The sequence below is a fragment of the Cupressus sempervirens genome, chromosome 7 (genome assembly GCF_028749045.1).
Source record: "Cupressus sempervirens isolate cs-2001-9-10 chromosome 7, ASM2874904v1, whole genome shotgun sequence".
NCBI lineage: Eukaryota > Viridiplantae > Streptophyta > Pinopsida > Cupressales > Cupressaceae > Cupressus > Cupressus sempervirens.
The window spans coordinates 694801233-694945411 of NC_143124.1; the positions used below are offsets into that span (position 1 = coordinate 694801233).

At 36.1% G+C, this 144179-nt stretch overlaps 1 protein-coding gene across 1 annotated transcript; it reads right to left on the reverse strand.

The window, feature by feature from the left end:
- Positions 1-7394: 7394 nt before the first annotated feature.
- LOC149549116 (histone acetyltransferase of the MYST family 1-like) lies at positions 7395-115063 on the reverse strand. Its single transcript, XM_089792557.1, has 9 exons — positions 114476-115063; positions 112755-112843; positions 112516-112578; positions 60829-61044; positions 43289-43357; positions 42890-43051; positions 32105-32198; positions 8147-8289; positions 7395-8039 (listed from the first exon to the last, which is right to left on the reverse strand). Exons 1-9 carry the CDS (start codon positions 114750-114752, stop codon positions 7833-7835), a joined length of 1320 nt encoding a protein of 439 aa, XP_089648683.1. The 5' UTR covers positions 114753-115063; the 3' UTR covers positions 7395-7832.
- Between the last annotated feature and the right edge of the window lie 29116 nt (positions 115064-144179).

Here is a 144179-nt window from a genome sequence, read left to right on the forward strand (position 1 = left end):
CAAATTTGTCACTACAACTTAACCTTCAGACCTAACTCTGTTTGCCCACAAACCAATGATAGTTGCGCCAATAGTTTGATAGATTACAATTTGATCAACATCCAACTACAAGCTTCCTCTGCATTTGATAGGGGAAGCTCCCTCGTATAATAGGGTATTTGTGATTTTCTATGGTCTTTTAATCTAAAAGTACAAAAGGTGATCTTTTAACCTAAAAGTACAAAAGGATAAAACCCAGAACTAAATAAGAAAAATCAAAGGGACCCTAATGATATATCAATTGGGATCTCATAAAGGATAACAAATGACAAAGAGGTTATTTAGCTCAAAGTGAAACGATGACAAATAATGGGTAGTAGAACCTGACATATGAAATGATACAATGTGAATATTTTTCATTGCATCAATTTACAAAAATGCATAAAGTAGATCACTTATTTAACATATGATAAATTAGAAATGATTACTCATAAAGCCATTTGAACATGCAAACAAATGCAATCTTTCTCGTCTTTGAGAAGATGCCAACTCAAAAATCTTTATACAATGTGAAACCATAAATAATTAAAATTTCATATGAACATTTCTGCAAAGTTTTTCCTTTTCACTAAAAATTTCTCCCTTTTAAAGAAATCATGTAAGTAGTTTGTAACTACCCTAACACCTATCCATCGAACACATTTACATTTCAATAGTTCCTCTCCATGTGAATCTCACCACTAATTTATCTTTAATTTCACCTACATGTGATAATAATTATTATTTCTACTAAAGAATTCACTATTTCAACATTCACAACTTACCCAATTTACCTCTATTACTTGCAGTGCCACTTAACAACAATAATAATTAATTCTACCTTATAATAATTATTGCTACATTATAATAATGTGAGGAATTATTGTTACCTTATAATAATTGGTATTTAATTATTTTGCATAAATTTAGCTCCTTGAAGAATTAAATATAATGTAAAATAATTTATAAAGATTTTTTTTTTTTAAAGCTTCATGGTTAATCTCTCACATTGTTGCATGACAGTACAATACTTAAAGTTTCAAAACTCTAGGTAACATTGGCTCTGGCTGGGGATTGCATTTTGTGTCAAGATGCAGAGAACTTTAGAATCTCTAGATGTAATTCAGTGTCTTGTTCATTTGCTATAAAGTCACTATTTAATGCACCTTCTAGAATTCATTTCATCACCCTCTCAAATCATATGTGTTATTTGATCAATTTGTGACCTTGTTGTGAACTATGCAATGTTTAAAATTGGTTCCCTATCAACATCCATCTGCACTAACAATGTGTCATGAGTTTTCCACAAATTCTTCCCAAATCTAGAGAAGCACTTCTCAGCTGCATCATGTTGCCACCTACGAGCATCACATTCAATGTTGTTGTATGAATTTCCATAAAGATTAAGGAAGAGTTTTCTCATCTATTTGAAGAGCATTAGTGCAGTAATGAACATCACAAATAACATCCAGTTCAACAGTAGATTTCTTTTGTTTCTCACATGCAACTTTTCAGTTTTCAAATTTATCTTCTGTAAGAAAACTTCCAAGTCTTGACCATCTTCTATCTTGGCTTGATGAAGAATCACGTTCACGATATGGAGACAATCTACAGACTCTGATATAATTAAAACATGTTCTCCTTGATCCTTTATGCATCAAGTCTAGTATTAAAGTAGGTATCACCATATTTGTTCCCCTTCTCTTGTTGGTAGCTTAGAGCATGATGCATTTATTGTATCCATAGGTTCATGCGATTGGATTAAAGAGTGTGAGTATGATGATGGATTTGCGAACTCCTTTTTCTATGTCTTGGTGTTTGGACACCTTTGGACATTAAAGCATTTGAAGCCATTGGTTCAGATTCTGATTTTATTACACCTTTTACAGTTCATGCGAATTCTCAGCACAATCGCTAGCGAGTAGTTGTTTCCATAAGAGCAATGGTACCCATCTTCAATATTTCTCAAATAAAGAGCAGATATTTCAAAACAAAATCTAAAAGCTCTCCTCTTTATAGCTTGCATCAACTATCCAGCATCTGGATAGAATTCAGTTACGAAAAGTAAGTTTACTTCGTACCGTGGTAAGAAAGATGGGAATTTGATTTGGTATTGCTTTGTAAAGTTTGCTCCACTTACACAGTTAATATATTAGGTTTTGTTCCACTTAGTTAATTCAAACGGTAATCTTAAATATCACACATTAAGGAAAATATTAAGTTTGAAAAAAAATAGTCAAACTTTGATAATTTAACACTTTAGTCTTGAAATGAAACTTACTAAAATGCTCTCCATTTTATTTAATTGCTCTAGTTAATAACTATTGAGTCAGAGCCTCCAGTGATCAGTATATATCAAAACAACACCACCTCCATTCTTGATGATCCTTTCGTATGTTCATTTTTTTAGCCATGCCTTCATTATCATAGGGGTTCCATTTACTGAAAAGAAAAAATTATATAGATTTCCGGGCACAACATTTTACTGCACCATGTATTCATTTTTCCAAGTCATGTGACTGTCATCGAAACTTTGAATTTCTTGCCATATCCCTGTCTCTTCTAATTTTATTGAAAGTAGACCCCTCGCGCCCTTCAAAAACCACGTAGGGAAATTGCTTGAGATGAAAACTTTGGAAACGAGGCTCGCGACCAATAATACAGATCATTGGTATCTCGGTGACGTTAAAGTTTTTTAGAGCTATCCTAGTGTTTTTAGGAAAGGCCAATCACCTAACCTGAGCCTCTAGACCTTGAATATTATTAACTGCTTCACGTAATTGCTGGTGGGGTGTATCCACTTCTTTTTATATCTGAACGTCCATTCGGTGATAGAGCTGCACTACGCGGTCATCCAGATGGGCATAAGATTGATCACAACAGAAACGATGCCCAGACTACCACGAGCACTAGATTTGTTTTTTATGGTTGTTGAACAATTGATCCTTTGTGCAAAAACGAACTGTGGGCACCGAAAGTGATGGATAACAGAGATACAGTAAGACCCTCCCAAAAAAAATGTGTCAAGAGTGACAAATCGTATCATCCGCAAGATATTTCCATCATGTTCCAAAAAAAACAAAACAATTCCATCGTGGTTGTTCTACTCCCAAGAACTACCGCCTAGTGTGAACATTCTCTGTAAACCTTAGCTTGAATTGCAAACCAAGGCCTTTAATTTGAAATTCATCCATTTCTTTAGCACTGAGAATATTTGACAATAGGGGAAAGACAAACGTCAATTTTATTCATAGAAAGAACAAATATATTTTTATTTTATTTTCTGGGGAGGGGGGCTCCATGATAGAGGGGAAAAGGGGAAAGATGCAAAGATTTTGTAACCTTATTGAAGAGCAATGGCACACTAGACAGAAAAGGAAAGACAAGCCAGAATTGGAAAAGAGCATGGATTATTTACAATGGAAGGAGAGAAGGAAAAGCCTAAAATCTAAATGTGACCATTTACAGGATAGAAAAAGTAGGAACCTTTTCGAACCAACTTTTGGTGAAACAGAGGCAGATCACAGACAATCAGTAACAACAGCAGTGAAATATTAACCATATCAATGAGAAAAATGTAAGGTATAGGTGGAAAACTAAATGTCGATTGAAAAGTTTTTAAAGGGTGGAAAACTAAATGGCAGTTTATAATGAAATGAAAGATCAACATCTTGTATATTATTCACCACAAGTGTACAAGGAATTTCAACAAACTTTGTCATACCTTGAAGATTTTGGCTTTGTGAGTGCTGCTGTGGTGCTTCCAATATGGATTGTTGCATTAACTCTTCCAAAGACAGAGAAGAGAGAAATGAAATAGGCTGAAAAATATAAGGATCATTTTCCTTTTCCTCCAAGCTATCATTTGATTCCTCTTCAAGATCCCTTCCTAGTCCATATTGCATTCCACCAGTTTCATTTGTTTTAGTTTGTTCCTTTTTCTAGTTCTTGCACAGGAGGTCTCTTCTTGAAGAGGATGGCACCATAGATGGATTTCAAAAATCTTACTTCACCAAATCTCCTACAAATTCTCTGATTGGATTTGTTCTAAATGGCGGTGTAAAGATGAAGATATTTCCATTATCCTCATTTCTCGCAAGAACCCATCCTTCCAAAATTTTGGGATCTCTCTCAAATACCTTTTGAATTTCATCTTCAATAGAGCTGCCAACCTCCATCCTGGGGGAAGTACATCTAAATGTTTGGAAATCGAATGCACAAGGCACTTTGATTCCCTAGTAGTCGCCAAAAATTTGTTGGTAAACAGATTTGCCACTACAGCTTAACCTTCAAACCTGACTATGTTTTCCCACAAACCAGTGACAACTGCACCGACAGTTGGATAGACTGCAATTTGATAAATATCCAACTACAACCTCCTTTTGCATTTGAGAGGGGGTATAATGGGATATTTGTGGTTTTTTATGTACTTTCATCCTAAAAGTTCAAAAGAATAAAACCCAAAACTGAACAAGATAAATCACAAGGACCCCAATGATAGACATACATATATCAATCAGGATCTCATAGAGGATAACAAATGACAAAGGGGTTATTTAGCTAAAAGTGAAATGATGACAAATAATGGGTAAAGTAGACCCTAACATACAAAAGGATACACTATCCACATTCATATCAAGATACCAGGATGTGAATGTTTTTCATTGCATCAATTACATCAATTTACACAAATAGATAAAGGAGATCACTAATTTAACATACGATTAATCAGAACTCATTACTTAGAAAGACATTTGAACATACAAATAAATGCGATCTTTCTTTTCTTTGAGAAGATACCAACCCAAAAGTTCCTTCTCGCCATTACACTAAAAATTACCCTTTTAAAGAAATCATGTAACTAGTTTATGATTACCCTAACACTTTTCCACCGAACTCATTTACATTTCAATAGTTTATCTCCACATAAATCTCGCTACTAATTTCTCTTTAATTTCACCTACACATAATAATAATTAATTCTTTTGAAGAATTAACTATTTCAACATTCACAACTTACCCAATTTACCTCTCTTACTTTCATTCAGCACCACATTACAACAACATTAATTAATCCTTTGTAGAATTAATTATATGAGGAATTATTGTTACCTTATAATAATTTGGTATTTAATTATTTTGCATAATATTTTATTCCTTAATGAATTAAATATAATGCAGAATAATTTATAAAGTTTTTTTTTTTTTAAGTTCCATGGTTAATCTCTCACATTGTTGAGTGACACTACAAAACCTAGGTAAGAGATCTTGTATTCACCACTCATACAACTCAACATTTTCCCCTTAAATGTTGGATGGGAAATGTATTTTAACATTGAGCCTCACTAGGACTTCGGTAGTTTGTTCGTTGTTTTCTATATAATTACTTAAACCTCACACCAAACATTGTACTTACAATATATAAAACAATTCTAAAATCTAAAAGCAGCAGCTATGTTTTGTGTAAATTAAGTAGAAGTATTCATTATCTGAAAACTATAGTTGTTTGAATCAATTCTAATAATACTTCAACCAACCACATAACCTGAAGATTTATCACTTTTGCACAATTATAAAAAGAAATTGTTCCTTCTGAGCAAGTAATGTAAATATATTCCACATTTAAAATCAAATTGCTAACAACAAAAATGTACATGTACAAGCAAAACGAAATTGAGCAAATAATGTAAATATGTTCCCCGTTAAAAATTAAAATTGCGAAATTGAGCTAGTAATGTATTTCTGTCCCCCATTAAAAACTAAAATTGCTTGCAACAAAAGAGTACATATGATTTCAAGCAAAGAAAACTATGTACATCAAAAGACCAAACTAAATAAACAATTAATTAGTGATGCCTTTGGCCATGATACCATCAAGCTGCTGAAGATATTTCGTTTCTACAGCTGAAAATATTGAAGTGCCTTCTTTGGAGTAGACAATCACGTAACAACTGCTTTTTTATTTTTTATTTTTTATTTTTTATGATAGAAGTCCCGATCTCGTCAAATGGACAATTCAGAAATACACCCAAGAAACAGCATCCAGCCAAAATGCACACAAAACCCTTAAAACTTAAAATAAGTCCCTCATACAATAAAAAAGCATCATAACTGAACCTACTAAAACCGTGTATACCCACAACCACGCATAGCATATCTAAAGCTAAAAGTAAGCCAGTATAACAATAATTTATGTTTTCTGTTTATTGTAAAAAGTTATTTTGAATACAAAAGATGAACCATATGAACAGCACTAAAAGGGAAAAAAAATCGGGGTAAATATTTAAGGAAAAAAATTGGAAGATACCATAAAAGAGAGAAATATATGTAGCGAATTGCTACCATTTTAAACAGCATAATATCAGTTCTTAAAATATAACTGCTTTATGACAATAGGAAATGATTCTCAATTATCGTCTGCCCTAATAACCATGTTGCTCAAATTTAGACAACAAAACTACTTTATGTAGTTGCATGAGACCATGGCAATAGTGAACGCCAAGGTACTCAATAGCTGTGTAACAAACCAATGGTACTTTGGTTGAACACATGAAAACATTTGCAAGAGATTAGCTTGTTATCTTGTATCTGTCAATTGGGTAGAACTGCCATGGAGGAATAATTCGCAACCAAACTACTCATCATCTTCACACAAGTGTTCTTTCTTTATTTTTTCATTGTCAGTTTTTTGCCAATAGCCTACTTTGTGAATTAGATCTGCTAATTACCTTCTTTCCTTGCCAAAACAAAGGCATCGAACTTTTACACACGACTTGTTTCCAGATTTAGCCTAGTATTCTTATTTATTGAATAAGAATAGGATTACAACACCTTATCACTCTGTATTTCTACATATTTCAATACTTTATTAGTTTTCGTAGCAAAGAGTTGATACTAATCTAAATACATTATAAGGATTATTTTTGGTCCCCCAAAGTTCGAAGTGCCACGATCAACACGACTAAAAGCTTAGAAATATACACTGGTTCTTTTGGTGGAAAACCAATAACACTGGAATCAAGTCTAATAGTAACTGATCAACTCAAAAATAGACTACGAATGAAAATAACCTTTGGAAGAAAAAGGGATTAGGTGTTTTACCTGCAAGGTATTGATGCTCAAGGCTATCTTGTGTAGACAAAATAACAGCAAAAGCAGCTGGTATCTCATGTGCTCCAGCTTTAAATGTGTTACTTGCAAGTTAATCTAATGATGAGCCAGAATACATTCAAATAGAATTGTGATTGAGGCGGATGCATTTAATACCTGATTTTTTAAAAAGCCCTTTGAAAATTCTATTTACTAATAGATATTATTTTGAAATATAATTTGTAAACATGAGGAATTTCTAAGAGAACAAAATGACAATTAAAGGCTGCCATTAAATTGCATCATTTCATTGCTGAAAGAAAATGTTCCTTTCTAATCCTTGTTCAGTAGTATAGAATTCAAACATCGCTCTTAAAAGATTTTATAATCCCAGGTAGGTGAAAAAATATTCAGGTACAGAGCAATTTTCCCTAAACCTATCTGTATGCTACAACGTCATTTTAATGAACCCAAAATGACAACAAATTATTGTATACTACCAAGATCAGACTTTTAGCCTCTTGTTAAATCAAAAGGGTGCATTCCTGATATGAGGAGCATTGGCAGATGACAAACCAAAACAATATTACAAAATGATGTTATAACCCGAAATAATATTCACATACTCCCCCACAAGAGGATGCACAGAAAACTGAGTCTTGTACAAAATGCCTTTTTACAAAGAATTTTGATGAAGAAATGACTACAAATGAGATTAAAAAAGGTTATCCACATTGTTCTTTGTAGGGAGTCCAGATGAGCTTAGAAACATCTACTTCCAAACCAGCTACACCAGCAGCTTTCAAGTGACGATCTAAAACCTTGGGATCAGCACAAATAACATGTTGTCCTTTTCGATACTGAATAAGTTCTAGAATCTGCAGTGTACTGATAACATCTTCTACCTTGATAGCCGTCATATCACTCAGTTCCTAGAATAATCATTTTACATATCACAGATGAATCAGTGCAGGGGTCTTGAAATAAATTTGTAGTACATAATTACAGTAGAAGAACACAAGTATATCACAATTCATACCTTGATTGATATATTACCCCGATGTTTCTTCAGAATATCAAGAAGAACTCTTGTCCAATATCCTCTGTAACTCAAAAATCCAAGATCAGACAAAGGTCGTTCAGGGGTCCCAACCTTCCCTTCCTTCTTGGACAATTCATAGGCTGGTCAATTTCAAAAAGATTAGGCTGAATTTGGCATCCCATATTAAACAAAATAAGTACACATTTTCAAAAATAAATCAAAGATAGTATCATTGCAAATTATAGGAATAGTATTACTTGTAGAATCATAATGCAATTGTCAGGAGAACTGTAAATACTAACATCCTAGCAGACATGTTTTTTATTATTATTAGGAATACAAATAAAACAGAGTGCACAATCATATAAACAACTAGTTACCAACTAAAATCACTGGAATCATAAGTTACCCAAAAACAAAGAGTAATCTTATTTACATATGCCAAAATTTGACATCAACGAACCAAAAATAATATTTACTCAAAAATGGCAGCAGACACCCTAAACATCCCTTACATACTCTGTTGTGTTGTAAACACACACACCCCACAACAAATGGGGAGCCCTCTTTTTTTTGCTTTGTAGCTTAATGTTTCGCATTGTAGTGAAATAGCCAGGTTTTTTCAGGTTTCTAAGTCTCCTAGCTTTTAGAGATGGATGGGTCAGGTCAAGGGTTCCTAGGTTGGGATTTAGAATGATGAAATTTCCTAAGGATTGGATCCCATTGTAAAAATTCAGGTCACCCCTAAATCAAGGATCCCCTTCAATCTTTACATAAGTTGACATGACAATCAGTTTGGAAATCCGTACTTGAAGCTTGAAGCCCAGAGTTCTGTTGTGAGATTTTCACACCATCGCCCCAAAAATTTTGGGGACCCCCTTTTTCGGGCAAGCCTTGGCAATTTTTGTGAATTTTTTGGAATTTTTTCGGTTGCCTTAGCAATAATTTTTGAAGTTGTCCAAAATATTTGATTTTAGAAAATTTTACGCCTTGGACGCCTTCGGGTCAAGAGGGAGGAGGTTAAATTTATTTTTCACCCGGTTTTAAGCGTGATTTTCCAGAACAACACTTGGCAGGATAAAATTGTAAGTTTTGTACTTGGACATTTTTTTTGAAAATTTGGATATAATTGTCAAAAAATGAAATGTTGTTAGATTTAAGTTTTTTGGAAAATCTTGAATTTTTTCAGTGAAAAAAATTAATTTTGTGATGGTGAAATCAAATGGGAAAATCAATTTTAGACTCTAGAGAAATGATCTATTATTGTCAAAAAAATTATAATTGCATAGGAAAATCAATCTGGATTAAATTGCAAAACTTAACATTAAAAGGGTTTAATTTGCCTTGAAGATTTTAAAATATTTAAAGAAATTAGTAATTTAAATTGAAAGAATTGTTTTTGGCTTGCCAAACCCAATTTTTAATGATATATTAATTACTAAATCGTCATTAAATGGAAACATTTAACATCTACAAGGCTTTAATTATATTATTTTTGCAATTTGGTCTAACCGACAATTTAAAATGCAAATTTCATTCTAGCAAAAAATTAATTTTGGTCTAAACATTTAATTTGGGCCATGAATTGTGCATTAATTAATATTTTTCTAAGTTGCTGATACGGGTACGGGTACGGGAACGTTGGTATGATACGCTGGTACGGCAATTTTTGGGGGGCAGTTTGGGTACGTCTGGGTATGTCCATTAAAAAAAACATTGAAAATTATAACTATATAAATATTTGCAGGCTTAAAAGTAAAAATAAGATTAAAATTCAGAATACGACAGATCATACATGTCGAACAAACTCAAAACTGACAAACTCAAAACTGCAATTAATATTAAAAATTCAAAATGTTTCAAAACATGAAATTTTAATTTATGACAGTATTCAATTCAAGGTTCATTGGTTCAACATTAAAATAACACACTTAGTCATTACTAACTACGTATTAATGATAAAGGCATCATAAAAGATAATCAACAGCAACATCAACATCAAAATACCACAGATCATACATGCTGAACAAACTTAGAACTGCCATTAATATTAAAAATCCAAAATATGTCAAAACATAACTGTTATGACAGATTATTCAATTCATTGTTTATCGGTTCAACATTAAAAAAATACACTAGGTAATTACTTATTGTGCATCAATGATATAGGCATCGTATAAGATCATCAACATCAACATCAGCAGTGACATTAGATGATGTAAGTAGATTAGTATCACGTGCAGCCCCACTGCTACTTGCATTAGGAGGACAGTGGCTACCCTGTTGCACATCCAGTAAAGAATGCGTGGCAGCTGAAAAATCCAAATCAGTTCGCTCCGGATCTACATCCCAAAACTTTATGCCTCCTTCCTTGTACTCATTTTGACTATGAGTAAGAAGGCGCAAGTTGGAATGCACATAAACTAGTTCTTCTACCTTACTTGCGGCCAATCGATTGCATTTCACTGAGTGAATGAAGGAGTGAGACAAAGTGTGGAGCATAGAAAATGTCATTCAACTTTTAAAGTTAATAAGTTTTGTTATTTTTACAAAATTTAGAGAGTGCAATAGAAATAAAAAAACTTACTTGTGATAAAAGTTTGATTGCAAGATTTTGGAGGTGTGGCGACATATGACCATTAAGGTACCACCAAGCATGAGCATCCTTTGTAGACTTGTCACGAAGAGCAGAAGCACTTTGACCATTGGAAGCTACAAAATCAGCAAACTCACTAGTAACTATATTCTCCATTTCATGTTCAGGGAAGAGTTTTGTAAGTGCTTTCCTACACCCTTCACTTACTTCTGCATCTCCATATGGTGGTACCCTTGATGGCATAGCAAGAATGTCATCACTATAAAATTTGGGAGTCAATGCAAATGCAAGAAGATGAAGTGGGGTGGTCATTTTATTCCACCGCTCAACACAAATTGTTTGCACCTCTTTGAAGAAAGTTTCTTCAGGATCTTGCTCCTTTTCATTGATGACATGTTTCATTTTCTCAAGCATTGAATCAATTCCATCATATACCTCTCCCAAGCATGGATGATCCATGTCAGTATAACGGATCATACTCATGATGGGCTCAGTGAAACTAAGAAGATATTCCACTCGTTCCCACCAATTGTCATCTAAGATCATTCGTTTTACATTTGTAGCCCTTTCAGTACTAGATTGCCTCCACAGTGACCAACTTTGACTAATAAACATACTAGCGACTGACTCTCGCACCTTCAGAAGTCTCCTCAACACAATTGTGTTGGATGCAAATCGAGTCTCAGCAACCTATTCAAAAATTAAAAATTAAGAACTAAAAATTGAAATACAAGCTAAAGATGTGCTAAGTTTAAAAAATAAATTCATAATTATTGAAGTGAAATACAAAAATCAAAAAATAAGAACCATACTTAAAGTATTTCAATTACCTTTAGCAACTCCAATTGCGAAAATGATCTAAAAATAGCCTGTGACATGTGATGGTTTGTGATGAACATTTGGATCTCTTCAGCTTCTGCATAGGTTTCTTTGATCCAATTTATTTTCCTACCCAACTTTTGTAGCATAAGATTGAGAGAGTGCACTGCACAAGGTGTCCAAAATATGTGTTCGAATCGCATCTCAATCAACATGCCTGCAGCTTTACAATTCTTTGCATTGTCTGTTATTACTTGGACAACATTTTGAGGGCCCACATCTTGAATACATTGTATAAGGATGTTAGCAATAAATTGTGCATCCTTGACCTGCCCTTCACAATCTACAGCTTTAAGAAACCTTGCCCCTTTAGGGCACACTACAATCACGTTGATTAATGGACGATTTTTGGCATCCTTCTACCCATCAGAAATTATTGACACCCCTGTTTGTTTCCATGAATTCCTAATAGGAGTCAATGCAATGTCTATACTTTTTACCTCCTTTGCTAGTAAGGTGCTACGCACCTTCTCATATCCTGGCCCCGTGTACCCTTTTGGAGTCTCATTTACTTTTTTCAACATATCTTGCCAATATGGTGATCGCACAACATTAAATGACAAACCATTTGCATATAAACATCTTGCAACACTTTGATCTGCAATTTCCCTAGCATCATTCTTAAACGCACTCTCTAATGGCCCCTTGCTTCTCTTCACATTAATAGGTTCTTCAGTTCTACCCAAAAATGGGTGGCTCTCTACTACAACATCAGGAAAGTCATTATGAGATGCAGGCTTACTTGATCTCTTCCCTTTCTTTCAAGGATGGTTTGTGCCATGAGAAACTCTTGCATCTGCTTCCTCTTGCTCTCTACTATAGCTTGCTATTTGTTGAGGCGGTAATCCATTACCATCCTCTCTTGGACATGCTTTGATACCCTGTTGGGGAATTGCACAAAGATGGGCTTTCACACGACTATATGAACTTTTGTACCCCACATGACAAAAATTGCATATCCAAACAAATGTTCCACCCCCTTTTACTTGTTCTATCATTTGAACATATTTCCACAAAGGTGAATTTGGATCAGTTTTGAAGGTGGGAGATTAAGCGCTAACATCAATATTAGTTGTCATTATCCTGTTAACAAAAAATTAAAATTTAAAAACTAACACTAGATGGAGAGGTCAAATACTTGATCAACTATAAAAAAATCAATTAATATAATTATAAATGTGTATTTAGAAGTTATATTTTAATAACAAGTCTATATTATATTAATATTATTTATTTAACACTTCTATTATTGATTATTGATTTTTTATTTATTTAATTAATTAATACATTAATATCCAACATACTAGTTTAAATTTTAAATTTTATTTTAAACTAAATATTATAATTAATTTATATTCCAACCATAAAACTATTAAATATTTAATAAATTTTTGTACATTTTGAAAATAAAAACAAAAATAACATAAATCAATCTTTATAGACCATTTGTAAAGAAATATTGAATAAACATACGAAAGTGAAATTTAATAATAAACTTATATCCTATTAATATTGAATAAAATGTTATTCTAATCTACTATTTTAATATAAAGAAGCTTAATTGTGAAATAGTTAATACTATTTGACCTCGATATAGATGACCTAATATATGCCTTTATTTATAATTAAATTAGTCTCCATAAAGACAATTTAAAATGCATCCTATAATCATACTCATAAAAATAATTTATAAACATTAAGTTTTAACTATACATTAACTATAGTCTTAACTTTAAATAAATGCAAATATATTACAAAAAAAAGTTAAAACAATCTCCTCCCGCGTTCGTCCTCTGCCGTCGTCCTCTGCCCGTAAAAACGCAGGCTTTTGGTCCTCCGTCCGCCTATGTTCGTCCTCCGTCCTCCGCAGGCGTTTGTTCCTCCCTCTCTCTGTGCTAAAAAACGAAAACGCCTCTGCTGATATATGTTTAAACGCCTACAGTTGCCTATATCTTCAACAAAAACAATCGTCTCTGCGAAAACGAATGAAATTCTGGAGTGAATATTTTGCCGTCTCATGCCCTATTTATTCTTGAAATGACGCGTTTAGAAAAAAGGGTTTCCAATTTCGTGCTTAGAAAAACATTCCCAAAACTATTCAACTGAAAAAACATTTCCAAAAACGTCAGATTCGTTTTAGAAATTTCCCACGACAACTGGATTCGACGAGATTCGGTGGGAGATTAATAAAAACGTTTCAAGAAAACAAAATACGCATCATTCACGAATTTCAATAGTATTTTAGGCGTTTCAGTTTCCAGCACGTTTCGTACCCGAAAACGATGAGCTATAGGTGACATACCTACAACTTAGTTATTTTTTGCTCTCCCAGGGTGCAAGTCAGCCAGCTCAAAAGGGCGTGCAAATGGGGTGTAAGAGGGGGTCTCCTTCCCCTTGTCTCCTCATTCTTCCATCCTCCTCTTCATGGTGTTTGGCGATTTTGACTAAGGGCAGATTTCTTCTTCCTTGGACGATTTTTGCAAGGGCAGATTGGTATTTTCCTTGGATGATTTTTTGCAAGAACGGATCTGCACTCTTCTTGCTTGGCGAATTTTGAGGGAGCCGAATTTTGTGGGAGCCAAAATTTGTGGAAGACAAAATTCTGATTTTCTAGAGGGGCTGCGATTTTCTCCTAGAGATTGGACGATTTTGTTGGTGAAGAAAACAAGTGATAAAGCCTGATTTTTTTGGCACATGCATCGGCAATTTCAAGTGGACAAAATTCTGATTTCTTCAGCTAGGGCATCAATATTTGCAAGGGGCTTGAAATTCCTAAGTCTAATCCAAAATTCAAAAGAAGACCCAGCCATTGGTAAAGGTAAATTCAATTCATTTTGAGTTGAAAGAGGTCCTTAAGTGGATTTCGCTCTTTTGTTCTTGTCTAATTTTGTTTCCCTTGGTTCTTGCATTCATCATCCACCACTTCATCATCCCATCCTAGGTTGAAGATTGGAGATTGATAAAAGTATAATCTATGACAGGACATTTGAAGAGACGGAAATAAGCTAAACCACCCTAGGTATGAAGTTGGGAGATATAAGTGTAGTCCATCCTAAGGCAACGGCGAGGCAGAAATAAGTGGTAGTCCCACCCCTAGGTTGAAGATTGGAGATTGATAAATATAGTGATAGGACTTGGCGAAGCAGAAATAAGTGTAGAATCCATCGATAAAAAGAAGGTTGGAGATCGATAAGGGTAGTCCATATCACTTAGAATGAAAGGGCAGAAAAAAGTGTTTAGGATGGTAGATGTTAGTGCAAGCAAGAACCCTAAGGGAACAAACACTAAGAAAGACAAAGAGGATATGATGCCCAAAACAAGTTTCTTCTCGAAAATGAGGCGAATAACCGATACCAATGTCGGTACAATAAATATGATACAGGTAAAGGACAGACTAAAGGAAGGACAATCTCCCTTGGCAAAGAAGATATACAGAAGTAGAATTGTACATACAGCAGCTTTTCCTCCCAACTTGCCTTGTCCAAAATTGGTTATGGAGTGCGCATCCAGATTTGATCTGATTAATAAATCCATCATTTTTGATGAAGGGAAGAGGGTGTTGGTCAACATTAGCGAACAGGCGATCAAAGAAGCATTTAACATTCCCTAGTACAAGGGCATGACAGTGGTGATGATGGATCAGGCAGTCAAATCATTTTAGAATAACCAGGAAGTTTATTTCACACATCTAAAATAGGATTGGCTACACGAGGGAAAGAAAGGAGTAACCAGATCATCGAGGCTCACATTGGCAGATTTCAAATCAGAATGTGGCAATCTTATTGTGCTCATCCAGATCATGGGCCTAGCTCAAGGTATGCAATTCGAAAGCTGGATGTACTTCTTTATTGATGAAATTGAAAAAGGAAAAAGAAAATTTGATTGGGCTAGAATTATAAGTGAAAATCTAGAATTACAACTTAGGGCAGTGCAAAACTAGAAGCAATTCCACATGGAGTCCTAGTCCTTCTATTTGATTGCAAGCCGGCAAAGGTTGAAGTGCGAGCTTTGGTGAAGAATGAAATCGGGTAAAGGGCAAATTTGATTGAAGATTAAGATTCAAGAAGCCTCGCAATTTCAAGAAAGAGCGGATTAGTAGAAGAGATTTGAAAATATTTGAGGCTAGGCAAGGCTTGGCTATTCGTGCAAGCTAGCTTGGTTGAATTCGAATGGGAAGGTTGGAAGACCAAGAAGGTTAAGGCAAGGATAATGGCGGAGATTAAACTCGATTTCAAGGTAGTGGCCAAGAGCAAGGCTCTCAAGTTGCAAAGAAGTTCACATCCAGGGAAGCCATCGAGGCCAAGGCAAGATTACCCCAAGTGCATGAAGACCTCATCCTTTCAGGGTCAGGACATCAAGTACAAGAAAGTTCGAGTGGTGATGAGAGAGTTTCTAAGGACAAGCTCAAGCATCCAAGGCTTCACCTTATCTCAAGGATTGAATAAATTTATAAGATAAGGTTGATAAGGTGGCACTTTCATGTGCATGTAATCAAATCATGCCAAGTGTCCTATGTTCTCATTGGTTGACAAATTATTGTAATTTTCTCATTGGCCCACAAAGTTGGTGCCCTCATGTAATTGGCTGAATAATGGTAACCCTAATTAGGGTTTGTAAGATATAATCTTGGCCCTTGATTTTGCCTCTTAATCTCGGCCATCCATTGTAATTTGGAGCCTCTATATAAAGCCATTTTGCTCTCATTTGTGAGGGAGTTATGTTGGAGAATTATTGCCAAAATACTATCAAAATTGTTCTCTATTCATTGTTGTGGCTTGCATGGTGGATATACATGATCATTTTGGTGTATTGTATGGTTCTTCTCATCTCTCAAATTAAAAGTAGGATTTCATTTCATGTTGCTAGAGTAGAAGTAGATGGCTAATTGTATGGCGATATTAGTAGATGTTTGATAGGGATCTATAACTAGGCCACTAGCATCCTAACGGCTTGTTGGGAAGCCTTGTGTGGTAAACTAGTTCTTTTTCCTTTGAATCATTGCATCTATGAGGTTGGAGCCGCTGGTAAACTTTCATTAGATTCGATCCCCATCCATTTGCTTATCTTTCCATTCATAGGAGTAGGAATAGAATAGCGAGTAGTTGATTAGTCAAGATTTTGAAGAAGGTTAAGAAAGCATAAGCCATTTGAACACTCACCCTCCATCGCCATCAACATCATCTGGCACTCGTACCAAATCACCGTTACCATCATCCCAAAATCCAAGTTGCCCTTAAAGGAATAACGTAAGCCCGCCTACGTGATTACCAGCAAATCACATCGATATACTGAGTTAGTATCCACAAGTGTGAGGAACATTGGAGTTATTCTCATGTCTCATGAGTATTAACTTTTCAAGAGAGGAATTGTGTGTTTGATACTTCGTATCAGATATTCAATTGCTAATATGTTATGTAGTGGTACAAAAACTGACATCAACAAGTTCATATAATGAACCTCTATGCAGTGACTTTCTAACAAAGATGACATTCAAGAAAAATACATCATACGTCGATGGTCTAGAACTTGGTAGGGTTCTGTAATTAATTGTGCCCCTCACGCGTTCGTCCAGACGGAGAGCCATTAATGGCCTCTACTTCCCTTGGTACAGCAACAGGTAAACGAGGATCTAATACCAACGCTATAGAATGTGGGGAGAAACCAGTGATTCGTAGCGTTATTGTATCTACAAAAGGCAACATTTTGGTAGGGAAAACCGTTGCTGCAAAAACTATAAACGCCCAAGGACTAGGAGAGAATAGAGGAGAACAAGAAAGCCCCCCCAAAACCTACTCGTCAAGCAAGAGGTCCAAAATCAACAACCCCTGTTGGAGGGAGCCCAATTCGTCTCAAGCCTTTCCCAGGAAGTTTCCACAAGTGAAGGAAATCGAGGTAAGGTTCTTACCCAAACCAAGCTAGTTATTAAACCGAACCCTCAAATAATTACTGCAATAGAACAGGAGAAAGTCAAAATTAGTAGTTCAATCTTTTTCGACACTTTAGATATTGCAAATATTTCATTGAGGAACTAACTCAATGATTGGTTGCAAAAAATTTGGGGACAAAAAGATGGGTTTTCGCTTTTCATATAGCAGAATGCTGCAAAAGAGTCTTTTTTTAATGTTCTTCTATGATCCCAAGTCCCAGAAAGCCATTGTGGATAAACAGTTATGGAGGGTCGGTCCCTGTGAATATCGAACCAATCCTTGGTCACGTGAACCCTCACAGTGAAATCCTGGAGCTATCAAGCCCTAGGTGGCTGATCATTGGTAACCTACCACAGTTTCTCTTAAATTTGCTCCCCCATGCCCTTGGACCATTGGGTAGGGTTTTGAAAGTGGATTAATCCAACGTCTTAATTCCTAATACGAATTCCTAATACGAACATCAGAGTCCTCATTTCATTAAAACCTAGTATTGACGTCCCCAAATGGATTTCATTTCGACCTTGGAGATTCCCCTATCAATTGCCCTATCACCTTCTTGGGTGTGGTCAATGGGTGCTACCTATGTAGAAAGGAAGGCCACAAGAAATAGGATTGCCCAAGAGAGTTTGGTATACCTGGTCCAACTTTCAAAATGGGGATAGGAGGATTTACTCCAAGTTGGACAGATTTTATATAAACAAACACTTATTTAGCTGCCCACCTCCTCCGGATGATAATTGTTTGAGTATATCCCTTTACTCTCTCAGATGATTGCCTTATCTTTTCCTATTCAGTTGATCCAAGACCATTGTGATACGCCTAGTAAAAAACAAGAATTTGCTCTAAATTCCTCTCTTCTAAAGGATGAAGATGTACTAGCAACAATCAATATCATTGCTTGGTATAATAAACACATTGCTCACCATGCAACTGAGGTTTATAGATGGATTAAAACTACGAAACCATCACAAAACATGTTTATAGTTGTTGGTAAGAAAAGAGCTAAAGATGCTCGGAGAGCTAAATGTATGCTAGTGGAAGCTCTACATGATTCTGAAGTACAGGTTCAGAACAACCCCCCAAATTCTAATTTGATTAGTAAAGTGATGTTCTTTAGGGGCTCCCTTAGGAAAATTTAGAACAGGAAAATTAGAGAGGTTAGAATTAGAGCTAGAACTAACTGGATTAACTTGGGAGAAAGAGGTTCAAAAAATTTCCTCCTCTTAAAAAAAAAAGCTAGAGATGAAATTTTTTGCATCCAAGAGCAAGATAAAACTATTACTTCTCAGGAGGAAATTGTGATGATCTTTTCCAAGTTCTATAGCAAGTTGTTCGCTACTAATGATATTGGGGACCTATGGAGATAGCTAGGTAGAAAGTTACAGGTATCATATCCCTAAGAAGGTGTCGGAGGCAAAAATTAATAACTCCAATCAGAACATGGCCAATGATAAAGCGCCAGGACTAGATGGGTTGTCAGTGGAATTTTTCAAATCCAACAATGAATGGGTAAGTGGATACTTACTCAAAGTATACAATGATGCTATCAGGTACTCTTGGTCCAACTATTAACTCTGGTGACAGACTTCTCCTTAAGAATTGGAGGCCCATTACTCTCCCGAATGTTGTTTACAAAATTGGAAAATCCTTGCCAAAGCCCTGGCCCTGAGGATTCAAAATGTCCTATCTAAGGTTATTAATCATACTCAAACTAACTTTTTTAAGGGCAGATACATCCTTGAAAACCTTATCACCTGTTGGTAAACCAAGGAATATACCAGAACCTCTGGACAATGAGGAACATTACCAATTGATTATGAGAAGGCATATGAGATGATAGAATGGAAGTTCATCCTTATAATGCTAGAAGCTTTTTGTTTTCCACCCTACTTTTGCAAGATTGTCTCTATACTACTACATGGTTTACCATGGTAGCTGTGGAAGTCAATGGGGTTGGATCAGATTTCTTTGAGCTCTCCAGGTCTATCAGGAAAGGATGCCCCCTAGACCCCTCCCTATTTGTCATAGCTGTAGACTCTCCACTACCTCCTTAGAGATGACACTTTACTCCTAGATGACAAAGTAGAGGCATCCATTGTTCAGTGTGTTGTTGACACCTCCATTCTTCTATACCTGGAAGAGCACAATATTGACTGTCTCATGAATAAGTTGGATCTGTTTTGTTTAGCTTCCAGCGGCAAAGTATACCTTTCCAAATCTATCATGCTGAGTGAGAACCTCCATCCCCCAAGTTGGTAGTGCACATATGGTCTTCAGTGGGGTGGCCCGGTTCATATTATCAAGTATCTAGGCATTCCATTTGCTATTGACCCCAGCATTAATGATATGTGGAGTTGGGTTAAGGAGAGAGTAGTGATAAAATTAAACAAATGGGACAATATCTACCTTCATTAGCAAGCAGATTTCAAATAGGCTAGAAGATCCTCTCTTCATTCTCTATCTATTTCTCCTTGGCATGACTTTTCAACCAACGCCAACTTGGTTTCATCCAAAAGATCATCAAAGACTTCCTCTAGTCTTATGGTAAAGGGAACAAGAAGATCCATGCTATATCCCGAGAAAGGTGTACCAGAGACAAAATTATAGGTGGTCTTGGCTTAAAAGATCCCAGAACACAAGGTATAGCACTAGGCTGCTAAGTGGATTGCTAAGGCAGCAATAGGGATGAACCATGGAAGGTATTGATTAGACATGACTCGGGCCCATCTTAGTAAATCCAAAGAATGGAGAGATCTTAACTATAAAAACCTTCTAGAAATGGAAGCCAGCGTATTGGTGCAAGGATCTAATGTATTCAAATCCATTTGGAAAAGTTGAATATATGAAGGCATCTTTTTTGCAATGTTGGCCCAATAGAAGAGAAGGGAGTAGTATGTGGTAAGAAGTCAATGTCATGGAACCTTAGACATGGAAGCAAACCCCTTGAATTGCTTCAAGGATGCTCAGCTAGGAAGTGGACTAAACAAGGCACTAATACCTTCCGAGATATCCTCCACCATGGTACTTTGATTCCTTGGGAGAAATTAAGAACCAAGAAGGATATCCTGTGTCCCATTGGAGAGCATATTCCTCATTTCAGCCTCCCTTCATAATCTTGGCTCCCCTGGTGGTAGTTGTATTACGAAGTAATTGGTAAATATTTGACTGAGAATGTTGGCCACAAGAGCAAAATTAAGCAACTCTCTCAGTTTGCTCTTTTTTTCGAGCAGTTCTCCCATCAATGAGCTAATCATCACGAAGATCAGCAAGTGTCTTAGCCCACCACTTAGGCCGAAGAGGAGAATGACCAACATTAGTATCTGGAGATACTCTGTGATCAGGTTCCTCATTAGAAGATTTTGGATCAAACTCCAATGAAGCATCTACAAATCCAGATGATCCTGCAAGATAGATTGGAGTTGTCTATACAGGGATCACTGGAATAATTGGAGTTGCAAGAGCTACTGGAGCCCTCCCATCAAGTGGACCGAATGGAAGCCTTACTCCCTCATGAGCCCTCATAAGTTGATCTGTTGAATCAGGAACAGGAGAAAGAGGCATGAATGGCCCTTGCTACTCATCAAAGACTACATCATCACTGTATAGAAGACAAGGCGTCTCAGTGTCAATCAAGTGGTATGCTTTGTGAAGACTATTGTATCCAGCGAGCATAAGTTTGTGACTCTTGGCATCCAACTTGGTGTATGATGCATAAGGGATCCAAACAAAAGCAAAAGAGCCAAAAACCTTCAAGTGTCTAATTCTAGGCTTGAAACCTAACCAAGCCTCTTCCAAAGTCTTACCTTTGACTGCCACTGTGGTGATCAGTTCAAAAGATAAATTGTAGTGTGAATTGCTTCTACCAAAAACTTCTTCGGAACATGTCTATGTTCGGGCATGAAGTGAGCCATCTTGGTGATTGTTTTGTTCTGACGTTCAACTACACTGTTTTGTTGTGGTGTCTGGTGTCTGGTGTGTGAAGTGTGGTTAGCTAGCTTTTGATGCCATTAGTATTCAAGAAGCTAGAGAATTCATTAAAACAAAATTCCCCCCCACCCATTGTCTGACCTAAGAGTAATAATAGATTTCTCAGTCTTTTTCAACTAAAGGTCTTAACTTTTGAAATATAGTAGATGCATCTAATTTCTTTTTAAGAAAATATATCCACATTTTTCTACTGAATGTGTCAACAAACAATAGAAAATACCTGGACCCAAGAACAGGAGTGGCCATAATGCCACAGATATTGGCATGAACAAGCTGAAGTACCTGAGAAGCTCGCCATGAATCACCACTAGTGAAAGGTGTACAATGTTGCTTCCCAGCCTAGCATGCATCACAAACTCCAAGCTACTGAGTTTGAATCTCTAGCACTCCGAGGAAGAGCTCTTCCCGAGCAAGCAAAGATCAATAATGCATATTTAAGTGCCCATATCATTGATGCCAAGGTGTGTTGACAAGAGACCATCAAATAGCCAAAGCTATGTCCCGAGAATCACCAGAATCAGTAAGTTGGAAAAGACAATCCTCAAGACCCACTACAGCAATAGATTGAATCGCCCTATCAGTGATGGTACACTGATATGAACTGAAGGTGACATCCAACTGTGGAGAGTGTCACGGCAACTGACTGACTATGAGTAGATTTGGTTCCATCCCTAGAATGTAGTACACATCAAGGAAAATAAGATTCCTCGCAATAGACTAAAGCTGAATGTTGCCTCTTCCACAATGGTGTACTACTCTCCACCACCAAAAACAACAGAATATGAATAAGGTTGGTAATCAGTGAACTAGTCTTTGTAGTGGTTAAAATGATGAGAGGCGCCTTAATCAATGTACCAGGCAAACGACTTCACATGATTTGCAGCTCTTTTAGCCATGAAGGCGTAAAAGGCAAATTCATTCTACTCGATGTGCTCTGCACTGTTCGCTATGGGTTGCGAACCCGATTGCTTAGATTGTGTCACTAAGTGTTTCCAACATTCAACCTTCATGTGACCAAACTTGTGGCAATAGTTGCATTGAATTTTTCTTCTACAAGCCTTCTGAAGCTGGAGCCTAAGAAGACTGTTGAGACTTGCCTTTATCCTTGTGAAAGGATTTAGCAGCAAAGGATTGTTTTGTGGAGGTGGAGCTAGAATTGCTACGGAATTGTTGTTTCCACCGATCTTGTTGAAGCCGAAGTGTGCAGAGATTCGTGAACTTCAAATCAACCCCAGTAGAAGTGATGTTGAAGTCTCAATAAAATACTCATAGGACTCGGGAAAATTTTTGAGGGTTATGACCACAATGTTCTCTTCCTCCATCTTGTGTCCAATGGTAAGCAACTGATCACAGATTTTTTGGATCCTAATATGGTATTCCCAGAGCGATTTGCACTCATCCATGACAATAGAAAATAGAGTGTTGTTGAGAAAGAAGGCTTTGTTTTTGTCTAATGTCTCATGAAGTTTCTTGAGATGCTCGCATATCTCAGCAAGTGTCTTGCCGGATGGAATCTGAGGGAGTTGATCATCAACTACGAAAAATTTGAGAAGCATCACTGCCTCCCAGTTATTGAGATCCCATGTATCCTAATCATTACCAGATGCAGTCGGACATTTTGTAACACCCAAAACAATATGATCAGTATTTCAATATTCAAAGATTGCTAATATCCACTGCTTCCATGTGCTATAATTCTTACCATTGAATTTTGAATTGCCCTCGAGCAAAATATTAGTCAGAGATGCCATGGCACATTTTTCAATGGAAAAGTGTGAAAATCCGTGAAGTCATGTACTTTGAGGCAAAAAAACGGAAGACCCAAAAAAATTGAAGGGGTGCCCAAAAGAGAGCTCATAAAATCCAGAAAGAATGTTATTGGTTTTTGGATCTGCTCGCTTGAAAATTGGGGCACAAAAATCAAGGCACCCAAAAAAATCTGACAACCTAGCTGAGCTCTTGAAAAACCCACAAAGAATGTATAATTAAAAAACAAATCGAGCCCAAAAAATTAGGGTTTCAAACAAAAACATTGAAGGCTGAAAAAAGCTTGAAATCAATGGCACAAGTGCAGAAAAATGTGTTTTCTGGGCCAGATTTGATGCGTGAGTAAATAGTAGATGGCTAAAAAACCCTAGACGCCTCCAGCAATGGTGTTTGAGGCTGCAAAAACCTCAAACATCAACAAAAACGACGCACGGGTTTTTGACACGAGTAGATGGAAATGAAAAGATATCAAATGCAACCAAAAAAAAAGATCATATTGGACACAATTTTTTGTCAAACCAAGCCCTCCCTGTCGTGATTTGCAAACAGTTGCCGCAATTTTAAAGTTTGGATCATGTTTGGAAATCGCAGAGAGGGCAGAAGACGCATCCAGAAAAAAGTACACGAAAAAAAATAGGAAATCACAATTTTTCCAGTCACAATTTGTAGTGAAATTTCCAAAAAACACGTACAAGAAATCACAATTTACCAATTCGTGATTAGCAAACTTTTTATCAAAACCCTATCCGAAACTAGTTATAATGAAGCAGATAAAATATGAAAAATATAATTTTGAAAATAAGGGCAGAATAATTTCAACAAGAAATTATGATTTTTGAAAAAATTCAACCATGTTCTGAAACCATATTACGGAAGTACTTGGTAAATATTTGCTTAATATTAACAGAGACCAAGGTCAATATATACAAAAAGAACGAAATGATGTTTCCTTAGGAAACAATCGTATGGAATAGAAACTTTCTATTCTAGCTAAACAAAAAACAAACAGTTATCTACAACCTAACTAAATATTAGAAACATTCTAATATTTACAATAGATTACAAATAGATAACCATTAACTAATTATAGAAGCTATCTATTATTGTAATATGCACTTTCCTTGTATGACTCGGCACTATCTTCGTGCCTTGTTAGCTATTTTTTTGACTTGGTACCGTATGTGAGTCGAGGTTTGCTAGAGTTTTGTTTTTACTCAAGTCATTTATGGAGATTGTTGATTCATCATGCAAAGACGTCAATTATTGCTTGTATCGCCGCATAAGATAATAACGTCTACCATTTCTCGTTCTTGCAGGGTCTCTTCATTTTGATTGAATGATCTTCATTCAACTATTATGAGATCATTATACTCTTTTGTGGAATATGTTTGTTTTTGTTGGTTGTGTGATTGTCGCAATCATGCATAGAAACAAAGATTTTATATCATCTTTCTAGTTCTGTATATTTACGGATAATTGATATCATATTACGAAGTTTTGTGTGATCTCACTGATTAATTCGTTTCAATCATTTTGTCTCGAGTATTAGAGGAATCTCATATTCTTTGTGTAAGTGTGCCTAATTGATGCATGATTGTGTGTGATCCAATTTGTTTAAATCAGAGAGTCTGAGATTTTGTAGTAAGGGCAGACTTTTGATTGGAAGTGTTTAATGCTTCAATTATAAGCAAGAACTATTATATTGTTTCGATTAATAAAGGAATCATCTTTTGGGGCTGTATTGTTTCCCTTGAGTACGAGGATTTTTCCCTCGATAACTGTGTTATCTGTGATTTTAAATTTTTGTATTTCATTGTTGCAACTTTGTATTTCTATTTCTTAAATTTAAAATGGCATTAGAGTGGGTCTAAGGAAATGATCCAGAACCAGAAGTATAAAGTTGTACTATTTGCTCTGCTTTCAATTGTTTGTTTTCAGCTATTGACAATGGTGAATTGTCTAAAGATTTAAGACAGACTGGATGATTCTTCTAACTTCTCTTCACGGATAAGATCAGCCAAAGAGATGTTTCAACAACACAAGCAGAGCTCTGGCCCCTGTGACGTCAACTTCTGCATGATAAAATGGCTAGAGGAGAATCAGTAGTTTCATACTTCATGAGGTTTACTGAATTAAAAGACCAGCTTAGCGCGATTGGAAAATTATTTGCAGACAAAGATTTGGTCACGCTTGTCATCAATGGATTTCCCCACTCTTGGGAATCATTCATTCAAGGTGTCAATGGGAGAGATGATCTTTGAAAATATCATACACTGGGAGCTGATTGCATTCAGGAAGATTGCAGACTTGAAGCTAGAGCCAATGGATGTAAAAATCATCTTCGAGAGATGATCTTTGAAAATATCATAGACTGGGAGCTGATTGCATTCAGGAAGATTGCAGACTTGAAGCTAGAGCCAATGGATGTAAAAATCATCATGAAGATGATCAACACTATGGCAATGTTTCCACTAACAGTAATACATGGCTGATTGATACTAGAGCATCTCATCATATTACTGGTTACCGTGAGCACCTCTTCAACTTGAAAGAAAAGGATCCTTATCTTCAAGTCATTATAAGTGATGATGCAAGTTATTCTGTGAAGGGTGCTAGCTCTACTTCTTTACAGTTGGATTCTGGAATTCCTCTTAAGTGATGCTTTTTTTGTTCCTTGCATTAAGAGGAATCTGATTTCTGTTTCAGCGTTAAAAGACAAGGGCTATCATGTTGTTTTTGCTCATGAAAAAGTTCTTGCATGAAAGAGCTCCAACATTCAATCAGCTCGTCAGATTGCAGTTTGTCATAACAGTATTTACAAGCTTTCAGCTTGTCCTCTTCATGCATTACCTCATGAATCTTCAAGTTCAAGTGAGCTATGCAACAAAAGATTTGGACATCTAAATTTTAGAACTTTTGACTTCTATGGAGAAGATTGTAGTTGGTCTTCTAAAGCTGAACCAAACCCATGAAGGTGCCTGCAAGGGATGTGTTCAAGGTAAGAACATTGGAAGTACTTTTCATAATAGTGAAAGTAGAGCAAAGGAAATCCTAGAGTTAATTCATTCTGATTTATGTGGTCCTATGTCAGTTGCTTCCCTTAATGGCTTTTGGCATTATGTTACCTTCGTTGATGACTTTTCTCGTAAATGTTGGATTTACTTTCTTGAGTCTAAAAGAATTTGATGAAATGTTGCCCCATTTTAAAGAATTCAAGGCACTTTTTGAAAATTTATCTAACAAGAAGATTAAGCTTCTATAGTTTGATAATGAGGGAGAATATGTTTCTGGTATTTTTCATAACTTTTGTGTTAAAGTTGGGATTAAGGAGTTTTGTGATCCTTATGATCCTCAACAAAACAGTGTAGCTGAAAGAAAGAACAGAACAATTGTTGAGGCAGTGAAGACTGTGATCCATGATCAAAGCCTTCAAAGATTTTTATGGGTTGAGATTTGCAAGACAGCAGCTTAAATTCAGAATAATAGTGCACATCAAGTTCTAGACAACATGACTCCAGAAGAAGCTTTTACAGGTATCAAACAAGATATTAGTTATTTCAGAATTTTGGATACCTTGTTAACATTCATGTTCCAAAAGACAAAAGAGAAAAGTTAGAACCGATAGGAAAGAAAGGCATCTTTGTTGGTTATAATGAATCTTCAAAAGCATACTTAATCTATATCCCAGGTCAAAAGCAAATTGAAATCAGCAAGGATGTTTCTTTTGATGAAGATTTAGCTTACAAGAAATCAAAAGAGTTTAACATGTAATCTGATAGAGAAGATTTTGAGCACCCTCAAGATATAGATATGGCTGATCCGGATCCACCTTCAGAAATTCCAAGGGAGAATATAGAATTAGAGGACCCTACAAAAAGGATAAAGGGATAGGAAATCTGCTCTATGCCTAAGGACAATGATATCAATGGACAATGCTTGGATGAGTAGATTCCATGACCAAGCTTTGCTTTACTAAATGAAACAATTACACAAAGATGATGCAATCTCCAAAGGTAACCAAGAATTTCCACACTGCCAACATTTATTCAAATTACTAATACTAGTGCAATTCAAATAAGCATCAACAAACAAAGTTAGTATTTAAGCAATCTAGACCGACATTCATTGTGGCTTGCAACCAAAAAAAAAACAGTGAAGCTTATGGACATGGAATTCATCATTCATCTTCACCTTTTTCTATCTCGATTAATGAACATTAGTTAAACTTAGAGAAATAAAAACCATGTAAAATGTTGTAAAAACACAAAAATTCACCATATTCACCATATCTTCAATGGAAATCATGTCTTTATTACAAACATCTTCTTGCAAGCTATTTTGTCTCCACCTTCTTTACTCTAACTATTGGCTAACTTTTTGATGCTCTGGTACCTTACAAATGAGAGGGGCCAAGCCTTTATTTAGATCTCTCAATTACAATGAAGGGTTGAGATCGATTTAAACTAATAGCCAATATACTTCGAAGAATCCCAAATTAGGGATCTTACAACAACCACTCACAAATATTAACTGCCATTTAATGAGAAAATTAAATTACTTCGAAATACATAGCCTTTTAAGGATGAACCAATAAGAAATTTCATTATCATAATACATCAAATGCCTTCAGCATGTCCACTTGTGGATGAATTTGATTGCATGAACTCGAACGTGTTGACTTGGAACCTTAACATGCATGTCTTGTAAATTTCACCATTTAATCAGAATGAAGAAATGTCTCTTGATACTTAACATTTTGTCTCCACCTTCTCTACTCTAACTATTGGCTAACTTTTTGATGCTCTGGTACCTTACAAATGAGAGGGCCAAGCCTTTATATAGATCTCTCAATTACAATGAAGGGTCGAGACCAATTCAAATTAATAGCCAATATACTTTGAAGAATCCCAAATTAGGGATCTTACAACAACCACTTACAAATATTAACTGCCATTTAATGAGAAAATTAAATTACTTTGAAATACATAGCAAGGATGAACCAATAAGAAATTTCATTATCATAATACATCGAATGCCTTCCGCATGTCCACTTGTGGATGAATTTGATTGGATGAACTCGAACATGTTGACTTGGAATCTTTTGATTGGTTGAGGATGAATAGGTGACACCTTAACATGCATGTCTTGTAAATTTCACCATTTAATTAGAATGAAGAAATGTCTCTTGATACTTAACATTTCAAGCCTTTGATTGATTGTGATGGCTCAAATTCTCAAATTGCTTCATCTTCATGAACTTTCTTCGTCCTCTCTATTTTGGAACTCATTAGTCATATGCAAAGAGTCATTGAGGCTGAGACTCTCTTTCAACAAGAGCATCGTTCTCCACAATACCAAGCTTATCTCAAATGTAACAAAACATCACAAAGTGGCTTAGTGAAAATGTCTGCAGTCTAATCCGCTATAGAAATGTACTTGAGCTCAACTGCTTTCCATGAACCATATCTCTCAAGTGATGACATTTAATTTCCCCATGTTTGGTTCTATCATGAAAAACTGGATTAACTAAAAGGTTCGCACAACTTTGGTTATCACACATAATCACTGTAGGTTCCAAAGGTGGCCAAACAAACCTAGACGTAATTTCCAAAGCCACACAACTTCTCTTGCAGCCACACAAGCTGCAACATATTTTGCTTCAACTGTACTCTGAGCAATGCAAGATTGTTTCTTGCTGCACCAAGAACCTAGGTTGAAACAACATCTTGAAGTACTCTTCCTGTCAAGCACACACCCTACCCAATCTGAATCAGAGAAACCTTACAAGTTCAGCTCTAAACACGAAGAATATTTTAAGCTATATCCCAATGTACCACAGACACATCTCAATATGTGTTTCATTGCCACAAGATGAATTTGCCTTGGTTCACATAGAAACTGACTCAAGGTATTAATTGCATAACATATATCAGGCTTCGTGTTAACTAAATAATTTAAAGAGCTCAATTATTGCCTGTTTATAGTAGGATCCACTATATTTGAAGAAGTTGCATCCTCATGTAACCTTTTCAAATTTGCTTCTATAGGAGTCACCATAGACTTAGGCTCTAACATGCTAAATCTCTTCAAAATATCAACTTCATATTTTCCTCGACTTGATATGATTTCATTTGGTTTTTGCCATACCCCAAGTGTAAGGAAATAATGCGAAAAACCAAGATCTTTCATTTCAGATTTAGAAGCTAACTCCTTACATTTGACAATGAGATCATTATTACCAGTGAGAAATAAATGATCATCATTACTAGTGAGAAATATATCATCAACATACAACACTAAAATCAACATGTTGCTATCACATACCTTCAGCTTCAAGTATAAATTTGCATCAGCATCATTCTTTAGAAAGTCCAAGCTCAAAAGATAATCTTCTATCCTCTTATACCAAGCACAAGGGACTTGTTTAAGGCCATAAAAAGCTTTTTTCAGCCTGCATATATGTGAGTCTCTATCATGATTCACATAGCTCTTTGGCTGTCCAATGTATACTTCCTCTTCAATTGTACCATTTAAGAATGTTGTTTTCACATCCATTTGATTAAGCTTCCAGCCCTTAACTGCTGCAATAGCTATGATAGTTTGGACTCGTAGCGTGCTACAGGTGCAAAATTCTCTTCATAATCTATGCCTTCCTTTTGTGAAAAAACTCTAACTACAAATCTGGGCTTATATTTTTCTACACTTCCATCAACTACATGTTTGATTTTGAACAGCCACTTAAAAGAAACAATTGGGCTGATTGAGTTTCTTTCTCGATGATCTTGGCTTTCCTTTCCAAGATAGAGATAGCCTTCGCCATTTGAAGATTAATTTACTTCCTTGTGCAACTTCTTATTTGAATTCCTTTTCTAAGTAGAAGTCTTGCCTTCTTTATATTCCTTGTGAATGTCCTGAACTCGTGTTCTCTTGCTTGGTTTGGACTTTTGATTTCTTTTCACATGTTGTGGTCCTGTTCCTGCTTCATTCTTTTCCTTATTGCAATCATACATGAAAAGAAAACACTTCGAGTCATGATTGTGCATAAAATGAAATGCAAAAAAAAATTTTATAGGAAAATGTTAATTCAATGTTTACATTTTAAATGCTGGAAAGAATTCTGAAAATCTGGAAATAAACTTTCAGATCTGGAAATAGATGCTTGATTTGGTGAAAAATTATGCTCAGATTCACATGTAGATGGCCTGGATTTCTTCATGAATCACCCACTTTCACTTTTGATCTCATTGCTCCCTCTCTTTAACATTCAATGCTTATTTTGAAACCCGATTCCCTTGTAGAACTCACACTCTCCATGTAATTTGTATCTAATCTGCTTGAAATTGGCATCTCAACCCAATGAAACTCACAGCTTCTATGCTAGTGATCTGATTTTCATGATAAAATTGCCCATTGATTTGGAGTCAGACTGGAATTTGCTTCTGCTCCTTGATTCTCTTTATCTCTGCTTATAATATGCATTGAAACTTGATTGTATTCATTGTGAAATAATATTTTCCCTTCTTAAAATTTGCTTCCTCTGCTATTCAGATTTCCCTTGTTTAAGAAATTCACCATTTAGGTCTCATTCTGGAAATTACTCTGTATCTGTATTTGACCTGCCTTGGTTTTGTCCTTGAAATCTGATTTGCTTCATAGAAATTCGCCGCTCTTTCTGGGAATGAATTCTTAATTTGGGAGATTCACTAAATTAGACTTTAACTCTAATCTTACCTTACTGAAAATAGCCTTCTTGGATATGATTTTATCTCATCCTCAAGTCTGGAAGTGCACTCCTCATCCTGCCATATAATTTGCATTTGCCTTTGAATTTTATTGATTCATTTTTGAGCTGTGACTGGAATGATTGTGTTTGAGCTTTATTTATGTCAATTCCCACAAAATCGTACACATTGGTCTAATAGGACTGACCTGATTAGCCTTTAAACAATTTGTTTTAAACATTTTCCTTTACCTAAAATTGACCGACCTGACTGGCACTTTGAATTTCAATCCTTACTTAGACAATCATTTTTCCTTTATTTAGTTAGATCTTCGTGAAAAAAAAATCTGGATCTTCATGAATTCTTTTCAATTATCCCTCATAAATTTACCTTTATTGATCTTCATGAATTTTCCTCTATGCATCGATTTTCGTGAATTTCTTTTATTTTCCCCTCAAAAGAGTGGAAATTCGACCTATAAATGGTTGGAAATTTGGCCCTTAGAAGGAAGCTAAGTCACAAGGTTTGAATTCGAAATCAAGTTCGGCAACCACAAAAAATGGAATAAGTTCAACAGTAGTAAAAATTCAGGAAAAAAAACAGATTATATTTTCTTAGATAATTAAATTAATTTTTAAATATAAGTAATAAATTCAATAAATTATCATAATGGTATTAAGTTGCTAAATAGATTTGAAATCACTATATTAATTATATTTGATTTAGTTTAATATAACAATGTATAAATAAAATATAATACTTAAAAATATAAATAAAGGAAAATATAAATGAAAGTTCAAATAAAAATTATATTATGAACTAGACTTTATAAATTATATTGAAAATTTTAAAAAACCCTACAAGAACAAAATAAACCTCAACAGAATGGGAGGTAACAAATTGAAATGCAGGTCTATCTGGTGTTCACAGAACAATCTTTGTTGAATATATACTTTACAAGCCTTGCATTTTTCTTAAGAAAGAATTTGCACAAAATGGACATGGTATAGAAGCATGCAGAGAAGAATTATAGCTCAAACTTCATATGATACTACAGTTCCAAGAGAGAATAACTTACAAAATGCTATTAGAAATTTGCCATATCCTTTCCTCTGATATGGTGGAAGAGTAAGAATGCAGGCCAGATTATATGCTTCATCAGAATGTTTCTCCTGCACAGCAACAAATTTGACATGGAAACAGAAAACTGATATGTATTTCATCAAACATATGTTGGACAAGAAATCAAATTCATGTAAATCAGAAAAAGTCTTATAATATAGTTTTAAATAAAAAACTGAAATTAAATGTACATAGTCATGTATGACCAACTATTAAGAGACAAATAAAATTAAGCAAAGCCAACTAGCATTCCAAACAAAATTTTGTTGCATGGATCCGAAATGCAACTAAATGCATGACTTTAAAATTAAAAAAGATCCAGAATTTTCCAAAACTTTAGCTACAATTAACGCCTTTGTGAAAACATTATGGGCACAATATTACCACTTACAGCAGGACGATATGGCTCCCATTCAGTGCAGACAGGAGAAAGATATAGTGATCAATTTATTTGGTAATTCATTATTCATGATTCCAAGCTAAACATTTTAAAAAGAACCAGATATTTCTTCACATCACAATTACTGCAAAATCCTAAGCATTTGGATCAACTCATAAATACCAGACTTTTATAAAGACATACATTTATGCTTCGCTTTTTAAAAGACAAGCCTTGCTTCCTTGTAGTTCTTTTTCATGGTGAAGGCTTTTCGAAAAGCTGTCTTTGTGTTTATCTAATTAGTTGTCCCAGAATAACTTCTTTCCGGTTGCAAACATGCACACACACCAGCACAGTGACAATATACTTATTCTATGGCCAATAGTTGGAAATGTGAAGTGGAGGGTGATAGTCAAGCACAAGTGAAATATCTTTCCAAAATCAAGGGGACCGAATCCTGCATTATCCATATTAGATGTATAGACCTTATAAAACCACACTTCACTGAGAAACTATCTATCAGATTTTAAAAACAAGACGTGAATAGCTTACAAGCAAACACCACAAAAAATACCATAGTAACACAAAGGAAATAGAACCTCTTCAGCTTTCATTCATTCTCATTTGAAATATAACATCACATACAACATATTATACTTGCATTATCTCCTCTCCCATTGTTCCCAATATTCATAAGTTTTGTGACTTTCCAACGTTGTCTTCCTACACTGGCTAACTCGTAAAGTTCAAATGATAAAAGCTATATATTAGATAAGTGTAAAAGAGATGCCAGCTTGACTAAATTATTTTGCAATTTGGAAAATCCCAATGTGTTCCGCAACTGCAAGTAATGAGCAATAAATAATAGGAATTGGAACTGCAGCTGGAAAGTATTTACAGTTGATGCCAGGGTATCAACTGATGACATCAGCAAACTATAATGTTGTGCCTAAGCATCTTTTCTCTTAATATGGAAATAAATATGTCCTAAAGAATAGAGGTATAAAACTTTAAGGAAATAGGGCTCTTGTTCAATCTATAATCCACTACCTATTCTTATGCTGCAAGTGAAACAGAAACTGTTGCTGTCCAATCTGCTTATCCTCCCATCCCTGCATTGGAGGGAGATTAGGTGGTGCTCACATCATTGCCAATTTGCAGTGACTTACTAGGCAGATTCAACCAAATAAACTACTGTCCTGGCCCCAACATTTCATTGACAGATCAACGTTCCAGCAAGGTAGTGATGATTCTGGGTCCCAAGCTGAACCTGGATATGGCAGCTCTCAATCAGAGGAATCATAAACTGGGCAGCTTGTAAGGAAACTCAGGTGCGGAAACAGCTTCCTACACTAATCTCTTAAGAGAAGTATGGTGCAAATCCTATTAAAATCTTTTACACTTACAAATTCAATACTATGTAAACAACAATATTTCAGCCAAGCAAGCATAATGAAAATAGACAGAGAAAGAAACACATAACACAAAGATTTGCCGGTGGGGAAAAACCTTTCAGTAAAACAACCCCACACCTCCAGAACCTACACAATGTATTATCTTCAACACAAGGTTACAATACACTTGCAATGCAAGTTCAACAGCGACAACAGAAGACACCAGTAGCAACTCGCAGTACCAACAATACACTTTTTCGCATACAACCTCTTCGCAACCCTAAAAACGCTTATAACATGCGCTTCACTTTTATGGTTACTCCCAAAGGTAACCGTTTTAGGGTTTTACCATTCTCCGAGAAAATAGGAACCCCAAAAAAAATTCCACTATTGAGGTAGAGTGTACAGTACTCAAATTTATCAATTGCCACATGTCTTCACCTATCATTGAATCTTCCTAACATAGCTCTTACATGTCATAGGAATCCGTCATAACCGTTTTAGTGATGATCTCCTTATACACAATTCAAGATGCCGACACATCAACATTATTTGCAAGAAATACATTTTACAAAACAAATAATAAGAATAGGAATTATCCAAGGTTGAGACACCTTATTCCTAACACAGCTAACTGACTCACTCTTGTCAAATGACTGGTTTCTGTTTCTGACTGTGCTTGTTACCTTGCCAACCACATCTCTGCTGCCTTGACCCCTGTATCTATGCATGTGTATGGACCAAGTGCTTCATCAATGACCAGCCATATGCTATCCAATATTGATGCTATGTCTTTATGCCAAGTGCTTCATCAATGACCAGCCATATGCTAGCCATATGCTAGACAATGCATCTTTATACTCCTAGAAATGAATAAATATTGATGCTATGTCTTTAAGTTTATATTTTAGTGCTGTGCACAGATATCAAGTACATATCAAATCATAATAATAGGATTGTATTGGAGCTAACACTTAACACTTCCATCTTTTATCGTGCACCATAGTTAATGAATATATCTGCTTAAATGAGGGAAATTATACAAAAGAAAAGTAATTCAGCACAATCAAGGCAACGTGCCATAGTAACTGAAAATACATACAAGGCCAATGAAACCATGGAAATGTAAATTCAAAGTAAAAAACAATTCACAAGAATTGGTGCAGTTAGCAATAGAATCTAGAATCTATGAGCAAAGAAAAAAAATCTCTTTTGTGCCCCATCACCCAAGAGGTTGAAGGAGGTGACTACAAGATTTTGTCTCTCAAGGCCCCAATACACATGTACAAATAAGCAATTTTGTGTATATTTCAAATAGGGAAAGGTGCTTGACAACAAAAACAAGCTTGGTGCAGGAAAGATAAATATACTCATCCTATTTTCAGTGAAAAACTAGAAAATTTTCACCACAACAGTCATGTTGTCCGAACCTCCTACAGCATTAAAAAAGTTGATCAACCATGTAGGGAAGGCAACCCTGCACAGATAATGTAAACCACAAATGGCACTATAGAGGTCACAAGAAATCAAGGTGAAGCCTTGAGAATAGAAAATGGACATCCTGAACCAAACACAAATGCAGAAAACATAATAATAGAACAGGAAAGATGAAAGACAGTCTACAAACATAGGAATCAAGATCACTCAAAACCAATCGAAAATGAGAAAAGAGAATGTTAGAATCTGAAAGATACAAGAGATAACATAATGATAGGAATAATGATCACGCCACGAGTAAGATGTCTAGAAAATTACACAATCAATACTCTGTAGCAGTTGTCAAAATAAGCACCACTAGAAAACCAAAAATATTGGTGAACATCCATTTTAAATATTTCTTCAAGAACATTTTATTGAATAATTTTCTATATTGGCATAACTGAGGTACATTTATACTAGCTTCAAGAAACTTTGACCTTGGTTAAAACTCATCTTACACAGAAAGATATACACTCATTGTATTACTTAGATTATAAACTTTTTTAAGAAGGGGTTAAGTAGAACACACGTTACAGCTGTAAAGTCTAGACCTTCTCTGCTCTGCACTCTTCTTTATCTCATTTCATCTGTATCTCCCCTTTATTTTCATATTACAATATTGCACCATATATACTCGTAACTGATGCAAGAGCATCCAAGGTCTAAGAGCAATCTTGCATCACCCAAAAACATTGACTAGTTTTTCAATAAGGGTTATCTTTGGGCGAGGTTACTATTTTTAGTAAGCTTTTCATTTTGGCATGGATTGTCTTAATTACTCCCCTGGGGGCACATTTTGGATGCATACGTCTGCCGGTAAAGTTTCATGACAAGATCAAGTCCAGTTTTGAAGATTTTGAATTTTTTGTTATAGAAAAGGTGGTACATAATCTGTGAACTCAAATTTGAAGGTCTTAGAGGCTCCGGAAGGGATCAAATCTTGTCTGAGACTGCGCTTCCGAGGGTTTTCAGGAACAGCAACAAGAGTTCTATAGCAGGAACAAGGTTTTGTGGTGGGAATGGCGACAAGGGTTGTGAAGATTGAACAGCGTTCTGTAGCAGGAACTGCAACAAGGGTTTTGTTTTGTGAGCTTTGAGCTGGAGGCAGGAGACAAGATAGGTTAAGACAGGTGTCAGTTGACAACCGTGATAACAGTTATTTAAAATTTGTGGGTCCAACGGTTGGCAGGAACAGATCTGCCCTGCCCTCATCCCTCTGTCTTCTCTTCTGCAATTTTTTCTGTTTTCAGACTTTCCTTAAAAATAAATCTCTTTAAAACTACAAACCCAATTTCTTTACAAATTTCAATCAGCAAACCGACATTTTAACAAACCTATCAAATCTGAAAACTATCAAACTGGGATTTTTTTTTTTTTTAAATAGGGTTTTGAGATTCTTGGGTTTCTAAGATACTCTAGAACTCTGCTCAAACTACATGATCTGGTACTACACAATTTAAGGCAGGTGCCCAAGGGTCTAATGGAGGTCAAGTTCTGGGTAAAAATCTTCACCTAGATAACCTTGGGTTGATATAGTGGACACCAGGCAGTCTTCAATCAACAAGAGTACAATCATGGTATAGTCCAGAAAGGCAATCCCTACTACCAGAAGTTCATCGGGTGGGAACAGGCAACATAAACAATAAGTTCATTTTCATGAAAGAAAAGCAATATTTGGGGATTTTAAAACGGAGACAAGTTCAGAAGAAAAAAACTACGGAAAAAAGAAAAGGCTTATCATGATCCCCCCAAGAGCAACTAAAAACAACTTCTTGATAGTTGCTTCAAGGGACCATGCAAGGGATGACTAGGCAATTCAAACAGGAATTAAAGATGATATGACAAAGATTCCTATCAAAAATAATGCAGTACACAAAGAGGTAGGTGAGGGGGGATCTCCAAACAGTAAAGATACTTATAGCCCCTCTTCCTCCCCTTTTCTTGGTCATCAGAGTTGTAAGTGACCTTATGGACATTAAAAAAAGACTTAAAAGTTTTGGAAGCAAAAGGACAGAAAGAAAGTGACAAGTTACACGAGATCGCGGTAACTAATTGGAACCTTAGAGAGAAATAAGTGGCTAAAAGAGCAGGTATTAAGCCTACAGAACAACATTAAGAGATGATAGTGAGACTTAATCAACCTGAAGCAAGATATGAATTACAAGAAAGCAACAAAAAAATACAGCCTTGAACCAATGAAAACAACCAGTCCAGGACAACTAGAATAGTTTCAAGTAGCATTAGCAGACATGGTATTGAGAGAAAACGAATTGAAGGAGCACATAAAAGAGGCCTGATCATGGGCCCAAGTGGTAAACGAACTGACATAAAAGCAAAAGGAAATCAGTAAAAAACAAATAAAAGGGTAGACAAACAGGAGAAGGTAGTAAACATCATTATCAAAGGATTTACGGATTATGGTGATTGTGAAAAAACAAATATTCTAGCACAAGATTTCCTCAGGGACAAGCTGAAATGGGCAAGAATTATACATAAGCAAAAAGGATTAGTAAGAGTATGATAGTAAATAGAGAGAGACATGTGATAGTAACTTTAGGCAGCATAGAGGGCAAGAATGCAATTTTGAAGAGCAGAGGATTGCTTAAAGATACTCATATCTACTTGGATGAAGATTTAATACTTACACAAGAAGGAAAGAGGAGGAAAGAATGGGAGAGTAAAATCAGTGAGAGATGCAGAAAAGTGGGCATGGATGAAGAATGGTAAAACAGAAATTGTTGATAGACCAATACACCAAAAATAGATTCGGAGCTCCATGAGCATCTAAACATGGTAATTGAAATTAAAGAGGATATCTGTGGAAACAAAAACCGGGGTTGAGGCCATAGTCGAAGGGCAAGACATTATTTTTAGAGATGTATAAGTATGAAGGGTGCAGAGTTCCAGAATTTGAAATATACAATTAAATCTCTATCTGGAATGACAAGATGGAAACAGCTTAAGGAAACGGAGGGATAACAATCTTAATAAAAGAAATAGGGAACAGAATCATAAACACGAAGACCCAAATAAACAGTTTATATGGCTAAAAATTAAGGACGATGAGGTGGTTACTTGGCTGGCTCCTTGCTATTCACAAGTAAAAGTTCAAAGACTTATAAGAAGAGAAATCTAGACAATGGAGATCCGTATGCAACTTTAAAGAAAGATATTTCTTTAAGGGGATTTTAATGCTAGGACAGCAAGTAATCAATCTATTCAGTTGGGCAGCAATACACTACAGGACAGTAATCCCGTGTGGCTAAAGAAGAGTGAAGATAACTTCAGTAAAAGGAATGGTTAGATTTTTATAGTATCCATGGAATGGTTATATGCAATGGCATGAAGTATTCGCCATGATCAAATGGCATCACTTGTAAAATATACAACAGGCAGAGCATGGTGGATTATGTGATATGCTCTCAAACTTCCATTACCAAATTACTAGATTTCAGGATTGAACGCTATCCTACAGAGTTAACTCTGATTATATGCCTCTTTTTATCAAATATGGTGTAAATGCAAGACTGCAAAGTGGACAGATCCAAGGCACTAGTACAAAAGGTCATAAACATGGTAAAATTCTTATGTACCATGAGAATCAAGAGCTATTTTGTGTTGCTCTTGAACAGCAGATACAGGTGATTAGAAACAATGCTGATTCCAAGGACAACAATGGGGAGAATTAATAATTGAGCAGCAGCACATTGATTCCCCTAGTTCATAGTGCCTTAAGGGGGTGTATGAGATCTTTGGGCCAATGAAGGGCATCTCAAACACTTTTCCAGCACAAAATTGGTATGACAAAGAATGCAAGGCTGCGAAGAGATCTCTTAAAGAGGGGGAATCAAGCAAAGAAAATACAAATTAATATAAGCAGTTGATAAAATTTAAAAATGAGAGTTATGTGACTGCTTAAAGGAAAGAGTTAAACCCTTTAGGGAAACATAATCCTGAGGGTTTTTGTACAGAGCTGCAACCGAAGAGAAAACAGGTGTAATCAATCATAGATACTCAATGGTTGGAATATGTGAAGCTTTTATACAAGTGTCCAAATGGGGAGATTAACCCCCCTATAATTAATAATTCAGCTGAGCTATTTTCTATTGAAGACATTAAACTGGGTATAAAGAAGCTGGTAAATGGTAAAGCTCAAGTCAGAGCGAAAATCAGATAAGTTGTAGCAAAGTCAAAAGGTTCAAGTTCGAGATCGAGTTTGACAACAATGAAGTTCGGATAAAGTTCGACAAGTCAAAAAATCCAAAAAAAATCAATGTTAAATTCGCCTTATGTAATTCTCAAAAAAATATAAATATATACTAATTCTTATTATATGTTTATGAATTTCATGCAACGAACTTTTCAATTCGAACCTACAAAACAACCATAATAAACAAAATAATACAATAAATAAATTGATTTATAATAATAAATAAACATACAAATTATTACTCTTTTTCAGTTTATAAATTAAAATGTAAATAATAAATACATAATAAAAATAATAATATTTACAATTTACAAAAATAAATATAATATTTTTGTATAAATATATAAAGTTTGAAATATATATATATATAAACAAGTATACGATTTTATAGTTAGAAGACTAAAATATATCAAATTTATATCATAATAAAATTTATTTTAATACATTAAAATTGAAAAAGAAATTCAACTATATGTTTGTTATGGTCTCATTCGGCTTATATTTACCTTCAGTTTGTGCTATCCCCTGTTTACTCCAGTGGAACTCCTGATAACTCATCAAAACTGGAAACATGTTGTTGGACCCCTCTTAGGAATTCAGTTCTTAGTTATTATGGCATCGTTGTTATTCTATTGATATCTCTTGGTATCCTTCAATGCGACTAAGTTTTGTGATATATTGCATCTATTCCCTCATTTTTTTGGAATCTTTACTACTAACATGGCTAGTAGTTTTGCTCCTAGTTTTTTGTTATTTGGTTGGTGTCTATTGATGCAGGACAAAGCACACCCAAATAAATGGTGGTGGAGGCTCGTATCTATTCTACCACATATGCCATATCCTTCCCAAAGTTTTCTTGGTTCATTTGTTGAAGTTGTAGAATGTAATTATGTTAAATGGTAATTAAGATGAGGGTTTCATGCCCACGCTGAAGCATTAATATGTAATTATCAAACTGGGGTATGCCCTTTTGCAAATTGTATAATATAGGACTGTCTCAGGCAAAACTAGAGGTTTTCTTCCCCGTTCTTTCCTACCAGTGCCTGTTTGAAAGGAGGATTTGTAAAATTTTCATTCATTAATAAAATGTAAATCAAGGCTATGGCTGTTTATCGATCAAAAAAAAAAAATTCAACTAATCGTAACATGAATTAAAATAAAGTTAAAATATTAAAATAAGAAAATGTAAGAAAACATAACGAAAGTCATATTATAAAATTTAATAAATCCGAATAGATGAACAAGCAAAATCACAATAGTTTCAGTCTTGCATTGTCACGTATGTCATCAGGAAATCCCAATAGTATTTGGCAGATAGATCTGAAGACAAACAACTTCAAACTTCCATAGCTGTAATCTCATCCGCCGCTAACGTTCAGACAAATGCCCAAAAAATGTCACCCTTAGAAATGTTTCAGCCCTAGCCATAGATGATTGATGTAGTCCATTAAAAATGCATTTATTATAAAAATTAGCTGAAAACCCTAAAAAAAGACTCTAAGCCTATAATACTTCCCTTTCTGTACGAGTTTTTGGGCAAATTTTTACATTTTTTATTTATTTTTTATGAGTTCGCCAAATTTCAAATTTGATGCCAAAAATTCAGCAAACATTGAGACTTAGAGTTGTGGCATAAATTGGAAGAGTTTGAGGTCCCAAAAGAGTAGAGGGTTTCTGTTTATAAGTTGTATGAACATGTCAGAGCCAAAATCAGATCTAAGGAGGGCACGTTTGAATGCTTTGGATTTAACATCGGTGTTAACAAGGCTGCCCTTTAACCATGGCTATGATGAGAACCGTCTCCCCTCTAAAAGACACGTCTCGGAGACCGAGACACTCTCAGAGACAAAGACGCATCTCGAAGATGGAAACACGTCTCCAGAGACCTCAAAAAAGGTTAGAGACTTCATGACAAAATCTCCTGAAGTCTCCATGTCTCCTAATCCAAAAATTGAGGTCTCCCCAAAGTCTCCAGATAAAAATAAATGTAAAATATAATATAAATTATTTTATCTATTTTAGCCCTCATTTAATATTTTTTAATACAAAAATAAGACCAATGACAATTTAAATGATTTTTTGTAGAGCATGATAGCTGAAGACCTTGAGATGGATAATCACAACCTTGTGGAGTAGATGATAGTACCATCAACATACTAGTACTAGATAGATTTCTGGTTTTTGTTTACTGTACTTAGTTTGTTCATTTTTGTTTTCATATTGGCAATTTAGCATCGAACTATACTCTTTTGAATTTAAAATTTGAATATGTAATGATAATCTCAACGATTATCAATCTGATATGATGATGATCATATGCAATATTCGGACAAGTATGACTATGAGATACAGTAATGCGATGATGTGAGTTTTGAAATATTTGACTATTAAACTATGTGAGTTTTGAAATATTTGTGATAATGCGAGTTTTTAACTATTAAAAAAAATTCCGTCTCCAGGTACCCCCTTCCCCTACTTTTGAAATATTGTCATACCGGTACTAGTACTAGTACCAATGACCTCCAAATCTCCCCGTCTCCAATTGACCTTGTCTTTAACCCCTAATTTGGCCTTTACAATAATAAATTAGTAGAGTGGTTAAACAAGGTCAATGGAGAAGGCATAAGTTTGCAAGGTTATGTGGTAAGACTACTTTGGTATGCTGATGACCTTATTGTTAAATCTGCTCAAGGTTTGAAATTTTGGAGCTCTTTTGAAAGGAAGTAGGGATGCAAGTTAATACCTCTGACTAAAGTCATAATCCTATCTTTGAAAAGAAAAAGAAGCAGCATACTTTTTTATTTGATGGTAGCTCATTGGAGATGGAGGATGAGTATAAATATCTAGTAACTATTCTTTGATATGTTTACCCAGACTCTAAAATAGCATGACATAAAATTGAGTGTGAAGATGCCACCACAATTATTTATTATTTTAAAAAACCATTTTGAGAAAATCCCTGACAAGCAGGCCCAGATCTCGTGATATAAATATAATTAGCTTCCTGGTTACAAAATACTTCAATTTAATGAGACTGACGATACATATTTGAATAAAACAAAGATTCGGGACCTTTGGCTCCCCACAATCAAACTAAACAAAGTATTTCAGTGGAACAGATCCAGTTGCCGCATATTCGATTAAAAAAAGGATTTATGAATCTTTGGACTCTTTCACTCTGGCGAAACAAATAGTTTCATTATGTGGAATAGAAGACATCCATAGAATTAAACAAGGCACGATGGTTAGCTTAAAAGAACATATGATTCATGCGCTTACCTTTGAAAAATACCCAACCATATGGCATCCTCGATCGTCACATTCACAAAGAATATAGAATAGAAACAAGTCAACATCATAATAAAGTGTTTTGTGATCTAAGAACAACTTTGCCAAATAGCAAAGGTTCTGCCCATATATCTTGTTCTTCTTCCCATCAACCTGGCAAAGAAAAACAGTTATACAAAATCACCAAAGGAAGGCCCAGAAAATTATGACGAGATCTTTGTGTCTACAACTAATAAAAGAAATGTGTCCACATCTTTCAAAGTGGCCAGTTGACTAATGTTGAATCAGGAATAAACTTGATCTTAAACCAAATAAATTTGCATGGATCATGCCTCTGATCTAAAAAATAATTAGCTTAAATTTAAAATTGAATCAAGGGCAAATGCATGCCTCGAACATGGAGAGAGTCCCGCTGCGATAAATTTCATCTCCAGGTGGATGTTTTAGATCACATTTTCTCTACACAATAAAAAGGCGCAAACAGTGTGAGATTAATAAAGCTATGAGAAAGGCAGAAAGGCAATGTAAATATACTTTCAAAATCGAAACTGAAATGTGTAACCAACATACATTATATTTTGAGTGTAATCTTAAGCAGAAAGAAAAGATATCTATTCACAATATTTATTTAACGATGTGAAAAGATCAGAATTTATCGACTGGACTGTTAAAAACAGATATTTGAAAATGGAATGTGTGTCGCTGTTTCTAGCTTTTATGCATTTAAATTTAGCGTAGCTACCAGGAAACTCATAGTCTGACGTCTGAAACTCATTCCCCCAAAATGCATCCATGTAAAATGAAAAACATATGGGAACATCTTTAAATGTCAAGAGACCTTTGATTAAATTTCTCGGTGTCTCTAGAGTTTGTGTCTCCAGAAAATTTCCCTTGAGATTTAAGAAATTTCCGATAGATATTTTTTAATGTATAACAATTAAGTTATAGTGTTACTTCCCTCAAGGACTGATAATCGGTCGCTAAGGGCTGAAATGATTAAAGAAATACACTATGACTTTATATTACCAAGAAATTCAGAAATTGTAAAAAAAATCCTTGCAGAAAATTTTCTAAAGAAGCTCAGTAACCGATGCGTCACATCCTGTCCCAGAAGTGGAGCGGATGCATTCTGGTGTGGAACTGCAGAAGGATGCCCTGTAAATGGGCAAAGGAAGCATATCCAGGGAATCCAGGAGCATCCGAACTCTCCTCCGCGCGAAGAAGGCCCAGTACCGACCTAAAATCACCTTAAAACATGTGCAATATATCATTTTTTATTGTGTAATTCTAATGATTTACTATATGGCATTGGAATCATAAACATAAACATTATGATATAGCCTATTAGTTATTTCAATTTGAATATTTGTGAACTATGTCAATGGTGAAGTATCATACTATCAAATGATTTAATTGTGCATCCACGCACTTGATTCTGCATCCCCATCCAAATCAGCAACTCAGCAGAAATAATAATAGGAATTGAAGAAACAAAAAGGATTAAGATGTCTATGTGCAGTGTGCACTGAAGTTTTATCAGTTGATAAAAAATATTTCTCCAAGTACACCTTGTATAATATTTTTAATAATGGCATTCTAATCCACTGCTTTTACGTGATTATAGATTAAAATTTATCCATTCATCTCACAATTATGATTATCAAATATCACTATATTTAATCATTGCTCCAATGACATATTTCTGTATTTCTGTACTTCAAAATGTTAGTATTTTAATTTTTAAGCATTTTACATTTATAAAGTTGTTTAACTAGTTTCCTTCTTTGTTGTTTCCAAGTGCACATCTTCCATTTTTTTTAAAGGCATAGTAGTATCCATCAGAGCAATCCTTGTCTGCTAGTAGCTACGGAATTTAGTCGTGTTTTCTCCCTCGCTTTTTGGTTGAGCACACATTTTATAATTTTATGTAAATCTTTTCTACTTTCTCATTTTGTTAGAGATGTCAGTTTATTATCCATGATAATTACTGGAGATGGATCAACCTAGAATGCTTGTGTTTTGGCAGGCCTTATGGAACTCCTATTTGTAGATTTGGTACCCATGACAATGTACTTCGGCTGCATTAATTCACTTTTCTCATATTAAGCATTAATGTAAGTTCAATTTTGATTGTGATTTGTAGAAAGCTACAACAGATTCTCCACGAGACATTATGAATTATTCACAATGCTCAAAAAATCAGCAAATCCAGTTTACATAGTGGAACAAGCACCAATCTTCAAAGCAGCAACATAAAAAGTATTTATGACACTTCATAATATACTTCCAAGTTGATTATTCAATTAGAAAATCAAAACAATATATTTTCCAATGCATTTGGCTGTCCAGGAAGTGTACACAGAAAGACATGATCCACTAACGATGCTCAAAGATAGAAGCAGAATAATGGGGAGACAAAGATATAAATTGTACCTCATTGAATCAACAAACAAACTAATTGAAGCCATTCCAGAAAATATAAAAAGGTGGAGGCAACAAGACATGATCTCCTAAGAGTACTCAATACTAGAAGCAGAAATTGAGAGTTAAATAAATAAATTGATATTGAAGCCCTTCCAAAATACAGGAGCTTTGGAAGACAAATAATACTTAATGGAGGCAATGATTCTGCCAGAGGAGAGGAGACGGAGAAAAACGTGCAATAGCCAAGCACTAATTCATATCTTCCAAATCAGGCAAGAAAGTTTCAGCTCATCATTAAAGAAGAGAAATACCATAACATACACGCAGAGCCACCTTAAGTCCTAAAGTTATAATTTTGAATGCTAAGAGTCTAAGACCATAAGATAAACCACCAAGCTGGCCACCATAAAGAAGAATACATACCAACCAAAGACAAATGCCACCAAGACTATCTAGTCCAACTCTTATGAGGAGAATAACATCATCTTCAGCACCAAAGATGAATCATTTTAAGCAGCCTTGGCAAAAAGAAATTATTTCTTACATGTATGTTTTTATAACAGCCCTTTGTGATCTCATTCTACATCCACTCCAGGTTTTTTCCTTGATCCAACAATAATAAAATTAACAGCTAATATCAACTTTATCTGCAGTCTCTGAATAAACAGTAGAACCTACCTCTAATCTCATAGTATATGGGGCACCAGAAGATGAAATGGATCTCAGTCCCGGTCTCCGACAAAGTGCAAAGGCGGCAAATCTGATTATCTCTAGTCAAATGGTGATTTGTATGGCACTGAAGCCGGTGAGAGCTGACTCTAAAAGAACCCAAATAGACACGGAGGGTGTGACTCCAGCATCAGCTCAAGTAGAAGGGACACACAAGTAGAACCTGGTGTAAGTGGCAACCATCCCCAAGGAGCGAAGCCTCACTGAGGAAGGCCTCAAGCTCATCAATATAGATATGAATAACGTGGAGGAGAGAGGGCAGCCCTACTTCACCCCAATGGTGCTCTAAATCTGATCAGAGAAAACCTCTACAGTCCTAAATCTGCCAACCATTGTCTCATAAAGTCTCATAATCGCTGCCACAAGAATATCAGAATACCAATGTCTCTAAGCCTCTCGAAAAGGGCCCCCTGAGGAACGGAGTCAAAAGCCTTACAAAATTCTATGAAACAACAATTGACTTTCGCAACACGATGCTGAACTTCCTCAAGGACAGCCCACAGTTTCAATATGTGATCCATAGTCTAGAAGTCGGTGCAGAACCCAGCCTACCCTCTAGCCCGACATTGTCTCATGTCAAGCTGTCTGGAAAGAATAGTATTCAGAACTGTGGTATAAAGCTTGGCAAAGGTATGCCCAATCTTAATGGTCCTTTAATTGTCGGGGTCAAAAACCAACCCGAACTTATAGATCAGATAAATCACGTCTCAACCATGAATCAAGGAACCCAATGCAAAACACTCTATTGAAGAGCACCAAAAGAAAGGGGCACAGAATCAAAATAACAAGCTTAAAAAGCTTTGCCTGAAATCTCTCTTCATCGGCAACTCTTCTCCATCTCATGAATCTAACGGCCTCACAAACTATGGAGGGCACAAAATGATGGCAGTGTGGGAAGGGGGTTAGGATGAACAGGTAGCTAGTCAAGGATATCGTAAAGAGTGGAGGTACAAGACAATGGAGAGTGCCAGTCAAGGGTGGAGGGAAGGGGAGGGTGGCAGGGGAACAAGGTATGCCAAAAGAATTTTGGGTCAAGAGTGAGCATGTCACAAAGGGATCTACACAACGAAGCTACAAACGATCGCTTCTTGTAACGAAGGAGGTGGTGGTATGAGGAGTACAACTAAGTATAGAAGGGGGAATGAGCAACGACGGAAGCACGCAAGGAGCAGTGGAAAGACTTACAATCAACATCATACCACTAGTTCATTGGACAGGATTTCCAACTAACGGAACTGGGGGGAGTGAAAAGTGCGATGGGGGATGGAGAGGAGGGTGGACTCCCAAATACCAACAGCCAAAAGGTCAAACAAGGACCAAGCTTGGGAGGAATTCGAAAAGCAGTGAGGGGGATAAGTCGTCTGAGGTGGACAGTGAAGAGGTAGCAATCGCACTCAAAGAAGTGGCAAGTGGCACGAGGGCCTAAGAGTAAAGGTGAAATATCCCTTCCTGGATATTTACTAAAAATCCTTGATATTAAACCAGCAAATTTAAAACCAAACAGTAACCAATATTTGATATATATTCCAAAATGTTAATTGATTTATAACCAGCAGATATGCATACGAGAAAACCCAAAAAAGTGTGTTTATTTCCTCCAGTATTCAGAAGTACATATTTAAACCAGCAATTAACATAAATAGTTACCAAATAACATTACTGCATTATACATCAGCAATACAATAACACGCAAGAATCCAAAAAATCCTATCTTATAAATAGAAATAACAGTCAAATTGGCAATATAGATAAAACCTGTAAGAAGGCTAGGTTTGTGTCCAACCTGCAAAGCTTCTTCAAGGGTTTATGTCCTCGAAGAGATAATCAGTAATTGTTTCCAGCTCCCAAATTAATATTTGTTTTAAATATTATAATCTTCGTAACTCCCATGTGGAGCCTGTTGTACCTTTATCACTATTCCCAATGTGATGCACACTCTTTTAAGCAATGTGGGATAAAGCACCTTTTTGTCCTTTTGTCACTTAAGTGTATATAGTACTCTTTTAAATAAAGTGACAAGTTAAATGAACTTTAAAAGTCACTTAGTCATGTAAACCATATAATCATCAGGCATCCAAATAACTAACCAAATGAACTCAGATAAGCACGTGCAATAGCTCATTGGAAAGCTCTCAACGAGACGCTTCCAAACCAACACTGAGATACCAAGAATTATGAGCTCTGTTTATTTACTAAAAATAGTAAGTATCCAGACAACCTGCCAAACTGCTCTGATGGGTCTGAAACTAGAAATCTCTAGGCCAAATCTCAAACTGAACCCCGTAAGGTTTTTTCGCCCCCGAAACCAAGGCGAAGTGAGCCGGCAACACCAAATTATAATGTCCCAAAAAAAGGGGACATTACAAAGCCTCCCTTCTCAAAGATTGCTTGCCCTCAAGCAATATGATCATACTTGCAGAAAACAAATGCCAAGATCCCATACTCACCTCGAGAAAGAGGTTCTACACCTCAACCAATGTACCCCAGCATACATCTTCCCAAACTCGGAATGGTGAAACAGTGCAATAGGAATCAATGTGCCAAATAACTGAATGCCAATATCTCAAAGCTCACCGTTAAGGGACACCAACTGCCATGTGTTGCTGCCCTGTGTACCAATACCCTCAGTCAGAAAGAATGCCTCACTCCATGCGTGACCCTGCGAGTCTCTACTGTCAAGTCAAGATGGGAGCTCGACAATTTACCAATATCCACCCCAAGATGATAACAACCAAACTCTCCTCCTAGCTCCCCGATAAAAGGCAATACATAGGGATGCTCCCCCTGGATCCCAAGTGAGAACTTGTACGTTGTTTGAGATACCACTGACCAACTCCTGTGATATCTATACCACTGTACCACTCCTACAATATTTGTACCGATGACAATGACAAATCCAACCAATCTTTCTCAACCACTATATCACCCTGGTGAAAATGAAGTAATCCTAATCTCTAGACCTCTGATGCATCAGAAGGCTGAAACACACGGATCATAATCCTGTGACTGTGTAACAACACAACATAATCCTCCAGATGTAAGATACTATTAGCACCTGGATTCCTAATCACCCAATCAACATGATCCTGAATAAAAGAAAGAGTGGTTGGTGAATCACCAACATCATGAACGCTCACATTGTCTTCAATATACTGCTGGATAAAAAATGTAGACACCTCATGTGGAACGTATGGCAATGTATGTTCTCCCCACTCATCTACAAATAACTCATGGACCCTTGATGGCCAAATAGAATCAGCGAATACACTACTAACATTCACAGGCAAGTCACTGATAGTTGGAAGATACCAACAAGGAAAATCACCAATCAACAAGTAAGTCGTGGCCATCTCATAAGAGTTGGGTGATAAATCTTTGAGTAAGCTAAAAAATCCCTCAGAGTATGCTAAGGATAAATCTGAACTTCCGGCTCCCATAAGCATCCTCGCTTATGTCAAAGTCTTCATAAAAAAGAAGGTTCACCATTAATTGAAGTCTCTGAATTATCCTCACTTGTTGTATCACTAACCATGTGCTCATGTGAAGATGTATAGCTGCTGTCATAAAAATCAGAATTTCCATACTCATCAACTTGCTGATCCCTAGAATTTTTCTCATCATAGAAAGTCTCAAACAGGGAACACGTGCTCGAATTACATTATTCTCCTTCACATCTACCCGCTTTATGAATTCCTTCAATGATTTGCGTGATTTCCAGAATTTCCATACTCATCAACTTGCTGATCCCTAGAATTTTTCTCATCATAGAAAGTCTCAAACAGGGAACACGTGTTCGAATTACATTGTTCTCCTTCACATCTACCTGCTTTATGAATTCCTTCAATGATTTGCATGATTTCTTGTGCCCTTGAACCCCAGTTATCTTTTTCATGAGTGGCTACCCCACTTGTTTGATTTTCAGCTTTGTGGATGGAGTAATGTGTTAAGCTCAATTGAAGGCATAGCGCATTTACCTCACTCTCCTTGTACTTTCCAAATTTTATGGCTAGATCTCTATCCATTAATAATTGCAAGTATCATATTTTATCATTTTCAAAGTTTCAAAAATAGTATGTAAAAGAGGACTTGTGACACCACATACATTCCCATGTCTCTCTTCTATCACAATCTTCCGCATGAGATCCTCAATCAATTTGGAAGAATCATCCATCCTCGTCAACACTTGGACAAGCTTGTCCTCTTTGACCAAAAGCATATCCAATAAGTCAAGGTGTGATAATGGTTTTTGACCATCTCCTTCGAACACAAGCGGGCTGTTCTCCATAGGATCTTCTGATTTTTCATCACCTAGGGAGACAACGTTTTCAGATATGTCCTCTAACTCAACGTGTGCTAGATCCTCTATCCTGCCAACATTATGGTCCATTTGCTCGTCCTCAAAATTTGACATAATTTCCAATCTAGTGTCACCATAAAACTTATCCAAGTTAATTTCTATGTCACCAAATAAGATGTTGATGTTTTCCATGTCTAAATAAGGTGAGGAGTTACCAACGTTGGTGGTTTGGTTAACTCTTCTACTTGGGCCATCAATATACTCATCAGAAGGACTAGCGTAAACAACTCCATAAGATACTTTTGTCTCCCAATTACCTATTACTATACTTGTGCCGTTATTAGTACTTTGCATATTATCATGTGAAGGTGGCTCTTCTTTTTTAGTACTACTATCAAGTTGACTGATATCCAGTCCTTGTACAAGTTATTGCTTTTGTGTTACTGTCATAGCTATTAGCAGATATGGTATGTAGTAATTTATCAAACAGTTGTCATGAGATCCAGTCCTTGTACAAGTTATTGCTTTTGTGTTACTGTCATAGCTATTAGCAGATATGTTATGCAGTAATTTACTAAAATAATAAGGAAACTGAGTCCTTCAACCAAATTTCGAAATGGAATTCGCTACAATAATATTGCATAAGGATGGTAGATATGCCAATTCAATCATCTATATTCTAAAGTTCTGAGAACAACATTTGTGGGGTAAGGTCTATCTATTCTATTCCTCTGAGTTCAGGAATTAAGAAGACACACTACAAAGAACGCCTTTGCTGGGTTTTTTTTTTAACTGACTTGACCATGCAACTCCAGATCACATGTTCTTGAGAGTGAAGAGTCTAGTTGCCGCTGAGGTGATGATATGCTTTTCTATGGGCGTGTGACACCCAATATTAAATCTGGAAACCACCTTCAGTTCATGCTTTGATATTTTCCAGACTATGTCCAGGAAGAGGCTCTTATAATTCTTTTTCAGCCTACTTCGATCTGTTACAGATGGTGCCCTTAGTGTATAGAATGTCAAATAATTTCCAGAACTTCGATAAACTATCAACCAGAAATTGCAAACAACAGATGGCTATGACTGTTTCCAACGTACAGAGTGCTTACACAATGTCTTCTATATGCTGTTCAGGTCCAACTGGAATTGATTTTCAACCAAGAATTGTGTGGAGATGTTCGTACTAAAATAAAATCATATCACACCATTTATTGAAGAAACAATTTATGTTCCTCCTATTTTAGAATGAGTACATTGCACTCTGAATATAGTCGCACAATAGGAAAAAAAATTCACCACATTGATATTTTTCACATGCCTACTAATAATGTTTTGAATGGTGACCACTGGGTCTCAGCCACATTAACATTAACACTGGATTATATTGGTGATATTTTTCACATGCCCACGAATAATCCGCCTTTAGGAATATTTGCCAATAAATGTCACCTGTTACTTTATTCCCTTTATGGTGAATGATATCCTTCAGTCAATAATTTGTATTAAACAGCCACTTGCTAAAATATATACACTACAGAGCTAATCTTCATAAAGTCCAAAATCTTCAGTATGACTAGACTTCAGAATTAAATCACCCTCCTTTCAATAGTTTTGTCAGATGAAATGATACCATTGGTGCTGCCGCTATATGGAACAAGTGTCGTGGAAGATGATTTGCAGCAGACGTTATGCCCAGGATACATGGTGAACTACTCCTCTTAGATGATTCGAACGGAAATCACGTTTACCACTGCACCCACACTTCATTCGCTTGGGTATGAAATAAGAGAGAGCTGACAAACACAAAAGAACAAACTGCCACCAGATAATAACTCCTTGACCTTTCTCAGATGCGGTAGCCTCTGACAGTTCAAAATAAATCTTCGGCAGATAATAACTCCTTGACGTTTCTCAGATGCGGTAGCCTCTGACAGTCAAAATAAATCTTTGTCTCCTTGCTAGACCCAATGGTTTGTATTGCCCAGAAATCTATTTCTTCTGCTATGGAATTAGGAAAAACGATGCCACAACCAATTGAATGTGACCCTGAAGGAAGTCCACATCGATTCGAATGCTATTCTGAACAATAAATTTATATTTCTCTACATGGTCTTTGGAAGATGGCACCCAAATATTCTTTCTAAACCAACACATCAGATAGGTTCATTCGAATCCACAACATATCCAATGTTCTTCTATATTAACCCGTCCAGACCATTCATTCTCCAATGAATGTTTGATTTATATTCTAATTGCTCTGATGACAGTTCTATCACCACTTGGTTGTTTGTTCCTTTTCGACCTGACAGGACAGATAGTATTGCACTAACGTTCACCCAATGAAATATATATATCTTTCTACAATATCAATGACAGACAGCAACATCATATCTCCACTAGGCAAGTCATTGAATTTTTTACTAAAGGAGTCTGAATTTGAATCCTCAATCTGTATCGAAGATACTGACAATTGCTGAATCTTCTATCTCATGTCTTTTCCTTCCGCATAGAGGTTTATTTAAAATCTGTAAAATATATTCAGAAGATAAAGCTTTATCTCCTCCCCAAAGAAATTTAATGAGACCCTTCTCTAGAAATCTAACTAGTCTGTTATAGAACACCACTGTTATTGAACCTCACAGGCTGGCCAGACCTTTGGCTCTGATACCACTAAAATATCCCTTTCCGGATATTTACTAAAAACCCTTGATATTAAACCAACAAATTTAAAACCGAACAGTAAACCAATATTTAATATAAATTCCGGAACGTTAATCGATTTATAACCAGCAGATATGCATACCAGAAAACCCAGATAAGTGTGTTTATTTCCTCCAATATTCAGGACATATTTAAACCAGCAATTAACACAAATAGTTGTCAAATAACGTTACTATATTATACATCAGAAATACAATAACATGCAACAATTCAGAAAATCAAATCTTATAAACAGAAATAACAGTCAGATTGGCAATATAGATAAAACCTGTAAGAAGGCTAGGTTTGCATCCAATCTCCAAAGCTTCTTCAAGGGTTTGCATCCTCGAAGAGATAACCAATAACTGTTTCCAGCTTCCAGATTAATATTTGTTTTAAATATTATAATCTTCATAACTTCCCATGTGGAGCCTGTTGTACCTTTATCACTTTTCCCAATGTGATGCACGTTCTTTTAAGCAATGTGGGATAAAGCACCTTTTTGTCCTTTAGTCACTTAAGTGAAGATGGTACCCTTTTAAATAAAGTGACAAGTTAAATGAACTTTAAAAGTCACTTAGTCATGTAAACCATATAATCATCAGGCATCCAAATAAATGACCAAATGAACTCGAACAAGCATGTGCAATAGCTCGTTGAAAAGCTCTCGGCGAGACACTTCCAAACCAACACTAAGATACCAAGAATTCTAAGGTCTGTTTACTTACTAAAAATAGTAAGTATCCGAACAACCTGCCCAAACTACTCTGATGGGTTTGAAACTAGAAATGTTTAGGCCAAATCTCGAACTGAACCCCGTAAAGAACTTTTTCGCCCTCGAAACCAAGGCAAAGTGAGCCGGCAACACCGAATTATAATGTCCTAGAAAAAGGGGACATTACAAAAGGTAGGGGGTGGAGCAAGGAGGGTGAGGGTGAGGGCAAGGGGGGCAAAGCGGACAACGACGCTGAGGATGGAGTGGTCAGCCAAAGGGAGGTAGGTAACGGTGAAGCGACTAACTAAAGGTATAAAAAAGGTCGGGCAAGAGCGTAGTCGACCACACTAGCACCCCCACAATGGGGCCAACAAGTGAAGAGCTCAAAACTCAAGAAGCAGGGGAGGTCATTAAGGATCAACAAATCAAAAGACACAGAGCTGGAGGAGATGGCAACCGTAACATGGAAGAGGCCCAACGCAGTCCTGAGAGCGGCACTAAAAACCCATATTGGCTGGATCAGTCTTGTTGGTTCCCAAAACCACAAATTGGAATCCTACGAGTCTTACCAAGTCGATGTTGGAATATCTAACAGTTATGGCCAACTTGACGAAAGTGAACAGTGTAGTCCAAGTTCCCTACGCATCTGACTCTACAAGGCCAAGGCAGTATACCTGATCCTAGACAAAATACTTAGATCCAAGATGCTTATAGCAGATTGATTAGAACTTTAAATGAAAGTTTCCTAAATGGCAAGAATTGTAGAACACTTTAAATTCGCAAATTATGAATTGAGAATAATAAATGAATATATGAATGTTTTTAAAACCAAAATATGTATAGATTAATGCACCAAATGAATATATTAATTCTTCAAAGGAAAGATATGAAACAATTGCCAGCATATGGATTCTGAATTATGAAAAATATAAAGACCACTGCCGAAAGGCGATAGAGTCAGTATTATAAGTTTAAAACATACAAATTTATAAAATTCAACACACGTCAATTATAAACAATTTAGTAATCAAGATGTGACAGATCAAATATATGGACACAATTTTATAATAGTGCAGAATGTATTTTAACTCCTGTGGTTCAGAGATAGACTAGACATAGATTCGGAAACAATTAAATATTTCTCAACATCTCTTATGTTCGATTTTAAAATGCTATAATTGATCATATCCACTTATCTATCATATAAATTATTTATAAAATAAAAATAATATTTATAAAGGATGAGACTATATAATATTTCAACTCTAAAGCTTCATGCAAATAAAATAAAATAAATATTTCTTACTGATCATGCCGGAAATAAAATTGCACTAGAGACAATCCTTACGGACAATCCATCCACTGCGATTTGACTCCAGAATCGCCTTATGGACAATCCATCCACTGCAATTTGACTCTAGAATCGCATATAAATATATTTACTCCATAATCCAGAATTCACAAGCTTAGATCAAAAATTCATTCATTTGCCAATGAAAGAATATAATATCTCAAATGCGCATGTATATTGAATATGTAAAATTTGTATAAATTGCATATGAATATGAATTGTCTATCTTTTAATTTTTCATCTCATATTTATAAAGGATGAAGGGGCATTATTAACCATTGTACCCTTTTGTAACAAATAACCAATCATATAATTTTGATTTAATAATGATCGGTTTTTCATGTTTTCCACTCATTATATGATGGCCAATTCAAATTTAATAATGTTAGAGGAAACTGAATTGTTCAAGCTCTATATCCACATAGGCTTCATTGCACACCGTAGCTTCTTCCGGATGATGGCAAGCTTTCCAAGTCTATACTTCTAGACATTTGAGTGCAAGAATACACAGACGGGGTGAACTTTGAAGGTATGTATGTGTCAAACTTGGCTTGTTTGTCACTCGAGGCTTCCTACCGCTTTCCTTCTAATTTGTCATTCATCTGCAAAGACACTCCTCTCGTGTCCATGCTCAGGCTTTGCCCACGCATTCTACATACCTGCCACAAATATAGAGTGTTGCCAGTAAAATATATAGATAATAATTGATACGAAAAAATAAAAAAAAGCCCCGTGGAAATCGCTAATGCTAAGGAGAACAAACATGCTTCAATTAATGGCTTGCTTATTCATTTGTCGTCTTTGCATGATGTAAAACATTCCTGCTGCGATGGGGAGACCAATCCAAGCGCTTGATTATATAGAGTCCATTTTCAATCTTTTGATGCCCAATAACATCTCGGGCAATCACCCTTAATACACATCATAGACTGATCGTTCGATGAATCAGATAACCATAGATTTCCATTGCTGGTTCAAGAACCCTGATCAATTTCATTAAGTATCTACTGTTTGACATCCATATTGTATTGCTCTTCATTTCAGACTGTGGTCACGGTATCCTTTGCTACCTTTGCCAAGTATCATTAGGATCAAGTAGAGCTATGCTCTTAAGGTTATGCATTCTCTGTATGAAAACAATCTGTTCATGATCTTAGGTCTTTTGACTGTAAACGTGCATGATGAATCATAGAACCTAAGCGCTCTGTGCATATCAGACCATCTCCAATAAGTTTGCTGAACCTTTTCAAGCATTCCACTGTCATAATGCAACTTATATTCTTTGCTTTGGTCTCAACATATATAATCATGTACTGTTCCTCTGTATCAGGCTGTGCATATTTCTTCCTTTTCATTATTGCTGTACTTGTATTTTCGTATGTATTTTGAAACTGTGCTGTGTCTTCTAATACCTGCAATAGACACAGAATCTTCTTCACACAATGCTTAGAAACATTTTTGGAATACTTAATATGAATTATTAACTTCTGTATTATGATGAAGCTCTGATATGTTGCTTACAGAAACCATATCCCAAACATTGATTATAAATACTTGCACTTGTCTGGCTTCGGCAGAGATAGAGTTACTGTTCCTTACATGGTTATATAATCTTATAATATTAATCTGATGATCTCTCAATGATATATCTGTGACTATATGCTTTAGTAATTCTATCAAATAATTTCATATATTCTCGATAGGGAGCCATAGGCTGGGATAGCGATGTTTCTTCAAACTGTTCATGTGCCATCTCAATACCTCTAAACTTTCCATATATGGCTACCATATCATTCCCAACCTCGATATGTTTTAATTCCACAATTTGTTATTCCATGCTCTTCCATAAATATGTTATCAGTCCAGATTCTACAACCTTAACAGTTAATGGGTCCACAAAGGTATAGGAATTGTATAGATAGGTTCTTAGGATGTTTTGAGTCATCTAGGACCAATTTGTGGTGAATTGGAAGTCAAAGGACACAAAAATGCAGAAGTTTCATTTTGATGTAAAAGTTGTCAACAATGTCGCTTGACTACATTGTGACAACATTAGCGACTTTTGAAAAACAGCGATAAACTTCCTCCAACGGTCATGGGAAACCAAAAATTGGTTGGGGAAGTTAAATGATGCCTATTTGAAGACCTTTAGGTCGATCAAAAGACAGTTGTTGAAGATTTGTACATGAATGAGAAGAAACTCGTCATTTTCCCTGTAAATTTCGGTGTTCAATTGTTTTCCATTATGTTGTACGGATTCATTAAAGTCTCAGATCTTTTGGAATACATAGATTAGTGAGTTACCTTCCTCAAAGTTGGTAAATGAAGATTTGTGAAGTTTGAAGGGAGATAACTTGAATTTTGTAAGAATGGATCAGAAACCCTTGGTTTGCCAAGGTTTGATCAATATTGAGTTTCCACCATTAGAATTTAACAACCATTGGGGAAACGCTAGTAGAGGGGATGTACACTAAGGCTCAAAAGGATTCATGAAGGAATCTAAGTGGAGTTAGGAGAACACTCAAGCCCTAGTCGGGCATCTCAATGTGAGTGGTCATTGAAATGAGACAAAATTGCATATAGAATGCAAAGGGACATGGATAGGTATGATGTAAGTGTGGAATAGTTGTTCATAAGGTGTGGCAGAATTTTTCCAAGTGTTACTTTGAAGAGATTCGAGTAGATTATTTGGAGTTTCTTTGTAATTGATCCAATTACGCCTATTAGGTCAATTCTGCAACAATAAGGGTTGACTGCATCAAAGTGGGGATCCAAACCTAAAACCTTGAAATCTTGTAGTACTCCCAAAAAGGGTGTCAAAATTTGTGATTTGATTGTAGCTGTGTTTGGAGATTTTCAAATAAGGAGTGAAAAAGTGAATTATAGGGGGCTAATTCAATTAGGTCTCCATTAGACCTATCTCATAGTAGACCACTTTAGAAAGAAGAAATGGGATTTGAAACCATTAAATTTTGGGTACATTTGGAGGATGATAGTAGTTTGAGGGCCTATCCATGCCTAAACCATTGAAATCGTACCGGCTCTCTCATGGCATCGGTTGGTTATAGAGAAGATTTGGAGTTTGTGGTACATTTTGGGGACAATTAGTGAAGGCAATTTTAATAGAAGTTTTTGTTGTACAAGAATAACACAAATGCAAATATCTCATAATTCCAGGAACTTTTGATTCAAAAGTACCGAGTTCCATTGACTAGTATACTTGTTGATACTTGATTGGTTCCTTGTGATTGTTGCGGCAATGAAGTTTTCACTTAGATGTCTTTGATATCAAGGAAAATGTACAAATCATCAGATATATTTTGGTGCTTTGGCCACAACACGTTGTAGTACCTGGGTTCATGGTTGATTCGAAGATCTTAGGTTCCCATAATTTTTGTCTTGGTTGTGGCATTCTAGCGGCATCGGCATTTGTGACAAACATTGTAATTCTTAATTGTGACCTTTAGTTCATAATATAACATGGTGGTTATGTAATTCTAAATTCCTATAGTTCATGATGTAACGTGGTGGTTATGTAATTCTAGATTTAGGTCTAGTGCTTGAAATTAAATGTAATATCATAATTGGTGCACCGATAATATCACACGTTTTATTATGAAGTTGACATTTGTATACTCAGATAGTGATATAAATAAAGAAGACTTTTTGTATCTAGTGTGCAAGAAGTTGTAATTGAAGTCAAAGTGGAAGTGTATGATTACGAGTATGGCAACATATGTATAGAATGTAAAACTTGTATATGTGATGCAGGAGTGAACTTAATCCTATAGTTGATTCAAGGAGTTCCAAGCACTGGCAAACTATGAATGTAGAGGCTCAACAACTATACTCATTGTCAGTTCTACTTTCATCCTTGCTATACCGGCTATGAGCCTATCAATAGTGAGCCTTATTGTATTTATGGGGTGTAGCCACCCTAGCAATAAGCCTACTGGCACTACCTCTCTTTGTTGCAATGAGCATTTCAAACAGTTAACCTTTTGTACAAAACAATGTTAATCGATGTCACCCTACAGGGGATTTTACTTTTGTAAGAGTTAGCTTCTCTGTGGTTTTTCCCAAACTGGGTTTTCGTTACTTGTGTCGATGTTCCTATGCTTTTATGCCTATCTTTCTTATGGCACTCACTATGTTTTAATCAAAAGATCATAAGTATTGGTTGATGGTTGTTAAGTATCGAACAACAATTGAGAATTTTTTTTAAGTGTGGGAATAACAGATTTACCCCCCCCCCCCCCCAGTTATTCAGCTTGTTCAACACCGACCCTATGCTCATACACATCCTAGCTTCTATTGACTAGAGTAGAGTTGAAATAAACTATAAAGGGGCCTGATTGAGGCAAATTCCAACACTATCCCAACAAATTTGCGTCTCCAATCGATAAGTTTGAGTTAATATTCTTATCACAAAAGCATCAAATTTTAGATCTATGATCACCATGGGGCATCTGCAAAACACTACACAATGCCCCTTGAACTCTAATGGTCATACAATCAACAGGCGCAATGGCACTTTTAATACCACTGCCACAATCCACACGCCACCGCAATTGTTCCAGAATTGTGTCACTCTATGTTTCTTCGCATTTGAAACACACTCTATTTTTTAAAATGGACAATACTACTAATCTACATTTTTAGTGCCACAACCAAACTATAGACACCTACAACTTTTTGTGCCAGAGTCTAGATCCAAACTTTTCCAATTTCTTTAACCTTTGAAATCAATAACACCATTTTTTTTTGGTTAGTATATTTTATAAACAAAACAAGTATATGTCAAAAACCCAGCTCTTTAGTTAGTTGTCGAGGAAATGAACATAGCATTTTCTTAGGTGTATATAAATGTAGTTAAGACATCTAAGTTTTCTATGCATTACTAGAGAGGTCAGAATACTGCTTTTGTTGTATTCTTTGTAAACTTGGAAGTAAGCAATCATTGTTTCTTACCTACAAATACATATCCTTATCTTACTAATTCCAGTAACCAACCCCCTTTTCCAGTCCTACCATCATACAAAACTTCACTTGGTTACATTTCAGAAATACATGAAAACAATCATAAAAGAGGGCCAATGCATTATGAACATGAGATATACATCTTATTTAGGTATTTCTTGAAAAGAAAATTTATGCTTTTCGTGTTCCACTTAATGTTTTTCTCCAGATATCATTCCAAAGTCTCTAATTTATGCTACCTAAATTAGTCATGTTTATACATACCTCCATAAGTTTTCTCTCAAAGCAGAACTCAATTCTTAAAAGCAAGCATAAGTTATTATGCACTTGTATAACATCAAAGGAAACACTACGAGATGAAATACAGTAAAAAGTTTAATGTGGTTCAAAGCAGAAGTATATAAAAAGCCATTTTATTAAATAAGTCAATCAGATGATTTATTTTACAAAAAGATTCAGATGTTGTTTCATAAAAGGAATATAAATTGGAGTGACTACATTCCCAATTCACGATAACAGAAAAACAGAAAAACTTATTCAAAATGTATGAATAGTTAAAGACAAGTATTGCATTAATATGACAATCAGATCCCAAAAACCAAACTCGACCAAGAAAGCTTCTGAAATACTGTTGAAGAAATATAATCAAAAAATATCAAATTCCAAATGTTACCAAGAAATATGCAAAAGCAGCTAAAGAATCTCTTTGGAAGCAAAAGTAAGCTACTTACCATATGTCTTTGAAGCTGCTCTTTCCGCTTCATAAAGTTGAGACAAAATTCGCAGAAGAATAGTTTATCACAATGATTGTATTCAGGAGGGAAGGGTGAAAAGTACCACGTCTCAATCTCATACCTCCCGAGCTCAATCTTTGCAATATTCTTCACTTTTGTAAACTCCTCATGCTCTCGAAGGCTAGCAGGATCAAAATCCTCATGACCCTGACCCTGGGAATCGAGATAGAAAAAACCTGTTCCATATTACGTTTCTGTTACAAAGAAATCATCCAACACCCCATATTTCTATAATTTAAATATCTATTCAGTAATAATGTGGTACAAATTGATCCTCAAAACTTTTCATTTGTACTTATTGCATTTCACAGTTTTAATTTGTAAGAAAAGGCACTTATTTGACATAGAGGAGCCCATTACTTTGAATTTGAAACAATGGACGTGAAACATATAGGCCAGTCAATTGTAGCAATCAACCCTAGCCTTTCAAGAAGATCATTTCCTAATTTCCAGCCAATTATAGCAAGCAACACTCAAACACAGATTTCAACATGTTTATCAAACTTGCAAATACCAAAGTCTGCCCTTTTTGTTTCTAAAGAAATATTTGCAAGAAATCCAAAAATCAACCATAGATCCTCTTTTAAGGATCTTGTGTGTGTGTGCGCATGTGTGCATCTGTATGGGGGCGTGCGAGTGTGCTATCAGTTCATCTTTTGGTCCTCCATAATTAAAAAAGGTTGCAAGAATTATTTAATTAGCGAATGCTTCCTGCATTAGCCTTTATTGTTGGTTTGATAGCTCCCTCCTCTCTAACATGAAAGCTAGAACCATTTACTCCTGTCCTACTGATAATGATGGCAATCTGTCGCATTTGAATTCTTCCTGCAAGCTTAACTGAGACCCTCCCTCCTGGCATACTACTTTTAGTGCTCTGTGAGATCGACCTATTGAGCCAAAGGGCAGTTGCTGCTTCTTAAGCTCCCTACTCATACTTCTTGGGGAGCCACCAGCATTTTCTCTGTTTGCAGACTCCCCGATACTGACATGCATTTTTTTGAATGTCTATTTGCAAAGGAGGTTGGAATATATTTGGCATCCCTGTTGATGGCAATGTTTGTAGCTGGGAAATCCTTAATGACTGTTTAAATGCTCAAGAAAGATACGAACACTTTTCAGTCTATTATTTTGTGTGAAATTCTTTGGCTTTTATGGAAAATTCGGAATAATGACATTTTTAGTGGAAGAAAAGGTTTCTTACTAAGTCTCTGAGGAGGCTTATCACCTATGATGTCGATTGGCGGGTAACAGTGACAATGAGGTCGGCTAAAGACAAGTTTGAAAGCTTACTGAGAGATGGTAATACACGTGTTTTCACTTGGGAAATAGCTAATGGGTACTTGGACAAGGAAAACAGATGAAAGAATGCATTATGAAATTGGTCTTGCCAACTTTGTGGCTGAGACAGATTACTGAAGAAAGAATGCAGCAAGAGCACAGGGCAGTGAACGGGTACCTGCAGTAGCCCCTATACCTAACAATGTGGTCCCCCCAGGGTTGAGTATCATTGAGTTCATCAGAGCAGCAGTACACAAGGAAAAGAGACAAATCTGAATGGAAGGAACAATGGGGTGGACTCCTTGGATAGATGGAGCAGCAGAAAGTGATTGATGATTATAAAAGTATAAGGATGATGAGTTATTAGTCACATGCTACTGTATTTTGTTTATGTAATTGCTGAATAACTCTAGTTTTTCAGTGGCCGGTTAGTAACTCTCTTGGTTCTGATATACTATGCCATGAGTTTTTGTAGTAAACTCTCTATGGCTGTATTAAGACTTGTATTTAATAGAAAAAAATCTAAATAAATTCAAATTATTTATTTAATTTTTCCACCTATTTCCTCCATTCATTTACAGCTTCACCTTATCCCTCCACCTCATCAATCCTTGTGCATTATAGGTCTCACCCTCTCTTAATTTTTCTAAACAATTGATCTTGCAATTTAATCTCCACCATTTGTATATGTACGTACAAATTATACAATTATATGTATATATGTATACATTGTATATGTATCATAGCTCCCAAACTCGCTAGAAACCGCCAAGACTTGGCAAGTTCCTAGCCAAGTGAACTTGGCCAAATCCTAGGGGCTCAGGACTCCAGCTCGTCCAAGTCTTGGTGAGAAACCGTGAAGGGTTGTTGAATCTGGCTTTACACCTAGAGATTGCATTTGTTCGAAAGTTTCTAAAGCTTTATCAATGAATGTATTTCGTGCATACCACGCAACCATCGCATTCCATGAGATGACATCCCTCTTCGAAGGATTATGTCACACAGTTCATGTACCTTGTCTGATCCCTATTTTGTATACATGTTTACTATGGCAGTTTCAACAACAAGATATGAACAAAACTATCTAGGTGTCCATGCACTCCAAGCTATCTAGAATGAATTACAAGTGTATATGTATGTATCTATGTATCAATGCATATACCCCAAGCTATCTATAATTAATATACATCCTATATAGTCCCCCTAATTGGTGTACTTATTAGGAAATAGAGATTTTATATGTGTATGTGTCTGTGCATGCATGTGCTGAGTCTTGCAAAGTTTTGTCAAGTCTCAAGTCCCAAGTCGGTTCCCCCTTTCCAAGTCTATGTTTGAGTCTGAGTCTCATTTCTATAATGTGTCTGTGTGTATTATATGTATGTGTGTTTGTCTATGTTATCCATATATATCCATATACATATATATGTATATGTTATGTGTGTGTGTACACATCCATATATACACATTTATACATGTGTGTATATATCTGCATGCATATCTATATATCTATACACAGAGATATACCAGAGTAATGAAACTTGCATGTACTTGCCAAAATCAACAAGTCTGAGGTGAGCTAAGTTGGTTTTGTCTGGGAGACTCAGACCTCAGAGTCTTTCCTAAATGCGCCGAGTCTAGAAACACACTAGATTCATCGAATCTTGGCAAGACCCAACTACAAAATTGCACTACTTGTTTGGTTAATGAACGCACTTCTAGGACTTCACCAAACATGAAAATAGTGTGTACCATGAAAATAAATGTGATTTTAAAGGTCTTCATTTGAGCTTAGTGGTGGGCGAGTGCTCCGGAACCCGGTAACGCCTCAACCCCATTTTGATGTTATCCCAAAATCCCCACCACACAATAAATAGTAATAAGCCAATCATAAATCATGATCATAAAAACCTATAACATGCATATCTTTTTTGCAAAGCTCTGCATCTCCACAATCAAAACCACAATCAAGGATTATCTTGTTTCATACATTAGACAAGTTGTTTAACATGCAAAGACAGCCATAGGCAAAGTTGGCAGGCTACTGTCTTTATACTCTAAATACATGTTACACCATAGATGGCAAAATATGTCATTGTCATAATGCAAAATGAATCAATCATACCTCCCATAGTGACTCAAACAAGAATACCATCTAGTAATATACTAGCTAAGGTCAAAATAGAACAATAACCATTTATTTTTTATTTAACCATTCCTCTATGTTAATGAGCTTGTCAACAAAGCATTTAGTCTTAAAGGCTTCAAGAAAAATTTAATAATAAATTCCTCATTTGACTGTATACACCAGTCATTTAGACACAAACAAATATCATGTCTACAACATCATTCAAGGCCCATCATAGATGCCTACACATGACTTTTTGTGATGTTGGGATGAGAAATGCAACCTCTTCTAAGTCATTCACTTATAATTAGAGTCTTGATATTTGCTTTGATGTCATCGATTTAGTATTCCATGGGTTTTGTAATATTTATATATCTATGCATGTTTTCCTTCAAATAAAATTTGATTTTATACTTATGTAAACAATATATACTTGTGTGTGTAATCAAATTGACTTCTACTTGACATCGTTGTGTCTTTAATCTCTGAGTTCTTAAATTTTCCAATTTGTCAAAGTCTTTGCCAAATGAGTTTAGGTGTTGAGGCCAAGACCAAGACAAATTAAAATATCAACTTGCGAAGTTTAAGCTGACTCTAAGTCTTGTAACTGTGATACACGGATGCACACATATCTATATACATATACATATACTGTGTATATGTGTGTGTGTGTGTGTATCTATGTATGTATGTATATATGTACACACACACACACACACACACATATATTATGATCATATTACGATAAGTAGTCAGTGGAGTTAAATATAAGTATTATTACTATCCTAGAGCCAGCAATAAATTCATCTTGGTACTAAAATTATCAAGAACTAAAGACAAAATAGAAAGTTACTATTCTAACTAAACAACTATAAGAATAAATAGTTACTAAAAATTGACTAAATTTGACTAACTTAAAAAAGGTTAACATGACCATTATACTACATATTAATATATTGCTTTAAAAAGCAACAACTTCGAGAGGGTACCACTAAACTAAACAACCCAACTAAGCTTGACATAACATAACATTCACATGATGGCAACTTGCCCTTTCCTACAAGCAGCAGGAATGTCCAACTATGACCAATTCCATCCCTTAGGGTATTCTACAGGCAGCAGGAATGTCCAACTATGACCAATTCCATCCCTTAGGGCATTCTACAGGCAGCAGGAATGTCCAACAATGACCAATTCCATCCCTATCTTGCTTCCTTCAACTCAAATCATATATGACAGCAAAATAAATGCATAATCATATCATCCAAATTACCCTATACATCAAGTTTAAAGATGAATAACCATATCAACCAAATTGAAAACTCTCATACACCAAGCATAATTATACCCTTTAATGCATACCACTCTTAATCAGAATTTCTGCCTATAGGCTTTTGTATATCTGAATCTGATTCCTTTGTATCAGAATACTCTTTAGATCAATTTCATTATATCAGAATTGTCCTTGATCGATCTTTTGATATATTAGTGAATGCTGACTGACTTCTTGTTGATTTGATAATTGATGAGTGATTATTGAATGATGCTGCTAACATTGCTAAATTGCTTGTTTTCTGGATCATAAGACAAAGTGCTGATTGATGTGGATTTGATAACTATTTGTTTGATCTTGCTGATTGATTATTTGCTGAATTTCTTGAGGATTTAATGATAGATGGATGAATCAAGGATTTATTTTGATGGATTCATGAGTGAAGATCACTGCGAAGATTACTAAGTGACCCTTCAATGATTGGAATGATCTCGTTTATACTTCATCCGGGAAAGGGTCACCGCCTTTCATTAAGCTTGAATTGCGAACCTCCATTCCTGCCATTTAAGAGTTATAAATTATCTTCCATTGTGAGAGAGGGACACACCTCTTCATCACATCTGCCCCTTTGCATGATCAAAACCTTTCACATTACCACCCTTCCATAGAGTCATAACCCTTCATCATTTCTGCTCTTCTAGAGAGTCAAAACATTTCATAAATTACCATCTTTTGAGAAACACAACCCTTCATCATTGATGCCCTTTGAGAAAGTCACAACCTTTCATAATTGCAATGTTTTGAGACTCATACCCTCATCATCTCTACCCTTTGAATGAGTCACAACCTTTCATGAATACAACCCTCTAAAAGAGTCTCAAACCTTCATCATAGCTGCCCTTGAATGAGTCACTTCCTTATTTTCTTCTCCTTCATCATAGCTGCCCTTGAATGAGTCACTTTCTTAATTTCTTCTTTCTTCTTCCATTAATCCTTCTCTCCTCTCTTCTTCCTTCCTCAGTATCTCCTCTCAAATGAACCTTTCTCATGTTGAAAGACCCATAACTTTTCATTGCATGCCTCTTAACCTTTTGTTAAACTAATTAAGTTGTAGTTGTTAACCCCTCCAATTTGAGTTGTCATTGATGTCATCTATTGGAATTCTTGGTACCGGTAAAGAGTTTCATGTATCAGCTATTGAGTTAGTCTTATTGATGTTGGTTCTACGATCTCCGATAGCACACTTTTTGTATTTCTATTGACAATATCTTCGGCAGGATTTGAGGATCTATCTTCACATAGCCTGATCATCAGCTAGCCATTATAGTGTCAGCTGACAAATGGTTACCATTATAGTGTCAGCTGACAAATGGTTAATATTTTTGTGTTTCTCTACACATTTGGCATTGAACCGACAGAGGAAATTTTCATACCAATGGTTGGTATAAACAAAGAAGTGTCTGTATGTACTTGATAACATTGGTGATGATAATGTATGTATGTGAAGTTTGGTTTATGCGATCGATGAGACTGTATTGTTGTACTGATAAAAGAAGAAGATTGATATTCACAACGAATTGCAATCTATGGACTTGTTGATGCATGTTCTTCACTTCATCTTTGTAAATTGTATCTATACTACTTTTGTACTCTGGCAGTGAGCCACCTTTTTGTATTATATAGCCACTTACATAATACTTGAGGGATAACCCTCTCATGTGGTTTTCCCCATCTTGGGCTTCCAGGATAAAAATACGGGTGTATGCGTTGTGACTTTTATTTTCTGTTGTTATTGTGCCCAAGCATAAAATAGGTTTTAAGGTAAAATAATTAGCTGCTTCGAATATTTTAAGGATACGCTGATTCACCCATCCCTCCTCGTATATCAGGGGCTCAACAAATGGTATCAGAGCTAGTTCCTTTGGAAGAGACTAATCACTTGAAGAGATCCAAGAGAGTGAACCCGTGACACCTATATCTGACATGGATGACAATGAATTCTTGTTAGTATTCAGAGATCTGGAATCAGCGGAAGATGAAAAAAATTTCATCGGAAAATCTTCAATTGGCAAATGATTGTATCGGAAAGTTGAAGGAACAAATCCGGTGATTTTAATCAAGACACAAGAAATTTAGTAATGAGCTCAAGTTAGCAAATGAAACCATCACTGATCTGAAATCGAAACTTGAAGAAAGTGATCAAGCCAAGAAACTCCTAAACAATTTGACTAAGCGAAAAGCCCATGAAAATCAAAAGCTTGAACAAGATATCATGTCACTAAAGCCTAACCAGGTTGAGATCTATAATGATAGTAAAAAGGTAAAGTCTAGCTCTGAGAAACTGGATGAGATTCTGAATGCCCGGAGATCACCTAAAGATAAGAAAGGCTTAGTGCAAAACCGGAGAATGTTCACATTCCCCCATCCTTGTGGAAGAAATCAGTTCCTCTAAGTAGGAAAGATCATGTCCTTGAGTCTTTGGTTAAAAAGGTAAGACTGTGATAAACCCTCAAGTATGAATTTTCATTCTTTCAAAGGTCATTGATACAAATACAATAGATTTGGTCATAAAGTGTTAGATTGTAGAAATAGAATTAATGCTAATCCTAGAACTTTTACTGGTAGATGTTTTAATTGCAATCCTTTTAGTCATTCAACAAATCAATGTAGAAAACCTCTAACAGATATTAAGAAATTTTCTGGATATTATTTTACATGATTTCTCTATGGTCACAAGTCTAACCAGTACAGGTCAAGACAGAGAAAATCAAGCAACAGATGCCACAACTGTAATGAAATTGGGCACATTGCAAGAATTGTGATATATGGATACGAGAAGGAAAGAATAGCAAAGATTGTTAATAAAGAAGAAGTCAGAGAAGAAACGCAGAAGATTTTGGTCAAGAAAGATGTCAGTAATACTGACACCAACACTGAGATCACTACCGAAATCTAAACAGCCTTTTGGTTGTCGGTGACAGGGGGGGGATTGTTATATCCATCTCCCACAGCTACGAAGTGAAAAGTATTATGCAAAAGGCATTATTCAAGAAGAAAACATTTTCGATAAAGGTACCAATGTGGACATGCCGTGCATTAAATGCACTGCTTGCATTTATTTCCACTAATATCGAAGTTAAATATACATTTTTACGATTCATTTCACACACTGCGAAGAACAAGCTTAAAAGAGTTGTCGTGCAAGGGCAGTTGAGCTAGGGTTACTATGTTTTTCCTTTGCAAGTTTCGAAGTTGAGCTTGATAGTTTCTAAATTATCAATGCCAATAGGTGGTAACCTTACACCTATGTCTATTGAGGACAATAGGTGGTAACCTTACACCTATGTCTATTCAGGAGTCTCAGTAACCTCGTCCTGTGTTTTAGCCATGTCCTAGCATTTCCACTGAGAATGGTATGTCTAGCTGTTTGTCAAGGATTCGTCAAGGAGTCCTTCCAAATGAAGACGTCTGCATTCATCTATTATGTAAGTTGGAGAAGCTCAGCACCTACGAAATTACAGATTTATGGGCAAAGAATTTGTGCATGAATGGCAGAAGAGCAAAACTTATTTCAGGATTTTGGAAGAAAAGAAGTTGCATGTGTTCAATGCTTTTCCCAATTTCTAAATGAATCATGGGTAAGGATAGCAATTAGCAGTTTCCATGATGTATTTGGTTGGCTAGAAGATGGCTGGCACTTAATTTCAAAGAAAATAATGAAATGCGTTGTCGGTCTCAGTAATATTAGCAAAGTACCCAAACCTAAGAGTTTCAAGGCAGGTGAGCAAATTTTTTAACTACTGCAACCCTTAACAGAAGGTCACTCAAGACCAGTACCATCAAAGACCTAGCCATGAGATATGTTGCTGAAGCCATAGGATACAAAGTATAGTACACAAACTGAATGAATTATGTGTCAGCAACCACAATTGGAGTAGCATTTAATACAGTGAAGGTACAGACTATGATCTTTGCACTCTTTTAAACGATCAATTTATTGAAAATTTGAAAGCCATTAAAACCAGCAGAAAGAATGTATCTTTTTGGTATGTCTCTCTTGCAATTTACTTGATTTTCTATTTTCCAAATACTATTCCTGGAGTGGGTATGGTGGTTTGGTCTGAAAAGGAACATGCTGCGCAACAAATCTATAAGAGGCTATTCAGTAAAGAAAGGATGAAGAGGATGGATGATGATTTCACTACTTTCTTTTCCGTCATGCAACGAAAAATGCATCAAAGAGACAAGATTCCTCCAACTATGATTAAGAAGTATAAGGATATTGCTTTATTGTCACCAACGGTCACTGCATTATGCAGGTTGTTCAACCCAGGAAACAATTATCACATTATTTGGGATATGAGTTATCTGTTGAACAAGTTGAGAGTCATGCACGTGTTGTGGTCCCCCTAATTTCTCAAAGGAAACATTTGGTACTGCAGAAGAAATATTATCATGAATAAGTGAGAAAAAGGTGACAACAGATGCAAAAAAGAAGCTCAAGAACCTTTTGGGAAAAATGAGAGATGATCTTGATATATGAAAATCTGAACAAGACAAGCTTCTTCGTAGGAACACTAGAAGTATTTTTGGTAACCCTTTCAGTGTTACTATTGCATCTCTTCCACCTGATAATGATGAAAGTTGCTCTTGTAAGAAGAAAAGAATCCATCATTTTGTGTTTGCTACGGCAAAGAAGGCTAAAGTATCAGTTTCAGCGGACTTGCCCTACAATGTAGATTCTGGAAATGAGCCCTCAAATGAATCTGCTAACAATGATACCAATCAGTTCCAAGATAAACTGAATTCAAAAGTAAAGCGAGTAGAGCAAGTTTCAGAAGATGATTTTGGTACTCACCCTCTAGATAGTGGTATGCTGTATGCGTTGAAGTTTGTAGCTGCGATAGAGAACTTTATCTCTGATTTTATGAGATAGAAATATGTTTGTTATGACCATTAGGGTCATCTTCAGCTGAAAGACATATATGTGATTATATTTAAGTTAATATTATGCAAAAAGACATGTGGAATATGCCATGCAAAGAGGCGTGCATATGTAAATGTGAAGTGTTGAATATTTGGAAATATGAAAGGTCTAGTTTTTGGGACTCAGAGAGACCTTCGTGTGAAAGATGAAGAGTCTTATGCAGTCTATTTATATGACAGCATATTTTATCTTTTCTGATCTGTTTTAGACCTGTATGTGACAATGGTCTGAATTTAGTTCTGTATGCCTTTCATAAAGAGTTGTTTCTCCATTTTGTCTCATGTTCAGTCTTCTCGAGGCAGATACAGTATTCTGGAAGGGAGTTCTTTGACTTGTTAATTTGAAGTTAGAATTTTCACAATTTTTGACGTAGAGAAAATTTTAGATCCTTGTTGCAATTTCAATCAAGAGCCCGTAGGAGATTTTCTTTCTGGAGGAGACTCCATTGAGCTTTTAAGGCTTTGTGTCCGTTGAAAGACATCATTTACGATGATTGGTGTTCTTGTGATTGCTGGTGAATGCACTTGTTCATACCTTCAAGATTTTGCCTGTGGCTATTCACCTTCAGTGCTCCAATTTGTAGCATTACCACTGGCCACCATCTATTTATCATGGCATATAATAGCTTGGCATTATGCATCCTTCCATGCTGAGAACCATTCACTGTCGTGTTATATTATTATCGATTGTCTCATATTTATGAGTTTAAATTCGTTTTGTCATTTTTTATCAATCGCTTCCAATGATCACCTACTATATCAGATGGAGACCCAGATTGCCACAGAATTTTTCAAGTCGGGGAGATTGGGATCTGGAGTTTTAATCTTGGATTATGGTAAAGTGATAGAAAGTTTTTAACATGATAGTGTTCATGTCTGTCGTCATCTTTAGTATCGTCACTATGATCAGATACATTTTTGTTTTACCCTCCAATTACTCTTGATGTTTATAATAGGTTGCAGACATTTTATTTGGTAGTATCAACATAACTTATTGGACTTCTTTTCATCGTGGAGTGTATTTCTGTCTGAAATATTCCGTCTTAACCTTCTTTTGTCTGTTATGACCAGAGTGCTCGGGCAATACATAATAGGCTGTTCACATGCTTCTTTTATTGTTGAATTCTGAAACAGATGTATTGTTTGCTACATAATAGAGTATAATGGGATTTAAGGGTGCTCTGTCTTTAACAGAATGCATAAGATTGGAAATATGTACACTTGCAGCTCACTGACCCAAGAGAATATTGGGTAGTAGTTCACACTGGACAGGAGTCTCAGAAAGAAGATCATGGGCAATGGTCATGGCGATGAAGAGAGAAGTGTAAGTTTGCGTTGAAAGAGTCAAAGGAGTCTTTTTACATGCTCTACGAAGGCCGCAGCTATGCATCGAAGGAGTCAGAAATTGAAAGCTTTGGATGCATTGGAGACTCTGTTGCTCACCACTTGGAAGTGCTATCTCTTCTGTGGTTATTCGAGATGTTGGAAATGACTGTATCCTCTGCTAAAAGAAATCCCTTATTTTCCAATCATCACAACTGGAGGAGCTGTAGACAGAAACTAAGTCTGTGCATGGGAATCAGCAGAATTTTCCTGTATTTGGTGTTTGTGCCAACAAAGGAGGAGTATTTGTGAGCTCATATGCAAGATAGGTGCCATCTATTAGTGCTGACATAACATTCGAAAATTCTCCACCATAATTATCGTTTTGATATGACCACATGAAAGATTGTTGATGCGAGTTTTGTATCACTTACATAACATATTAGTAATTGGACATCTGATACGGTGTATCAAGCATACAATTCCTCTCTTGAAAAGTTATTGCTCATGGGATATGAGAATAACTCCAATGTTCCTTACTCTTGTGGATACTCGCTAAGTTTTATCGATGTGATTCGCTAGTAATCACGTAGGCGGCCTTATGCAAATTGTTGAGGATGACTTGGACTTTGGTGGGATGAAGGAGATGGTGGTTCGGTTTGTGAAATATGTGGGTGGCAGATAATGTTGATGGTGGTGATGATGGAGGATGTGTCTGCCAATGATGATGTTGATGGGAAGGCAATGGTGGTGGAGGGTGAATGGGTGTGTTCTGATACTTGACTTGCTTCTCTAACTTCCCTCTCTAAACTTCGACTACTCAGCTACTCACTACTCTACTCCTACTCCTATGAATAGAAAGTTGGCAAATGGACGGGGATCGAATCTAATGAAGGCTAACCAGCGGCCCCACGTCCACAGATGCAATGATTCAAAGGAAAATGAACTAGTTTACCACACAAGGCTTCCCAACCAACCGTTAGGATGCTAGTGCCCTAGTATTGATCCCTATCAAACATTTACTAATGCTACCATACAGCTATCCGTCTACTTTACTCTTGCTTAAACAACTTGAAATGCAACCAACTTTAACAACTTGAAAAGAAATTTAACTCTATTTGGAAGTAGAAAACATGCAATAACGCCAAAGGCTCTTAACCACCATGCAAGTCACAACAATGAGAAAGAAATAGCGAATTTTGGCATTATCTTAGCAAAAATTTCTCCAACACTTTACAAATGAGAGCAAATGGCCTTATATAGGGGCCAAAAATACAACGGACGGTGGAGATCAAAACAAGATCAACGATCCAGATTGGATCCTCAAACCCTAATTAGGGTTGCCACCCCATCAGCCAATGAGAAGCCACCACCTCGTCAATGGACCAATGAAAAAAGTCTAAAAGTGGCAACCAATGAGAAGGCACCAAAATGATGGCCAATCAAAAACAGACACTTGTCTTATTCTAAAAGAAAGAGAAATTGCCACTTGGGCTTACATCAAATGATCTTCTAATATAAGTCTTCCCTTTTCTTTCATTTTCTTAGCTAAGACAATGAACTTAGCTAGCCTTTGGTTAACTTCTTCCATAGGAGGACAAGGTGTGTGCTTCGCCCTGAGTTCTACTAACTTCACCACACTGCTTGCTGCTTGTAGTATCTTTTCATGATCCTTCTCATATTCTTTCGCAAATCCAATAAAAGCATTGAGAGAGGAAAGGGTGCCCAAATGCTTTTTTTTGATAGCAACCTTTCCTAACTCATCCAACCTCGATCCAAAATCTGTCTCATTGATATCCTCTTCTGTGATATTCTCAAAATCAAGTGTCATTCCAACGTCGCTCATCATGGTTGAAATGGAATTGTCGACACCTGGGCTGTGCCGTGCAATCTCATTATGTATTTCTTCAAGTGTTCTAAATCTGGTAGTCAATGCAACAAACCAAGATTCAAATGTACTCAATCCTCTCTCATCAACCAACTTGGCCCTCTCCAAATATGCTTCTGGTAGCCCAATGAACACCTGTAGCCTAGGAATAGCCAAATCTTTGATAGGAAGGAAACCTTTCCACTCCTCTTCGAATAATTTGAACTTGTCTCTAACAGTCACTAATGACTGGAATGTCGAGATGAAGGCAAGAAATTTCGCCCATCTTGGATTGTATCATGGATCCAATCCCTGACTTCATGTAGTTGAGCTGATATCTCTTTTGAATTGCTCCCGCTGTCTTGAGGAAAGGCTACCTGGTGCAGCTATTGGATGGGCTGGCAATCTCTCCAATATTTGTTCTCGGCCTCCAACTTTACTATTCTTTCATTTGCCTTCCTCAACCTTCCTCTGATTGATGCTATACCTTCCTGGATCTCCTCACATTCCATATCATCCGCATTTATTCCCAAGTTGTGTTCTACTATCTCATATTCCTGGGCCGCAATTTCACCCACTACCTTATTGACTGTTGGTATAGCAATCTGAACCTTTCGATGACCATCATTGTCGCTCATAATTACCTTTGCCACCGTCTTTGCCATTTGTTTTTGGTTCTCACTATCACCTTTTTCTATTAATCCTTGGATGTCTTCAACTATATGGGCAGTTACCACCTCGCCTCTTGGCATAAGCATTTGCCTTAACCATAGTGGTGCAGTGCATCTCCCAAATCTGGATTCGGTTCGACTAACAATGCATCACCAACGGCCTTGAGCGCCTGGCTTATCTCTTCAATATCAATCGGTCCATCCTCTTCTCCACTAGTAACTGCCATACCATCTCCTTGTTGGTTCTCCGAGAGAGGGGAGTACTCGATACTCTCACTGTAACCACTTGATTCTGAATCAGAGCTCACCTCTACCGTGGCCCCTTTATCACTTGAATTGACCTCTAGGCTTCTCGCCTCAATTATACTTTCTCTTGACAGCACTACGTGTTGTCTCTTGATTGGAGGTTCCTAATGTTCTTTGCCCTTTTCAACCTCCAAAGCTCTCTTCTTGCCATTTCTAACCGTATCCTATTGCCGGCTACTTCCTTCATTCCTCTACCTGACTGATTCTGTCTGTCCCTCTTTTGGCTTCATCATCTCATAGGTAAGGGGAATCCTTTGTCTTTGTAGCTTCCTTAGTCTTTCATTATACCACGACTCAGTATGTAAATCTACTGCCCTTGAGACTGCCTCCAAGGAAGGACCCTGATGGTCATCCCAATCCACTGGATTTAGTTCTGTTCCTTCTACTGTATCATAATCTTCTCTCAACACATTTCCATCATCCTCCAGTTGATCGAGAATATCAAGACCTCTCCATTTGATATCTCTCATCATGTTCACCGACAATCTTGAGAAAGAAAGTCATCTTTGGCATTGGCCCAAAAGTCCTCTATGGTGGGAACATGTTTAAATTCGTTTCCATGAGATACCTTGATAAGACCATTAGGATCAAACCCTTGCCTTGCTCTGTGCCATCCTAGATGATACCATTCCAATTCTTTCTACGCAGCTACAAAGGAGGCCCGATTGGGGCAACTATCATTGCCAATTATGATTGAGAAAGTAACGCCTGTTTTTCCTTCGTTTCTCATTGCTCTATCATAGTGCTCAAGTTGCCTAGCTAATTCCATTTAAACTACCTTGTCGAGTGGGTACCTTGGAAGTCTCTTGGGACAAACTGTACTTCCTGCCACTCTAATGCATGTAAATTGTGGAAATTGGATGAACCAACTCCCATACTTCCTAATTCTTGCTTCTGCTTCTCGTGAAAGTCTCTTAGCAGGTGTCCCTTGTAATACCTTTACTATCTTCATGGCGAAGGCATCACAAAATATCTTGTAATCCTTGTTGTTGTGCAAATGGAGCTACGGATAGCATTCATGCACCAAATATTGCCCCAACCCACTACCAATTTCTCCTAAGGCCTTAAGTCCTGGACTCTTATACAATCTAGCAATTAAGTAAAACAGATAGGATCCCGTGTAGAATTGCCTTTGGTTTTGTACGGTTCTAAGTTGCAATTCTAAGTTCTCGCTTATGATCCTAGCCCAATCAAATCCTCTTTTTCCCTTTTCAATTTCATCAATGAAGAAGTACATCCAATTTTCGAATTGCATACCTTGAGCTAGGCCCATGATCCGGCTGAGAAGAACAACGAGATCGCCATATTCTGGTTTGAAATCTGCCATTGTGAACCTCGATGATCTATTAACTCCCTTCTTTCCCTTGTGAATCCAATTTTGTTTTAGATGCATGAAATAGGCCTCTTGGTTATCTTGAAATGATTTGGTTGCCTGATCTATCATCACAATTGTCATGCTTTTGTACTGGGGAATGTTGAATGCTTCTTCAATTGCTTGTTCCCCGATGTTGGCCAACACTCTCTTCCCTTCATCAAAAATGATGGATTTATTATTTAAATCAAATCTGGATGCACATTCCATAATCAATTCTGGACACGGCAATGTAGGAGGAAAAGCTGCTGCGTGTACAATTCCGCTTCTGTATATCTTGATTGCCAAGGGGGATTGTCCTTCCTTTAGTCTGTCCTTCATCCGTATCATGTCCACTGTATCGATATTGGTGTTAGTTATTCACTTCATTTTCGAGAAGAAATGTGTTTTGGGCATCAGATCCTCTTTGTCTTTCTTAGTGTTTGTTCGCTTGGGATTCTTACTTGCATTAACATCCTCCATCTCGTCACCATATTACGGGATGGTAGAGTGGTGGAACAGAAAGCTAGTAGAACCAAGGGAAGAAATCCTTAGACTAGAACGAAAGAAAGATGTCAGCTTAAGGACCCCTTTCAACTCTAAATGATTAAAATTCACCTTAACCAATGGCCGGATAATGACTTTTTAGAATTTAGGATCAGACCTCAAGAACTTCAAATCCCTTCCAAATCAGAATTTTACCGTGTAATTCACCTCCAAATAAAATTGCCCAACCTAGGAGAAAAAAATCGCAACTACTTGTAAAAATCAGAATTTGCAAAAAATTGCCAACACCATGAAAAATCTGCCTTGCCACCAAAAATCGCCAAAGACGAGGGCCAAATCTGCCCTTAAGAAAAATCTCCAATGGAAGGGAAATCTGCCCTCAAGACCAAAATCACCAAAAAATGGAGAAAAATTGCCTTGAAAGGAGAATCGCCCAACACCAAAGAGCTACTCCAAGAAGAAAATTCGCCCAACAATGGAGAAATCTGCCTTTGCCAAAAAGTCGCCAAACAAAGGAGAGTTGAAAATGAGAAGTGAGGAAAGAAGAGGAAGGAGGTCCTCTTATACCCAACTCCACAAGCCTTCCCAAGCTGGCCGACTTAGACCCTCGGAGAAAGAAAAAACATAAATTAATTCCAAATCTGGCCCAACAATCAATGCTTAACCAAAATTAACTTTGCCATGATGAAAATTAACCTTTTAGATTGCCAATTGGACCAATAATTGCAAACGAAAGTAAATAATGCCTTAGAGGTGTTAAATATTTCCATTTTATGAAGATTTAGTAATTAATACGTCATTAAAATTGGATTTTGGCTAGCCAAAAGCCATTTTTTCAGTATTAATTACTGATTTCATTAAAGACTAAAAAGTTTTCAAGGCAATTTTAATCCATTTAAAGCCAAATTTTGCAATTTTAATTCTAATCAATTTAGCTAAGCAATTTTAGTATTTTAACACAAATAAATAATCACAAAATTAATCTCTCTTCACCAAGAAAAATTGAAGATTTTCCAAAAGACCAGATTTAACAAAAAAAAAATCATTTTTTGAAAATTATTCAAATTTACACAATTATATCCAAATTTTCAAAAGAAAACGTCTAAGTACAAAATTTACAATTTTATCCTGCCAAGTTGGAATTAACTTCGAAATTTGTTCGGCCTAAGGATAGAATTGGTGGCTCTGGAAAATCAAGTTAAAAAAAAGCAAGTGAAAATAAGCTACGTTTCTCCCACTGGCCTGAAGGCGTCCTAGGCTCAAAATTTTCAAAACTCAAAAAAAAACTTTTGGACAACTTCAAAAACTATTGCCAAGGCGATCAAAAAATGAGGTCCCCAAAAATTTGGGGGCAATGGTGTGGAAACCTCACAACAAAGATCAAAGCATTCAAGGAATTATTAGCAGGTTCGTTCATCGATTGGTCCCGTGTCATTTAGATACGAGCGTTTCTCTAAAGATTTCCATTTGGCTTTTATTGTTGACTCAACGAATATGATTTGCCGGAGCTTTATTATGTGCAAACATGTGTCAAGCGCATCAAGCTTGTTGAGTTATCACTGTCTTTGCCAAGCAATTTCTTTCTCACGTGAGGAATACAAATCAGCATAACGGCCTTGTTCAAGGTGATTGCATGGAGAATACAATTTGAAGTGTGTAACTACCGTGGATAAAGGAAGTAGCATTGGATGGTATTCTGTAACCGGGAGAATCTACCTTGGAGAATACAATTTTGCACATTTTGTGTACTTATCGCCAAAACTTGAACATAAGTATTGTTGTGCTTTTATTATTCATGTGTTTTTAGTCATTTACATTGGCTATAGACACATATCAGAATCTCTTTTGTGTATATATCTGTATGCATGGTCAGATAAGTATTTATGGATGTATCAAGAGACGCCGACAATTGTAGCAGAGATGGCTACAACCGTTTGTTGTGAAGTTTTCACACCATCGCCCCAAAATTTTGGGGACCCCCTTTTTCTTAATCGCCTTGGCAAATTTTTGGATTGTCCAACAATTTTGATTTTTGAGAGTTTGAGTCTTAGACACCTTCAGGCCAAACAAGGAGAGGGCTAGGTTTATTTTCACCCGATTTCAACTTGATTTTCCAAAACAACCAATTTCACCCTTAGGCCGGACAAATTTCAAAGAACAATGCTTGGCAGAATAAAATTGTAAACTTGTACTTAATCGATTTCTTTTGAAAATTTGGATATAACTATGTGAACTTAGAAAATTTTCAAAAAATGAAATTTTGTTAGATTTGAGTTATGGAAAATCTTAAATTTTTCTTTGGTGAAAAAATTAATTTTGTGGAGATGAAGTCAAATTGCAAAATCGATTTTAGACTCTAGAAATAATTTTATTTTTGTCAAAAAAAATTTAAATGGCATAGCAAAATCTATTTGGATAAAAATTGCAAAAATTGGCTTTAACGGATTAAAATTGCCTTGAATATATTTTAAGCCTTTAATGAAATTGGTAATTTAATATTGAAAAATGGCTTTTGGTTAGCCAAAATCCGGTTTTAATGACATATTAATTATTAAATCCTCATTAAATGGGAATATTTAACACTTCCAAGGCATTATTTAATTTATTTTTCCAATTTGGAACTAATTGGCAATTTAAAAAAGCAATTTTCATTTTGGAAAAGTTAATTTCGTGCTTAGCATTTAATTGGGGCCCATGTCTTGCGCACTAATTTATTTTATTTTTTTGCTCCCAGGGTCCCAGTCGGCCAGCTTGGGAGGATGAACAATTTGGGTATACGAGGAAACTTTTTCCCCTCTCTCCCTCATTCTTCATTCCTTTTCTACCATGCTTGAGCAATTTTTTTTGGAGAGCAGATTTTGTGTGTTTGGTGAACTGATTTGAGGGCAGTTTTCTCCATTGTTGGACGATTTTTACTCCAAGGGCAGAATTTTCTTCATTCTTGGCGATTTTCAGAGGCTTATCTGCACTTTTCGATTTTCTTGCCCTAAAAAATTCTTGTTTGGGGTCTGATTTTCTCCATTAGAGCTGCACCCTTTTTTACATCAGACCTAGGCAATTTCAGTTTGGAGAGGAGATACAAGGTGAGAGTCTGATTTTTTTTTGAGGCCAAAGGTGGACAATTCCAAAGAAGTAAAATTCTGATTTTCATGGGATTTGAAATTCTCAAAATCTGATCCGAGATTCGAAAAGAAGATCTGGCTATTGGTAGAGGTGACTTTTAATCATTTAGAGTTGAAAGGGGTCCTTAAGCTAACTCCCTTCTTTCGTTCTTGTCTAGATATTGTCTCTCTCATTTTCCACCACTTTTCCATCCTGTAATAAGGCGATGAGATGGAGGATGGTAGTGCAAGCAAAAATCCTAAGGGAACAAATACTAAGAAAGACAGAGAATATAATGCCCAAAACAACTTTCTTCTCGAAAATGAAGCGAATAACCGATACCAATGTTGGTACAGTAAACATGATACAAGTCAAGGACAGACTAAAAGAAGGACAATCCCCCTTGGCAAAGAAGATATACAAAAGTGGAATTGTACACACAGCGGCTTTTCCTCCTAAATTGCCCTATCTGGAATTAGTTATGGAATGCGCATCCCGGTTCGATTTGATCAATAAATCCATCATCTTTGGCGAAGGGAAGAGGGTGCTGGCCAATATTGGTGGACAAGCAAGTGAAGAAACATTTAACATTCCCCAGTACAAGAACATGACAGTTGTGATGATGGATCAAGCAACTAAATCATTTCAGGATAACCAGGAGGCCTATTTCACACTTCTTAAGTAGAATTGGCTACACAAGGGAAAGAAAGGCGTGACTAGATCATCAAAGTTTACAGTGTCGGACTTCAAATCAAAATATAGAGATCTCATTGTACTTCTCAGTCGGATCATGGGCCTAGCTCAAGGTACACAATTTGAAAACTGGATGTACTTCATGGATGAAATTAAAAACGGGAAAAGAAGATTTGATTGGGCTAGAATCATAAGTGAGAACCTAGAATTGCAACTCAGAACCGTCCAAAACCAAAAGCAATTCTACATGGGATCCTATCTGTTTTACCTAATTGCTAGATTGTACAAGAGTTTGGGACTTAAGGCTTTAGGAGAAGTTGGCAAGGTGTCGGGGCAATATTTGGTGCATGAATGCTATACACAGCTCCATTTGCACAACAACAAAGATTACAAGATATTTTGTGACACCTTTGCGATGAAGACAATAAGGGTGCTACAAGGGACACCTGCTAAGAGACTTTCATCAGAAGTAGAGGCGAAGATAAAGAAGTTTGGAAATTGGTTCATCCAATTTCCACAATTCACCTACATTAGAGTAGCAGGGAGTATAGTTTGTCCCAAGAGGCTTCCAAGATACCCTTCCGACAAGGTAGTTTTGATGAAATTGGCTAGGCAACTTGAGCACTATGATAAAATAATGAGAAATAAAGGTAAAACAGGGATTACCTTCTCAATCAGAATTGGCAATGATAGTTGCCCCAATCGGGCCGCCTTTGCAACTACGGAGAAAGAATTGGAGTGGTATCATCTAGGGTGGTAGAAGGCAAGGAAAGGATTCGATCCTAATGGTCTTATCAAAGTATTTCATGGAAATGCATTTAAGCATGTCCCCACTATAGAGGACTTTTGGGCCAACATCAAAGATGACTTTCATGTGAGAAAGTTAGCTTTTTCAAGATTGTTGGTGAACATGATGAGAGATATCAAATGGAGAGGCCTTGATATTCCCGATCAACTAGAAGATGATGGAAATGTGCTGAGAGAAGATTATGATACAGTAGAAGAAACAAAATTGAATCCAGTGGATTGGGATGACCATCAGGAGCCTTCCTTGGAGGCAGTCACAAGGGTAGTAGATTTACATACTAAGTCGTGGTATAATGAAAGACTATGGAAGTTACAAAGACAAAGGATCCCCCTTACATATGAGAAGATGAAGCGAAAAGTAGGTCTAGCAGAATCAGTCGGACAAAAAGGCAAAAGAAGTAGCTGGCAACAGGAAACAACCAGAGACAAGAAGAGAGCCTTGGAGGTAAAGAAGGGCAAAGAACATTCGGAACCTTTGGCCAAGAGACAACATATAGTCCCATCAAGAGTAAGCATAATCGAGGCTAGACGCCAAGAGGTCAATTCAAGTGATAAAGGGGCCGCGGTGGAAGTAAGCTCTGATTCAAAATCAAGTGGTTACAGTGAAAGCACCAAATATTCCCCTCTCAAAAAACCAACACGGAGATGATATGGCAGTAACTAGTGGAGAAGAAGATGGGCCGATTGACATCGAGGCAATAAGTCAGGCACCCTAGGCCGTTGGTGATGCTTTGTTAGTCGAACCAAATCCAGATTTGGGGAGATGCACTGCACCGCTGTGGTTAAGGCAAATGCTTATGCCAAGAGGCGAGGTAGCAACTGCCCAAACGGCAAAAGACATCGAAGGATTAATAGAAAAGGGTGATAGTGAGAACTAGAAACAAATGGCGAAGACGATGGCAAAGGTAATCAGAAGCAACAATGATGGTCACCAAAAGGTTCAAATTGCTATACCAATAGTCAATAAGGCAATGGATGAAATTGCGACCCAGGAATATGAGATAGTGGAACACAACTTGGGAAGAAGCACGGATGATATGGAATGTGAAGAGATTCAAGAGGGTATAGCTTCAATCAGAGAAAGGTTGAGGAAGGCAAATGAAAAGATCATAAAGTTGGAGGCCGAAAACAAATATTGGAGAGATTGCCAACCCATCCAACAGTTGCACCAGGCAGCCCTTCCTCAAGATAGCGGGAGCAACCTCGAAGAGATATCAGCTCAGCTACATGAAGTTAGGGATTGGATCCGTGATAAAATCCAAAATGGGCGAAATTTCTTGACTTCCTTCATCTCAACAATTCGGTCATTGGTGATTGTTAGAAACAAGTTCATATTATTTGAATAAGAGTGGAAGGATTTCCTTCCCATCAAAGATTTAGCTATTCCCAGGCTACATGCGTTCATTGGGCTCCCAGAGGCATATTTGCAAAAGGCCAAGTTGGTTGATGAGAGAGGATTGGGTACGGTCGAATCTTGGTTTGTTGCCTTGACTACCAGATTGAGAATACTCGAAGAGATACATAAGGCAATTGCACAGCACAGCCCAAGCATCGACACTTCCATTTCAACCATGATGAGCGACGTTGGGATGGTGCTTGATTTTGAAGACATCAGAGAAGAGGATATCAATGAGACAAGACTCAGATTGAGGTTGGATGAGCTAGGAAAGGTTGCCATCAAGAAGAAACATTTGAACACCCTTTCCTCCCTAAATGCTTTCATTGGATTCGCAAAGGAATATGAGAAAGATCATGGGAAGACACTACAAGCAGCAAATAGCGTGATGAAATCGGCGGAGCTCAAGATAAAGCACACACCTTGTCCTCCTATAGAGGAAGTCAACGAAAGACTAGCTAGGTTCATTGCCTTAGCTAAAAGAACGAAAGAAAAGGGGAGAGTCATATTAGAAGATCATTTAATGTAAGCCCAAGTGGCAATTTCTCTTTCTTCTAGAATAGGACAAGTGTCTATTTTTGATTGGCCGCCATTTTGGTGCCTTCTCATTGGTTGCCACTTTTCCACTTTTTTCATTGGTCCATTGACGAGGTGGCATCTTCTTATTGGCCGATGGGGTGGCAACCCTAATTAGGGTTTCTAGGATTCAATCTGAATCGTCGGTTTTGCTTTTGATCTCTACCGTCGGTTGTAATTTTGGCCTCTATAAAAGGCCATTTGCTCTCATTTGTAAGGGTCGGAGAAAATTGTTGCATAAGATAATACCAAAATTCACTATTTCTTTCTCATTGTTGTGACTTGCATGGTGATTAAGGGCCTTTGGTATTATTGCATGGTTTCTACTTCCAAATAGTTAGAGTAAATTTCTTTTCAAGTTGTTGAAGCAAATTTCATTTCAAGTTGCTAAGTAGAAATAAAGTAGATGGAAAGTTATATGGTAGCAGATGTTTGATAAGGATCAATACTAAACCACTAGCATCCTAGCAGCTTGTTTGGAAGCCTTGTGTGGCAAACTAGCTTACTTTTCCTTCAAATCATTGCACCTGTGGAAGTGAGGCTGCTGGTTAACTTTCATTAGGTTCGATCCCAGTCCATTTGCTAGTCTTCCATCCATAGGAGTAGAAGTAGGATAGCAAGTAATTTAGGACTTAGAATTTAGGAGAGGAAAGTTAGAAAAACACCAGTCATAAGAACCATTCATCCTACACCACCATCACTTTCCCATCAACGTCATCTAGCATTCACACCGAACCACCATCTCCATCATCCCACCAAAGTCCAAGTCGTCCTCAACAATTTGCGTAAGGCCGCCTAGGTGATTACCAACGAATCACATCGATAAAACTGAGTGAGTATCCACAAGTGTAAGGAACATTGGAGTTATTCTCATATCCCATGAGCAATAACTTTTCAAGAGGGGAATTGCATGTTTGATACTCCATATCAGATATTCAATTACTAATATGTTATGTAAGTGATACAAAACTCGCATCAACATCGTTGTTGATTGTCACCAGCATAGAGATGTTTTTTTACTTTGGTTGTAAATAGTATGCTTTTTAATGATAAGTTTATCTCCCTTTGTTGCAGGATGCAACAAGAGAAGAAATGATTGAGAGGGAGTCTTTGTTGTTAAAGCTGTCCCTGCTAATAGGGAGTCACTGTTGTCAAAATTGTTCCTGCTGAGAGGGGGTCACTGTTATTAAGCTATCTCTACTCAAAGGGAGTCACTATTATCAAAATTGTCCCTGCTGAGAGGGAGTCTCTATTATTAAAGTTGTCCCTGCCACTCCCTGCTGAGAGGGAGTCATTGTTATCAAAATTGTCCCTGCTGAGAGGGAGTCTATGTTATTAAAGCTCAGAGGGAGTCACTATTATCAAAATTGTCCCTACTGAGAGGGAGTCACAATTATTAAAGTTGTCCCCGTTCAGGAGGAGTCACTGTTATCAAAATTGCCCCTACTTAGAGGGAGCCTCTATTATTAAAGCTGTCCCTGCTGTGAGGGAGTCACCGTTATCAAAATTGTCCCTACTGAGAGGGGGTCTCTATTATTATAGATGTCCCTGTTGAGAGGGATTCATTATTATTAAAGTTATCCCTCCTGAGAGGGAATCTCAACTATTAAGTTGTCCTTGTTGAGAGGGAGTCTTGGTTAAGAGAAAATCTCTGTTATTCATGCATTCTCTGGGAGAAGTTTGAGGTGAAAGCCCTTGTTCCAGCCTCTGTGAGTAGGTACGGTGGACACCCTCTGGGAGAAGGCATGGTCAAAATGTATTCTTTTTTGGGAGAAGTCTGAGGGGGAGAAGTTTGAGGTGAAAGCCCTCGCTACATCCTCTACGAATAGGTACAGTGGATCATCCTCTTCGGGTAGGCATGGTGGAAATATATCCTTCTCTGGAAGAAGTTATGAGATAAAAGTCTTCATTCTACCCTCTATGAGCAGGCATGGTGAAAGTCATGGGCGTGATTCCATTCTATGTGTTTATGAAGTAACTATGGTGGTTTATGTTATGCTGAGATATGTTATGCGAATTTATCATCTTTGATTGCAGCTATGTGTGCATACCTGACTAAAGATCTCTCTTGCCAAGAGCGAGTGTTGAAGTTTGTAGGTGTGATAGAGAACTTTATCTCTGATTTTATGAGAGAGAAATATGTTTGTTATGACTGTTGTGGTCATCTTCAGCTGAAAGACATATTTGTGATTATATTTAAGTTAATATTATGCAAAAAGACCTGTGCCATATGCCATGAGAAGAGGCATGCGTACGTAAATGCGAAGTGCTGAATATATGGAAACATGAAGGGTCTTATTTTTGGGACTCAAAGAGACCTTTGTGTGAAAGATGAAGAGTCTTGTGCAATTTATTTATATGATTGTGTGCTGTATTGTAGATCAATCAAGTGGAAAACTATGCTCTTGAATATTTTATGATTAATTAAAGATATTTTGCTGGTGTGGCTGGGTTTTTCCCTTCAAGTGGAAGAGTTTTCTAATTATTAAAAATTTTTGAGTCTTTTGTACATTGTTTTTATTCTTCTTTGCTGTTGTTTATCTTATATCTAAGCTAATACATTAACAGTATGATCATTTGTAAATGAGTGAATTTATGAGTACTGGTATGTACAATGATCAAGCATGAGCCTCTTGGGTTCTGAGCAAAATTGCATCAACCAAAAATAGTTTTGTTCAGTATTGTTCTTATTTCCAATCTCTAAGATCATGTTAGCGATTTTGCGTGTGTTTGTGTTGGCTTGCGCAATGATCATATCTTATCCTAGACCTATCTTGGATCATGCTCCCAGAGTCGCTACTTATTTTGATTAGTGTAGCTCATGTTATTTTGATTAGTGTAGCTCATGTTGTGATTCATCTTCTCTAGGGTAGCATGCTCCTTCTTATTTACAACCCGTTGGTGAATTTTGACCTTGCGATGGCAAATATACGACTTGTGAAGATCTTGGTTCATCATTCTATGTTCTTGGATCATGTGTGGACCTAAATCTTGGATTGTTGGACCTTACACAGCTTATGCATGAAGTTCCTTACGATTTTGGACCTGCCCTAACTGCTGTAACACGTTTCATGTTCTTGGAAAATGTAATCCTTCTGTGATTGACTAGTATGTCACGCCTATATAGTATAGCACGATGTATCTCTAAGAGAAATTAGAGTTAATTAATAAGAATAACATAGAATTAGATTTCAAAATCTCCAACCAAAGATTGTAAGGTTACAACCAGTCAGGCCTGATTAGCTAGGCATGTTGCCACAGTTTGATCTTGTTTAATAAAATGGATCTTGCATATTTCTGATTTATTGTATTACTCATGCTGCATTGTTGGACTGATCTCATTAAGGCCCCTCCATCCTTGTCTATGTCAAGTGGTAACAAAGCTTGGTTTGGTTCCTCGTGGAGTTGGTCATCGAACCTGAGATTATTACAAGCCTTAATTAAATTTGGTTGTGTGGTTGCAAACTGGAAGATCTGCCCTGTAATTGTGAAGGTTTACCAGGATGGTTCGTGGAAGGAGAGTTGCAGATCCTACTGGGATGGATATGTTGAGACATATTACAGCTAGACTTGAAGCTGTGGAGACAGCCCAAAGAAAAGGAAGATCTATTATAGATGTGACTGAAGATGAAGCTAAGGAAGCTATTGTAGATAATGAACTTGTCCTTGGGCAAGGTGATGAAAGATTCTTGAGACCCTTGGCCAGGGTAAATGCAAAACCACATTTCAATCCACCTGAATATGATGGAAAGTTTGATTCCGATGAATTGCTTGATTGGATCTTGGAAATGGAAAAGTATTTCGAGTATGAAAGCACTCTTGCAAATAAGAACGTGAAGATTGCTAGTACAAAATTGAAGGGGCATGCCTTTTTATGGTGGGAAAGCTTGCAAACTGATAGACAGAGCAGGAAAAAGGAAAAGATTAAGTCTTGGACCAAAATGATGATCAAATTGAAGAGTAAATTCTTACCTGGTGATTATCAAGTCAGTTTGTTGAGTAAGTTGCAAAATTTGAAACAAAAGGATTCTACTATGAAGGAATACACCGAAGAACTCTATAAGTTGGATATCAGATCTAGGCATCTAGATAATGAAGTTGAAAGGATTGCAAGGTACATGAATGGCTTGAGGACATCTATTCAAGATGAAATTAGTTTGGTCAAGATGGAGGGCATTGAAGAAGCTCATCAGTTTTCCCTAAAAGTAGAAGAAAAACTAAACAAAAGACATGAACATAGACAAAGAGGAAGAGGTGGTAGATTTCAAAGAAGTAGAGGAAGATCATATGTAGGAGGAAGATCACACTCCGATCAAAACAAAGGCAAGGCAGAATGGAAAGGAGAAAGTTCATATCAAGGCAGATATAATTACAAAAGAGAAGATAGGACTTGGTTTAAGGGCATCTAGATGATGAAGTTGAGAGGATTGCAAGGTACTTAAATGGCTTGAGGACATCTATTCAACATGAAATTAGTTTGGTCAAGATGAAGAGCATTGAAGAAGCTTATAAGTTTTCCCTAAAAGAAGAAGAAAAACTAAACGAAAGACATGAACAAAGACGGAGAGGAAGAGGTGGTAGATTTCAGAGAACTAGAGGAAGATCATATTCAGAAGGAGGAAGATCACACTCTGATCAGAACAAAGGCAAGGCAGAATGGAAAGAAGAAAATTCATGTTGAGGCAGATACAATTACAAAAGAGAAGATAGGACTTGGTTTAAGGGAACTTGTTTTAAATGTGGAGAGGAAGGTCATAGAGCATTTAAATGAACACGTGGAAATTCAAACAAAAAATTTGGTAGCAATAGTAGTAATGCACTTGTGAAAGAAGAATCACTTGATTCCATGAGTAGATCCGAAGATTAGGAGAGCCTTATGTAATGAGGAAACTTGATGAAGAACCGATGATGAGAAAGAGTTTGTTCGAGACCAGATGCAAAGTTGCAAGGTAATCATAGATAGTGGAAGTTTAGATAACCTAGCATCAGAGGTGTTAGTTACCAAGTTGCAGTTGCCAAGAATAAAGCACCCGAAGCCATATCAGGTTGCTTGGATCAAGGATGATCATGAGGTTTCAGTAAGTGAACAAGGTCTTATGAAACTAAAGATTGGGTGATGAACTTCTTTGTGATACTATGTCGATGAATTGTTGTAATATCTTGTTGGGTAAACCATGGCAGTATGATAGGCAAGCAATGCATTATGGTAGACTGAATCAGTATGCTAATTTAGCTAATTGAATAAAGAAAGTATTGTTACTTTTGGTAGGACATTCAAAGAGTGAGAATTGTACTACAATAAGAGTTTGTTTGGTTAAGGGAAGAGAGTTATGGATGATTTAAAGAAGGAAAGTATGTACTATGCTTGGATTCCTAGGAAACCTGATAAGGGAATAGTAGATGAACCACTGAAGATTAAGAAATTATTGACAGAATTTGAAGATATCATTTCAGACAATATACTTGGATTACAACCTTTTAGGAGAATTAGTCATTGCATCGGTCTGATACCTGGAGCTAGTTTACTGAACAAGGCACCATACCAAATGACACCAGCAAAGAAGGCATAATTGAACAGACAAGTACAAAAGTAATTGCAGAAAGGTTTGATCAGAGAAAGTTTGAGTCCTTGTACAGTACCAGCACTATTGACACCGAAGAAGAATAGAGAGTGGTGAATGTGTACTGATTTGAGAGCTATAAAGAAAATACAGTAAAGTACAGATTTCCTTTACCAAGGATAGATGATCTAATGGATTGTTTAAGTAAAGCAAAGTATTGTACCAAGATTGACTTAAAGAGTGGATACCACTAGATCAGATCAGAAAAAAGGATGAATGGAAAATTGCTTTTCAGACAAATGAAGTGTTGAATGAGTGGTTGTTTATGCATTTTGGTTTACCACTGCACCTAGTACTTTTATGCATAGTTGGAAAACTCGCCAAATCCAAAAACTCGCCGAGCCCCCCAAAAGTTTAATCGGGAAAAACTCGGCCATTTAAAAAAAAAACTCGGGAACCTAAAAAAGCCGCTAAAATTTAATACAAAATACATTTTTTTGCAAATTTCAATGAGAAGATGCATCTAATGAGTTCATTATAGAGAACACAAAAGAAAGAAGCAGGAGTTTAGATATATATAAATGCATAGTGGGTACAAAATCACATTCTCATGCTGAATGCTGATGGCGGGAAGCATAATAGTAAATAATTTGTGTCAAACTAGAAGTAAAAACATCATTACAATCACATTTTCCTCTTCCTAGCTCTACTAGCATATTGTAACTCTTTATCTTACATAATATATATAGGCTTTTTGCCTTTTGTTTTTAACGAAAAAAAATAAAAAAATTTAAAGAGTTTTTCTGAAAAACTCGCCGATTTTTTGCAAAAACTCGGCGATTAGTCGGCGATTTTTTCCAAGAACTCGGCGATTTTTTCTTGCGATTAAATTTGGGAAAAACTCGCCAGTCCCAAAAACTCGGCAATTAGTAGAAACTCGCCGATTATTCGGCGATTATGCCAACTATGCTTTTATGAGACTGATGAATGAGGTATTGAAGAAGTTCCTAAATAAATTTGTCATTGTCTACTTAGGTGATATTTTGATCTTCAATAACAGTAGGGATGAGCATTTGTTGCATCTAAAACAAGTATTGCAAAGATTGAAAGAGGAAACGTTGTTGATTAACCTTAAGAAATGTACTTCCATGAAAGAAGAGATAGCGTATCTTGGATTTGAAATTTCAGCTTAAGGTTAAAAGATGGACCTTGAAAAGGTTAAAGCAATTCTAGAATGGCCTACACCAGAGAATGTTGGAGAAGTCAGATCTTTTCATGGATTAGCAAGTTTCTACCAAAAGTTTATCAGGAATTTTAGTTCAGCTTGTAACCATATCATAAAGACCATGAGCGGAGCTCAGAACACTTTCAAGCAAACACATGGAGCACATAAGAGTTTTGAGTTATTGAAACCAAAGGTTATTGAGCAAACAGTTTTGGCCTTACCAGATTTTACCAAGGTATTTCAAGTTGATCGTAATGCAAGTGGGAATGCAATTGGAGTTGTATTGAGTAAAGAAGGTATACCTATTGCTTTTTACAGTTAAAAATTGAATGATGCTAAGAAGAAATATTCGATGTGATCAAGAATTCTATGCCATAATTCGAGATTTGAAGAAATGGAGACATTACTTGATTCCGAAGGAATTTGTGTTATTTAATGTCGAGAGGCATTCTACAATGGCAAAAAGGGTAGAGTGTGATGGCATGAGTGTGCTAATGTTAACAATTAGAATGGTGGATGGCGAGGAAGAGGCAGATCATGGTAGGGAGATAGCTGTTCCATCCATTCAAAACTTTTAGCTTAAAGAGTTTTGAGTTATTGAAACAGAAAGTTATTGAGCAACTGGATTTGGCCTTACCAGATTTCACTAAGGAATTTCAAGTTGATTATGATACAAGTGGAAATGCAATTGGAGTTGTATTGAGTAAAGATGGTAGACCTATTGCTTTTTACAATTAGAAATCGAATGATGCTATGAAGAAATATTCAATATGTGATGAAGAACTCTATGCCATACTTCAAGCTTTGACGAAATGGAGACATTACTCAGAAAGGGTGAAGTGTGATGGCGTGAGTGTGTTAAGGTTAACAATTATCCTTTTCGCTTAAATTTGACTACCATCTACATGTCAAAATTTCAAAATTAACTCAAAAAGGTAAATATGCTTTTACAAATAATTAAAAATTTACTAGAATTATAAGTTTTGGAAATATAAATAATCAAATTTCTTAGAAATTAAAATAAATAACTTTAGTCAATACCAAAACATATAATATATATATATATATATATATATATATATATATTTTTTTTATTTTTTTTTTTTTATTTTTTTTGTGAGTGTACTAAATGAAGTTTATATTATTTTATAATTGATATCTCTCGGCATTTCTTTAGATGGATTTATTTAAGATATATGTAGCAGTATGTAGAACATTAGGCATTACAGTATTTGGATAGTCAGAGTAAACTGAATCAAAGACCCATGAAATGGATTGAGCATTTGCAGAATTTACCTTTGTGTTGAAGCATAGGAGTGGACAATCAAATAAGGTTGTTGATGCATTGAGTAGAAGAAATTTACTAACAATGATGAGAACAAAGTACTTGTGTTGCTGATAGAAATGAGAATAGAAGTGCTTGCATTTGATGATTTGAAGACTTCATATGAGACAAATCTTGATTTCAAAAAACCTTGGAAAGTTTGTAAAGAATCGATTGCAATTGACCAAAGCAAGTGGATCGATTATTTCATGCAAAAAGATATGTGGTTTAAGGGAATTCAATTGTGCATACCTAGAGGATCCATGAGGGATAACTTGATTAACAAGAAGCATTGTGTAGGATTTGCAGGAGATTTCGATATTGACAAAACGATATGTTTGATCAATGAAATATACTTTTGGCCACAAATTCATAAGGATGTTCGGAAATTTGTTCAAAGTTGCAGAGTTTGTCAAGTTGTTGAGCAAGTTAGTCAAAGTGTCGGATTTGTATACACCTTTGCCAGTACCTTATACACCTTGGGAAGGCATTAGTATGGACTTTGTTCTGTGTTTACCGAAGAAATGGAGAGGTAATGATTCTATATTTGTGTTGGTGGACAGATTTCATACCTCGTAGGAAGACATCAGACATTGTGCATGTTGCTGACTTATTCTTTAAGGAGATTGTGAGATTGCATGGATTACCAAAGAGCATAGTTTCGAACAGACATAATAAATTTGTTGGATATTTTTGGAGGACCCTTTGAATGCAGTTGAATACTGATTTAAAATTTAGTTCTTCATTTCACCCCTAGACAGGTGGACAAACAGTAGGGGCTTATGGAACTTGTTGAGACATTTAGTTGCAAATAAACTCAATAATTGGAACTTAGTTTTAGCACAAGTAGAGTTTGTATATAACAATTTGGTGAATAGGAGCACAAGAAAAATGCCATTTATAGTTGTCACAGGCATGTATCCGAAGTGAGTGGCATAATTAAGGGATCTTGGTAATGAGGAGAAGAGAAGCATTGAAGCATAAGGTTATGCAAATCTTATAAGTCTATACATAAGGAAGTCAAATATCATTTGGAGCATAATAACAAGAGGTATAAGGAGACAATTGATAGAACAAGAATACATAAGGATTTTGCAGTGGGAGATGAAGTTATGATTCACTTGAAGAAAGGAAGATTTCTTGTTGAGACTTATAGCAAGTTAAAAATGAAGAAATTTGGACCTTCTAAGATAGTAAAGAAGTTTGATAGTGGGAATGTGTTTGAAGTGAAATTATTTGAAGACATGGACATATCAACTATATTCAATGTTGCAAAATTCTGTGAGTATCATGAGCCTAAAGATGATTCAAAGGTGAAACATGGGTATCCTAAGAAGCGAATGGATGAAATAGAGAAGATTTTGGACAGCAGATTAGGAGTTCTAGAGAAAAGGAGTATTTGGAGTACTTGGTGAAATGGAAGGACAAACCAGTTGAGGATTCTCCTTGAATTTCTCAAGCTAAGTTGGATCATTTTGATTCTTCTGAGGTTGCAAATGAGAGACTCACTTTCATAGTAACCCCACAAGTCTAATGCAAGAGCACCTTTGGCTCTGAGCAATCATGCATCAATCCAAAATAGTTATGTTCAGTATTGTTCTTATTTCCAATCTGAGAGATCATGTTGGTGATTCTTCATGTGTTTGTGTTGGCTTGCATGATCATATCTTATCATGTACCTATCTTGGACCATGTTCCCAAAATCGCAACTCATGTAGCTCGTGTTGGGATTCATCTTCTCTCAAGTAGTGTATTCTTGCTTATTTACGACCTGTCGGTAAATTCCAACCCTACGATGGAAAATCTACGATTGCAATGATCTTGGCACATCACTCTATTTCTTAGATCATGTGTGGGCCTGCCTAAATCTCAAATCGCTAGACCTTACACGGCTTATGGGTCGAGTTCTTTACAAATTTGGACCTGCCTATCTGTTGTAAAATGTTTCCTGTTCTTGGGAAATGTAATCCTTCTGGAGGCCAACTAGTGTGTCGCGATGTCTATATATTGCAACACGACATACCCCTTAGAGGAATTAGAGTTCAGTAATTACAATACCATAGAATTAGATTTTTAAGGTCTCTAACCAAAGATTGCAGGCCTAACTAATCCGGCATGTTGCCGATAGTTTGATCTTGTTCAATAAAGTAAATCATGCTTATTTCTCTCATCTTCTTTGTTGTTGCTTCGCTGTGTTACTCTTGCTGAATGACTGGACTGATCTCATTGAGGCCTCTCCATCCTTGTCTACTTCATATGATCAAGCATCCGATAAAAGAAGACAAGCAATTATTTATGCTTTTATAAGATTCAATGTTGAGCATGATAAAGACCTTGAAGACTGCAAAGATTTTGTTTCATCATCTCTGGAACAAATTAGACGAACTCATAAATGAAGTTGAGTGCATTAAAAAGGATTTGTTTGTGTAGTGGCCGAAGCCATCATCTCAAAACTAAGAAGAGGATAAAATTTCCGATGTTTGATATATGTTGCAGTTAGCATGAAACAAGACATTTATAATGGATCTAACCTCCCTTGCAATAAAATTGAATATGTCCATTGTATCTCTTGCAAAACTGTCTATGTTTCATGGTTTGTTCAGTCATATAGCGGAGATTACTGAGTTCATTGATAATGAAGTGTATACTCTTGATCAGAATCCTCCCGATCTTAAGCTACATGGTGCTGCTCTGAAACAATCTTCTAGGTTAATTGAAAATATTTCAAGAGAATAGTTAATGAAGATTCGGTAAAGACTACTAAAGCCATGCCAAACATTAACACTAGTATACGAAAACCACCCAAGGCTACTGTTCTCTTAAATGATGATGATGATGATGTCGTTATTGAGGATGAAGATGGTAAGGAGGACGAGTGTAATGTCCCTTCTTTGGGGACATTAGAATTATTAAAAAGGAACGAATTTACAATATTAAATTTGACTATGTAAGCTGGAGATTTATTATTAAAGGTCAAATTAATATTCCATCTGGTCACAAGAGGACGAGGAGGAATAAGACAATTTATCAGAGAGAAGTTGAAGAGTCACAAGGAATAGGACAAAGGCCAGAGGGGAGTCGAAAAGTCTCAGTTTGTGTATTAAAAGGGGAAAGAGACTCATGGTTGGGCATACTTGATTTTATGATTCAATTCAGTTTTCTCTCTTTAAGAGTTTTCAGAAAGCTTCAGCTTTCAACTAGTCTGAGGATGTAGCCCCTCATGCTGGCAGACAGTGGACGCAAACCCATTGTCACGGAAACATCAGTTCAGGTGTTTCATTCGCGCTTACAGGTTCTTATTCTAGCATTCCAATCTGACTGTTAAATTTATATTTAAGATTGGATTTTTGTGTACTGGTTATTGTATTGTTGTTGTATAATAAAATAACGTATTTGCAGAGTTGTATGGAAGTTTTTGGTTTTAACATTATAAGTCTGTAATGCATTTCTATATGCCTAGAATTCTGAATATTATTCTAAAAGGAACTGGTTATTAATTGTTGAAGGATCTTTTGGTTTAAACATCGTATTGTATTCCATTCGCCTGTTTATGAGTTTGAATATTATTATTAAGAAGAAGTTGGTTGGAATACATCTGCAAGGTTTCAGTTCTGATTATTTTGTTTGTAAGAGAAACCAGCAAATATCCGGTTACGGATATTATTGTGGTATCAGAGCTGGTTTTCCTACTGGCCTGTGAAGTTATAACAGAACCGTGTTTTCTGCTAGCCTGTATGGTTATGGGAAATCGATAATAAATCCTTATCAGAATTTATCAGCAGACAAATTTGTAAGAAGAAGGATTAAGTATCTATTAAACATTTAGTCTTTTGTCGGAGAAATTATATTCGAAAATTGTTCTCAGGACATTAAAGGTGGCACCTAATTGCAGATATACATATACAGTATTAATGTAATTTGACAAATTGAGCTAAGGAGTTCCTCTGTCTAAATCTTACAGTATTCAGCCACAGCAGCTCAATCAGATGAAGAATCAGAATTGCTACCATTTCTAAGGGAGGGTCCAGGAATTTCGTATGCACTAAGTTGGGCTCTTTCATCTTTAATTAAGGTTTTCCCAGAGGGTGCAGTCATTCACAACTTGAAAGGTCACCAGTCATCTATCATCTTTTCCCAAAATCCTTCTGCAAGACGAAAGCTGTTTGTTCATTCTCGAAGATCGATGCAAAGGTGTGAGTCCAACTGCATGGGAGTTTATCGGAATCGGAACCAACTGTCAAATTCTCAGAGGGAGGTATAGAAGCTACAGGTATGTTGCAGTTGGAAATGAGCCTTTCTTGACGGCATATAATGGCACCTTTGTAAAATATACATTTCCAGCACTGGTAAATGTCTAGAATGCACTTAACAAGGCAGGACTAGGGAAGTAAGCAAAGGCAACTGTACCCCTTAATGCAGATGTATATGCTGGAAATTCTCCTTCAGAGGGAGATTTTAGACCTGATGTTCATGATTTGATGATACAGATGTGTCAGTTCCTAACTACTAATGATCCACCGATTTCAGTTAATATCTATCCATATTTAAGTTTATATACCGATGCGAATTTTCCCGTGGATTTTGCTTGCTTTGATGGTGGTCAGACTGTAGTTGATAACCGCTTGCAGTATACAAATGTGTTTGGTGCAAATCTTGATACACTGGTTTGGGCCCTAAAGAAGTCAGGCTTTCCTAATCTGCCAATAATCATAGGAGAAGTTGGTTGGCCAACAGATGGGGAAAAAGGTGTCAATATCAACTATGCTCAAAGGTTTAATCAGGATCTTCTGAAGCATTTAATGAGGACGGGAACAGTGGGGTTGGCCGGAAGAAGCTATGTTGACGGTGGTATAGTCGAGCTTGGATGGTAAGATTCTAAGAGTTCGGAGCTATGGTATGTCTAAACTATAGGAACAAAATTCAGTTGCCAAGCGCCATATTGGAAGCACACCAGCTGTAACGCTGTGTAGAGCAAAGAAATTGTTACCATGGGAATCCAAAAAAGAACACTACCACTCTGTTCAAACATCACCTGGCACTCCACGCGAATTAAGAATAACCTTGATTAGAAGGAAAACGAAATGGCTGAATAGAACAGAATGTGCCATTACATATTCAGGATTTAAATTTGTGAGTTGCCGAGTGTATTGCAGGAGCTGGAAATAGAGATGAAACGTGTCCGGATGTATTAATAAACTTGTTGTTGTTACGGGGATGCTGGACCAACAGGTAACGTCTGGTTGACGATATGGTGGAAACGACTGCAAAGCCTTCCTATGGTTTGTTGTAATTTAGTGAAGGAGGGTGCCACATGTTTGGAATGTTTCGGAGAATAAGCCAAAATACACGATTGGATTTAAGCCAAACTACTCACAAATTCACCAGCAAGTATTAGCAGTACGTTAGCTGTTGCAGACGTTATTACATCTGCTTCTAGCAAGCATAGTTAAGGACCTCATTTTGGGATTTCCAGCAGTTCCAGAAATACGTTGAAGCAAGGAGTTAGAAGTCTGCAGCAGGATTTACCTTCTTAGAAGTCACAGATTTTTATTTTCCCATCTCTTGTTGGAAGCCTTTATGAATACAATACTGGAACAGTTGCTCATTTAAGCTATGCATGAAATTTGAATGGGTATATGAGCTGCTGTTGTGGGATTCATATTCTATACAGCTGTTTCATTGCAATAGTGCCGAGGATTATTAATGCTATAGGGTCAATACTCAAACAATATTGGCCTAAGTTATAGGGTCTCTGGCATATCGAGCAAGTAGTACAGAGATTAGCGGCACCTACGTGAGGAGCAGAATTTCTGTTATTGGAATCTTCAATTTATTCAGTGATTCTTCAGTGATATATTCAGATTTAAGCACGAGCAAAACTACAAGAAAACTTGGCTGCAATTTCGTAAGCTTGGATAACGTAAGGCTTAACATTAGAGCTTCTGAGACATTCAGGGATACAAAATATCAATAAAATAGAGCAGGTTCCTTAATTAGGTTCTAGCTCTTTGAGGAAATTTAAGACTGCAAAAACCAAACATTGGTCTCATATACTAACATGGAAGAAAACATTCATCACAACAGGCTTTGACAGTTTGGTTTTAGGTTTTGAAAAAAGATACAGTCAGATGGTACCATTAAGTGTGATGGAACTCTAGAATTTTGTTTACAGATTTGGCCATTGTCGATCGTATAATAATGCTTTCAAGATCAAAGAAAAGAAGTATCATCATCGAATAAGGAGGCTGTGACAGAAGTATTTTTTCCAGTGGCTTTACATAGATGCCATTGAATGCCTTCCATCAGTAGCACCTAGTTTTTAAGAAAGGTCTGCTTGTGATTCCCGTTATGATTCTTATGTAGCAATATTTGGGAAGGATCTCCAAAAGAAGCTTGGTCACGGACAGTGGCTTGTTGTAGGTGCAGGGACTATTGGATGTGAAGTCATGAAAAATCTAGTATTAATGGGCATTGGTTGCGGCCCGAATGGAGGCATTACAGTATCTGATATGGATAATGTATCGAAGCCAAACTTGTCAAATCAGGTTTTATACAAAATAAATGACTTGGGGAGACTGAAAACAGCCTCAGCATCGAAGGCTCTGCGAAAAATCGATCCTGCAGCCCAAGTACGTGCATTGAATGTGAAGTTCAGTACAGAGGCTGAGAATATATTTGATTCTTCCTTCTTTGATTCAATTTCTGGTGTACTTTCTGCTCTTGACACATCTTCATCAAGACTATATCTTGATACTTACTGTGTGGCATATCAAAAACCAATGACTGATGGAAGCAAATATGGTACCAGAGATAGTGTGCAGGTATTTGTTTCTTTTTGCTCGGAAATGTATGCTTCCACAAGGGGTCCTCCAGAACACAAGGAGACCCCTATATGTACAATTAAGGGCCTTCCGTATGCAAGTGAACATACTCTACAGTGGGCTGTTGAATTATTTGAGAACCTTTCCTAGCAGCACTGGAGCAACGGAAAAAACAGAAGCCTCCTAAGCAAGGATTTCAAATTGCTTATTACTAACTAGTATTTGATAATTAGCATCTAACGTTATTGCATATTGGTGGCAGATGGATGGCGGATGAATGACTTGCACTGTCTGGACTAAGTACGTGCGAAATATGAGGACTTTCTTGTGGCAAAGATGTTCAACCAAATAAAGTTCAACCTGTACAAAAAAAAACCAAAAGCTGGCAGATAATGATGAATAAACGATAAAAGAAGTAGTATCTCAGATCCTGGTATTGGAGGGATATGCATGGACATGGAACTTCTACCTTCTCCAGGGGATCACGTCCGATTCTATAATAAAAAGAAGTTCAAAAGTATGAAATTCGCATTCAAGTTGTGAACGCAAAAGATATAGATACACGTCGATGAAGAATACAGGGCAGGAATAATTAAACCACAAATTATCTTTGGATAAAACTATATCAAACACTTAATATTGGTCAGTTATTAGTCATGATGAGTTACATCATTCCGAAAAGATTAGGAGCCGAATGGTTGTGTCTATTCAGCCACGCACCCTTTCACATTTATAAATATAGATGTAAAAAATCAAGAGGGGAGAAGAGACAATTCATTATTCATATTTTTAAAAAATTTATCGATCCTATGCTCTATGAATGTATTATATTTTCCAATTGGAGGAGAAGCGAATTTTTGAACTAAGCCCGTGGATTTGAGTTAGTGGGTGGATTTTGTGCGACCTGGATATGTTCGCAATAGATGGATCTTCTATAAGGAATGTCTTTATTGTGATTTTATTTCCGACATTGTTATTATTTATTTTGAATTTTGGAGTTTTAAATTATTAATAAGTTTTGTCCTTTATAAATGTTTTTTTTTTGTCTATAAATATTTTAATATTCGGATAAGTGGACTGGGTCGTTATTGCACTTTAAATTAGATAAACATAAATATTGTGAAATATTTAATTATTTCCGTATTTATGTCTAAATTGTCTCTGCAGAAGTTAAAGTGCATTTCAGACTAGTTTAAAATTGCGTTTATATAATCCGTCGCAATTGAATTATTAAAATTGTTTATAGTTTAAATATATTAAACTTTGTAAAATTGTACGTCTCAACTTATTGACTCTGATTGCCCATTTAATTAAGCATTGGTCTTTTACTCCTGATTCATAATCCATATGCTAGCAACTATTTCATTTCTTTCCATTGAGGAAATAATATATTCATTTATTGCAATTATCTATAATAATCACTCTTATTTAATAAACATTCATACAATTATTTACTTTTATTCTTAATTCGTAATTTGCAATCTTAAAGTTTTCAATAATTCTTGCCATTTTGAAAGCTTTTGTTGTATTTGCATTCTAACCAATCTGCTATAAGCATCTTGGATTTAAGGTTGTTGTCCAAGATCAGGTACACCCGCCTCGGTTTTGCAAAGCCGGAAGCGCAGGGGATTTGGATCACATTGATCGATCCTGTCAAATTGACCTTAACCGGTTGGATATCCCAGCATCGAGCAGGCAAGGCTTGTAGGATTCCAATCTGTGGTTTTGGGAACCAACAAAGTGTTTTAGCACTGCTAGACTGTCGTTAGGTAGATACTATTAGGTTCAAGAAGCAGATCAAACTGCCTGGATTACAAAATCAGGAAAGGTACTATGAAATTGCAAGCACAGTTAGCTCAGAATTCAAACTCCATTATAAGAGCAGAAATACTCGACATTTATGGACAGTACAAAGAACTTCCTACCCGAATCCAAAATGATTTATCATTCAATGACTACTTGGATTTTTATCTAGGGCAGTGAAATATGACTGATATGGCAAAAAGAAAGTATCTAAAGTTGGTCCAGGATCTCTTTGAAAACGAACAACACACAGGGGTGGACGAAGAAATTTCGATAGACCAAAATTATCATTTGGATGGTCTTGAAATAGAAGAGCAGACAACTACTAGTGATTTGCAGCCTTCTCACAATTACGTAGAAGATGTTATGCAAGGTACAAGTTTCTTCGTTGGTGACTTGGAGGTGACCTTCATCAAGCAGATTAAGGACATAGATTGCACACAAGGTAATAACAATTTGGAACCTTGGCATCATGAACCATATATTCATGATACTCAAAACATGAATTTAGAGGAACAACCTAAGATGACCCTGCAAGACAACGAATAATTTCAGCAAGGAGATAATGGAATACATGCCTTACAAAATCAACTAAAGATTAGTAAAGATATGGTTGTGGCATCCTTGGTACAATATGACAGTACCCACAAGTTGGTTGAGGAGCTCTACAGGAAGATCCCAAGGGAAGGGGAAGGTGACTGGCCTTTGGTCGATTTACAGAACCTCAAAATAGCCCTCGAGACTATGAAATTAGATTACTTATATCTACTGTCTAACAAGTATTACATTCTTAAGGTTGTTGAGATTTATGCAGCACAGTCAAATGGGGAAAAGGATGAGATTGAGGATCTTAACAAGACACTTAAGTATGTTAAGGAGGCACTGAGTGAAACTCAATCTTCTCTACAGAAAGCAAAAAATCAAATCAAGCTCATGGAACACTCCTGGGAACATGAGAATAGAATGAGGCAAGAGTTCTTCCACGAAGTCATTGACGAATTTGAGAGCATTCAGCAAATGTATGACTTGGATAGCTGCCCCAAACGGTTAAGTAGCAAAACTTCAGAATAATTTCAAATTGTTGACAACCCTTTGTTTGAAGTTGTTGCTGATTGGACATCCAACAATCCTTTTTTTGTATTAAATGAGGGATTATCTCTTGTTTGTCATGAAGAGGGAGAGTTTGATTTCAGACTTTGGGATCCTGGCTCAGATTCTACCAATGAATCCGGATCACAGCATAGGAATGATGAATCAACTTCTGTTGCTTATCACTTGATCTACCCCAACATATTCTCCGATTTCACCCCATTCAGAAGTTGGGTGAATTTTCTTCATTAGCCTCTAAATAGTTCTCGATGGAGTATTTATGTGAGTTTTGTGGTTAGATTCTCAACATCTCTCATATTCATAGCACCTATGCACTTGAAAATTCTCCAAGTTCATGCCAACAATGTGAATTCTGATATCCGTGGGATGGTGGTTTCAGCTTTTAAGCAGCTCATTTCTTACATCATCCATTTAGGTCAGGTCTTCACATTCTATTAGATTATACATGGACCTTGGATATATTTCTATATCATCATAGCAGTGAGGCAGCATAACAGAGTTGAAGATCCAGGTGTTGGCAAATTGTATCTATCGTTGGACGAGGATTTTATTGTGATCCCTTTCAGTTTAAGGCTGATTATGATGATGATCAGTATTGATTAGTTTACAAGCCCAACATTTCTTCGAAGAGTAATATGGGATCCGGGAATTCAGTTGACAGGTGTTTTGTACAGTGGTACCGTGCTTCACAGTTTGGTCGGATTTGTCGTTAATTTGGGCTACTGGATTACCTACAGATTTGTATGGGATCCTTGTACATATTGCTTAAGGGCAAGCAATCTCAAGGAGGGGAGATTTGTAATGTCCCTTCTTTGGGGACATTAGAATTATTAAGAAGGAACAAATTTACAATATTAAATTTGACTATGTAAGCTGGAGATTTATTATTAAAGGTCAAATTAATATTCCATGTGGTCACAAGAGGACGAGGAGGAATATGACGATTTATCATAAAGAAGTTGAAGAGTCACAAGGAATAGGACAAAGGCTAGAGGGAAGTCGGAAAGTCTCAATTTGTGTATTAAAAGGGGAAAGAGACTCATGGCTGGGCATGCTTGATTTTATGATTAGTTCAATTTTCTCTCTGTGAGAGTTTTTAGAAATCTTCAGCTTTCAACTAGTCTGAGGACGTAGCCCCTCGTGCTGGCAGACAATGGACGCAAACCCATTGTCACGGAAACATCAGTTTAGGTGTTTCATTCGCACTTACAGATTCTTATTCTAGCATTCCAATCTGACTGTTAAATCTGTATTTAGGATTGGATTTTTGTGTACTGGTTATTGTATTACTGTTGTATAATACAATAACGTATTTGCAGAGTTGTATGGAAGTTTTTGGTTTTAACATTATAAGATTGTAATGCATTTTCCATATGCCTAGAATTCTGAATATTATTCTAAAAGGAACTGGTTATTAATTATTGAAGAATCTTCTGGTTTAAACATCATATTGTATTCCATTCGACTATTTCTGAGTTTGAATATTATTATTAAGAAGAAGTTGATTAAACATCTGTCGGCTATTGTATTGAATTCGTTTGTGCTGGAATACATCTGCAAGGTTTTAGTTCTGATTATTTTGTTTATAAGAGGAACCAGCAAATATCCGGTTAGGGATATTATAACGAGGCACTCTAAGATAATGTGGGTAATGTTGCTTGTGATAAGGAATTTGAAGAAAAGGTAGAAGAGGGAAAAGTTGAGCGTAGTGATTCCGACAAAAAGGTTTCTATAGGAGAAGCATCATTGTTGGTCTGCCAACAAACCTGAAATTGAAGTTATGTCAGCAAGCAGATATTGGTTCCAGTTAACACAGGTTTCTCCGGAATCTTATTTCTTCAACTTTTTCTATCCAACCTGTTACATCTTCGCTGGTTATTGATTTTAACAGTGTGTCACCAAGCAAAAACTTTATGTTGTACAAATGATCACAGCAACTGCTCACGAAGAGTTACTGAAGGAACCTGAGGAGAAGAATGAAATTATTAAAGAGATTGTTTCAGCATTGAGTGCTTTGGTTTACTCCTATTCTGTTGCTTCCACTAGTTCTGATAGGGACCAATGTAAACTAATTGTGGTGATTGTCAAGGATCTTGCTGAATTCGTTGAATACCTTCTTGCACCATCTACAGAAAAAAAAAATATCTTGTGTCATGTTCTGAGTTGAAGAAACAAGTTGGTGAAGGTCAAGGACTTCTATCCAGTGGTAGTGAACTCTACCAGTACACTCCGTAATGGCCAATTGTTACTGTAAAGATCGAAGAAGCTATGGATTCCATTGAATCAAGAGTGTTTATCACTCCTACAAAATCATGAACGATCTGGATGGTTCTATCAGCAATCAGATTGATATTATACAGCAGAAATTCTTCGCATTACAGCATCAAGATGAAACCATTCTGATTCCTCTTACCAATCTGCAAGATTTATTTGTTCCATGTCTTTCTCTATTGTGTTCTGCTATGAAATTGCTTTGCAGCAATCCAACTTAGTTCAGAGAACCCTTCCAAATGTAGAAGAATCTCTCAGCTCTGTGCCTGTGTCTCTCTCAACTAAATCAGGCTATTGTGGATTGGAATTCACATAAAGACAATTGGATTAAAGAAATTCAACATTTGAAGGAATCAGTTGCATCTGTTCAACGTGAGGCTACTCCACCGTACTGTTCATGTTTCTCTTCCACCCCTTTTCATTAATGGCAAAAGGGAGAGATAATTGTATGGCAAGTTTATTTCTTAGGTTCAACAAAAAGTTTTTTGAAAAAGGTTTTGAAAAATGTCAGCATGTGGATGTCCCTCTCCCTCTCAAGCAGAGTTTATAGTGTTTTTGTTTTTGGCTTGCCATCAATGACAAAAGGGGAGATTGTTTGCCCCTCCATTTTTGAGCTGTCATTAATGTCATATGTAGGAGTTTTTTGTATTGGTTAAGAGTTTCATGTATCAGCTACTAAGTTAGTCTTATTGGTGTTGGTTCTACCGGTATGTGACAACACACCTTTCGTATTGTCTATCAACAGCATCTTCGGCAGGATTTCAGGATCTATCTTCACTTAGCCCAATCATCGGCTAGTCATTATAGTGTAAGCTGACATATGGTTATTACTTTTGTAGTTTCCTACACATTTGATATTCAACCAACAAAGGAAGTTTTTGTACAGATGGTTGATATATATAAAGAAGCGTTTGTACACACTTGAGATATCAATTAATTCATTAAAGTAAAATTTAAATTAGGCAATTTGCAATCATTTAGCATTCATGATAATCAACTAGATCATATTTGTCTGACATCCATTTTAGTCTTCTTTCTCACACTTATTGATCACTCAACAAGGCATCCATTTACTACTCAAAAAAAATGACAAATAAAAGAAATTGAACAGTATTCATCATTATCAACTAGATCATATTCATTTGACATCCATTTTAGTCTTCTTTTTCTGATGAAGGGTGCTCCCCTTAATACCACAACACACAACAAAAACAGAGAAACTACACAAATTGAGAGAACAAAATATGGGCTTCTTAATCGTCGCAAATGTGGAATTACAATATGCAAACCCACATGGGCGCCTTCCTTACAACAATTTGCAAGACAAAATTATGACTATCACCCTGAACTGCCCTAGACAACCTATGGGCCTTCCTTATATAGGCACTTTTATTGCCCAAGAAGGATCTAGACACGAAGCCCTAACCCTTGAGGCCAACCAACCTAATATTATATCATTTCATCACACTTTATTACATAAGATCGGCCCAAGATAATTTACAAATTACATTTTTAGACGGGTCCACTTCTGGAGACCATAACTAACAAACCGTTGACCAATGGGCTATTATAACCCCATTCCAGAATCCTCAGCTATCAATCTAATTTGGTTCATTGCGCAAGCGTCCATCAATTGAGGTTTCACCTCGTTTTGAAGCCATTTAGGCCTTCATCGCTGAACCTAAAGTTTGGATAGCCAAAATTCATACCGAAAATCTACAATAACTGCACCAATACATATGATATGACAATAAAACTCATCCAGCAAGTCAATATGTCAAAGATGAACCTCCGTATATGAGATTAGAACAATCTGAGCATGTAATACAAACTTACTAAAACTAGCAAGCTCCCACAAATAGCAACTTTGTATAGGAATAGCACTTATTAAAAACACAAAAACAGGAAAATTGGAAATAGAAGTATTTTGGGTGATGCAAGACACCCAAGATGCTCCTGAATCATTTTCACACTTATAGATCACTCGACAAGGCATCCGTTTACTACTCGAAAAAAATATGACAATAAAAGAAACTGAATAGTAACTATGACTTTCTTATAATAGAACATGGTGGAGCATATTACAAATAGAAACACAATCAAATACGAGTTATGGTATGACTCAACCTAACACAATCATTTTGCCAAGAGTCCACAAGTTTACTTTTGAGAGTACACATTAATGGGAAGTAGAACTCACATGTATTTGGAACCCACAATGTGATTGGATCAACCATTGTTCAAAATCACACTAATAAGAGGCCGATATAGCAGAAAACTAGCAAGAAAATTCAAGGTTTTTGCACCAAAATCCCAGTCGAGAAGTTGGTGCTATATCAACAAGAAAAGGCCAACTTCTCACAATAACTTGATGTCTTCTCGTGCACACACAAGTGAAAACCAGGAAGCATAGCAGCAATAGTTACTTCAATTTTTTGCATTCTAGAGTACTTGAAAGAGAGAAGGGTTGTGGAGGAGAGAAATAGTGTTCAAAAGCCTTGTAGAGCGATTACAAGTGGATTTGAAGCTAAATGGAAGATCTTTTCAAGCAAACCCGGATTAACAAATAAGTATTCTAAATTATTTTTCTTGAGTTAAAAATTGGTTTGTGTTGCCTTAGTTGCATATAATGATTGAATCTCTTGAATACCATTTGCAATGTTCTCTAACACAATTTAGAGTGTAATGTCTAATATCAAACACCATACATTTGCAATTTACCCAAAAAGATCATAATTTTCTAATTAATTTCATAACCTAACACATTGTTATTTTTTCTTTCAAGTTTCAGCTTGTGTTAAAACTTATAATCTAATTAGTTTGTTCCTAAATATGTTTATTAAATATCTAAATTTTTGGCTTCAATTTGTTTTTTGTATGTGCAGGTTGATTTACATTAATTGGCAAATATGGTTTCTTCTACAACTGGCTCAGTTGCAGCATATGACAATGGTTCCATAGCTGCATGTCCATCTGGATTTGTAGGCACGTGCCCTAAACGGGCTAGAGACAAGACATTGAAATATGGCTTCGAAGGAATCAAGTATAATACTGTGATATGTATAAAATGTGAAAAATAAATTCGTGGAGGCATATCTCATTTGAAGTACCACCTTGCTGGTATAAAAAAGCATGGCACAAGGGTTTGTGATGAGACCACTGAAGAAATTTTTTTAAAAATGCTTGCCATGCTCAATGCCCAAGAAGAGAAAAAGTTGAGAAGGGAAAGGGCTACATTGGCCATGAGGTCAACCATTTCCGAATTGCAAGGTATGTCTCTATTAGAATTATTTATTATTTTCTACTCTCCATTATTAGTTTGGACTTTGGATGATGCTAAGCCAATGATCATAATGAAATGATGTGGGTTGTGACTAGGTATCCCACTCAACCTTGATGAAGAAGCAACAGTTGAGGGCATAAAGTGAAACCAGTTGTAGAGGAAGAAAGGAAGATAAAAAAATATATCTACAATCACCCTTTGGGTCCTTCACTTGATGAGAGACTTCACCCATGACAAGGACTTGATTAGACCCGCGGTCACATGACAATTTTTTTAATGTTGCAAAGTGTTTTTCTTTAACTGAATCCTTTGAAAAAGATGTTTGTGAGTCCACCATGGCTAGAGTCAAGTTATTCAAAGAAGCTCGCCAAAGCATTGCAAGCATTGTCTTTGATAGCCACTTTTTTAATCTAGCTACAAAAATTGTGGAAGTAACTTGGAAACTTCAAAATTTGAATGTTTACTTTTTTTGTATTCATTAATCAAGTCTTTCATTATTGATTTATAACCCTATTCTCCAATTAATAATGGTTTTCTACATTTCAATTATACGTGGTGAAGCCCTTGGTTGAAGTTTTCCGCTTGGTAGATGTGGACCAAACCACAATGGGGTCCCTTTATGAGGTCGTCTTTGGCTGTAAGAAATCAATACAAGGGGAACATCCTAAAATTTCAGCCCATATGAGATATTTTTGATAGAAGGTGGAGCAATCAGCTCCACCAATCCATTCATGCAGCAGGGTATTTCCTCAACCCTCATTTCTGCTTCTCTCCATCGTACGAGGATCACAATGGAGAGGTCATGGAGGGGTTCAATGAATGCATGCAGAGGATGGTACCTAACATTGCAGTGAGAGACCTCATTAAGGCCGAGATGGAAGTGTATCAAAATGCAACGGGCAAGTTATTCTCCTCAAAAATGGCAATGAGAGGTAGACACAATCAAACCCCAGGTACAATATTTAGAATTTGGAGTCTTTCACATGCATGATAAGTAAATAAATACTTAGCTACAAAAATTTGTCCTCACCTTTCTTTCTAACTCTTTAACATTTATCTTGCAGATGCTTGGTGATGAAATTGGGGTGGAAATGTCCCAAATCTGTAAAAACTTGCCCTTCACATCGTATGTCAATCATGTAGCTCATCCAATTGTGAATGTAATTGGCACTTATTCAAATCCATTCAGACAAAGAAGAGGAACAAGTTGGCACAAAAACACCTAAATGACCTTGTCTTTGTACAATATAACCTTAGGTTGTGCATAAGAAAGGTAGAGTCATCACTAGTTAAGCCACTTGATCTGGATGACATAGATCTTTTTGGTGATTGGCTAGCACAAGAGCAGCCTCCATTGTTCACAAAGAATGACATATATAATTTGGAGAGGCAAGCTATGGAGGAGGGTTTTGCACTGGGATTGGACAACATTCTGTTGATGCGAGTTTTGTATCACTTACATAACATATTAGCAATTGAACATTTGATACGGAGTATCAAACATACAATTCCTCTCTTGAAAAGTTATTGCTCATGGGATATGAGAATAACTCCAATGTTCCTTACTCTTGTGGATACTCGCTCAGTTTTATCGATGTGATTTGTTTGTAATCACGTAGGTGGCCTTCCGCTATTCATTCAAGGATGACTTGGACTTTGGTCTAATGATGGTGATGGTGATGGTGATGGGTTTGTGAAAGCTAAATGATGTTGATGGAAAGTGATGGTGGTGGAGGGTGGAGGGTTCTTTCGACTGGTGTTTTTCTAACTTTCTTCTCCTAAATTCTAAGTCCTAAATTTCTTGCTATCCTACTCTTACTCCTATGGATGGAAGACTAGCAAATGGATTGGGATCAAACCTAATGATGTTGATGGAAAGTGATGGTGGTGGAGGGTGGAGGGTTCTTTCGACTGGTGTTTTTCTAACTTTCTTCTCCTAAATTCTAAGTCCTAAATTTCTTGCTATCCTACTCTTACTACTATGGATGGAAGACTAGCAAATGGACTGGGATTGAACCTAATGAAAGCTGACCAGCGGCCTCACTTCCACAGGTGCAATGATTCAAAGGAATAATAAACTAGTTTGCCACACAAGGCTTCCCAACAAGCCGCTAGGATGCTAGTGGTCTAGTAGTGATCCCTATCAAACACCTACTAATGCTACCATGCAACTATCCATCTACTTTACTCTCACTTAAACAACTTGAAATGAAATTTGCTTCAACAACTTGAAAAGAAATCTAACTATGTGGAAGTAGAAAACATGCAATAATACCCAATGTTCTTAATCACCATGCAAGTCACAACAATGAAGAAGAGAGCAATTTTGGTATTATCTTAGCAACAATTTCTCCAACACTTTACAAATGAGAGCAAATGGCCTTATCTAGGGGCCAAAAATACAACAGACGGTGGAGATCAAAACAAGATCAACGATCCAGATTAGATCCTCAAAACCCTAATTAGGGTTGCCACCCCATCGGCCAATGAGAAGCTACCACCTCATCAATGGACCAATGAAAAAAGTGCAAAAAGTGGCAACCAATGAGAAGGCACCAAAATGGTGGCCAATCAGAAATAGACACTTGTCCTATTCTAGAAGAAAGGGAAATTGCCACTTGGGCTTACATCAAATGATCTTCTAATATAAATCTTCCCTTTTCTTTCATTTTCTTAGCTAAGGCGATCAACTTAGCTAGCCTTTCGTTAACTTCTTCCATAGGAGGACAAGGTGTGTGCTTCGCCCTAAGTTCCACTCACTTCACCACACTGCTTGCTGCTTGTAGCATCTTTTCATGATCCTTCTCATATTCTTTCTCAAATCCAATAAGAGCATTGAGAGAGGAAAGGGTGCTTAGATGTTTCTTCTTGATGGCAACCTTTTCTAGCTCATCCAATCTCGATCCAAGTCTTATCTCATTGATATACTCTTCTCTGATGTCTTCAAAATCAAGGGCTGCTCCGTTGTCACCCATCATGGTCGTAATGGAAGTGTCGATGCCTGGGTTGTGATGTGCAACTGCCTTTTGTATATCCTTATATTGTACCGCCATTAGTATCGGTTATTCGCCTCATTTTCAAGAAGAATATCCTCTTTGTCTTTCTTAGTGTTTGTAAACATCCTCCATCTCGTAACCCTATTACGAGATGGTAAAGTGGTGGACAATTAGAGTAGCAGAACCAAGAAAGGCAATCCTTAGACTAGAACGAAAGAGAGAAATCCGCTTAAAAACCCTTTTCAACTCTAAATGATTTGAAATTAGCTTTACCAATAGCCAGGGGGGATTGTCCTTCCTTTAGTCTGTCCTTCATCTGAAACATGTCCACTACATCGATATTGGTGTCGGTTATTCACTTCATTTTCGAGAAGAAGGGTGTTTTGGGCATCATATTCTCTTTGTCTTTCTTAATGTTTGTCCGCTTGGGATTCTTGCTTGCACTAACATCCTCCATACTCGTCACTCTATTACGAGATGGTAGAGTGGTGGACCAAAAGGCAAGTAGAACCACGGGAAGCAATCCTTAGACTAAAACGAAAGAAGGATGTCAGTTTAAGGATCCCTTTCAACTCTAAATGATTAAAATTCACCTTAACCAATAATCGTACAGCGACTTTTCGGAATTAGGACTAGACCTCAAGAACTTCAAATCCACTTGCAAATCAAAAATTTATCATGTAATTCACCTCCAAATAAAATTACCCAACCTAGGGCAAAAATCGCAACTTCTTGCAAAAATCAGAATTTTATCTCCCACAAAATTCGACTCCCAAAAAATTCGGCTCCCACAAAATTCGGCCTTCCACAAATTTCATCAAGCAAGAAGAGTGCAGATCTGCTCTTGCAAAATCGCCAACACCCTAAGAAGGAGAAGTGAGAAGTGAGGAGGAAATGGGAGAGAGGCCTCCTCTTATACCCAACTTTCTTACTCCCCCCAAGCTAGCCGACTTGGACCCTGGAAGAAAAAAATAATAATAATTAATGCAAAATTATGACCCACAATTAAATAGTTAGCTAAATATTAATTTTGCCAAAATGAAAATTGCTTTTTTAAATTGCCAATTAGTTTCAATTTGCAAAAAGAAATTAAACAATGCCTTGGAGATGTTAAATGTTTCCATTTAATGAGGATTTAGTAATTAATACGTCATTAAAATCGGATTTTGGCTAATCAAAAGCCATTTTTTCAATATTAAATTATCAATTTCATTAAATGGCAAAAAAGTTTTCAAGGTAATTTAATCCATTTAAAGCCAAATTTTGCAAATTTAATTCTAATCGATTTACTATTTTAATTCTAATCGATTTTGCTAAGCAATTTTAGCATTTTAACACAAATAAAATTATTTCTCTAGGGCCTAAAAATCGATATTGCAATTTGGCTTCACCATCACAAAAAATAATTTTCTTCACCAAAAAATAATTAAGATAATTCAAAAGACCAAATTTAACAAAAATTTCATTTTTTGAAAATTATCCAAATTTATACAATTATATCCAAATTTTCAAAAGAAAATGTCTAAGTACGAAATTCACAATTTTACCCTGCCAAGTTGGAATTAACTTTGAAATTTGTTCAGCCTAAGGATGGAAATGGTGGCTCTAGAAAATCAAGTTAAAAAAATCGGGTGAAAATAAGTTAAGTCTCTCCCATTGGCCTGAAAGTGTCCAAGGCTCAAAATTCTCGAAAAATCAAAATTGTTGGACAATCCAAAAATTTGCCGAGGCGATCAAAAAAAGGGGGGTCCCCAAAATTTTGGGGCAATGGTGTGAAAACCTCACAACACATTCAAGAGGAGGGCAATGAGAGTGAGGACACTAATAGTGACGATAGTAGCAGTGAGGATTCAAATGATGAGGAGGCATTCCCAACGCTAGCGCCCGCACCAGCACCAACACCATCTACATCACATAGGACTGCTAGGGCTACAGTCGCTAGACCCCCTCCCTCTCCCATAGTTTTTACTAGAACTATTGGATGTGGGAAGAGGAAGATGTAGACTAGTTTCATATTGTATTTGACATTTGTATTTGCTTATCTTTTTACAAAGACAATTTGGTATTTGTAGTTTGCTTCAGAGTTCAGAGTCTCTAACTACATCGTCATTCCACAGGAGGATGTGATTTTGTCACTTATTGCATTTATATATATCTTGATCAAATTGTATGGTTTGTTTACTCATTTACTGACTCATTAGATGCATCTACTTATTGAATTTTGCAAAAAAAAAATGCATTTCTTATTAAATTTAAGTCATTTTTAAAATTCCCGATATTTTCCCGAGAAGTTACCGATTTCTCTCTAATATTTGCCAAGAAAACTTTTTTTTGCCTCGCCAATAAGTGGTAGAGAATGATATTTTGAACTATGGGATCTACTATAATATCATCAAAAGAACAATGCAATATATCTAAACTCCAAACACATATAAAAAAAGACGAGCACACAATTCAGATCAAATAAAAACAGATTGAATGCGTACTCTCAAAATGCAATGGCAAAAAATATTGTAATATTGCTCATTGTAAGCCTATTCCAAAGTCTTTCTCTCTCACAATGACAGAATGCCAATTCTATGGCTTTGTCATCAAAGCAAACAAATTCATGCTGAAAATGGTGAATTGTCAACCCTTTATTATCAGGCCAATCAGATATGTTTCAAGACCATAGACGAGAAAATAACTTTGAATTTCATGAGCTCAATGCAATACAACCAGGATTTATGTTTCCTAATACCAATTAATTTTATTAGTTCAGCAAAGCACTCCACGCCTTCTAGAATGAGCAAAAACATGAAATTAAAGCATAAATCTCGTGTTCTAGCAATAAAGAATTCTGCACTTCACTTGAATATTATAAAATACAATTCTTCCAATCCAAGAATATGAAAGAATTTCTCAAATTAATCTCCAAATGAACCTTAAGTTGCTATTTAATTATAAATACGTATATCACTCATTCGTACCTCTTCAACATGTGTTTCATCAATTTTACGTTTTTGATGACGAGTCATCTTCAAGTTTCCACCCTGTTAAAAAGAAGCAAAAACGAATATTCATTTTAACCAAATAGAATTACATAAGGACCCTCTAAATTGAAAAGAAAACCCACGATGATAAATAAATAATATAGAAACTTGTGCTGGGTGCTTGAGAAACCAGTCCATATCAACTAAACTTCAGATGCATCTAGCAACTAACATACTTTGTCCTCAGTTTTTTCATCTGCGTCAGCCTCTACAGACTCAAGTTCAAGTTGCTCAATCTTCACCCACTCGTCAAGCCTTCTATTAACTGCAGCCATAGTATTTTTATGTCAATTGTTTAACACACAATATTGCCTAAAATATTTAATATTCTTTGACTATGCATTGAAATATAAGAGAGAAGTATTTATATGCAAGGAGCATTTATACACACATTCAAACGCCAAGCTCTTGTTGATGGGATGACTGATTCATTTTCAAAATACAATCAAAAATATTGTGTCCATCAATTCTTATGCCTAACCACATATTCACATTAAATATGCTTAAAACAAAGCCTGAAAAATGATGATAAGTCCACAAATGCATTTGAAAGTTGAAACATTATATGTTGTATGAAGGCTTTCTCTAACCTTACATCTATTTTCCTCTTATCTTCTTATGTCTACATTATCAAACATGCATGTGTAAACATTTCATAATGAATAACTTGAACATTCCAACAGAGGATGAGATTCCAAACCAAAGTTTAATCAACCAAAAATTAGAATTACATGTGCGCGTACATATATGTATGTATGTATAGTCATTCTATACATACATAAATATATGTGTGTGTAGATTTATATCATGTAATTGTGTATCCAAATTAAACAAAGACCTGCAAAGGTCATATTGTCATTACAGTTTACAATTCTAATAAGAAAGCTGGATTATGATTTAACTGCAGCAAGTTGTTATCTGTTTATGATTTTAGCAGAATTAAAAATAAAAACTTAAGAATGCTGGAGAATTCATATTTGTTTCGATTTGTGTGTGCATATTCTGAATTGCCTGCGTGGTTCATGGTTTTCAATTTGACCCTCAACCATGAAAACATAATAATGGTTCGTCAATCGTTATATGCAACCTTTTGCATAAGCATCTATTTGCAAATATTATTAATTTATCGATGATATTGTTCATAAAGTCAAGGTGCAGCTTTATTTGTTTCTCTGTATGGAAGGTGGGTTTATAGACCCCAGTCCGACAAGACATCAATTTAGTAGTTCGGAATTTGCATCCATCTATATATCTGTACAAAAAGCTCGAACTTCACATACATAAAGTATTCATACTTCTCTCAGAGGCATTTAACTCTAGGAGCAGGTTCCCATGCTGCTGCCTAGCTTATTTCTGCTAGCTTGCAACAGCTGCTAAATTTTTTGAGACATAATTTGTGGAGCTGATGGCACCATGCATGGAACATTTGCTGCTTATTTTTAAGCAGTCTTCTTAAATATTATTTAACATCAACTTGTTAATGGTATTTCTTGCGAGAAAATATATTAAGGAAAAATTAGATTCAAATAAAAAAGTGATTAAAAAACACAGTCAAGACGTGTGCTTTCTTCTGCTTATTTTTAGGCCCCTTTTTTCCATTGCTTATTTCAAATTTTAAACCTTATTTTCAAATTTTAAGCAACAGCTGCTCCGATAATAGCCAAAGATTCTAAATCATCATTTGCTTGATTCTAAATTATCATTTCCTTATAATTAAAAAAATTTAAGCAGAAATTAATCTTAAGCAGCCCCGGTGTGGACATCGGGTATGTATTATGGATTGACTGTGTATAAAATCTAGTTAATACCAATTAAACCCCTGGAAATTGAAAAACCTAAACGTAAGAAATCTACAATCAAATATACATGCAAATATGGAGGTAGTTAAAGAACTCACACTCAGTGTAGTGAACATAATATTCGTAATCGTTAGGTCCGCCAAATGGAATCCTCCGACGTTCAATAACCTTGACAGGGTGGAGCTTGGAATCCCTCCATCTGCATTGGGCACGAGTGCCAACTTCAAGAGGCAGGGGGCACACTCTTCTCCTCTTTGAATTGTCATTGCCTCCGTTATTTACAGCATTTTCCGTTTTAATCTTGTATCTCATTAAATCCTTTCCGTTATCATACCTCACATCGGCGTTGCCGATAGAGTCATTCAGAGATCCCATGATCAACTAAACCCCGGCAATCGCGAAACCCTGATATTGATTAGGGTTTAGTTGCTATTAGAAACCTGTAAATGATCTTTTCCGCAAAGTGGTCCCCCTTTGGCTGAATGCTTTCTTATTTGAATATATGTACAGGCAAAGAGATGATGAAAGAATAACAGGCAAACACATAAATTCCCAAAAAATAGGAATGTCTTCAACAGCGTTTGGAACCACCGAATTGTGCCGGAACCTGAGGTTTTGGCAAGACCGCGACGATCTTCCAGATGTCTCTATAATCTAATTAGTATTCGTGAACTACACCAAAAAACATATATATAATTCTAAAAAATCATTATATAGTCACACCAAATCTTTTTAGCTACTTTGTTTTTTTGTGCGAGATACTATTGCTTTCATTCAATTTAATTTTTTATTAATTCAATTAGAATTTAAAAGATTGTTGGAAAAAATGTTTATATTTTTTTCTAATTTTTTATTATTTTATAAATCACACTTTTCATTTATTCTATTGGACTATACTATTTTTGGTTGGAAGAAAATTCAATTTTCTTTAACAAAAATATAAATATTTTACAACTCTATCATGCATTAATTACAACTTTATCTTTTTTACATTTGTGACAAGTTGATTAGATTTTTAAAAAAATAATTATTTGTATCTTCCACCTCAAAAAGAATGTATAATCAATATTAATTATCACAATCTACTTTTATTAGCAAGTTCAAATATAGAATTAAATGTTTTATATATCTTATTTTAAATATATTTATTAGTTTTACATTGATGTTTATTTTTGTCAATTGTAAAATGTTATTTCTTTAAATTTACACTATGTTTTACTAGCTACTATTTTTACAATCTTGCTCTTATTTTTTTATACTATTTTACAAATTGTAAAACTAATACTACCTCTCTAACTTACTAGATATTTTGGTAGTTTGAATAGCATACCATTCTCTCTTTTAGCTCTCTCTTCGTATTCTTCCTTTCTAACTGTAAATCTCTATTTTCCTTCTTTTCCAATTATTGGTAGGAACTTTGACGCATTGCATCTCTTGTTTTTTATGGAGGTCATCCACAAGCAAGTTTTAGGTACCAGATATGAGCCCACGATTTCGGCCTCATTTCTTATGATGTCTTCGAGCCTTGCACTCAGCAAGACTTGATCCCTGGTGGGCTCTTTGTGAGTCATTCAACTTCACCAGTAAACCAAGGGTAGATGGCAATTTATTATATTTTTTTTTTATAAAATTGGTATTCTAATCAGTATTCATGAATTAAAAAATTAAAATAGTAATTTCAAATTTTAAAATTTAAAAAAAAAAAATTGTATTTTTATTATTCAATAATATTATAATTAATTATATAATTTTATAAATTAAAATTTAATTTAATCTATGTAATTATAGTATATGAATTATTTTTCATATGTATTAATGCGGTTTGTGGTGTTGAGGTCCTATGAGAAAGAGTAAATGTAAAATTGCAGTCTCATCGACAAGGGTAGGATAAACTGACATGCACCTAATGGTTGGAAATGAGCTTTGTAATCCTAAGGATGAGGCCTCAATTCCTAGCATTATAAGAAAAAAGAGGAAAAATCTTCCCCCTTAGCTAGAAATCAAATTAAACATCAAGGAGATTATCAACGAAGAGGAGGAGGAAGAGATGGAAGAGACTAGTGAAAATGAAAGCAGTCCGAAGTGGTCCCATAGATTCACAGCTTGTTCCATAGAGAAAAGAAAAATGAAAACTTTGGTTGAGTATGATACTGAGGAGGATGAGGAGTGAGGAAGTGAGAAGAATGATAAAGAGGAAGGGAAGACTGAGGGGCTAATAAATAGGGGTAAAGGAGGCAGAGATGAACACATTGGATAAATTTATTAAGGACAACTCCACCCATATTTTTGAAAGTATAAAAATAGGATTGATTGACCTAACCCATAAAATGATGATGGAGGAAGAAGAAATGAACAAACATAGTGTTGGACTAACTGCCAACATTCCCCATCGGGATTTGTGGCATGGCTTAACCACTTGATGTGTTTTATAAGTCTAGTGGTTGTATTGGGCATTGACAGGTTGATCTTTTGATTGAACAACCCTAAATTGTAATAAGTAGTATCAGAGCTTGGTCACAGGTTCGAATCTCCTCAAGTAACACTAAGGAGTGGATTGTTGGACTAGCTACCAGTGTTCCCCTTCAAGATTTGTGACATGGCTTAATTGCCTCTTGTGTTCTATAAGTCTAGTGGTTATATCAAGCATTAGTAGGTTGATCTTTTGGTACAATGACAACCCTAGCTTGTAACACCTAGGACAGTAGGAACCTGTAAAAGTGACAAATATATAGCCACTATAAAAGAGCACGAAAAGGTTAAAGTCAAAGTCATAGATATGATAAAAAGTTGGGGAATGTCTCTCAATTTAGCCCGAGAGTCATGCACAATTCCACCACCTATCTTTACCTAATGCAAAAAAAGATCTTAGGGAATGACAATGGGGATGAAGGAAGCTACAAGGAACTTTAAGTTCCTTGCTAACAACTAGTCTAATGTTCTTGTGCTAGTTGGTTGCAAATTAAGAATAATTGTTAGGATTAATTTCCCTTTGGTTTCTCTATTAGCATTGTTTATGGCTCTGGGTGGCCTTATGCTAAGACTTTATTTAGAGTTTAGATAGCTTATAGGACTATGCTAAGACTATTTCTAATTTGGATAGTTTACTAGACTACGGTTCTAGAGCTAAAACTTTTGTTTGTATTGTATGGTTGAATTGGTTTAGTTTTTATGCATGTGTGTCAATATTGTGCACCTATGTAGAAACACGACACAATAAATAAACAATTAATTTCATTGGCTAGTAAAATCAAACAAAAATAGTAGAGAGAGGCATATTGCTTCCTAGTCACGGTGATTATTATTTAATATTAGTAGCCTCAAAATGATGCAAATTAGATTAGTGAATATCACACATGAAAAGGAAAGTTTCATAAAAATGCATCTACATGAGTGCAATTGAAGAGAATTTGATAAGCTAGAATGAGGAATTGATGTACATGTTGATGTTTCAAACTATTGAACAACGAAATGCTCAATATCACAGTGAAAATACTCATACAATCTAAGGATTAGCCAAATCCTAATAGCAATTACATGAATAAACCACTATGACCCAACTTCAACAAAACCAAAGAATGGTTTCCTACTCCTTTAGCTCTGCTAAACCAAAGCGGGTATACCTAGGGATGATTCTAATGCAAACTGTTGTGTAGAGATTCTTTTAGTTTCATTATGATTCTCATCTATTACCCACTAACACATGAGCAGTTTACTTCACTTCCTTTAATGTTCTCAAACTTGTATGCATCCCTGATTAGCAGATCTAGTCATAATTCTCCTAGGATTTACAAATATTCCTAGAAATAGCAGCTACCTAAGACTCAAAGAATAGATATAAACGAGTAGTGACCAGCATTTATAACTTTGAACAAAATGGAACGAAAAATGATTTTGATTTTATAATTGGTTTGATATGCAACAGCAAAATTCATCCTTGTTCACTTCTGACTTATGTGACCAGTGCCTTATCCATTGAGCAAAAAACTAACTATTGGCAGGAGATCTAATTCAAATAACTTGTAAATGAATTAATCAATTGTAATCACCCCTTCCCATTTTTATGAATTATCCTTTTCATAAATTCATAAACCCTATTGATTTACTGAAGCATTTCTATAATTCCTTGAATTAAAAGCAACAATGAACTCAGTATACAACCCATCCAGATTGCATTAAATCAATTTAAACCTTATTTAAATGACTTCAAAGCAAATAAACACATAAAATGGAGACAAGAATTGATGACACAAATATAGTGCAAATACCCTTTTGTATTATCCTTTTACATGACTAATACAATGACCAATAGGAATCAATTGAAAAGCCCATAATAGATTGCTTTTCCTGTCATTTCAATATGTTATCAAAGAGTACAATTAGAAGCAAACTCAAATACACCTGTATACTATTGGACCGACTAAATGTACTTTTCTTGAGAAACACAAAAATTCTACCAGTTTCGGACCATCACATTGCCTTGAAAACTCATTTATATAGGCATGAGTTGCAACAAGCAAAGGGCAGATGTGATTGACAGGTGTCCTTCAAAAGTTTTACATACACCCATCACAACAAGACAAAACTACGAATAACAGAAAGACTGGTACACCGAACATTCCTTTGTGGGTCCGCTTTTGTTATTCCCTTTGGAAAGACAAAAATATTATGATCGGATTTCTTTAACATTCTAGTTCTTCAGGATAGGTGGCCATCAAATGTGACAGTGATGAGTCATCTCCTGCTACTTGAGGATCCTCTTTGTCTTTATCATCAGTGGCAAAAGTGGCTTCCACTTTTGTACTCTCTTCTTTATCATCAGTGGCAAAAGTGGCTTCCACTTTTGTACTCTCTTCTTTATCATCATCCTTCGCCTCATCACCTTCTTTTGTTTGTTCTATAGACATAAAATATTCCTTCCACTTATTGTTGGTAGTGTCCTCCGACCAGTCAAAATTTAGAACTTCTCTTTGTACAGTTACTAAAGAATTTGCATTTGCCTCTATATCAACAAAATCTTTTCTGATGGAGTTATAGAACATCTGTACTTTTACCAACTCCTCATTTGTCATTTCCCACAATAAATGGCTCATTTCATTTATAACCTTATTTATTCTCTCACAGAAGGCTTCATCTAGCTCCCTCTTCCATTCTTCCTTTTCCTTTATTTTATCAACTATCTTTAGAGCACAAGGGAATAAATCAAATTTTTTCGCAAAATACTTGGAAAAACAATTAGTTAATCTTCTATAGAAAGAATCTTGCTTATCATCAAAACCTTGCAAATTATTTAGTAAATCAAAAATTCCTTCTATCTAATGATATGTTAGCTGAATAATAGATATACACATAGCAGTGATATCTGAGCTTCTCTCTGTCCACTTCTATACAATGGGTTTGAATATACCTTCATTTTGCTTCAATTCATCCCTGATTGCTAAGATCCTTGCTAATTGATCAAAAAATGTGGGCCATTCTATCTTATCTATTAAATACATGATACCTTGCCTCAAATTTTCCTCATATTGATTATTAAGTTCTACATGCATTGCATATAACTTATTCTTCTCCTCTTCAAAATCATTTGTAGTATAGAACTGAGGCCTTTCTAGAGTATCAGGTATCTCAATAATTGGTGTTGATTTAAAAGGCTCAACAGGTGGCCTTGGGGGATATGCAATCCTGGGTTTACTAGTCTCTCCTAATTTTCTTTTCCCAAGAATCTTCTCCAATTGAGTTACTTTATTTTCTAATGATTGTATTTGCATACCCCTCTCTTTATATGCTTTCAACACTTCTTCAAATCTAGCATTGAGTTGGGCAAATTTATCTTCCTCTTGGGCAAACACTATGCTACCAAATTTTAGCATCTCTGATGCCATTTCAGTTATTTGTTTAATACCCACCTCACCAGCCTTGAACACTGTCAATGCACCAGTATGCTTTGCAGTGGGAATCTCATGCATTCTGGTATTTTCCCTTTTTTCCATGGACCACATAACAAAGGCTTGTTGGTCATCACTAAATTTGACTCCTCTATCAGCCTGTAGTATTTCTTCAATAGTCCTTAGTTGAACATCCCTTTGTTTCCTTACTGAATCAAAAACAATGGCATTTGCTATATCCCATTCCGGCAGAAGGAGGACTCCTGACTATCTAACTATTTGTCTCCCAACATTAGGAGTAAACTGGGCAAAATCATTCAAAAAATTTAATTTCACCTCTTCCTTAATATCTGAATCAGGTTTGTCTGGTTGTTCTGCTTTTATTTTCTCACAGGTTTTCTCAAAATTGCCCATGTTTAGTCTCCACAAAAATTGAGCAAAAGCCCTAGACTTTACAAAATTCTCATCATTAATAAACCTTTTAGAAGCTTGGGCAACTATCGAATCAATTTCCTTACCTTGGTAATCGGCAATGGTTAGGTCCAAGGAAGGTGTAGGAGGTTCTTGTGGCTCTCCAACATCCAAATCTATAGAAGTAATAATCACATCCCCTTCTCCACCCATTTGTCTAAGCTGCTCCCTTAAAGATGCTTCATCATTGATCCGGATTGGGGACTGGCTTGGGGAGTACCTAAGAAGAAGAAGATCCCTGTTCTAATTTCTGTCTTTTTGGAGAGTTGGTTGCAGATGGACTTCCCGGTCTTGGCCTCTGATTAAGGGGTGCCTATTGCACACTTTGAACCATTATATAACCCACCCTTTTCTGCAAGGTATACTGGCCAAGAGCCACCACATTTATGCTACTTATCCTTCTTTGTACCTCTACAGCCTTGTCTGGATGTGTCTCAACATATATGGGTTTCTTCTCATTCATGGTTTGGATTATTATAGCAAAATTATTCATTAATGCTTGCATTTTAGCTCCCCAGTATTTCTTATCTTTCAATGGGTCATACTGGGGGTCAAAAGCATTAATGAATTCTAAAGTCTTACTGAATACTATCCACTTTTCTTTCCTCAATTCCTGTTCTTGCAAAGTGAAAACATTTCTGATTATATCCTCTGGATAATAAACTTGTTGTACCATGCGAGAAGCTTTCACCCTCTCTCTTAAGAGGTCGTAGAATCCTTCAGGATCAATAAATATGGCATGAGATTTTGCCATGTTATATCTATCTAAAAACAAATTCAGGTATTTCCACCCTTTCATGACAAAAACAAAATCATGCACTACAGTAACAATTGGAAAGAAGGTACCCTTCTTAGACAATTCTCTCTCATATATAGTGCCTATCTGCCATAAGAGCTCAGTTATCCCTATCTTCAAAGGCACATGGAAAGGTAGAACATGAGGCTTTCCCAAAAAGCCATATACTCTTATTACTGTTGAGACATTGTAAGGGATTATATCCCCCTAGTTATGACTAACCAATAGCCCTTTTGCATGGTCCATGGATCTAACCAATTATAGCAATGCTTGTGGAATTCTGGGACTGTCTCCTTTCAAAAGCAACCAAAGCTTTGATGCAAAGTATCCATCAAATCTCACATAACTGGCATCTATAGCTTCTGAAGTCATATCTACACTCTACAGTTGTACTGGATTCCTCTCTCCATCCCTGGTTGCTTCCAGCTCCATACCCTTGGAGAAAAAGGTGAATCCCTTGTACAAGCATAAATGCATAAGCAATGAATACCAACAGAATGGTTTGTCCACTTTTCCCCTTGCTATCCCTACTAGACCATTGTGAATTTCTTTCGCAAGAAAAGTAGCAAAATCCATAATAGTGCTCATCCCAAATTGAAGAGTTTGAGCCATGATAAGGACAATAGAGCTTGGGATTTGATCAACTTCATCCATCCCAAAAATCTTGCAAAGAGAAAAATATAATGCTTGAGCTCTAAGGTTGAAACGCCTTCTTAGCAATGGCTCTGGGGTACTGGCTGTAATCACAGGCAAAGTGCCAATTTTAGCAGCATGCTCTTACAGTGACCCTGTTCTCAGGTAAATCCTTTGTGCATCATACCTTGCTTGAAGGTCATCCATGTCAATAGTTTCATGTACAACATAGTTAGGATTGAGGTTGAAAACCTCACTAATTAATTCAGGGCAAACCCTAAAAAGATTCACTCCAACATGGTTTTTTACCCACCCTGTAATTGGATCATATTTCTTTGCTAGATCCATCAATAAATCACTACCAAAGAAAACTGTGGGAACTATTAATTTACCAATATCGAACTCCCATACATTGCTAATAGGAGTGTCTAGTTTTCGCTCTGAAAACCATTTCCTAAACAACTCCAACGCCCCATGGAAACCTGGGCATCTCTTACCCAATTAGCTCTATCATAAAAACCTTCTACTACAGCTACTCTCAGATGTTTTGGAATGAGTTCCCTCCCCTTAGTTATTTCATGTACCGATAAGGGGAATTGTTCAAGAAAATCATCGTGCACAGAACATTTCAAATAATCCATTTTCTTGGTGAATTCTTTTCGGGGTGGCATTTTGAATAAAACCCTAGAAATTTTATAACAACTAGATAATCAAAATTTTAAAAAGGTCATAGAGTACTTACTCGCTAGAATTCACACTTCTACATTGTGTGATTTCTTCTACAATTTTACTGGATCGCTTAGCTAAAATTTTTGTGCCCTAGCTCTGAGAATTTTGTATGCCCTGATGTTCTTTCTGCGCTTTGGTGATTCATTAATGGTGAGATCGTGGATTCTTTTCGTACATTGAAATCGCACGCATGAAATCTGAATCATATTTACTCTCAGTAACCGTTACCTCCAAACTGCAACCAAGTTTGAATCCTATCTATAGATTTTCACCAGATCGGACGACTCTGATTTAAAAAGCAACAAGCTTTATGGTTTTAAAAAATAAGGCTACGTGTCACAATAGCGCTTACCTGCATTTCTTAAATTTCTTGCACCTTAGAATTGCGGGGAAGCGCTGCTCATTGATCAAGACAAGATCAATGATCAGATCAATTCATATTTAAAGAAAGTCCAGTCAGTTATACTGACCAATAGGAAACCCTTTTGGAGAGCTGGGCTTCTAACAACTTCCATGCCAACGAGTCCCATATTTTCTTCTGAGCGAGTAGGTGCTCAACGTCATCCTTTCCATGTGTCAAGTTGGCACATTCCTGCTTTTCTTATCTGATGAGCATCTTCAAATTGCGGGCTTGTGCTAGTCGTTAATCTTCAAAAGATCAACGGTGGTAATGCTAGGAATCTGCAAACCTTACAAGATGGGAAAAGTGACGTTACCATGGACACATGTTGGCATGGCGCATTCCCGCTTTGTTTAAACCTTACTCAAGTTCTTTATGCGGGAAAGTGCCCTTTGTTGATCAAGACAAGATCAATGATGTGAAACAAATCCTGCATTTTATGCTCGCACCATCCACTTGGGCCAATGCAATGACTGCTTTGAATCCATGTGCTCTGATTCACTTGACTATTGCATTAATTTTTGAAACTTTCTGCGCTCACATCATAAGTGTTTCCAGTTAAGCACGAGTGGTAGATCACATGGTGTGACCCAACATTCTTCTATAGTTCGGCCCCACTGTGACACGCATCACAAAGGTGCATACCTGCATCCTTAAATCTATAGCATCTTCATAATGCGAGATTGCACTAACCCTCGATCTTTGAAAGATCTGCAACTAATGAGGCTTCACTTCCATTTGGCAAACAAACTTCTTCAGTGGCACGCTTGGCAGTACACGTCAGCGATCATTTTACAGCGTGGCACACCGCAACATACTGTTAAAATTTATCAACCCCACCTTGCCACATGTCCAAAAACAGCTTGCCCGCATTATTTATCTCTCGTGTAGCTTCAAATTGTGGGCATGCATTGGCCTTTGATCCTTGACAGATCAACAGTTATAAAATCATGTGTTTCAAATACCACACTGGCTGAAGTGACGAATAAAATATCTCCATTCATTCCAATTCGTCTAACACTTGCCACGTAAAACATCTCAGCATCATCCTTGAGAATGGCAAGCCCATCTTGTCAGACTGTGCCACTTGTCCAATTTTTGCTTCCCCGCATTATTTATCTGACAAGCATCTCCTTCTTGTAGGAAAGCGCTAGCCCTTGATTCAAAGGAAATCAATGGTTGATGCTTCTTGGTGATAAAGGCATATCTCTATTGGTAACTCAACCAATGATATCGCAAAAAATCTAGAACATGCACGAAAAGTACTAACAAACCTGCAAAAGTTTCTGACAACTTATGACTCCTTTTACGGTTCACTGGAATTTTAGAAAGGTAAGGGCTAGGTGTCACCAAGTCGCATGCCAGCATTATTTAAAAACCTTGCATCTCGAAATTGCAGGCATGCGATACCCATTGATCTAAACAAGATCAACGATTATAAAAACTTTGTGTCATCAAAGGTATTCCCTAATAGAATGGTCAAGCCAAGCACGACCACATAAGGTTTAAACAAAATTATAATGAATTCATGCTTACGCAAGCCCTTCCTTAGGTGAAAAGATATACCATTAAAAACATTTTTCTGAAAATATTTTGAGGGTTTTTTAAAACTAGGGCAATCTAAGGGTTTGAAAAATACAAGGAACAAAACCCTAATTTGCAAGATTTAAAGACTCATATGATTTTTCACTAAATTTTTCCATAATTTTTGCAACGTGAAAAATCAGACCAACAGTACATTTAATGCAATAACAAAAGATATAAGTATGAGTGCAATAATTAGATGGCGATTGTCGTAAAAATGCTATGAATATAAGAGAATTGATCTTGATGAAAAATTACAATATGTGGCTAGGTAAGTGATGTAAATGATATTTGACTCCATGAAGGTTGATTATATAAATTTCCTTTTGGAGGGAAATCTTTGAATTCAAATTGGATAGTTGAGATGTATTCATAATGGATGGTTAATATTAAGACCTTGAGTGATCTTTTTGCTCGAAGCTCGTTGGTTGAATTCAGGTTGTTTACCCCTTCTGTGTGTTGAGTATATGATGGGATAATTAATTAAATCAAGCTAATTAATTTCCTTACCATGGGAATTTTTCTTGTGAATTTGGTTAAATGGATTAGGAGAATTAACTAATTAAGGATTTGGATTAAAGATCATTGATGATTGATGATTGATAAATTATGCAATTAAATTAATCTAGTTCAATGACACAATCATGGTTAGGATTAGCTTGATTTGATCATGATTATGAATTAGTGAAATTAGTTTTCTACACCAATTTTAAATGATTGCATTTGTCCCTCTTTCAATTGATGTGTAAATATCATGTTGATTCAAAGAATAGCTAAGGTTTCCCTTGATCTTAGGACTGATGTAATGATCGATTATTGATGTTTGATATGAATCTATATTTGATGTGATGTTTGATAGGAGATCAATGATAAAATTCAACATGGCCAATTTGATATGAGACTGGACAAAATTGATTACCTTCCCAAGTCACTTATTTTTATCTGTTTATAAAAATAAGTGACTTGATATGAATTTTAGGAAGTCACATGCTTACAATGGTTTTGATCTGAGACCATCAAATTAATATGAATCTTGATGAAGCCGATGTGCCTCTAGTGATGTGATTTGATATGATCTCTGATTCAGTTGAAATTTTTTCTAGATTTGATCAAGTGATTTTTAACTTGATTGATGAGTGATTTGATTGATTTGGGGATATTTTGAGAAAAGTTTGATGACAAGATTTGAGTTTGATCTAGATGTAAGGATATTTTGATTATGATACCCCCTTGGGAGTAAGATTGAATTGTGATAGAAAAAATTGGTTGATTATGAATGATTTTTTTGGATTGATGTTGATTTGACAAAGAAGATTGATAATGTAGAATTGATTTTGATTGAACTCCCAAAAATGATATTGCAAAGATAATGATCAATCTTAATGATAAATGCAAGGATCTCAAATGACATATTTCCCTCCTTGAGGTTATTTTGATCATGTTAGATGAGATGTAACATCTAAATGACTCTAGAATGATATGCAAAACTTCATGGGTGTCATTTTTTTGACATTTTTCTACTATTTTTCTCATCATAGAGTTGTTAATTGCCAATGTTAGTTGCAAGAAAGAAAATAGATGAGAGTTTTTTATGTTCTTGTGTAATGGTTATGTTGTCCACAATGACTCATGCAATCATGTCATTGGACTAGCTTTTTTATGTGCCTACAATGACCCCTTATTGTTCATATCCTTGGGTAGGTTTTATTGATCTACACAATACCAGAAAATTGCTTGATGAAAACAAACAAGCAAAGAGGGCCAACCTCACCTTGGTGGATAAATAATTGAAGTTGAGGTATGTATGTCACATCATAATCGAAGCACTTATGTGATAATTTTACACAATTCAATGCTTATGAGATATATGAAGTCACTTATGTAGAGACACACATAAATAGTTGGCATTCAAAGATCATTGGTGCAATTCCCATAAGAAACAATTAAAGAAAAATATTATGCCCCGTGTGCTTGTTCCTCTATTTTGTAAACATCTTTGAGTCACTCAAAAGATATGATAAGAAAAAAATGATATTAAAAAACAACAACAAAAGAAATGTCCATGCTCCCTTCCTTGTTTCTATAGTCCAAAGACATCCTCAAGGGATTCAAAAGACATGATTGTCAATATCAACATGAGTTTGTTTGTGATGGGCAATGTTTGAAAAACATCTTTGGTTGATTGTGTTTGACTACTTTTATTTTGTGATAATTGTTTTTTTGATGAGTAGGGATAAAAACTATTGCTTGATTGTGTGGGGTGCTAAGAAAAATTGGTGTTTAGTGATATGACACCTAAAGTTTGATAGGTACTATGTTTTTCTCCACTTAGAAAGATGATTGTTACTAAGTAGAGGTTGCCTCTTTGTGTGACTACGAACTAACTACACATGATGACTAGTAATATTCCCCTACAAGATATGAATATCCTAAGGACAAGATGTGGACAGACTCTAAGTTGTGACAATAGGATGCAAAGTTGGTCGATATTGATAAAAATGAAAAAAAAAGACTGATATATACAAGGGACGATAATAAATGCAAATGCAAAATCTATGTAGATGATATATACACGAATGAACCTAAGATTTTGGAATTTTTATATTTTTGGGGAATTTCCTAGATTTTAAGATGTATTTGGATTTCTTCAAGAACATTTTCCACTTTTAAAATTTTGAGAGATTACTAGTTCTCGTTACAAATTACATTGGTTGCCCCCAATGTCTAGCAAGGTATAAGGCATAACAGATGGATATGCAAGTTGATAGAGCAAAGGTGAATAGGAAATGACATATGGAAGGGGTAAAGGAAACCCTCAAGGATAGTCTCCTTAATTTTACATAGGGTGTGGAAAAGGGATATAACAATGTAAGCTCATAATGTTGTGCTAGATAAGATATAAGATAATGACTTGATGTTATGAAAGCAACGAGGTCCAAAAGAGCATACATGTCAAGATGCTTCTGAGAACCAATTTTGAATGTTATGTTCTTCATTTTAATCAGAGTCAAGGGGTTAATTCACAGAGGAAAAGGATAATATGAAATGATCAAGATAATTGTGTTGGAGGCTTCCAGTGGATAGTTTGGGATTATGGTGAGGACACTCAAAGACAGTGAGGATTAATATGGGATAAGCAAGATTATGGTAGGGTAGCATGGATCAAAATAAATGAATAAGTTTATGGAAAGAATTATGGATGTTATGATATTGTATGATGCTCGTGGATAGGTTCAACCTTGCCATAATGAAGGTGAAAGAGGAGATACATATGCAAATAAGATAGTTGGATTATGAAGGATATGATGGATGGAACTTGCCTTTGAGAGAGAGTACAAGAGGAAGGATTATGCATGACATATGTTTGTCATATTTTCATCATGGTACTTTTCCAAGGCACCAAAAGAAGTGGTTTTTGCCATAGGAAAATTTTATTTGTCTTTACTTCTGCTACCAAGGTGCATGTTTACTAGGTTTTACTAACGCACTTTTTTCCCTTTTTCCTTTATAATTTTTTTGTTTGTATTTTTTTTTTCTTGGAGTGAAATCAAGCCTTGTGCTCTTTGGATGATGCTCATTTGGAAGGATATGTTATCATGGGCCAAGGCCACTAAAAGATGCTCAAAGATGTTGATATGATGATGGAAAGGGGATGACATGGAAGATAAGGTAGATGGTGGCTAGGGACTTATGTTATGGATTGGATAGGAGGAATGGAATGATGGTTAGTAGGTATTGGATAGTGGATAGGATATTAAAAGGCTTTTGTTGGGAAAGGTGGAAAGGATGACAAAATCAACATAAAACACAAACCTTTAAGGGTAGCAGAATGATAGAGGAAAAATGGATAAATTGGTTTGAAGATCTGATGTAAGAGGGGATGAAATATGTATGGAAGAAGATGGAGTAGAAGCTTTGGGAAGTTTGGGTTCCAACTCTAATTTTTCTTTTGTGTTCAATTCCTTTAATAAAGAATTCAAAGTCTACTTAGCTTTTGTATATTTTGGAATACGCTTCTTCAATGGGGAATTTAGGAATCCACATTTTCGTTTATTTATTCATTTTCTTTTTGAACCTTTGTGGTCTCTTTTATAACTATTTTTGCTTTGTATTCACATATCAACTAGATGGAGCATGGTGATCTTCATATGTAAGTGGATTCTTGGATTTCCAATTTCTTAGTTACACATACAAATTATCTCCAGAGGTCTTGAGAATTATGGATGAATGAGATTGATATGGAAGGTTCACATGGATGGGTGCTTGGTTTTCTAATTATGAATGTCTTTTTGATCTTGAGGTATAATGGGGTAAGTGGATAATAAGCTAGGAATTAGAGGCATGACAGATGAAGGAATATAAGGACCTAATATGGATGGAAGATATGAAGGTTTTATCTTTGGGACATAGGGATCAAAGATGGATTTGGAGGATATAAAATGTTGATGCTTAGTGCAAATAGAATATGATAAAGTGTGACAAGGATATCTACGTATTTATAGTGAGTTATATGGCCAAGACTCCCACCTTTATGATTTGTCTTTTTGTCAATACTCTCATGAGTAGCTTTGATAAGAGTTGTGTTGATAGGATCAACTGAAGATTGAGGGGATTTAATGTTATGAATGTTAATCTCATATTGGTTTTGACAAGGCAATGACAAAACACTTAGTCATAATCTAGTAGAATTATAGTGTAGACAAAGCACCTAGTGCATGTCGAGTGATCAGAGTGAGCCAAGCAATCAGTGTGAGCCGAGTGATCAAGGCATGTCGAGCATAAGTTGTCTGCCAATACATGTTGAGCATTATGGATAATTAGTGTCAAGTCACTCAAGTGCCAAGAAAACTATACATGCTGAGTGATTTAGGTGCGAAGAAAATAGAGAGTGTCAAGCTATTTAGAAGTCGTGTTACAATATTCGAAGCACAGTGAAGGCTGAGCATCAGAGTCTTTCGATGCTAAGTGAATAGTTTTTGGCATAGTTGTTTGTAATGCCACAAACTTATATGTAAATCATTTTGGGTCGACATAATCATATTTTACAATAATGGGAGATAAGTATGAAGGTATATTGTGCAACTAATTAGAATAAGGGAAGCTTAAGGTAGCAACATGGGTCAACCACAACCATTGATTCTTACCTAACCCATCCCCACCAATGCTTATTTAACAAGGAAAACCCTAAAGAGTTTGTAAGTGTGTGTGAAGAGACAAATGATAAGTGAAGAGAGAGCATTCATGGTAGGTGAGATGGCTATAATAGAGCTATGCATTAAAGAATCAACTTGAGAAGAATAGAGTATAGAAGTGAAAGGATAGATAAGACATATTTGATCAGGAGGATCAAGGTTTAATCAATAAAGAGAAGATCTGACATCAAGCAGAAAGGTGCTAACCGAAGGATCATGGTGCTAAATCATTCTAATAGGTGATACATAACAAATCTCTTAACTAAGTAGTCCTAATAGACTTTTGTAAATCTCTTAAATGCTTTCTTTATTGTAAGTTCAAATCCTCTAACAAGGTGAGACCTAACAGTCTTTGTAAGCCTTTAATAGGACAAACCTTTCACAAGGTATACTGCAATAGTGAAGATTTTTGGGTGTCATCCCCACCCCAGTTTTACCTTTTCATTGGAGGGTTTCTAGGTAACCAATTTACTGCGTTATGTGTTATTTATTTGATGCTATGGATGTGATGCATGCTATGTTATTTTAGTTTACATGTTAAGTTATGAGATGGATCTTAGTAATGTTAGAGTAATCAGATATTGCCTTATTAATTAAATCGTTTTGATTTAATTATTAAGTCACTTATTATCTCTAGTTTACTTAAGCTAAACTTTAGGCATATAACAATTAATTATTTTATTAATTATTATCATGCAACCTAGGTTTTAACTTGTTAGGGTTTTGAACTCCTTTTATAAGGATTGATCTCTTTGTAATTTTATTCATTCACTTTTGATTATAGCAATTTCTCTTTTTGCTCATCAAGAATGTCTCATCTATGGATCTAGCAATTCCAGCCTCAATAGCTTTTTGCTTCTCTCTTCTGTGAGAGGTGTTTGCATGTAGGTGATTATTGATCTTTCAACAACTTCAACATGGTATCAGAGCTCCAAATCTTCATGCCCCTGTTTTTTTATGAGAAGTTTGGCTTGGCTTTCAAATCTGTGTTTTTTCTTTCAAAGGGTTTCATTTTTAAGATTTTTTTTTTGTATTGAATCTGGGGGTCACCATTTTTCAGTGCACTTTGAGCCCAAATGGACATCATCGTTGAGCTCAAAGCACCCAAAAATTCCTATTTTCATTTAAAATTTGTCCAATTTGGAGACAGTTGGAATTTGAGGCTAAGAATATTGCTTCCAGATTGGGCACATTTCTTGAGGTGTCAATTTTCTAATTTTTCACACAAATCAAGATTTTTTGGTTCTAAATTTGAGGTTTTGCACATTTCCTAAGGTGATAATTTTCTAAATTTTGGCATGTAAATTGAGATTTTTGGTTTAAAAATTAAGATTTTTGTCACATTTCCCGAGGTGGTGGTTTTGTGGTTTTTGGCACAAACAATTGAGATTCCTTTCGCACACAAATCATGGTTTTTTGGGCATGTAAATGGAGATAGATTGGCAAGGAACTAACACACTTCTTGAGACAATTTGGTATTGGTGCGTGCTCTTTTTGAGATATTTTGACACAAATCCTGAGGTGGTAATTCTTTTTGCTTTTCCAACACTTTTTTTACCTAAATGTGGTTTTTTGGCCATAACTTGCTCATCTAGACCTCATTTTTCGATCTGAAAGAAGCACTTGAAAGTTGATTTTGAGCTCGTTGTGATGGTGTAGTTTATATTTTATTTTTAATTCTATTTGGTGGCATTTTTTGGTTGTCAAAGTTAGATGTTCTTTTTTTGCACTCCGAGAGACATATTTTGAGACATTTTATTTTCCACATTCTACTCTAAGAACATCCCATTCAATTTTTTTTACTTTTATGCATTTTGATGGATATCTTGGTTGTTTTAGGTCTAAGGATCAATTTTGTTGTTTTAAATGATTTTTCATAGGTTGTACTATCTATTATATCAACCTTATGTCTCTTTTGATCTCTATTGACATCCTTTTGTAGTATTTTTACAAACACACTGAGATAAAGTGTCGCTCTATTGCATTTTGGGATCTTGGACATCTTTGTGTTTTGTTGTACTCACACTACATTATAAAGTGCCTTGGGGGGTTTTATGTTGGCCATATTCACCATCTTCCTTTTTCAAGTGAGTGTTCCTTCCATGACATTAGCCTCATGATGTGTCAATGACACGTGACAATATAGGTGTTTGTACTTCTTTTGCACTCTCAATGTTCCTTGTTCTTCTTTCTGCATGAGATATTGCATTTAATTTTAGTGTTCATGTCTTACCTCTTAGCATTAAAAGGGGGTTATTTTGGTTCTATTTCTTTCTTGGTTTGATGGAGTGAGATGTGTATTCAGTATTTGATCCTATGTATTAGGCAATTACAGTGGTTGGATACCTATGCATTTCGGAGAGATGGATCATATACCATATAAACATTCTTTCATTCCTATTTTTGGAGGTCATGAAGATACCTTCCATCTTTGATTGATCAACTCTTTAGACTTAGTCTTCTCTACCTAGTCATGTTCTATACATTGGAGGTTCTTCAGATCAACAGTTAGGCAGTATTTACAGCTTCATGCTTCAGTGGTGTTCTTCGTGATCATCTTTTGTTCCTATCTTCTGGAACATTCTTTCCATCTCTTTTTGGAGTAGGGTTTTTCCCATGTGGTTTTCTCCATGTCTCCTCTTTATATAGATTTGGTTGAGCTTAGATACCTCATCAGGCCTTGTTGTCGCGACCCAATTTGCTTTCAACAGTAGTTTCTAGGTTTTTAGCTACTCCCAAGTTTATCTTAAAGGGGGGTGTTAGAGTAATAAGATATTGCCTTATTAATTAAATCATTTTGATTTAATTATTAAGTCATTTATTATCTCTAGTTTACTTAAGCTAAAGTTTAGGCATATAATAATAATTATTTTTATTAATTATTATCATGCAACCTAGGTTTTACCCTATTAGGGTTTTGATCTCCTTTTATAAGGATTGATCTCTTTGTAATTTTATTCATTCACTTTTGATTATAGCAATTTCTCTTTTTTCTCATCAAGAATGTCTCATCTATGGATCTAGAGATTCTCGCCTCCATAGCTTTTTGCTTCTCTCTTTTGTGATAGGTGTTTGCATGTAGGGGATTCTTAGGAGCTGTAGGATTGATCTTTCATCAACTTCAACAAGTGGTATGTTTTAAAGGAAAAAGTTTTTAGTGTTGATTCACCCCCCCTGGTCACCCTCTTAGAACTTACTTTCCCATCGGTATCAGAGCTTGGTTCTCTAGAAAGGAAATTTTTATAGCTTTGGAGGTAAGATCTTGAAGATGGAAGTCTACAAGTTTGGAAAGACTATTAAGAACCAAAAGATTAAAATACAACTTGCCCTACATCAACTCAAGGAGGCAAGAGATGAATTGCAATGTTCATTATAGAGAAGAAAGGAATTGGCTATTCAACACAATGACACTCAATATAAAGAAGAAGACACTATTGGATCATTTGAGGATGGAAACTCAAGTGAATTTGATGCAGCAATTATAGATCTGATGGAAAAGAACAATGCCCTAACTAAAGGGGTTAGAAATCTTAAGATAGAACAAGAAGTCCAATAAATATTGCTATGTGAGGTGATTGAATAGAAAAAGAAAGCTAAGGAAGACAAAATCATGATTAAAGATAACAAAAGAATACTGACCAATAGAGTTGAAGAGAAGATATCATATGTGCAAAAGCTTGCTAACATGCAATTAGATACAATGAATCAATCAATGCTTGCAAACCATGAATTGAATAGAAAGGACATTGAGATCACAACCCTAAAGTTATAGAATGATCAACTGAGAAATGAACTAAGAGCAGAGAAGGAATTCATTGAAAGATTCAACAAACCAAGTGAAGCCATCAAACACTTTGAGAAATTGATGAAATCTCCAAGACCTAACAATGATACTGTTGGATTGGGATACACCAATACTAAGAAAGAAGAATCATATAAAAGTGGTGAGAAAAGGAATAACAAAGGTAAGAACTACAAACCTACTTTTCATAATTGTGGAAAATTAGGTCATACAAAAAATGTTTGCAGGAGCAAAACTGTCAACTAGAACCCCAAGCAGAATTACAGAGGACACTGCTGCAACTACAACAAACAAGGACATCAGGAAAATGAATGAAAGACCAAGACCATAAGCACTCAAATATTTTAAGGATGCTATTACAATTGTTCGAAGTATGGACACAAAGCACGCGAATGCAAATCTAAGGCCAAGTGGACATCAAACAAGTAGACAAAGGTACAACAAAATGGAAACTCCTATGATTGGAATTACAACATAAGGTACAATTGTCACTATTGTCAAGAATATGGACATGTTCCTAAGAATTGCATTAGAACACATTTCAAAGGAAATTACAATAGATGGTTGTGTGAAACTACATGCTTTAGTTGTCTTAAGATTGGTCATATCAATAGAAATTGTCCAAGTAGGTCACCAATGCTGAGTAATGAAACCAGTAAAGGCAAAGAAAAGGTCAATGTTGAGAAGGTAAAGGTGCAGATGAACAAGCCATGGAAGAAGAAGCAAGGATGCATTACATCAAGCTCAGATGAGGTCACTCTATCTAATGGATCAGGTGATCACATCATCCACAACTAGGCAATAAAAGGTATGAGTGAGACTGATATTTGAAAAGTTATATTATACACCAGTTTCAAGAATCTAAGATCTGAAAAGATCATATATGCATGAGTTAAGATGCAATGTAATGATTAGAACCTGGAGAAAATCTATAGTTTTTTAGTTCTCTATGTTGGTGCAAAGCATAGAAGATTTCACTATTGTTGCAGAGTAAGGAAAGGAATAATGGTTATAGCTGAGTTAAGAAGATGTGGTAGTAAGTGTTGAGCTTGCTATGTTGGCCAAGCATGTTGAAAGTCCTATGATAGCCGAGCTTGCAACTGTGTAAGCATTGAGCATTTAATTTCGAATATGAAGAGTTATATAGTCAATTTTTTACTCATTTTCACTTACTAGAGTTTATAGAGTGCACGAAGAGCATGAAGGCAAATTGCAAAAGAAGATTCCAGTGTTTGTGAACTGAATTCAATTGATTCTCGACATTGTTCATCAAATTTGAAAGGTATTTAGCTATTGTTGAGTTATGCTATTTTATTTATCATAAACCCTATGTAATCAAAATGGCAGCTAGCTCTTCTACAACTATTAGAAAAAGGGGGAAGAGGTTTTCAATGTTCAATTGATAAGTAATGATGTTAGGCAACCCTTGTTTCATGCTATTCCTAAAATTGCTTACAAAGGAGATCCGTCTAGTGCATTATGTATGATACCATCGAAGGTTCTCATGATCCAAGATGTTAGATGTTGTTATACTAGAAATATTGGAGAAGTAAGAGATGCCTACAACAAACTGTGTGATAATGGAGTTTTGAGGGAAGAGTACAAAATTGTTGAACATAAAGGGTTAATGCGTTCCCTAGATTTTCCTCAAATGTTCAAGAACAAATGGATTCAAGTTGTTCTGAGCCACATACATGATAACTATATTTGGTCGGAAGGTGGACCAATCAAGATCACTAAGAGGATTATAAACTAAGTATCAAGGTACCCTACCCTTGATAAACCTCAGAGTATGAGAACTGATGTAAAGGAAACTACTGAAAAAAATTGGTGTCATATGGAATAAGAGAGGGATGTCTATTGTCACTATATCAGATCCCTTAATTTCCTTTGTAGTGAGAGTGATAGCTCACATGTTCTTTTAGTCTAGCTGACTAAATAATGTTTCATATATGGTTGTTGATTTGGGTTACAAGATAGTAAAGAGAAACCATTCCTATGACCTTGCTAAGTTACAAGTAGAAAAATTATCAGAAAACTTGGAGGCCATTAGGAAAGCTAAAAGTGCATCATGAAAATTTGGTTCTTTACTTGTTTGCATATTCTTTTATGTGCAAAACACCTTCCCCACTTTTGGTCAAGTTACTTGGAAGACCAATAGGTCAATTACACAACATATTTTAAAATTTATTGAGCATCTTGGAGATAACTTTGAGTCAGCGATGAATAGTTATTTTGAGGATTTTAAGAAATCCATGAAGTAGAGATTAAGGATTCTTGTATCCTTAGTGGAACAACATTATGATGACATGTGTTTCCTAGTGGATATAAACCACACATATGTGCAAGCAACAAGACCCAGGTTCAGATGGTTGAAACCCTTGCCATATGAGATCAATGTGGATGAAGTCTCTCCAACTATTACAACTTTATTAGCAGAAGATATTGGAAAAAGTGCAACCTCATATGGAAACTATGAGGAAGCCAAATCTAGGGTCACAATTGATTTAAAGACAACTACAGTTCTCAGATAGAAGAACAAATTGGTGAAGAAGCTAAAAGAGATATTTGGTGAAGGAGGTGAAGAGGAAGAAGAAGAAGAAAGAGGAAGAACTAGGCCAAGCCCCACTAGAATTAACTTAAGGCTTAGGTGAAGATCAAAGTGAAGATATAGAAGGTGTCGAGGGAGAAGAAGCTGAGGAAGCACCTAAATGAAAGACCAAGAAGAGAAAAGCTAAGGAGTAGATAATGTAGAAAACATAGAAGCCTATGAAGAAACCACAATAGAAGCCAACTATACCTATAACTAGGTCAACCACAAGGGCAACCACCATTAAGGCTACAGAAGTGACAAAGCCTAAAGGCAAGAGAGCAGTTGATACAATAGAGCCAAGTGAGCCTGCTAAGAATACTTACAAAAGATTGAGGAAGAAGTGCACACCTTAGAAGGATTCAGATGAGGAGAAGACTGAGTTAGATGACTTGAGTCAATATGAGGTGGTAAGCCACAATCCCTCTTCTGATATTGATAATTTGTGTGAAAACATTACTACAAATGCAGATTTATCTAGTTTCCCACATGTAGATTTTGATAAGTTAGAAAAAGTTGATAAGAATAAAGTAGAGGAGGACATATATGACATGATGGCTACATTTAAGAGAGCTCCTCTAGAAATTTCCAACTCATTACCCAAAATTCTATATAACAGAGTTGAGTAAAAATGGCAATATAGCTTACAAATAGAGAGACAAATTAGGGAAACAACATTAGCCCAAGTTATTCTAGAATCAGATAAAAGGAAGATTGCTAAGGCTGTGGAAAATCATAAAAGTAAATTTGCCCCAAAATACAGAGCTTTTCATATCATGAAGAAGAATGTTGAAGATGTGGTTAACAAAAGTACATTCATCTGGAAATCAATCTATGGGTTAATCACTCTAGCAATCACAAAGAAAGGTGAGCAAGAAATGCAGGAACTTGAGAAGAATATGGAAGGAGAGAAAGAAAATGATGAAATCCTAGTCAAGGAAGTTGGTGTGGGAGGTACTGAGGAAACAACAAAAGAGGCTACAACTAAAGATGAGTAGTAGGATGTACAAGATGTACAAGTGTCGAGTACTAGTCCTCCACACAAACAAAGAGAGTCAACAAGACTCAGTTGTTATTATCAAGGATGTTTATGATAATTCAACACAGAATGTGAATCCTTTGACTGAGGATGGCTTGAAGAAAATCCTAAAGGACTCTACCAATGAAATAATGCTATGCACAATTCCTATATTGGTGAGAGCTGATGAATTTCAAAAGGCAAAACTTGTATCTACAAGGGACCAACCAAAAGACACATCAAATGTGCCCCCACCATCTACACACTTAAAAGATAAGGAGCCAAAGGATCTTTCACAAGATCAAAGTATAAACCAAGAACAATAAGAGGTCACACAATTGACACCATCTAAAATGGCCATAGTTGTATTCTAGATGAAAGAGGTAGAAGCACAATATGTACATACATTAGCGCCAAACCTACAAAGTTTAGGTTTATCAGTAATGGTAACAATTGCAAAGGATGGAAGTGAAGTTCACAAAGGTTGGGAAGAAAGTCACGTACCTATATCACCACAATAGGGTGAAGTACAAAAGGAAGATGTCAGAATTGAAGAGTTGGATTTAACCATTAATTTAGAGGAATAGATTGCTATTTAGACACTAGTCACATTACTAGTTTCTACATCTCCTCTTAGCAGTCAAACTCTTCAATTACTAAGTACGTAGGAAACCCCATTGCAAATATCAAGGTCGAGTACCAACACACCCAAGAGTGTTGAAGTTATATCATTTAAGGATGTACATCTAGATGAAGTGATTGAACTCCGAAAGTTTGATTTAAACACAATCACTATTGAAGAAATGAGTATTCTACAAGAAGTTCTTCAAAGGAAAAAGAGGCAAGAAATATTAAGGAGGGAATATTAAAAAAATTAAGTCTTACATGACATTAAAGATATATTCTTTGATGCCTTCAGCCTCCCATAACTAAATGTAAATAAGCCTATCATAGAGAAACTTGTCACTATTGTGGACAAGATAAAGGATGAAGACCTGGATTCTAATGTAAAATTATTAGAATGGTCAGAAAGAAAGTTTCACACCAAGGTACTGGAAAAGATATCTAGTGCTATTACACTTAGACAGGTTGATTTAGCAACCAAGATGGAAAGAGCGAAGAACAACAATTTTGCAAAATTTTGAAATTTTGAAGTTTTGTATATGAGTCGAGTAATGAAGAATATATTGCTTGACTTATGCATAATGTATGAATGTATATGCCATGACAAAGTGTTTTTGCCACTCATTTCAAAGGGGAAGATTGTTAATCTCAGATTGGTTTTGACAAGGTAGTGACAAAACACAATCATAATCTAGCAGAATTACAGTGCAAGTTGAGCACATAGTGATGCCAAGTGATCAAAGTGAGCCAAGCAATCAGTGTGAGCCGAGTGATCAAGGCATGTCCAACATAAGTTGTTGGCCAATACATGTCAAGAAATATGGATAGTTAGTGTTGAGTCACTCAAATTTTGAGTAGATTATACATGTCAAGTGGTTTAGGGGCCTAGTAAATAGAGAGTGTGGAGCTATTCAAAAGCTGAGTTACAATATTAGAAGCATAGTGAAGGCCGAGCATCAGAGTCTTTGGATGTTGAGTGAGTAGTTTTTGGAATAGTTGTTTATAATGGCACAAACTTATATGTAAACCATTTTAAGGCTGACATAATCATATTTTATGATTATGAGAGATAAGTATGAAGGTATATTGTGAATCCCTATGCTAAACATGCAACCAATTAGAATAAGGGAAGCTTAAGGTGACAATATGGATCAACCATAACTGTTGATTCTTACCTAATCCATCGCCACCAATGCTTATTTAACAAGGCAAATCCTGAAGAGTTTGTAAATGTGTGTGAAGAGACAAATGCTAAGTGTAGAGAGAGTCTTCATGTTGGCTAAGATGGCTATGACAAAACTATGCATTGAAGAATAAGTTTGAGAAGAATAGAGTATAGAAGTGAAAGGATAGAGAAGACATATTTGGTCAAGAGCATCAAGGTTTAATCAATAAATAGAAGATCTGACATCAAGCAGAAAGGTGTTAACCGAAGGGTCATGGTGCTGAATCATTCTAACAGGTGATATAGAGCAAATCTCTTAACTGAGTAGTTCTAACTAACTTTTGTAAATCTCTAAATAGAGTGCTTGCTTTATTTTAAGTTCAAATCCTCTAACAAGGTGACACCTAATAGTCTTTGTAAGCCTTTAACAGGGTAGACCATTCACAGGGTAGACCATAGGTTATGATCAAACACATTGTAGCCATACTAGGCCACACTTTACAACTACAATAGTGAAGGTTTTTGGGTGTCATCCCCACCCTAGTTTTACCTTCTCATTGGAGGGTTTCTAGGCAACCAATTTACTGTGTTATATGTTATTTATTTGATGCTATGGATGTGATGCATGTTATGTTATTTCAGTTTACATGTTAAGTTATGAGATGGATGTTGGTGATATGTTTTAAAGGCAATTTTTTTTAGTACTGGTTCACCTCCCCCCCCCAAAACTTACTTTATCATTCTTATTTCCAAAAATGCAAGTGATTTGGAGGGATGACAGTTTCTTAAGGTGGATATAAAGGAGTATAACAAGGATATGGTGTGATATTCCAATCTTGACAAGGAGATGGTGTAGGAACGATATTTGGCTCTTGATTTTGCATAAACTTATTAGAGATGGTGGAAGGGATATCTTAATTTTTATTGGGAGTTGGTAAGATGTAGAATGTGGAGGGATAAGTGGCTCTTAGGGTGGAAGGGCATCTTCTTGAAAAAAATGAGGGATTATGAAGGGATCGTCATACGGTTCTTTGAATTTGGTACTTGTTAGATTGTGGTGACTGATTAGGAAAGTATTGTACATACTTCATAAATTCTTTGGGGCTCGATGAAAAAATAAATTTGGGCCCTATTTTATCAAGATTTTGGGCCAACATGTAACTATTAATTATAACCCTAAAGCGGTAAAAATACTTGTATAAAAGAGCTTAGGGTTAGGGATTGTTTCATAAGTAGTGATGCAAAATTGGTTCTTGCGGCGGTATTGAGCTGTAAGGGATTACGAATTGTAATCAGGTTATAATCACTATATCATAATAATATCAGACTTGTTGTTTGGTGGACGTAGCCCAGGGTTTGGGTGAACCATGTTAAATCTTGGTTTCTTGCGTTCTTTTCTGTGTGATCTATTATTTTCTATTATTGGTTATATTTGCATGTAATTGTTATTTATGTCCATGGTTTAATCCTAACAAGTGGTATTAGAGCGAGGTTGTTTTTTCAATTATCTTCTGCAGGAAAGTCTCACGGTTGAGTGGGAGCGATGGCAGACGAGGGTAAGATGAGGGTTGACAGGTTTAATGGGTAGAACTTCCAGTTATGGAATATGCAAATGGAAGACAATCTTTATCAGAAGGATTTATGGAAGTTGTTCGAAGGCAAAGCCAAGAATCAAGATCTATGTCAAATGATGAATGGGATCTTTTAGACAAAAAGGTACTTGGAAGCATTCGATTATGCCTGGCACCTTTAGTGGCATTTAATATTACAAAAGTGAAGACGACAAAAGAATTGATGCAAACCCTAACAAAATCATATGAAAAGCCCTCCACTTCAAACAAGGTATTTCTCATGAAGCATTTATTTAATATGAAAATGGTAGAAGGTGGATTTGTTGTAGATCATTTAAGTAAGTTTAATACTATTACTAGTCAGTTATCTTCTGTGGGTATCAATTTTGATGAAGAAATTAGGGCTCTCTTGATTTTGTGTTTTTTGCTTGAAAGTTGGAATGGCTTGGTAATGACTGTGAGTAATTCTATTCTTGGATCTAGTACCCTAAAATGTGAAGATGTGATCGGTGTTGTTTTGAGCGAGGAAACTCGTAGGAGAACCTCAAGTGGATCTACATCAGGAAGTGCTTTGAATAGGCAGAACGACTGAGAGAGGAAGTAACTTTAGAAATTGTGGGAAAATAAGAGGAAAGTCAAAGAGGAGGAGGTCTCAATCAAGAGGACTGAATGATTGCTGGTACTGTGGGAAACTAGGGCACAAAAAGAAAGATTGTTGGAATCAAAAGAAAAATGAATGAGATAAACCAGATGGAGACAAGGAGGAAAATGTGGTAAGTAAAAAATCCAAAGAGGATGCTTTTCTTTTGTCTTTGGAAAGTGTTGATGATTCATGGGTTTTAGATTTTGGTGCTTCATTTCATGCTACACCTCATAGAGGTTATTTCATTGATTATGTCCAAGGGGATTTTGGGCTTGTTTATTTGGGGGATGATGAACCTTGTTAGATTGTTGGAAAGGGAAAAATTAAGTTGTAGAATGGGAATCATTGGCTACTACATGTCATGTCCCCTTTTCAAATAATTAAAAAAAAATATCTTTGCTAAGGCAGGCAGGCCCAAGAAAGTGAAGTTTCGGAAAAAGAGGGTTAATCTTTGGAAACCGTTGGACTAATAAATGAAAATTATTATTAAAATAAGTTTCATTAACCTCTCTTGGACGTGAGTTACAGTTATGCCCTCTTTTAAGGGGTTTGGAGGCATTTTGGGCTCATTCCAGAACTTGATTTTTGCTCATTCTTTGTTATTCTTCAGAGGCTGCTAAACCTGTGGAGAAGGAGACCCAAGAACGGGAGTTTGCAGGTTTCTAGGGAGACCCAAGAACGGGAGTTTGCAGGTTTCCAGGAAGGCTAAGGATGAGATTTTGAAGCCATTCCATGTGCATGCTCATACAGAGTTTGCCTTTGTGTTGAACAGTGCAGATTTGTGAGTTTTCGGGTGTGTTTTTGTATGAGTTTGGTGTTTACAGTTGAGTATTTCATATCAGTTTGGGTTGCTGCTGTATATCAGACTTTTAAATGTTAAAATAGAGCTGAATATATATATTGGGACATGATTAAACTTCTGAGATAGACTATTAGTGTTTTTGTGGTGTTTTCGGGCATATTTTGTGCTATTTCGGGAGCCCGATGAGCATAGTTTTGGTCCTACATTTTCGAGCTGTTGTGTAAAGGCTATACGGATCTAGAAATTTCAATTTGTAGGCTGTTATGCTGCTGAAAGTTTTGTAAAAATTTCCATTTTCAGATTTATTAATAATTTGTGAAGTTGTGAAGCTTTTAGCACTATTTTCAACATACCCGATTTGGGGTTTCTTGAGGAATTTGGTGGATCTTTGGGATATTAGCTGTTTGATTTTAAAGATCTGATTAGAGGTTGGAAATATCATACAAAATCAGTAAAGAGACATTTTAGTGATATCAGAGCCATGATCTTGCTAGCCTGAGGGTTTGTAGAAGTTGCAGGTCAGTTTTGACAACTACCCAGATCTTGCATGTCAGTTTTGACAACTACCTAGATTTTGCATGTCATCATTTATGGTTGCATGTTTCTTCTAATCAGATGCATGTTAAAATTTATGGTTACATTCTACTTCTAATCATTTTCATGTTAGTTCTTGGTGAATTTGGTGGTTGTAGAAGTTTGCATTTCAGTTTTGACAAGTACCCAGATCTTGCATGTCAGTTTTGACAACTACCCAGATCTTGCATGTCATAATTTGGTGGTTGCATGTTGCTTCTAATCAGTTGCATGTCCAAATCTATGGTTTCATGCTACTTCTAATCATTTTCATGTTAGTTCTTGGTGAATTTGGTGGTTGTAGAAGTTTGCATGTCAGTTTTGACAACTACCCAGATCTTGCATGTCAGTTTTGACAACTACCCAGATCTTGCATGTCATAATTTGGTGGTTGCATGTTGCTTCTAATCAGTTGCATGTCCAAATATATGGTTGCATGCTACTTCTAATTATTTTCATGTTAGTTCTTGGTGCTTGAAGAAGTTATATCCTATTGGGGTTACACTCTACTTTATCCAGAATGGACAGGTATAGTACAAAGTCTCAGAGGGAACGATCTTGGACAATTGATAGCCAGAGTCAAAATAGTAGAAAGGATGGTTATTTAGACATTCGAGATAAACTTATGAAAATAAGCCATGACATGTCTAAACAGTTGGTTGAGCACCACCGTATAAATGACATGTTATCTGACCCAGCTAAGGTGGATAAGTTGACTGGATTTCTATTTGGCAGATTTTCTCACAGGACAGATGACACAATTCCCAAGAACTTGCATGAGGAGTTTGAGAAACTAGCTGATAGCCAGGTAGAGGTCTCAGATTCTACTCTGCCACAGGAGGTGGTGGGAAAGGATATCACACAGATTGATAGTAACAGTCAACTTGATACTCAAATTGAGACAATTGTTTACAGGTCGTCAAAGGGTGATGCCACAGGTATTCAAGATGGTATAGTTACAACAGGTAGTGACTATAGTGTAGTGGGTTCAGATGATGATTATGAGGATGTTGTTGTGCATGATGGTGAGATACCTGGTAGAGATGAGCAGACATTGAGCATTCATGACTTTGCTGAGAAAGAGTACCAGGCACAGTTAGATGCTTCATCACATGAGGTTGAGGCTGGTAGTACTTCACATGATTTGTCCAGCCAGCTAAAGGTGAACCAAGATAGTATTGTGACTTCATTATCTCATCATGACAGGTATGTGGAGTTAGTTGGTATTGGTCATATTACTCAGGTGAGGAGTTTGCTTGAGTTACCAGTTGATTCTAGTTTACGGATATGGACTCGAGATTGTTATATTGGCATTTGGGATTCAGTT

Excerpts from the sequence above, each read along its gene's own strand:
- LOC149549116 (XM_089792557.1), bottom strand. The coding sequence starts at position 114,752 with ATGGGATCTCTGAATGACTCTATCGGCAACGCCGATGTGAGGTATGAT. Across the intron at positions 112,844-114,475 it reads TTATGTTCACTACACTGAGT|TTAATAGAAGGCTTGACGAG; the intron begins GTGAGTTCTTTA and ends CTATGGCTGCAG. Across the intron at positions 43,358-60,828 it reads AGCAGCTTCAAAGACATATG|AGAAAATGTGATCTAAAACA; the intron begins GTAAGTAGCTTA and ends TTTATTGTGTAG.